The sequence below is a fragment of the Saccopteryx bilineata genome, chromosome 1, assembly GCF_036850765.1.
Source record: "Saccopteryx bilineata isolate mSacBil1 chromosome 1, mSacBil1_pri_phased_curated, whole genome shotgun sequence".
Lineage (NCBI taxonomy): Eukaryota > Metazoa > Chordata > Mammalia > Chiroptera > Emballonuridae > Saccopteryx > Saccopteryx bilineata.
Window position 1 is genome coordinate 210,717,898 of NC_089490.1, and position 144,179 is coordinate 210,862,076.

The window sequence follows — 144,179 nt, forward strand, 5'->3', positions numbered from 1 at the left end:
CTTGGGCAGTGCTCTTCTCATGGGGGTTTAGGTCAAGTGTGAGTCAAGGTCAGCTGTGCTCAATCCAGCCCTGACTTCAGCCTCCGTTCTTTTGTCCTCTGAGCTTTTGTGAGAATATACCTGGCAAGAACCACCATTAATGGAACTAGGAATGAGAAACCCTAAGGCTCTTACCATTTGTCTTTTTTTTTTTTTTTTTTTTGGTATTTTTCTAAAGCTGGAAAGGGGAGGCAGTCAGACAGATTCCCGCATGCACCCGACCGGCCCGACCAGGATCCACCCGGCACGCCCACCAGGGGGCGATGCTCTGCCCCTCTGGGGCGTTGCTCTGTCCAGACCAGAGCCACTCTAGCGCCTGAGGCAGAGGCCAAGGAGCCATCCACAGTGTCCGGGCCATCTTTGCTCCAATGGAGCTTAGGCTGGCTGCGGGAGGGGAAGAGAGAGTCAGAGAAGAAGGAGAGGGGGAGGGGTGGAAAAGCAGATGGGCGCCTCTCCTGTGTGCCCTGGCCGGGAATGGAACCCGAGACTTCCGCACGCCAGGCCGATGCTCTACCACTGAGGCAACCGGCCAGGGCTACCATTTGTCTTAAGGAGATGGGAGCCGTTGCTACACAAGGGAAACGAGGACGTAGTAAGTTCTGTGGTCTGTAAGCCAGACCCTGAGCAATCTGTCATCAGCATCCCCTGAGGAGCTTTCAAAAAAGCATTTGGATATTTGGTACTCACCCAGACACACTGGATTGGGGCTTCTGGGATGGAGTCCAGGAACATGTACTTATTACACTATCCAGGGGACTCAGATGATAAGCAGGGTCAGGGAAAACCTGATAGAAAGAATCCAAAATGAATCTCACTCACACTGGTGATTGGCTCATTAACACCCTGCCAGCACACAAAAAATGTCTAAGTCAGTAAGAAAAATATGAACACACCATGAACATACACACAAAGGTAGTTTTGTTTAAAAAGTACACATGGTTGATGGTTTCATGGTAGGATGTTCCTCCTTACCACTGCAGAGTTGAAGCAACAAGACCCAATTGTTTTTACACAGCAATTTGGCAATGATGAAAACATGGGTTAGTTCCTAATGTGGCAGGTGAGAGGAAACACTTACTCTTGTACCCTGTTGGTGGGAATGAGAATGGATATAATGTGTTTGGAGAATAATTTAGCAATCTCTGTCAAAATTTGAAATGAATATCAAAATTTTAAATCAACATAGGTTTTCTGAAACAATTGCAAGGATTTTACTCTACAGATACATTTGAAGAAGCCAGTAACACGTGTATGTATGAGAGCGGTCCTTGCAGCCTTGTTTACAGCAAGGTCTAGAAACAAATGTCCACTCATAGGAGACACTTTACATACACTGTGGGGCAACCACATGGCAGGTTATTATTCAGCTGCTGAGAATGAGCTAGGTTCATTCATGGCAATATAAAACAATCTTTGCAAGATGCTGTTTTATTAAAAACAAAAGCAATGTGAAGGGCTGACATTCATTCTGGGTAAAATAAAATGGGTAGAAATAAGTGTCTGTGTTTATGGGTGCATAGGCTACTGAGCAACAGGAGGAATGGTAAATGAAGTTACTTCTAGAGAGTGGGAATAACAGTTTGAGTGAGCGAGGTGTCTTTTATTTACTTTCTATTTAACAATGCTGTAACTATTTGACTTTCACCTTGAGCAAGTATTACTTTTGTAGAAAAAAATAAGGAGAATAAACTAAAATAAAGTGCCAACATGTACACATACATACACAGCCACTGTGGGTCTGGTAATCCCATTTTCTGATTTCTCCTTCCTCCCTTAGTAGGACCCCCTCCTCCCACCCCCATTACTGCCACATCTCCTGGGGGAGGAAGTGGTAGGGGGAGTGGATCAGCCAGACTCTGGAGGCAGATGTGACTCTGGGGGTTGAGGCTTTCAAGGAAGCACTGGAGCCTGAGAACAGGCCCTTAACTTGAGGAGAGGTGCGCAGCTTCCCTAAAGCTCTTATAGGCTTGAATTCTTCAAGCAATACCATCATGTTGGCTACACAAATGTGGCTTCAGGATGAGCTCCCAGCTCTCTGCTGCTGCCCCAACCCCCTCCTTCCAAAGATAATTTGGACAAGGAGGAGCGAGCTCAGCAAACTGATCTTGCCCTGTTTAGAAACTTCCGACAAGGCTCTGGGCTGGGGGTGGTCTCATGGGGGTGGCCTGGTGGCAGCAGCCATCACACAGGCCACCCCTCTGCAGACAGACACCTGGAAGCTCAGGATGGCAGCTGAGGCTGACACCAGCTCCTTGCCCAGAACCACACAGGGCCCTTCAAAACCTCATGGACAAGGCTCAGAGGGTGCCAAGAGGGAAGGGATTTAGGACAAGAAGACAGTTTTATCATCAGAGAGCTCCAAGGGCAGAATAGTTGTCCTTTTGCACTGACCAAGGCTCCCCGTGTTCTTCGAGTGATATTTATTCAAAGAGTGTTTTAAGCCTGACCAGGCGGTGGTACAGTGGATAGAGCATTGGACTGGGATGCGGAGGACCCAGGTTCGAGACCCCGAGGTCGCCAGCTTGAGCGCGGGCTCATCTGGTTGAGCAAAGCTCACCAGCTTGGATCCAAGGTCGCTGGCTCGAGCAAGGGGTTACTCGGTCTGCGGTAGCAAGGGGTTACTTGGTCAAGGCACATATGAGAAAGCAATCAATGAACAACTAAGGTGTCGCAGCGAAAAACTAATGATCGATGCTTCTCATCTCTCTGTTCCTGTCTGTCTGTCACTATCTATCCCTCTCTCTAAGTCTCTCTCTGTCCCTGTAAAAAAAAAAAAAAAAAAAAAAAGAGGTGTTTTCAGTGACTAGACAAACATCTGAACCCAAGACTGACTAGAATTCTCTCAGGGAGAAGCACCTGGGTCCTCTACAGTCTCCAGAGAAGGAAGGAGTTTTGGGTCTGAGCATGGCTGGCCCGAGAAGGAAGTAGGCAGCACCTGGTGTGTTAAAGTTTCTGTGCTCCAGAAATCTCAACGCTCAGATGAGCCCCAACAGCTGCCTAGTTTCCCACGGAGAGCTTCCCACAGTGGCTGGAGGCTCTGATCCCCCTTTACGGTGCAGAGCCAGGGCGGAGGTGCCCTGTGGCTGTAAGCATGGTCCTCTACACTTGCTGGGAATGAGGGCTCTGTGAGAGGCTTCCAAAGAGGGAAAAGCAGGGTGCTGTTGGTTGAATCGTGCCACCTCCAAATTCAGATGCTGAAATCCTCACCCCCAGGACCTCAGAATGAGGCCTCAATTGGAAATAGGGTCATTGCAAATTTATTAAGATACTAGGGTAGGATGCCCCCTAAACCAGTATAATTGGTGTCTTTATAAAGAAGGGAATTTGGACAATGGCATGCACACAGGAAGAATTCCAAATGAACATGAACATGAACGTGAACACGAACATGAACATGAACATAAACATGACATGAAGGCCGTGCTTCCACAAGCTGAGGAAGGCCAAGGATAGCCTGCAAACCACCAGAAGCCTGGAGGGAAGCATGGAGCCGATCCTTTCTCACAGTCCTCAGCAGAAGCCACCCCTGCTGACACCTTGGTCTTGAATTTCCAGTCTCCAGAGCATTGAGACAATTGATTTCTGCTGTTCAAGTCACTCACTGCGTGGTACTTGGTTCCTGCAGCCACAGCTGACTAATACAAGGGGTATGGACCACAATAGGGTACATGGGAGGACAAAGGCCACACTAACAAAGCTGGAGCCATCATGCTGACTGTCCAGGGCTGGCACCCAATGAAAACAAGCGGTCTTGGAGGACAGTCAGGAGCAAACTGTTTCCAGGCAGGTCAGTGTCTGCATCTCCAAGCGGAGGACAGAGTTCGCCTCCTCTGACTTCAGTTATGCACAGAATGTTCATCTGTCTGCACCTGTTCGAGACAGAGAGGAAGTGAAGCTCCTTCAGTCCCCTCCCAAGTCTGCTCAACCATGAAGCGGAGATTAAAGGCTTTGCACTGTTACTGACCCGAGGCCTGAGGGACACAAACACTGGAGTGATAACCAGCCCCCTGTTTCCCTGGAAAGAAACAGGAACTCCCATTGAGTCTAACCCACTTTTGACAAAACTTCATATTTTATCTGCCTCTGCCCTGACATTTGGTAGACTTTGCTGATGACTTTGGCTTTCATGCCTTGTGGAAGAACCCATCTGATAATTTATTATTTTCCCAAAGAGTCTTCCTGGAAGAGGTTTTACAACTAAGACTGTAGTTTCACATTGGAGCACATGGGAAAATGTCAGAATGGTGAATATGACTTCTACAGGATAAGGATCCACAGCAGGCAGAAATGTTGTCAGTCCAAGACATAGCACATGCAGCACCCTTTATTGACACCAGGATTTCTGTGTTACTTCAAGAGTGACAGGCAGAGAAGGAGCCAGCTGGGCTACCTGGCAGGACATCTCACTTTCATTTCTCCCCCATTCCTCCCTCCCTAGCCTGTGGCTTGACCTTCTGCTGAGCATTGGGACTTTCTGGGTCCAGTTGGCCATCCAACCTGTCAATGTCTTCCACAGCAATAGCTCAGAACTGTGCTAATGCAATGGATCCCCAACTAACCTTTCCCCCTCAGCCACCTCCCCAATATGCACAAGAATTCCTCTGGCTCTTTCCTTCCTTATTCAGTCAATAGCACAAACATCCTCCTTGTCACGTAGCTCAGTGGTCCCCAACCTTTTTTGGGCCACGGACTGGTTTAATGTCAGAAAATATTTTCATGGACTGGCCTTTAGGGTGGGACAGATAAATGTATCATGTGACTGAGACAAGCTTCAAGAGTGAGTCTTAGATGGATGTAACAGAGGGAATCTGGTCATTTTTAAAAAATAAAACATCATTCAGACTTATACAAATAAAACAGAAATAATGTAAGTTATTTATTCTTTCTCTGCAGACCGATACCAAATGGCCCATAGACCGGTACCGGTCCGCAGCCCGGGGGTTGGGGACCACTGACCTAGCTTCAAAGCCTCAGCACAATGGGTACCTCTTGCCTCATCCAGTCTGCCTGCTGCCAGCTATGGCAATGTGGTCTCTCTGGCTACCTCTCTTGCTTGTCTTCATTTCTTTTCATTCCATTTGGCTTTTCCAGAGTTCAGGAAAAATATGTGTCCCTTAGACAATGCAGCGGCCTCCAGACTTTGCTGCTGCCTGCCCTCCCCCTCATCCACCCCTTTCATCTCCCCTGGACTCCAAAGTCACTTCAGAAAGTGAAGCTGACCAGCCCAGATCCCAGTAGTGGCTCCTAGTATTGTACTAACATGCTTTGCAGCCCAGGACCAAGAATTCAGCAGGCATGTGTGATAAGCGGAGGTCTGCCCCTCCCCTTGTTGGGGCTACTCCTCTCAGTGCCCCAATGTGGTATTGATGCAAAGTCAGGCTGGGGCCTGCAGAGAGAGCCTGGTGAGAGGGACGCCATGTCCCCCACCCCCCAGCTGACAGCAGTGCTGATGGGCAGAGGGCAGGGGATTAACCACTCCCTCTGACCTATTGTTTGAAGTGGGAACTGGGGCAAAATTGAATCTTGGGAAAGAGAGATGGGGAGTCTAGCTCTGAGGTTTAAGATAGGGAACTGAGGCCAACTGCCAACTCTGAGCAGGGACCAGCTCTTGTCTTAGTTCCTGTTATGCCAAAGAAAGACCCAGCTTCCCTGGGGGCCACCAGGGGCTCTCTTGACTCACTGTTGGTGTCACACTTCCCTCTATCTGTGGAGCTCTTCTCCATCTCTTTGTGCCAAAAGTCCAGCCATCACATAAGACCAGCTCACATGTTGCCTCCTCCAGGAAGTTTCTCTGATGTCCTAAGTTAGGATTAACTTTCCCTTCTCTATACTCCCTAGGTACCTTGTTCATCTTTAAACTATTTATATTTACCGTATTTCCCATGTAAAAGACACTCCCATGTATAAGATGCACCTTAATTTCGGGGCCTGAAATTTGAAAAAAAAAAGTATTACATAAAGTTATTGAACTCAAGTTTTATTCATCATAAAATTTATACAACTCCTCATCACTGTCAAAACTCCCATCCATTAGCTTGTCTTCATCTGTGTCTGATGACGAATCACTGTCTTCATATATTGCCTCATCCTCAGTTCCATCGATGTCATTTGAAATACCACAACCACTGTATAAGACGCACCAGTTTTTAGACCCTAAATTTTTCAAAAAAGGGTGCATTTTATACATGGGGGAATATGGTATCATGTTCATGTATTTTTGTATCATAATGTGTTACCCTCAGGACTTGGCATAGTGCTTGACAATAGGTATTAAATACATGCTTCATGAGCAAATAAGGAAAAGAATGAGCAAATGAGTAGAATGAAAGTCACCTTTATCCTGGGCTCCTCTGCAGTAAAAGCGTGGTTTGTTGCTGCTCAGTATATGTTGGCTAAATTGTTCATTTGCTAGAGCTTATGATGATAATAATCTCATTTTGTGTTACTGTTTTTTTTACCCTCCTTCTGTGAGAGAGAATAAGGAACAATGCCATGCCCTAAGCTTACTATGATCAGATATTCTGAGTAGCTCAGGCAGCATGGGTTGTTTAGAACTCTGCAGCCTGTCCTGGGTGCAGGGAGCACCCCGAGAGTTGGGCTGCTGTCTGGAGGATGCCCAGCACCTGACTGTGAGTGTCTTGGATTCTGTGGAGTGCCTTTTAGTCCTTTTCACATTCTTTGCCTGTACTTGATCTTATCCAGTCCTCCAATGTTGGGAGGCATGGGGTGTGCTGATCACGTCAGCCTTGCTTCCTTGGTGAACAGAGGCATCTCTGATAATGAGATTAGAAAGTCTCTCTTCAGGTGGATAGAGTCTCAAGCTGGGACTCTGATGAGCCTGGTTCCAAGCCCCGAGATCACCAGCATAAGCATGGGCTCACTAGCTTGAGCGCGGGGTCACCGGCTTGAGGGTGGGATCATAGACATGACCCTATGGTTTCTGTCTTGAGCCCCAAGGTCACTGGCTTGAGACCCAAAGTCGCTGGCTTGAGTTCAAGGTCACTGGCTTGAAGCCAAAGATTGCTGGCTTGAAGCCAAAAGTGACTGGCTTGATCCCAAGGTCACTGGCTTGAGCAAGGGGTCACTGGCTTGGCAGGAGCCCCCAGGTCAAGGCACATATGAGAAAACAATAAATGAACAACTAAAGTGCCGCAACTATGAGTTGATACTTCTCATCTCTCTCACGCATACTAAAAAAATGAAAAACAAAACAAAACAAAGAAATACCACCCTGGGTCACCCATGCACTCAGCTGAAGACCTGGCCAGGCACAGAACCCAGGATGCCTCTGCCCCTTCCAGGATTCATGAAGTCTTATCACACCTTATGCTCCACGGGGACAGGTTTCCTGGGGCTGCTTCCTTCTCTCCTGAGGAACATTGGCTTGTTCTAGCCTGTGAGATCCTGAGACAGGAAACCAGGATTAGTTTGGTTCCCACCAAGGCACCCTTGTTGTCCCCTCAGAATAGCAGTCTATGCCATTGGGGGCTCTGTCCAGAAACATCCATGACACCCCAGCTGCCATGGCTCACTGCCTCCTCTCACTCTCAAAGTGTGAGTTTGTTTCCTTTTAAACTCATTGATTGGCAAGCCACTGGAGAGAAGAAAGCATCTGGAATGTTAAGCTTCTGGGCATATTTGACCCTACTTGCGACCCTGGGGGAGGCTGCAAATGGTGGGGGGTGGAGAAGGAGGAAAGTAGCAGTCTCCTGTTCCTGGGAGGTTGTGATTCAGATGGAGACCATGGCTGCAGCCTGATGTCAACAGCTCATAGACTGGTGTCACTGCTCCCCTGGGCCCTGCCACGTGGGAGGAGTCTGGGAGGTGGGCTCATAGTCAGGATGGCTGACATGTACCGATGGCTCTGTGTACAGGCTTATGGGAAGGACTTGAAAAGTTGTTTTATCTCACGTCATGCTCACAGCCTCATGTACCTTCCTCCCTGAGAAACTCTGGAGGCCCAGAATGTTCAGGGTGCTTCCTGGAAGCACATATTATAAGATGAGCCCACACTCTGTGCCCAGGCCTGAACTCTCATGGAACTAGGTTTTAGGGTCCTGATACATAGGCCTCCTTGGAAAAATATGACCCAGAGGGTTTGCCTTCTGGAAACCAATTTTCTCCCTGTAGACTTTCTTGTAAGACCTTCTTGTAAGACTTTTGATCAGATATTCCATCTCCTGATGTTCCTTTCTTCCCTTGTTGGATATGCCAGTCTCTACCAGTCCTCCTCAGTCTCCACATCCTCTTTCCCTAACATCTGGTGTTCTGGCCTCAAGTTGTTAGGGTGTGACCCAGGGTGAGAGGCTGGGGAACAGGGTGGTGACGAGGTTGACAATGGGACTCTGGAACATGTCTGCCCAAGACCAAGTGCAGGACCTATTTTCTGTGTGGCTTAACTCATCTGTGCCTCAGTTTCCTCAGTTAGAAATGAGATGTAATGGGTTGAGTTGTATACTCCCCAAATTTATATTTTGAAGCCCTAACCTCCAATGCCTTAGAATGTAACTGTGAGAATTTGGAGAAAGGGCTTTTAAAAAGATGATCAAGTTAAAATGAAGTGTTAGGGTGGGTCTTACTGGTGTCCTTATAAGAAGAGGAAATTTGGACACACAGAGAGACACTGGGGATTTGCACACACAGGGAAAAGGTCATGTGAGGACACGCCACAAGGGCAGCTGTCTGCACGTCAAGGAGAGAGGCCTCAGGAGAAACCAACCTTACTGACACCTTGATCTTGGACTTCTAGCCTTCAGGACTGTGAGAAAATGAAATGAATTTCTACTGTTTAAGCCACCCCATGTGTGGTACTTCATTATGGTAGCCCAAGCCCACTGAGACAGGGGTATCTATAATGATAACTGTTCTGTGTCCATTCTGGTTAGATTTATTTTGGAATCAGACCTGGGAGCAAATTCTACTCATGCATTTACTAATCCTGTGGTACTGATCAAGTCCTCTTACCTGCTCAAGCCTTAGTTGTTCAGTCTGTACAATGGGTATACTTGCAGTACCTGCCTGGTGGGTCGCTGTGAAGTCTACCATGTTTCTAGACACTAAGTGTTAAGGACCACAAAGTCAGCTAATTTGTGAGCAGGGGTTTGAATATAGGTAGTCTGGTTCCAAAACAAATGCAACCAGAATAATTCCATGGAGAGTCTGTATTTTTCTTTTTCATAAACTGCATCTCCCTAGTCAATCAAAAATAAAGATGTGAAATGTAGAAACGAAAGTAAAATTTCTCTCTGGATGTAACTCCCAGCCAGGACGTGACTTTTCTTTGGCCAACAAGCCAGAGGAGTGGGGGTCGCTGTGGCCACCTGTCCACTGGTTTCAGCTGTCTGCATCTCAAATAGAGCTCCCCCAGACTCAGTCAATTGCTATCTTCTAACACAGCACAGAGCTTCCAGAGAAAATAACAGAAAACCCCAGTGTAAATAGGAGTGATTTACCTCGTGTTAGGCAAATACTGAAAATGGGACCAAGAATAGCATTGGCCATTGCTCATTAGTCAAACAGAAGCAGTTTCTCTCATGGCTCATAAGTCATGTGTGTTTTGGAAAGTCCTGTTAAATCTTGTCTTGATGGAGCTTTGCAGGGGCACCTGACCTAACAGTGGTGGGCTTTTGGGCGAGTCCTTTTACCTGTGCAGATGCTAAGACAGGTTCAACTGACTTAATTAGAGACAAGCTGGGCATTTTATTTATTTTTAATATATTATTTTATTTTACTTACTGATTGATTGATTTTAGAGGAAAGGGAAGGGAGAAAGAGAGAGAAAGAATGAAATGTTGATTTGTTGTTCCATCTATCCATGCATCCATTGGTTGACTCTTGCTTGGGCTGTTGGCATATCGGGATGATGCTCTTCTAACCAATGGAGCTACTCCACCAGGACGACAAGCTGGGCATTATTAACATAAGGTTCTGGGTTTCACATCTGGTCCTTATGAAGCCAGGGCAAGCTCTCATGCAGAGACTACATCCCATTCTATGAGCAACTGAAAAAGCAGGGAATTGGCAAAATCCAGGCTTTTTCTTGGCTCTATCAGACAGGTTTCACCATGGAGGAATTAACATCAGATATGGAGACATAGCTTCTCCTCTGCTTGACATGGCTTCCCAGGATCTGGGCTTTAGCTCCTCCCTGCAGACTCCTGCTCCACATTGGTGGTGTTACAAAAGCCCCACATTAACAAATACCTGTTGACGTCACCTGTACATCAGTAAGGTTGAACTAAGAGCTCGTGTTCTGTTTCTCGGTGGAAAAGTGCACTGTAGCCCATATTTGCTTACGTTCTCATTCCTCCTGAGGGGCTGGATTCTCCTCACTCTTTGCCACTTCTGCTCCGAGTAAATAATTCACCAAAGACCTGAAACAAAATAGGCAGTCAGAAGACAGAAAGCAAGGGAGCAGAAATCAGGTGAACGTGATAATGGTGCTTGTTCCTGCGAAAACTGTACTAGTCTCCCAGTGGGGGGGCGGAGCATCCTGTCACCAGGATCAATGGCCTCATTTTCAGCAATGACATTTCAGCTTCTGAGTGGAAAGCAGGTATTTCTTGAGATGACTTGGCCAATAGACTTGACCTTTAGAAGAAAAAAATAAGAAATCAGGAGAAAGAGGGAGAAAGAAATTTTCAAAGCATTATTTCCTGTTTTCCCTTCAGCAGCACTCATGCTGAGAAGGCATTGCCAAGATTGAAGCAATGGCTCCAAGTGAACGATTTGGGTCAAATTCCCTGTTTCCTTCTTCCTTATTTCCCTTTCGATTAATCATGGGAATGTCTGAATTTTCCCCTGAAAGGAATCACGGCCCAGACTATTTTTGACGTCTGTTAGAACCACTTCTATAAAGGTTCTTGTGTTTCTCAGAGCTTCAGAAAACTGTGTGTAACCCAAGTGACCAAGGCTCTTCCAGGGTAACCGCTCCTTGTGTTAGCACTTCCCATTGTGCAGCCGCAGAGCAAGAGAGAGGGTGCGGTTCAAGTTCCCCTTCCAGTAGGTCTCACCCACACGCCTGAGGTCTGGACTCATTCAAGGGGAGCACATGAGGGAAAAGCAGAAAAGAGACCCTGGGTTGACATGTCCTCTCCTAAAAAATGTTGTTATAGCTACTGCAACCCCAAGTAAGCCCTCATCAATGAGAAACAGCAGAGCAGAGACCTCTGACTCTCTGTGCCCACTCCTGCAAACTGATGGGGTGGGGACGGGCCGCCAGATCCAATGCCAGGAGAACTTGCCTGGCCTGGTTCACCGTGGCCCATTGTCCCTGAGTGACTTAGGTGAGTCACTGCCCTCTCTGATACCTCAGTGGGGAGGGCTCAGAGGCTCCACACAGGAGTGCTGGGTGTAGCCATGTGGTGCCCCTCCCCCCACCCTGGACTTTTCATTTATTTATTTTAAAAAGATTTTATTTTTTTATTTTGAGAGAGAGAGAGAGAGAGAGAGAAAAGTATCAAATCATAGTTACTTCACTTTAGTTGTTCATTGATTGCTTCTCATAAGTGCTTTGACCAGGCAAGTCCGAGGTTTTGAACCACAGATTTCAGAGTTCCAGGTCGATGCTCTGCCCACTGCATGGCCACAGGTCAGGCTCATTTATTTATTTTTGACTAGGTCATGATAGTAAACACTTATATGGTATTTAGTCTGTGCTGGGTCCTATGCAAAACCCACACATATACTAATTTATTTCATCCTTACAGCAACCGAAGAGGGATGTGGTTGCTGTCCTTCCCACTTACAGGGGAAGAGGTGAGGCACAGCGAGATTAAGTTTTAAACAATGAACAGATGAAGACATTAAGGCTCATATGGATTAGTTTCTGAAACTCACTCATCTAGTAAGAGGTGGGGTTGGGAATGGAATGCAGGCAGCTTCACCGGAAGCTCAGTGCCCGTCAGCCAGAAGTTGGAAGTCAGAAGGCCCTGGCCGCCCATTTCCCACTCCTCTGTTACTGTCAATAGTGTTTTGATATCTTTTTAAAAAATGATACATGGCCTTTATACATTTACACACACATACATACATATATATATAGCATATTGTACATATATGTACTATTATATATGAATATATACAAACACATAACATAGATACATAGTTTTTCTTTCTTTAGACACATAGTACCATGTATACTCTTTTTTTTTGTACCAAATACAAGAATGTAATCCTCTTATCTCACTTCATTTACAGCTGCCTCATTCTTTTTAACAACTGCAGAGTCCTTTCCATTGCATAAACCACAATCTATAAACTGCCTACTGATTCACATTTAGGTGGTTCCCACTATTCTACTATTACACTGAGTGCTGCAGTGAACATTCTTGTAGGTATAGCATTTTGCACAAATGAAACTGTGGTAGGTCAACTGTCCCTCCTCCCCTTCACCCCCACAATGTTCATACTCTAGTCCAGAGGTCCCCAGACTTTTTACACAGGAGGCCAGTTCACTGTCCCTCAGACCGTTGGAGGGCCACCACATACAGTGCTGCTCTCACTGACCACCAATGAAAGAGGTGCCCCTTCTGGAAGTGTGGTGGGGTTAGATAAATGGCCTCAGGGGGCCGCATACGGCCTGTGGGCCATAGTTTGGGGACACCTGCTTCCGTCCCTGGAATTTGTGAATATGTTACCTTACATGGCAAAGGGGACTTTGTATATGGAGTTAAAGTTATGGACTGTAAGAGAGGGACATGATCTTGGATTCCCTGGGTATCCTGTCTAATCACACAGGCCTTTAGAAGCACAGGGCTTTTCCAGGTGGAGGCAGGAGAGCTGATGATGTGCCAGAGAGACTGGAGTCACAAGAAGGACACAGCCCACCATTGCTGGCTTTGAAGGTGAAGGGGGCTGTGAGCCAGGACTGTGGGCAGCCATCAAGGAAACAGGGGCCTCAGGGCTGTAATCTTGGGCTGACTTCTTCCAACAACTTGAGTGAGGCTGGAAATAGATCCTCCCCCCAGAGCCTTGACGTAAGAGCCCAGACAGAAAGAGAGGGAGAAGGAAATCTAGGCAGCCAACCCCTAGATTTCAGCCACGGGGGACCTGAAGCAGAGAAACCAGCTGACCCTTGCTGAGCAACAGAGCTGTGAGATAATAAGTCTGTGTTGTTTAAACACCACACTGTGGCAATCTGTTACAGAAGCAATAGAAAATGAGCACACTGCCAAATAGCCACCAGATAGATAGCTGGGTCAAAGGGTGGATGCATTTAACATTTTGCTAGATCCTCTCAAATGGCTATCCTTGGAAGTGTAACCAATTTCAATCTCCCCAGTTACATATGAAGGCCTGTTCCTCAGATCTTCACCTATTCAGTATATAATCAAGCTTTTTGATCTTTGCTAATTAGATATAGAAGGTTGTCTTTTTTTTTTTTAATAATTTTATTTTTAATGGGGTGACATCAATAGATCAGGATACATATATTCAAAGATAACAAGTCCAGGTTATCTTGTCATTCACTTATGTTGCATACCCATCGCCCAAAGTCAGATTGTCTTCTCTCACCTTCTATCTAGTTTTCTTTGTGCCTCTCCCCCTCCCCCCTTTCCCTCTCTCTCTCCCCCCTCCCCCCCTGTAACCACCACACTCTTATCAATGTCTCTTAGTTTCACTTTTATGTCCCACCTACGTATGGAATAATGCAGTTCCTGGTTTTTTCTGATTTACTTATTTCACTTCGTATCATGTTATCAAGATCCCACCATTTTGCTGTAAATGATCCGATGTCATCATTTCTTATGACTGAATAGTATTCCATAGTGTATATGTGCCACATCTTCTTTACCCAGTCATCTATTGACGGGCTTTTTGGTTGTTTCCATGTCCTGGCCACTGTGAACAATGCTGCAATGAACATGGGGCTGCATGTGTCTTTACGTATCAATGTTTCTGAGTTTTTGGGGTATATACCCAGTAGAGGGATTGCTGGGTCATAAGGTCAGTTTTTTGAGGAACCACCATACTTTCTTCCATAATGGTTGTACTACTTTACATTCCCACCAACAGTGTATGAGGGTTCCTTTTTCTCCACAGCCTCTCCAACATTTGCTATTACTTGTCTTGTTAATAATAGCTAATCTAACAGGTGTGAGGCGGTATCTCATTGCAGTTTTGATTTGCATTTCTCTAATAACTAAAGAAGATGAGCATCTTTTCATATATCTGTTGGCCATTTGTATTTCTAGAAGATTGTCTTGAACCTGAACTTACATGGTAGGAATGCAGCTTCAAATTAGGTTCTATTTTTTCTTGGGGTCATTTTGGGTTAGGAGGTTCTTGATGGTGAAGATCAGGGCTCTCTTGTGTGGTGGGGTGGCATTCTTAAACAGGCTCAGAGAGAAGATTCAGCATCTCCTTCTGTGCCATGAGAGGTAAGCAGGGAAGGTTCTAGGAGAGCATGGGGCCATGAGGTGTCAAGCCAAGGCAGACTAAAGTCAGTGCCCAAGGGCAGCTGGGCATAAAAGAGGAGTCCAGGTGTTATCTGCTTGGGGGCAAGGGGAGGACAAATGCAGGGTGAAGCCAGCTGTAGAAGATGGGGTGCAGGTGTGTGTCTGTGAGGACGAGCCCAGGAGCCCCGACACAAGGTGTGCAGAGTGTGGAGCTTTCTAAGGAGCCCCAAGGGCAGAGCAGGTTGGACCCAGCTGTGAAAGGGAGCCATGGCCAATACAAGGGTGCTCGAAGGGGACTTCAGAGCAGGCTGACTCAGAAACAGGAGTGCAGCCCTGGGGAGGATGGGTCCACTCAAGGTGGGAACCAGGAGCCTCAGTCCCTCCTCGTCCCACTAGAAGGAAAGCAGATGGGAGAGGGAGCAATAAAGTGAGGATCCAAAGGGAGGGAGTCAAAGCAACAAAAGACGGAAGCTGGGACATGACTGCTGGAGCCCAGCCAGGTCGCCTCCGAGCAGCAGCTTCAACCAATGGAGCACCCCTCACAGGCCCTACAGTAGGGAGCCGGTGAGAAAAGCCAGAGTGGCTTGCAGCTTTGCCCTGAACACCAGGCTCCAGCCATGGTCTTCCCCTGACACTTCATTGCACAGGCACCGAGTGTAGGAGAAAGAGTCTGGGTTGTGCAGCCGGGAAGAACCAAACTCATTCCTTGACTCAGACACCTACCAACTATGACCTGTCGGACGTTGCCTACAGTCTGAAAGCTGCCCTTTCTGTACCAGAAAATGGGAATAATGTCAACTTTGAGGTTATTATAAAGATGTGAAATAACATACATATATGTATATACATATCGTATTTTTCACTCAAGATGCATATTTTTCCCCCAAAAGTGGAGAGGAAAATGACCGTGCATCTTATGGAGCAAAAAATATGGTATTTTATTAAATATTTAACACACCATTTGGTTCAGAATATTTTTTTTCTTATTTTCCTCCTTAAAACATTAGGTGTTTCTTATGGTCAGGTGCGTCTCATGGAGCAAAAAATACGGTATGTCTATGTATATATGCACATGTATCTTCATGCATATGTGTCTGCATTGTTGTGTATCTTCTTATGTACACAAGTGAATGTATACACACAGGACATATATGTACATATATTCATACATATATGTGCACAATGTGTTTGCATATACATAATACAATGAGAGGGAGAGAACGCTTGAGTGCCTTGAACATGGTAGGCACTTAGTAATTAATAGTCACTATAATTTCTGAATTAATAAAACATACCTGAAAAATTACTTAGTGCAAGCACGTCAGTTTACAGATGGAAAACCAAGGCTCAGGGAAGTCTGGTAACATGCCCATGATCAGACCACGAAAGATGCAAACTTTGATCTCCTGTGCCTCCAGCAGGGAGCATTTTCACCCTGCCCACTCCATGTGCAGATGCCCAGGGACAATGACAGCCCCTCTGGAAGAGGACAGGGGTCGTTTCTAGGGAAAGCACCCCTCTGCTGGGCTCTCTCAACACAGTATTAAAGCCTGTCCCTGTAGTGTTCAGAATGCTCCCCCTGTTTGAAGATGGTAGACAATGCTCTGGGAAAAAAAACCCTGAAATAATAAGACCACACTGAAAAGAAAAAATAATTCTTCAGAAAAGTAAGAGGAACACAGTATTGGAGATAGACATGGTGAAGAAACTGATTAAAGTATGTGAATATGGACCAAAATAATTATCCTCCTCTTCATATTTTAAATTATTTACTTACTTATTTATTTTTATTTATTTATTTTTTTATACAGGGACAGAGATAGAGTCAGAGAGAGGAATAGATAGGGACAAACAGACAGGAACAGAGAGAGATGAGAAGCATCAATCATCAGTTTTTTGTTGCGACACCTTAGTTGTTCATTGATTGCTTTCTCATATGTTCCTTGACCGTGGGCCTTCAGCAGACCGAGTAACCCCTTGCTCGAGCCAGAGACCTTGGGTCCAAGCTGTGAGCTTTTGCGCTCAAGCTGGCGACCTCGGGGTCTTGAACCTGGGTTTTCCACATCCCAGTCTGATGCTCTATCCACTGCGCCACCGCCTGGGCAGGCTACTTACTTATTTTTAGAGAGAGAGGAAGGGAGAGAGAGAGAGATTGATTTGTTGTTCCACTTATTTCTGCATTCATTGGTTGATTCTTGTATGTGCCCTGACCAGGGATTGAACACACAACTTTGGCACGTCAGGATGATAATCCAACCTTAAGCTCCCTGGCCAAGGTGTGCTTATCATATTGTTAATGTTTCAGTCAGTACAAAGTTTTTTTTTTTTTAATTTTGCCTCAATGCATATGGATATTTGCTGTTTTTATTTTTAGATAGTTCTTTTTATAGAACAGTTTTTAAGTAAAACTATATTGTAGATCCATCAATCTAAGGAACTGATTTTCAGTAAATAATTTTAGGCCTAGCGTGCGGAGGACCCGGGTTCGATTCCCGGCCAGGGCACACAGGAGAAGCGCCCATTTGCTTCTCCACCCCTCCGCCGCGCTTTCCTCTCTGTCTCTCTGTTCCCCTCCCGCAGCCAAGGCTCCATTGGAGCAAAGATGGCCCGGGCACTGGGGATGGCTCTGTGGCCTCTGCCTCAGGCGCTAGAGTGGCTCTGGTTGCAACATGGCGACGCCCAGGATGGGCAGAGCATTGCCCCCTGGTGGGCAGAGCGTCGCCCCTGGTGGGCGTGCCGGTGGATCCCGGTCGGGCGCATGTGGGAGTCTGTCTGACTGTCTCTCCCTGTTTCCAGCTTCAGAAAAATGAAAAAAAAAAAAAAATAATAATTTTAAACATTATCATTTGTCTCAAGTTAGCAGATAAATTATATGGTTACACATCAGTGTGTCTCTTATGCTTTCCTTCTGCATGTTCTGTCCTCAGTCTTTGGAGTTCTGAGCTCTCTCGTCCCCATCACACCCTCTCTCCCCAATAACAACACACTTCACAGATGTTTCAGGGGGATGCTTATTCACAGAGGTTTGTATCACAGAATATACAGCTTTGTGCCTTTTTCCCTTCTCTCTGAGGTGCAAAAAGTTCAATCGTTTCATCATTCATTCATTCATTCGTTCAATAAATCACTTTCCCATGTTCTTGGTGCTATAGGCAGTTAGAAAAATGAGACGTGGCCACTACCCTTGAGAAACTCACCCATTGGCCTTGTTTAGGGGAACCTAAGGGCTTTTCCCACTGCCCTGAAATATACTGTTCTGCCTATGGGTACATCACTCAGCAGACTGCAGGACAAATGACACTCAATGAGTACAGAGGCATTCCCTAGGTCACTTACTGACACATTTAGTCCCCAAGGTGACTGAAGTGATAAGTTGTGAAATTCCATTGGCCCAGTGCCCACAGGCTTCGGGTGGGTACCTCCTCCTCTGTCAGCCTCTCTCCTGCCAGCTGCTATTGCCACGGCCCCACATGCCTCCCAGCTGTGGAAGCCAGCATGACCCTTCGTCCTTGATTGCCTGGATTCTGTACTCACTCTTCAGCCAGTGTCAGTATTGGTGCTGAAAAGCCACAGTTCATCTCTGCCCTGAGTTGGGGTTATTTTTTCACAAACCTGGGGTTGGAACTCTCATGGCTCCAGGGTTGTGCCACAAACACAGGAATACACACCCAGTACCCTTCAAGGTGCCTTCACCCTCTGCTTTAATGAAACCCCCGATAATGCCCGATCATACTTTTCCCGCCTCCACCAGACAGCTTCCTGTTCTCTGGCTGCACTGGACTCAGCTCCCGCCCAGGACCCCAAAACTCAGGTCTCTTCTCTCCCTCACCAGCAGTCTGGATGGTTGTTTCATAAGCTCGCCTTTGTTCCCGGGTTTCCAGTTTTTCTAATGGCTGCTGTTCTGCTTTGTTTCATAGGGATGCTAGTCAATATCATCATGAGAAGCATATTTTAAAAAATGCAGTGTTAGCTACTAAAAAAAGTGAATTAAATGTATGAAAGTCTGTTAGGTTTTTTAAAAGAAAGAAAAAAGTGAAATGGGAGTGTACAGAGCAAAGGCCAAATAGATCTGGCATTAACATTGGAAAAGTCATGCACAAAGGTGGTGGCAGAGAGGGCAGGTGACAGTTCTGTCAGAGAGAGAGCTTGCCTCTCCTTTCCCAGCTGGGGAGATGGAGTCCCATGGCACCTGTGACAGTCTCTGCCCAAAAGAGTAAAAGGGATTGATGAGAACACATTTGGGACATGTATTTACTGACCTACAGAAAGGCTTGGTGTGCATGAGGACCTGTAGCTTCATTGCTGTAACCCCCCAGCGCCCGGGTAACCTCAGCCTTGGGGCGGGAACCCCTGCTCCAACACCCTAGTCCCCTCACTAGTGCCCTCGGGATCTGTGCAAAGTGCACTGACTGAGCAACACCAAGGTCAAGCCCTTGGCCAGGGCCCTCGGAGCCTTAAGAATCGCATCTTATTCCTATTCCTTTCTTCTTTTGTACTGGTTTTCTGACTTCTGTACAACAGACATAACTTACCTGAAACAATTTTAAAGTTTTTTTGTTTTGTTTTTTTGTATTTTTCTGAAGTGTGAAATGGGGGGCCACAGACAGACAGACTCCTGCATGCACCAGACCGGGATCTACACAGCATGCCCACCAGGGGGCAATGCTCTGCCCATCTGGGGTGTTGCTCCACTGTAACAAGAGTCATTCTAGTGCCTGAGGCAGAGGCCATGGAACCATCCTCAACGCCTGGGCCAACTTTTGCTCCAATGGAGCCTTGCTGCTGGAGGGAAAGAGAGAGATAGAGAGGAAGGAGAGGGGAAAGGTGGAGAAGCAGATGGGCACTTCTCCTGTGTGCCCTGGCCGGGAATCGAACCTGGGACTTCCAACTGCTGAGCCAACACTCTACCGCTGAGCCAACCAGCCAGGGCCTAAAGTTATTTTTGAAGACAAATCTTCTTTTGATTTTATTTTTCATATACTTAATTATGACTAACTAACTACATCCCTGGCCTTATTCCAAGCACATTTCATACCAATCTTTGCGACAGTACTATTTAGAAGCTATTATCATTACCCTGCCCCATTTTACAGATGAGGAAAATGAGGCACAGGGAGATGAAGTGACTTGCCCCAGGTCACACATCTAGGAAGGCAAGAGCCAGAATATGAATCGGGTGGTCTGGTTCTACAGTCTAGAGTCTTTGCCTTTAAACCCTAAGCCATGCTGCCTTATACATAGAAACACACATCCCTGGAGAAAAGGTAAGTAAGTTAGAAAGACTTCTGAGGGATTGTAATCCCAGAGCAAATGAGAACCCAAGCAGAAACAGCATGGGAACCTCTTCCCACAGGGTGAATAGAACTGGATGTCACAAGCTCCACAGCTGTTGTGCTCAAGAGAAGAGAGTGACCCATAGGCTCTTGGGTATCAGTAGGGAAAACCCCTGAGGCAGCAGGCAAATGTGATGGAAAACAGGAGAGAAAGTGGCAAAGGGAATGACTGTCCCTAGCAGGACAAAGACGACAGGACCCCATGGAGAGGTGGGCCTTAAAGCAATGGTAGATGTGGATAGGCTGGTTCTGAGAGAAGCACACAATGGGAAGGAAGGAGGAAGAGAGAAAATAATTACTCCAATTCTAGCATTTATGAGAAATAGAGGCAACTACTTCTAGACATGTTTTCAATTATCTGGGAGCTGTGTTGTATCACATACAATTCCTGGGTCTGACTGGCCACTGGGAGGTTTCCTGAATTCACACCCGCACAGTCCTTCCAGTTATCTAGAAAAGGTTTCTGTGGCTCGTCAGTCCTCACATGGAAGTGATGAAGCCAGAAGCAGTGTTCTTCATCAACCCTTCCAGGAAGAAGCATGTCTGGGTGCTGTTGACATTCCGTAGTAGCTGGACAGTGAGATGAGTTAGGGTACCAGCCAGACATTCACGGCAACAAATATCTCTATCTTTGCCTCCACTGAGCATCTTCTGTGGCCAAAGTGTTTCTCCCTTTCTTCCCAAGGCTCGAGTCAGGGCAGTACATGGACCACTCATTCTTTTCCAGAAGGAAATTAAAGTCATAATCATTTCTTCATTTTTGCTCCCCCAAAGGAGTGCTATGTTCTTGTCCCAGGGCCAAGTGAGGGCACGGCGCTGTGCTGGTAATGCCTTCATCTACGACTCGCCATTTCCTTGTTAGCAGGTGAGCAGGTGTTTCCTGGGGCTTGGCTTCTTTTGTCCCTGCCAGCTGCCATTTATTCCTTTCAGTTCCTTGTCATATTATAGCTGAGTTTGGGGGCTTAGGTTATTCATATATATTTTTAAATCAATATGTAGCATTCTACTATAAACAATATCTAAAATAGATTTTTCTTTTGGCAAGAGAGAAAAATGTGATTTATCACTAAGCTTGATAAACTACATGTATTTGACCACAAATAATAAATAACATCAATGGTGTTCTTGACTAATAACTAGTCTCAAGTGAGATTCATGGCTTTTGATAAATTAATGATCTTCGTTGACAGATTAATTTAAGTTACCCTTTAAGCTCATAGAAAAAGTGGGTTTATACAAATGGCTCCAGTATCCTTTGTAGTTCTTAGAAACCAACAATTTCTTTTTCCCTTTGCAGGATGAAAAAGCAGACTCTTGGAGCAGATAATAGGTGGCTCTGACCCTCTGAGCCTTAACAGCCTTTCTACTGAAGAATAACAGAGAGCAACGCGGGTGATGGACACAGGCTGTGTGATGCCAGTTAGCATCCTGGATTGGTGAGCAAAATTCTCTGCAATTCTATTAGCAGCTTCAGTTAGTGTCCCTGCTGCTCACATGCCCAATCCCCACAAGAGAGGCAGAAAGGAAGAGAAGAGGAAACAAGAGATGTGACCATCACAGCCTTCATCAGAGAGGTGCTCTGCATTTTTTGGGTTAGTTCAGCATTGAAAGGTAGTACAGGGGGTCAGGGGTGGGGGTATGACAAAACTTTTGTCATATTTGTCACATTGGAAAGTAGGAGAATAAACACATGCCCAGGGAGGCAGTACAGAGATCCTCACCAGATACCTTTACTGTCAGAAGAGCTGTGAGTGTCACCACCATCCCTTCACCCCCAAATATTACTGCAACCAAGAAACCCAAAAGAAAGAAGAACCCATGAAAGAGAGCCATTGACCTCTCTGGAAGACATGCTTAGCCTAGAGAGGGAGTTATACATAACTCCATTTGATTTGATAAGAGAGCATCTTCTGGGTACTTACTATGTGACAGGCACAATTGGAGGTCCAGAGGGACTGGATGAGCCCACAGTCACAATGGGGGATGTTATTAGCATGCTGTTTGTCTGCCTCTCCCCCTTACCCACTCAGGGGAGGACCATGGGAAGGCCATGGGGTTCGGGCAGTGTGAAAGCATCTCTGACATTTTAGAAGGGTGAGGTCTTATTCCCCTCTGACCCACAAAGAGTAAGAATAAAGGTGGAGAATTCAGAGGACTTCTTTTCCACCAGTGAAGAGAGCTTGTTTAATCATCTAAAACCTAAAAGGAGGGTGGGGATGGGGAGAGAGAGAGAGAGAGAAAAGAGAGAAAGATCCATTTGGCAGTTCCCAATTCAGATAGAGCTTCCAGTGACTTGAGCTAGTTTGATTGGAGTCTAGGAATACATTATGGGCTGAGTCCTGATTCTTCCTGTTACTGAGGTTTGACATGAATGCATGCAGGTGGGAATCTCACCTGCAGGCAAAAGCAAAGGCAAACAAAGATGAGAACAATGAGTAAGGAAAGAAAGACTCGAACCAGGAACAAGTGTTGACTAGATGCTTTGGCATCTCAGACCCAAACCACCAAGTCCCAGGCTGAGATGCCAGTGCATGAATGCTAACTCCCTGGGAGCATTTCTACCCCATGCTTCTACCACAGAATCCTTTTGGTTTTACATAAATCTGGATGTCAACTCTGACTCACACTCAGGGTTCTGTTGATGCCATGGAAACACCTGTGTACTTGGAGCTATGCCTGACTTCCCTCACAAAAGCACACTGCTGGTTTAATTGAATTGAACTTCTGGTTATATGACAAAGTTGATTATTGGTACAGACAATCCAATTATACATATTGACAAAGGCTATAATGAACTCTATTGTCTGTGGTAGGTAGAATTTTAAATAAGTTATTTTTCTCAGCTCCATTTTCCTCCTAGATCTTTTTTTTTTCTTTGAGAGAGAAGGAGAAACAGGAAGGGAGAGAGATGAGAAGCATCAACTTGTAGTTGTTCACTTATTTATTCATTGATTGCTTCTCATACATTTGACTGGGAGGCTCAAGCCAAGCCAGTAACCTCTTGCTCAAGCCAATGACCTTGAACTCAAGCCAGCAACCTTTGGGCTTCAGCTAGAGACCTTGGGATCATGTTGATGATTCCGTCCTTAAGCTGGTGACCTTGGGGTTTTGAACCTGGGTCCTCAGCATTCCACATCAATGCTCTATCCTCTGCACCACCACTGGCCAGGCCTCCTCCTAGATCTTGAGGAGCAAATGGAAAGTATGTGCAGAAAAATGTGCAACGATGTCCCTAGTAGCACTGTGAATTATAGAAAAACATTGTTAATAACATAAATATGCATCAAAAAATTAAATATAATACAATGAGATGCAGCATTAAAAATAGACCTTGATAACATTATACTGAGTGAAATAAGTAAAACAGAAAAAACTAAGAACTATATGATTCCATACATAGATGGGACATAAAAATGAGACTCAGAGACATGGACAAGAGTGTGATGGTAATGGGCGGGGGGAGGAAGGGGGTGGGGGTAGGGGAGGGGCACAAAGAAAACCAGATAGAAGGTGACGGAAGACAATTTGACTTTGGATGAGGGGTATACAACATAATCAAATGTCAAAGTAATCTGGAGATGTTTTCTCTGAACATATGAACCCTGATTTATCAATGTCACCCCATTAAAATTAATAAAAACAAACAAACAAACAAAAAAATGATGTAGTCTATCCATTAACATGGAAAGCTGTCCATAATGTATTTGTGAAATGGGAATAAAACTAGGCTGCTTGTCATGTACACCATGAGCCCATTTTACAATGTGTATGTGTACATACATGTTTACACATGCATAGAAGGATTCAGCCACTGGTGAAGAATTTTCTCTGGTAGAAGGTGGGAAAGGGTTAGAAAGGGATTAGTCACAAGGAGATATTATATTTATATATGTTTCTGTATTGCTTTATTTTTGTTTTATAACCAGCATGTATTATTTTTATAATTAAAAAAAATGGCAATAAATATATTTACCTATCAGGAAAATGTAACATTCATTTTTTATGTGTGAATATAATTTACATAACTCCCTTATTACAGGCCTTGATCTTAGAAAGAGTTTCATTAATGGTACCTAGTACCGTTACTATTAGAACATACTGGACACCTGTTTTCTCCACAGTTCACTCCCTAAATGTTTTTTTGGGTTTTTTTTTTGTATTTTTCTGAAATGAGAAGCGGGGATGCAGACAGACTCCCGTATGTACCCAACTGGGATCTGCCAGGCATGCCCACCTGGGCTGTTGCTCTTGCAATTGGAGCTATTCTAGCACCTTAAGTGGAGGCCATGGAGCCATTCTCAGCGCCCAGGCCAACTTTTCTCCAATGGAGCCTTGGCTGCAGGAGGGGAGGAGAGAGATAGAGAGAAAGGAGAAGGGGAAAGGTGGAGAAGCAGATGGCCACATTTCTTGTGTGCCATAGCCGGGAATTGAACCTGGGACTTCCACACACCGGGCCGATGATGCTCTACTGCTGAGCCAACCCTAAATGTTATCTTTTTTAGTGCAACTTTCTCTAAACACCCTTTCTGAATTTTCCTCCTTTTAACACACACACAGAGACACAAACACACACACACACACACACACACTCCAGCTCTCTCCCCTGATTGACCTTGTCCTTAGAACACTGGCGTCTCATGTGCTGTTATGCCCTTTTCACCTTGTGTGCTGTCTCTTTCCTCTTGCTGGCATGCTAGCTCTAAGAGGGCAGGGACTTGAGTCAGCTTTGCTCACAGCCACCTCCCTAGCACCCACCCACAATAGGCCTGGCACATGGAAGGGCCTCAGCAACTATTTGTTAAATGAAGAGATGAATAACACTGTTATTACGAATGTGGGATAAGATCATCTGCATAAGGTGTGAGGACTACAGAAGCCCTAGCAGGGGTCTCCAAACTTTTTACACAGGGGGCCAGTTCACTGTCTCTCAGACCATGGGAGGGCTGCCAAATACAGTGGTCCTCTCACTGACCACCAATGAAAGAGGTGCCCCTTCCAGAAGTGCAGTGGGGGCTGGATAAATGGCCTCAGGGGGCCGCATTGTGGCCCGTGGGCCGTAGTTTGGGGATGCCTGCAAAGGCACAGCTCTGACATTGAATTATCCAGGTGTGAACATGGGCTTCCTGGTCATAAACTGAATTACTCTGGGAAAATTCTTTAATCCTTTGGAGTTTCTGATTTCTTGTCTATAAAATGCAAATAAAAAGTCAAAAAGAGACTTCTGTTTCTAGGTAAGATGGAGACCAGATTTACCCTCCCCAAAGAGAACAAAATGAAACAATAGTGCTTAAGACACTCACTGGCCATCAGACAACAAAGGGCAGCATTCTCTGAGAGATGGGAAGCACATAAGGGAGCCTTACCACTGAAAAGGTTTCCTAACTGTGGTGCAGGAGGTGGACCCCAGACAGAGCCTGGAGGACTTTCTAAATCCAAGAAAGAAGGAGCTGAGAGTTGGGGGAAACCAAGGTGCCAGAGTTACAGGACAGAGTGCCAGAGAGGAGGGGGCACACACAAAGGGGAAACAGTCCCCAAAAGGGTCTTCCTCAAGGATTCAACAGAGTATGGATTAGTGAGGACTGATCAAAACAGAGTACAGGTCATGTGAGGAAAGTAATTGAGGCAGGAAACAAAGAACACCTGCAAAGATTAGAAGTAAGACTGCCCATGCCCACCTGGGGCTGGGACTAGTGCCTGATCCTAGCAGTCAAACTGGAAAACCTCATGGTTGACGGGGCATCAACCTTTCCCTAGAAGTGGAAAAAAACAGCTTACATTGAGCACTACTTCAATCCTGGTGAATATAAAAGCCAGACCTGAAAAGGTCAGACTATTTCCAAGTTAGTTACCTATATCTCAACACACAGATGACAAATATTTCTAAAACTATAAAATTATCCAGCACCCAACATGGTGAAATTAATAATATCTAGCATCCAGTAAAAGATGACCAGATACATGAAGAAGCAGGAAAATACAATCCATCATGGAAAGAATGATCAATCAAAACTATCTAGGAATGACACAGAAATTTTAAATGGCAAACAAGGACATTAAAATACATATATATAGAAGACAAGATGGTGATGGAGTAGGTGGACATACCAACTTCCACCTGCCAGAACCAAAGTGGGTTAAAAACTAATTTTAAAAACCATCATCTGGAAAAACCTACTTTGGACTAAACTAAGAAGACTCTTTAACCAAGGAACACTGAAGAAGCCACACTGAGACTGGTAGGAAAAGTGGAAACACGGAGAGGGCTGCCCAGTTCCCTGGAGCAAACAGCAGCCAGGAGAGACTCGCATGGCGGGAAGTGAGTTTAGCAGAGAGGGGAGGGTTCTGAGTCCCAGGAACCTAGAGAGGAACCTAGCAGCCCCAGAGCCTAGAGAGGTGTATGGACAGTATTTAGCTGGAAACAAGACAGGATACTATTTGTGAGAAAGAGACTGATTTCTCAGACCCAGGATTCTTCTAAAAGGGACTGCGCAAAAAACCTCTGTCACAACCACTCACCTGGGGCTCTGGGGGACAGGGGGAGAGGAGAAGACCAGAGTAGCAGGAAGAGAGTATAATCTCGGAGGCACAGGGAGAAACATTTTGAGAGACAGCCACCCTAACCTCTGGGATGAGTCACTCCCCAAATCTGAAGTGAATATTTCCCCTGGAAACAGCAATACCAGCAAAGGGAAGCAGGACACCAGCCAAACAAGCTCTCCTGCGGCACCCAGAGCAAAGTCGCTTAGAAGGAGGGAGCTTTTGGGACTACAGTAGTGAGTGTTAGGGTCTGAGCTGCAGCGCCCCCACCCACACGGCTGAGGGCTCACCGGAGGGTGGGTGGCAGCGGAACGCGGATGCGCGGTTCTATCGGCAAAGGTGGAAGCTGGCTGGCCACCACTGAGGCCCAGCTGTGAGCTCAGTCTTGCCTGGCTGGGGAAGAGAGGACGTGAAAAAGTGGTCAAGCCCAGCTGCAAACCGCCTGCAATCCAGCCTGCAGAGTAAGGGCGGGAACCCTGGAAGGGGCAGAGACCCACCGCTGAGCAAGAGCACAGGGGCACAGCCTTGCCCTGCCCACAGAACCGAGGCTTGTGGTCTGATCTGGGAGCTAGCTCCTCCCATGGGGGTGGAGCCAAAAGCCCAGAACAGGTGGAGTTCTGCTACTGAGCATGGCCACGCAGCCCTGCCTGGCCTGTGGAGCCAAGGCTTACAACTATCCCATGAGCAGGCTCCTCCTGCAAGGGCAGAGCAAAAGCCCGGAATCAGGTGGAGACCCGCAGCTGAGCAAAGGTGCTCACCCCTGCCCTCAGGGCCAAGCATAATGCCACCCACGGGGGTGGGGTAAAGGCCAAGGCCACCGAGGCTTGTACACCCGAGCATGTGATGATAGCCACTCCCGTGAAGGAGAGGCAGAAACCACAGCAACAGCCCCAGTGGGCAAGCACCACCAAAGCCCATACCCAAATGCCCTAGGCAGCAACAGCAGAGGAGGTGATGGGCCTGCAGACAGACCACACCTAGAGGCCACACCCAGTGGACTATAGTGACCAAAACCTTCTTTAACACAGAGAAAATGAGAAGGCAGAGAAATGCAACACAAATGAATAAAGAGAAATCCCCAGAAAAGGACCTGAATGAGTCAGATATAACCAAATTACCAGATACAGAGTTAAAGATAACGATTGTTAGGATGCTCAAAGATATTAGAACAACAATAGATGGTCATTACGAACACCTAACTAAAGAGATAGCAAATATAAAAAAGGACATTGAAATAATAAAAAAGAATCAGTCAGAAATGACAAATACAATGTCAGAAATGAAGAACACAGTGGAAGGAATTAAAAGCAGGATGGATGAAGCTGAGAATCGAATCAGCAAGTTAGAGGACAAGATAAATGAAGGTGGAAGCAGAGAAGGAAAAAGAAAAGAGACTCAAAAAGTCTGAGGAAATGCTAACAGCTCTGTGACAACATGAAGAGAAATAACATCTGCATCATAGGGGTTCCTGAAGAAGAAGAGAAAGAACAAGGGAAAGAGACTTTTTCCTCAAATTTCTTTCTTTCTTTATTTTTAATGGGGTGACATCAGTAAATCAAGATACATATATTCAGAGATAACATGTCCAGGTTATCTTGCCGTTCAATTATGTTGCATACCCATCACCCAAAGTCAGATTGTCCTCTGTCACCTTCTATCTAGTTCTCTTTGTGCCCCTCCCCCTCCCCCTTGCCTCTCCCTCTCCCCCCTCCCCCCGTAACCACCACACTCTTATCAATGTCTCTTGGTCTCACTTTTATGTCCCGTCTATGTATGGAATAATGCAGTTCCTGTTTTTTTCTGATTTACTTATTTCACTCCGTATAATGTTATCAAGATTCCATCATTTTGCTATAAATGATCTGATGTCATCATTTCTTATGGCTGAGTAGTATTCCATAGTGTATATGTGCCACATCTTCTTTACCCAGTCATCTATTGACGAGCTTTTTGTTTGTTTCCATGTCCTGGCCACTGTGAACAATGCTGCAATGAACATGGGGCTGCATGTGTCTTTACATATCAATGTTTCTGAGTTTTGGGGGTATATACCCAGTAGAGGGATTGCTGGGTCATAAGGTAGTTCTATTTTCAGTTTTTTGAGGAACCACCATACTTTCTTTCATAATGGTTGTACTACTTTACATTCCCACCAACAGTGTATGAGGGTTCCTTTTTCTCCACAGCCTCTCCAACATTTGCTATTACTTGTCTTGTTAATAGTAGCTAATCGAACAGGTGTGAGGTGGTATCTCATTGCAGTTTTGATTTGCATTTCTCTAATAATCAAAGAAGATGAGCATCTTTTCATATATCTGTTGGCCATTTGTATTTCTTCCTGGGAGAAGTGTTTGTTTATATCCTCTTCCCATTTTTTTTATTGGATTGTTTGTTTGTTTGTTGTTGAGTTTTATGAGTTCTTTGTATATTTTGGATATTAGGCCCTTATCTGAGTAGGTGTTTAAAATATCATTTCCCAATTAGTTGGCTGTCTGTTTATCTTGTTATCAGTTTCTCTTGCTGAGCAAAAACTTCTTAGTCTGATGTAGTCCCATTCATTAATTTTTGCTTTCACTTCTCTTGCCTGTGGAGTCAAATTCATAAAATGCTCTTTAAAGCCCAGGTCCATGAGTTTAGTACCTATGTCTTCTTCTATGTGCTTTATTGTTTCAGGTCTTATATTTAGAACTTTGATCCATTTTGAGTTAATTTTAGTACAGGGGGATAAACTGTAATCCAATTTCATTCTTTTGCATGTGGCTTTCCAGTTTTCCCAGCACTATTTGTTGAAGAGGCTTTCTTTTCTCCATTGTGTGTTGTTGGCCCCTTAATCAAAAATTATTTGACTATATATATATGAGGTTTTATTTCTGGGCTTTCTATTTTGTTCCATTGGTCTGAGTGTCTATTTTTCTGCCAATACCATGCTGTTTTGATTGTCGTGGCCCTATAATATAGTATGAAGTCAGGTATTGTAATGCCCCCAGCTTCATTCTTTTTCCTTAGGATTGCTTTGGCTATTCGGGTCTTTTTATAGTTCCATATAAATCTGGTTATTTTTTGCTCCATTTCTTTAAAAAATGTCATTGAAATTTTGATGGGAATTGCACTAAATTTGTATATTGCTTTGGGTAGTATGGCCATCTTGATTATATTTATTCTACCTAATCAAGAACAAGAAATATTCTTCCATCTCATTATATCTTTTTCTATTTCCCTTAACAATGGTTTATAGTTTTCATTGTATAAGTCCTTTACATTCTTTGTTATGTTTATTCCTAGGTTTTTTTTTGTTTTTTTTTTTTTTGTTTGCAATCGTGAAGGGGATTATTCTTTTGAGTTCATTATCAAATGTTTCATTGTTGGCATATAGAAAGGCTATTGACTTCTGTATGTTAATTTTGTATCCTGTGACCTTAGTGTATTGGCTTATTGTTTCTAGTAGTCTTTTTGTGGATTCTTTGGGGTTTTCGATGTATAGGATCATATCATCTGCAAAAAGTGATACCTTTACTTCTTCTTTTCCGTTACGGATGCCTTTTATTTCTTTGTCTTGTCTGATTGCTCTGGCTAGAACCTCTAGTACCACATTAAACAAGAGTGGAGAGAGTGGACAACCCTGTCTTGTTCCTGATTTAAGGGGGAAAGTCCTCAGTTTAGTGCCATTTAATATGATGTTAGCTGATGGTTTATCATATATGGCCTTTATCATGTTGAGGTATTTTTCTTCTATACCCATTTTGTTGAGAGTCTTAAACATAAAATTGTGTTGTATTTTATCAAAAGCCTTTTCTGCATCTATTGATAGTATCATGTGGTTCTTGTTCTTTGTTTTGTTGATATGGTGTATTACGTTAACCGTTTTACGTATGTCGAACCATCCTTGAGATTCTGGGATGAATCCCACTTGATCATGATGTATTACTTTTTTAATATGTTGTTGTATTTGATTTGCTAGTATTTTGTTTAATATTTCAGCATCTGTATTCATTAGAGATATTGGTCTGTACTTTTCTTTTTTTGTGCCATCCTTGCCTGGTTTTGGTATAAGGGTTATGTTGGCCTCATAAAATGTGTTTGGAAGTATTGCTTCTTCTTCAATTTTTTGGAAGACTTTCAGTAGAATAGGAACCAAGTCTTCTTTGAAGGTTTGATAACATTCGCTGGTATAGCTGTCTGGGCCTGGACTTTTATTTTTGGGGAGGTTTTTAATGGTTTTTTCTATTTCTTCTCTACTAATAGGTCTGTTTAGGCTTTCTGCTTCTTCATGACCCAGTCTAGGAAGGTTGTATTGTTCTAGGAATTTATCCATTTCTTGTAGGTTGTTGAATTTAGTGGCATAAAGTTTTTCATAGTATTCTACAATAATTCTTTGTATATCTACGGTGTCCGTGGTGATTTCTCCTCTTTCATTTTGGATTTTGTTTATATACGTTCTTTCTCTTTTTTCCTTGGTAAGTCTTGCCAAGGGTTTGTCAATTTTGTTGATCTTTTCAAAGAACCAGCTCTTTGTTCTATTAATTTTTTTATAGTTTTACTGTTCTCTATTTCATTTATTTCTGCTCTGATTTTTATTATCTCCTTTCTTCAGCTGGTTTTGGGTTGTCTTTGTTCTTCTTTTTCTAGTTCCTTAACGTGTGAAGTTAAGTGGTTCACTTGGGCTCTCTCTTGTTTGTTCATATATGCCTGAAGTGATATGAACTTCCCTCTTATCACTGCTTTTGCTGCATCCATAAATTCTGATATGTCATATTGTCATTTTCATTTGTCTGTATATATCTTTTGATCTCTGCACTTATTTTCTCCTTGACCCATTCCTTCTTTAAAAGTATGTTGTTTAGTTTCCACATTTTTGTGGGAGTTTTTCCCTCTTTTTTGCAGTTGAATTCTAGTTTCAAGGCTTTAGGATCAGAAAATATGCTTGGTACAACTTCGATTTTTCTAAATTTGCTGATGTTGTTTTTGTGGCCCAACCTATGGTCAATTCTTGAGAATAATCCATGTACACTGGAGAAAAATGTATACTCAGTCACTTTGGGATAAAATGTCCTGTAGATGTCTATCATATCCAGGTGCTCTAGTGTTTTGTTTCAGGCCACTATATCTTCGTTGATTCTCTGGTTGGATGACCGATCTAGAGCCGTCAGTGGTGTATTGAGGTCTCCAAGTATGATTGTATTTTTGTCAGTTTTTGTTTTAAGGTCAAGAAGTAGCTGTCTTATATATTTTGGTGCTCCTTGGTTTGGTGCATATATATTAAGAATTGTTATGTCTTCTTGATTCAGTGTCCCCTTAGCCATTATGAAATGACCATTTTTGTCTCTGAGTACTTTTTTTTTTTTAATAAATTTTTATTAATGGTAATGGGATGACATTAATAAATCAGGGTACATATATTTAAAGAAAACATGTCTAGGTTATTTTGTCATTAAATTATGTTGCGTACCCCTCGCCCAAAGTCAGATTGTCCTCCGCCACCCTCTATCTAGTTCTCTGTGCCCCTCCCCCTCCCCCTAACTCTCTCCCTCCCTCCCTCCCATGTCCTCCCTCCCCCCACCCCTGGTAACCACCACACTCTTGTCCATGTCTCTTAGTCTCTGAGTACTTTTGTTGTCTTGTAGTCAGCATTATCAGATATGAGTATTGCTACGCCTATCTCTTTTTTGGATGTCTTTTGCTTGGAGTATTGTTTTTCAGCCTTTCACTTTGAATTTGTTTTTATCCTTGTTACTTAAATGAGTTTCTTGTAGGCAGCATACAGTTGGATTTTCTTTTTTGATCCATTCTACTACTCTGTGTCTTTTTATTGGTAAGTTTAATCCATTTACATTTAGTGTAATTATTGACACTTGTGAGTTCCCTATTGCCATTTTATAGATTGTTTTCTGTTAGTTTTGTGTCTTGTTTGATGCTTCTCTTTCATTTTTCTATCTTTTATTTTTATTTGGTTGTGTTCCATACATCTTTCCTCTGTTGCTATGTTTTTTATCTCATGTGCTTTTGTGGTGGTTTTTTCAGTGGTGGTTACCATTAAGTAATGAAAAGGATTCCTACCCTGTTCATTGTAGTGCAATATTTTGTGAGTACTTTTGCACTCCATTACCCTTTGCTACTGTTAATCTCCATCCTCTCCCCCCCTTTCATTTTGTTGTCACAGTTTAAAGTTGGTTTTATTGTGTTCTTGGAGCTTTTACTTGTGGGTTTTTTTGTGTTTTTTTTTATTCTTTGTATCTGATTGGAGAACCCCCTTTAGTATTTCCTGGAGTGGGGGTTTTCTGGTGATAAATTCCCTCATCTTTTCTGTATCTGTGAATGTTTTTATTTCTCCTTCATATTTGAAGGATAGCTTTGTTGGGTATAGTATTCGTGGCTGGAAGTTCCTCTCTTTCAAGACTTTAAAAATTGTGGTCCACTCTCTTCTAGCTTGTAGAGTTTCTGTTGAGAAATCTGATGATAATCTAATGGGCCTTTCTTTATATGTTGTATTCTTCTTTTCCCTGGCTGCCTTGAGAATTTTTTCTTTGCAGTTGGTTTGTGCCAATTTCATTATGATGTGCCTTGAAGTAGGTTTGTTGGGGTTAAGAAAACTTGAAGTTCTGTTTGCTTCTGGAATTTGAGGTTTTAGTTCTTTTTACAGGCTTGGGAAGTTCTCATCTATTATTTGTTTGAGTATGTTCTCCATTCCATTTTCTCTCTCTTCTCCCTCTGATATACCTATTATTCTCATGTTATTCTTTTTGATGGAGTCAGATAATTTTTGTAGGGCTATCTCATTTTTAAAAATTTTTGAGTCTCTTTCTTCTTCTCTTTGTTGTGCCTCAAGTTGCTTGTCTTCTATTTCACTAATCCTCTCTTCTATCTGGCCTGTTCTATTAGCTAAGCTTGTTACCTCGTTTTTTAGCTCGTGAGTTGAGTTTTTCATCTTTGTTTGATTTGTTTTTATAGTTTCAATTTCCTTGGAGATATACTCTTTGTGTTAATCAAGTTGTTTTCTGAGCTCCCTAAATTGCCTTTCTGTGTTTTCTTGTATATCTCTGAGTATTTTTAGGATTTCTATTTTAAATTTTCTGTCATTTAACTCCAAAGTTTCCAATATCTTAAATTTTTTCTCCATAGATTTTTCCTCATTTTTCTGTGTTACCTCTCTTTCTTTTATATCCATGATATTCGATTTTCTCTTCTTTAATGGCACCTGAGGGTGGTTTTTTTTATAGTATTAGTAATATTTAATATGGAATAAAAAGTTAAAAAATAAAAATAAAAATAAAAAATTGAGGTTTTTTAAAAAAATTAATCATTAAATAAAGAAAAATAAAATAAATAAAAATTTGAGAAAAAAGGGAATTATTCCTTCCCCTCCTTTTTTCCTCTCCTCTCCTCTCCCCTCTTTCTTGAGAAAATCTTGTGGTCAACTGTGAATTATATTGTACTAAATAGAACAAACAATACCTGTAATGGAGGGCCTGAATGGAGAGAAGTAATAAAGGGGTAAAGGAAAAAGAAAAAAAAAACAAGGAAAAAAATAAATATATATATAAAAGGGGGGGCATTATAGACCCACAAAAAGCAAATAAGAAAAAAATTTGGGTCAAGAATAAAATGATTTGCTTTTAGGTGTTGGCTGACTAAGAGTTATGATGAGAGGAATAAGAGGGAAACAGGAAAAAGGGGTGGAAAATTAAAAAATTACTCTTGTATTTAGTGGAACAAGAACTAGATAAAATGGAGAGCCAGGGATGGTAGCACTGCTAATGAGTTAAAAAGGTGAAGTAAAAACCCCCAAAATGCCACAAACTTAAGTTTGAGTCCCAGATAAGATAATTTGTTCATTTTTGAGGTTTGAATGACAGAAGACGTAAAGGAGAAAGGAAGAGACTAATATAGAGGGAGAAAAGAGAGAGAGAGAGAGAGAAAAGATGGAACCACTAAAAGAAGAAAAAAGAAGAGGAGAGAGAGAGAGTTAGGGGTTTTGGAGTGCAACCCTCATGGAGAGAAAGGAAGAGGAAAGAAAAGATAATGGGAGATGTAACACTTATGGGTAGTGTAGTTCAAAGAGAGGCGAGAGTAAGACTGACAGAGAATTAAACGACCAAGTTGGAATAGGGGGGAAAAATCAAGAATGAAGATAAGAGACACAGATGAACAAATATAATAAAATGGGATAGGTTATAAAGTCTGTGGATTATTCTTGATTTTGAGAGGTTATCATCTAGCCTTTTCTTTTCTGTCTCTCTTTCTGGTCAGTGATTTTGTACCCCGGGTTCTGCCCCTGTGGCACGCTCTGGTAAAGGTTTGCAGTTGATAATTCTCTATGGCGATGTCATGTATTGGGCTTCAGTCTCGTTGGCAGTCAAGGCTCATTAGCATTTATAGGCTCCAACAGTGAGAGGGTCTGTGTTCCTGGAGCCTCTCTCCTAGTCTTTCCTTCTACAATTAGAAACCTGATAATCCAGCTATGGGGTTGCTGCTGCCTCTGCTTGGATAGTAAGAGGCTCAAAGAGCTGGCAACTCCCCACTCTATTCCCACTCAGCACAGGGCTCTGAGTAAGGCTCAGTCAGTCAGAGCTGCTAGCATAATTAGGCGGGGCTTCCACCCACTCAAAGACCTCTGGCTCTGCCCCTCTGTGGGATAGCATGGGTGCCCACCCCTGAGGTGTTCAGAGGAATATCTTACCCACTCTCCGTATGCGCCGACCAGGATGTCAGACCAGCCGTGTCACACTTTGAGTGAAACCCCTGCCCACACGGAAAAGTTCCAGCATTGGAATTGGCTTTTGCTCTCTCCCCGTGCACGGCCCCCTCAGGGTGCTGGGGCGGTTCGGAGATTCCGCTCCTGGCCCACTTACAGGCCTCTCACTCTGCCCCTCTGTGGGAAAACATGGGCGCCCACCCCTGAGGAGTTCGGAGGAATCTCTTGCCCACTCTCCGTGCGTGCCGACCTGAATATCAGGCCAGCCGTCTCTCACTCCAAGTAAGCCCTCTGCTCGCATGGAAAAGTTCCAGTGTTGGAATTGGCTCTAGCTTCTTTCCCGTGTGCGGCTTTTTCAGGGCGCTGGGGCGGTTCGGAGATTCCGCTTTTGGCCCACACAGAGGCCTCTGACTCTGCCTCTCTGTGGGTTATCACGGGTGGCGCCCACCCCTGAAGTGTTCGTAGGAATCTCTCGCCCACTATCCACGCGCGCCGACCAGGAGATGGGGAAAATGGCTGCCCCACTTGTCTTTCTTTGTCTGGGTTTGGCGCGCGTGTTAGCTTGAAATGCCCAGGTTTTTCCTCGGCTTGGATCTCCGTGCCACAGCCTGGTTTGGCTGTTTGTACCGCGGCCTGGATCTATTCACTTTCTATGCCTGCCTTAGTTTCTGTATTCTCAGTTCTCAGTGAAAGCCATCCTGTTTGGGTTAGATAGGAAGGCGGAGCATTTCTTACTCCCTATTTCCCCCGGGGGTTGACCATATATCTAGCCAATCTTTCGCTCGACCATACCTTTGGGTGTGTTGCGAAGCATCTGAAGGCTCCAAGGATAGGTTTTTCTGTTTCTGGTTGAAGATCTTGTTGAGTTTATGGGGAGATTTATCGGTATCGCTTCCTACCGCGCCATCACTCTGACGTCATCCCGGGATAGAGACTTTGTTCAAACATATCATAGCTGAAAACTTCTCTCAATTAAGGCAGGAAAACATCTCACAAGTTCAAGAAGCACAGAGAATTCCATTTAAGAGAAACCCAAAGAAATCTACACCAAGACACATCATAATTAAAATACCAAAGCTAAATGATAAAGAGAAAATATTAAAAGCTGCTAAAGAAAAAAAGACTATCATCTACAAAGGAGCCCCCATAAGGATGACTTCCGACTTCTCAATAGAAACACTTGAGGCCAGAAGGAAATGGCAAGAAATATTCAAAGTAATGCAGAACAAGAGCCTACAACCAAGACTACTTTATCCAGCAAGGTTATCGTTTAAAATTGAAGGAGAAATAAAAAGCTTTCCAGACAAAAAAAACCTCAAGTAATTGACTACAACCAAACCAAGGCTGCAAGAAATGCTAAGTGGCCTGTTGCAAACAGATCAAAGGAGAAAAAGAATATAGCAAAAGAGGAATACAGTTTTGTTTTGTTTTTTTGTACTTTTCTGAAGCTGGAAATGGGGAGAGACAGTCAGACAGACACCTGCATGCGCCCAACCGGGATCCACCTGGCACGCCCACCAGGGGTGACGCTCTGCCCACCAGAGGGCGATGCTCTGTCCCTCCGGGGCGTCACTCTGCCACGACCAGAGCAACTCCAGCACCTGGGGCAGAGGCCAAGGAGCCATCCCCAGCGCCCGGGCCATCGTTGCTCCAATGGAGCCTTGTCTGCGGGAGGGGAAGAGAGAGACAGAGAGGAAGGAGGGCGGGGTGGAGAAGCAAATGGGTGCTTCTCCTATGTGCCCTGGCCAGGATTCGAACCCTGGTCCCCCGCACGCCAGGCTTATGCTCTACTGTTGAGCCAACCGGCCAGGACCACCAGTTTTAAAGAATAAAATGGCAATAAACAACTACATATCAATAATAACCTTAAATGTAAATGGATTAAATGATCCAATCAAAAGACATACGGTAGCTGTGTGGATAAGAAAATAGGACCCATACATATGCTGTCTACAAGAGACACACCTTAAAACAAAAGATGCACATAGACTGAAGATAAAAGGATAGAAAAAAAATATTTCATGCAAATGGAAATGAAAAAAAAGCTGGGGTAGCAATACTTATATCAGACAAAAAGGACTTTAAAACACAGGCTATAGTAAGATATAAAGATGGTCACTACATAATGATAAAGGGAGCAATCCAACAGGAATATATAACTATTATAAATATCTACGCACCTAATATAGGAGCACCTAAATATATAAAGCAGACATTGATGGATTTAAAGGATGAAATCAACAGCAATACTATAATAGTAGGGGATTTCAATACTCCACTAACATCACTAGATAGATCCTCAAGAAAGAAAATTAACAAAGAAACAGCAGACTTAAAAGACGTACTAGATCAACTCGATTTAATAGATATCTTCAGAACCTTTCACCCTAAAGCTGCAGAATATACATTCTTTTCAAGTGCTCATGGTACATTCTCTATGATAGACTACATGTTAGGGCATAAATGTGGTCTCAACAAATTTTAGAAGATTGAAATCGTATCGAGCACTTTCTCTGATCACAATGGCATGAAACTAGAAATCAACCACAACAGAAAAACTGAAAAATACTCAAACACTTGGATATTAATTGCATGGTATTAAATAATGGATAGGTTAACAATGACATCAAGGAAGAAATAAAAAAATTCCTAGACACGAACGATAATGAGCATACATCAACTCAAAATTTATGGGACACAACAAAAGCAGTACTGAGAGCGAAGTTCATAGCATTACAGGCATACCTTAAGAAGCTAGAAAAAGCTCAAATAAACAACTTAACCCTGCATCTAAAATAACTAGAAAAAGAACAGCAAGTAAATCCCAGAGCTAGTAGAAGGAAGGAAATAATAAAGATCAGAGCAGAAATAAATGACATAAAGGCTAAAGAAACAATAGAGAGAATCAATGAAATCAGGAGCTGGTTCTTTGAAAAGGTAAACAAAATCGATGAACCTTTAACCAGACTCACCAAGAATAAAAGAGAGAGGACTCAAATAAATAAAATTAGAAATGAGAGGGGAGAAATAACAACTGACACAACAGAAATACAAAATATTGTAAGAAAATACTATGAAGATCTGTATGCCAAAAACTAAACAACCTAGGTAAAATGGACAAATTCCTTGAAACATATAATCTTCCAAAAATTAATCTGGAAGAATCAGAAAATCTAAACAGTCCAATTACAACAAATAAGATTGAAACAGTTATCAAAAAACTCCCAAAAAAGAAAGTCCTGGGCCTGATGGCTTCACAAGTGAATTCTACCAAATATTCAAAGAAGAACTAACTCCTATCCTTCTCAAGCTATTTCAAAAAATTCAAGAGGAAGGAAGACTTTCAAGCTGCTTTTATGAAGTGAGTATAATTCTGATTCCAAAACCAGGCAAAGACAACACAGAGAAAGAAAATTATAGGCCAATATCCCTGATGAATATAGATGCTAAAATCCTCAACAAAATATTAGCAAACATGATTGAGCAATGTATGAAAAAAATCACACACTGTGATCAAGTGGGATTTATTCTTGGGAGGCAAGGCTGGTACAATATTTGCAAATCAATCAATGTGATTCATCACATAAACAAAAGGAAGGAGAAAAACCACATGATAATTTCAATAGATGCAGAAAAAGCATTTGATAAAATCCAACACCCATTCATGATCAAAACTCTCAGCAAAGTGGGAATACAGGGAACATACCTTAACATGATAAAGGCCATCTATGACAAACATCATACTCAATGGGCAAAAATTAAAAGCAATCCCTTAAGATCAGGAACAAGGCAGGAATGCCTCCTTTCACCACTCTTTTTCAACATAGTTCTGGAAGTCCTAGGCACAGCAATCAGATAAGAAAAAGAAATAAAAGGCATCCACATTGGAAAAGAAGAAGTAAAACTATCATTATTTGCAGATGATATGATATTGTATATAGAAAATTTTAAAGTCTCAGTCAAAAACTACTGGACCTGATAAATGAATTCAGCAAGGTGGCAGAATATAAAATTTATATTCAGAAATCAGAGGCATTTTTATACACTAACAATGAACTGTCAGAAAGAGAATTTTAAGGAAGCAATTCTCTTCACCATTGCAACCAAAAAAATAAAGTACCTAGGATTAAATTTAACCAGGGAGATTAAAGACTTGTACTTTCAAATTATGAAACATTGATAAAAGAAATCAGGGATGATACAAACAAGTGGAAGCATATACCATGCTCATGGTTAGGAAGAAGAAACATCATTAAAATGTCTATATTACCCAAAGCAATTTATAAATTCAATGCAATACCGATTAAAATACCAATAACTTACTTCAAAGATATAGAACACATATTCCAAAAATTTATATGGAACCAAAAGAGAACATGAATAGTCTCAGCAATCTTGAAAAGGAAGAATAAAGTGGGAAGTATCACATTTCCAGATATCAAGATATACTACAAGGCGATTGTACTCAAAACAGCCTGGTACTGGCATAAGAACAGGCATATAGATCAATGGAACAGAACTGAGAACCCAGAAATAAACCCACACTTTTATGAACAACTGATATTTAACAAAGGAGGTAAGAGTATTCATTGGATTAAAGACAGCCTCTTCAACAAATGGTGTTGGGAAAATTGGACAGCTACCTGTAAAAAAATGAAACTAGACTACCAACTTACACCATTCACAAAAATAAACTCAAAATGGATAAAAGACAAATGTAAGCCATAAAATCATAAGCATCTTAGAAGAAAACATAGGCAATAAGCTCTGTGACATCTCTTGCTGCAATATATTTGCTGATTTATGCCCACGGGCAAGTGAAATAAAAGACAGGATAAACAAATGGGACTATATCAAACTAAAAAGCTTCTGCACAGCTAAAGACAGTAAGAACAGAATAAAAAGACAAACTACACAATGGGAGAATATATTTGACAATACGTCTGATAAGGGGTTAATAATCAAAATTTATAAAGAACTTGTAAAACTCAATACCAGGAAGACAAACAATCCAATCAAGAAATGGACAAAGAAATGAATAGACACTTCTTCAAAGAGGACATACAGGTGGCCAATAGCATTAAAAAAATGCTCAACATCACTACTCATTAGAGAAATGCAAATTAAAACCACAATGAGATATCATCTCACACCAGTCAGAATGGCGCTCATCAACAAAACAACACAGAATAAATAAGTGCTGGCGAGGATGTGGAGAAAAGGGAACCTTCCTACACTGCAGGTGGGAATGCAGACTGGTGCAGCCACTGTGGAAAACAGTATGGAGATTCCTCAAAAAATTAAAAATTGAACTGCCTTTTGACCCAGCTATAGCACTGTTAGGAATATACCCCAAGAACACCATAGCACTGTTTAAAAAGAAGAAATGCACCCCCATGTTTATGGCAGCATTGTTCACAATAGCGAAGATCTAGAAACAGCCCAAGTGTCTGTCAGTGGATGAGTGGATTAGAAAGCTTTGGTACATAGATACTATGAAATACTACTCAGCCAAAAGAAATGATGACATCGGATCATTTACAACAAAATGGTGGGATCTTGATAACATTATATGGAGTGAACTAAGTAAATCAGAAAAAACCAAGAACTGCATGATTCCATACATTGGTGGAACATAAAAATTAGACTAAGAGACATGGACAAGAGTGTGGTGGTTATGGGGGGGGGAGAGGGAAGGAGGAAGACTGGAAGGGGGAGGGGGAGGGGCCCAAAGAAAACTAGATAGAAGGTGATGGAGGTCAATCTGACTTTGGGTGATGGGTATGCAACATAATTGAAGGACAAGATAACCTGGACATGTTTTCTTTGAATATATGTACCCTGATTTATTGATGTCACCCCATTAAAATTAATAAAAATTTATTTATAAATAAAAAATATGTGTGATGCTGCTAAACAGTACTGAGAAGGAATTGTAGTGCACTAATCTAAAACAGTGAAACCGAAGATAGGTCTGAAATCAATGAACTATGATTTTACAAGAAGAAAATAGAAAAAAATAAGAGTAAATTATTTGTACAGTAACAGAATAAAGAAAATAATACGTGTTAGAATGGAAATCAATCAAATAGGAAACAAATGAAAGAAAGAAAAATCAATAACATCAAAAGCTGATTCATTTATCTACTCTACTGCTGGTGGACATTTAGGCTGTTTCCAGGTCGTGGCTATCATGCTGACATGAGTAATGTTATGTTTGTCTTTTGGGGGACAGGAGCAGCTAGCTGTATTTGATTGACAAACTTGGTCCCCATGCCCCAACCTAGTTGCAAAGGAAGCTGAAGAAGCAAGAAGCTCACACCTTCTATTTCATTATTGGGAAGGTGGGCTCTGCTCCCCACCAAGACTCATTAAGTGTTCCCCTAATCCAGAAATAATGTCAAATGTTCCCTATTCATTCTCTGTTGGTTTATTACAACAGAGGTTATAAGAAGTACTCACTGGAAGAACATAAAGCCTCTTAACAATCTGCCTCTTCCTCTCTCCTCCCCTCAAAAGTCAGCAAAATCATATTCTGAACCCTTCCAAAATCACTTGTTGAAGCATCTAATTTTGCGTTCCTTGGGTTTGTCTCAACCAGGGCTCCTTGAAAAAGAAAAAGTCCTAGGGTTCGGTAAGTTTGGAATGAATACATCTTATAGTCCCCCCTATTAGAGATGCACAACCCATATTTGCAAATTACAATTCTGAGAAGCACAACCTGTTTTGTTCTAGCATTTCTAAACTCATTTTCAGGTGACAGCCACTGCTCTTTATGGAGCCAGTGTTTCTGGGAACACGTTTAGGAAGTGGCTCTCCTATGACCCCAGAGTGCTGTTTCCAACTGATTCCCCTTCTTCATGTACCCTCGCCTGGCCACCTCACCATGGGCAGGGTGGAGAGCAGGTGTGTGTGTATGTGTGTGTGTGTGTGTACCAGGAACATTAAAGAGTTTGTGTTTTCATTGACATTGCACATATTTGCATTGTAATTGCACATTTCCAGGACTTATCACTGCTCTGAATGCATTTTCTTACAACTCAGGAAAGTCCAGCCACAAGCACACAGCGCTCAGCACACTTCCCCAGCATAGCCCAAACTTATTTTGGTCTCACTGCAAATGGCTCTAAGAATAATTAAGGCATTTTTTTTCCAGCTCCCTGAACACTTTCCTATCCAGATAATGTTTTGGACATGGCCCAGCAGCCAGCAGAATCATAAAAGGAACAGGACCCTGGGCACAGTCACATTCCATAGATGCCTCTGCAGGTTTATCACATCTTGGAAACAGAAAGCCTGCCTCCTGCAGCCCTCAGCCTGTCCCCAGGCCTTCTGGGGACGATGCCCTGTGAAACTGAATGAGTCCTGGCTAACCACCATGGTGTGAGTGCCCTCTCCCCTGGAAGCCCAGGGCCCAGGCTGAACCTGCATTAGGAGGCAGCATTTTAAATAGCTTGTCCCCAGCCAAAGTCGCTTGGCATTCCCCAGCCACTGACCTAAGGCTTCCTCCTAGGATTTCTTCTAGTAAAGTGAGGTATGTTCTGAGAGCTGATAGGGTGTTTCAGATGGTAAATTAAAGTATGTTTCTGTTCGGAGGACCCTCTCCAGCTATTGTCACGGGAGTGATGGAGGTATTCAGTTGGTAAAGCCAGGATTAACTCGAGTCTTGATCTGGCCTCACAGCTCACCTTTCCCCAGTTGTTGACAGGTCTGCTGGCTCAGGATGATAAGAAAAAGCAGCTCTGTCCACATGTCCAGTTCCTGACTCTGTGGGATTGGAAACTATGACAGGTATGAATGGAACAATGTCCCTAAAATGTCTCAGGTATGGGGCACTGTCTCTTGGGTGGGAGCTGTGGAGAAAAGCAGAATGGGCAAGCCTGGCTCTGGGTGAGTGGAGGGGGGGAGGGAGGGGCTGGCTGTGAGCAGGAGATGAGCACATCCCCCCTTCTGTCACTTATTCATTTTCCTTGAATACCACACTCAAAAGGAAAAGTGCATAAAACATATGTGGGCCATTTAAATTATAAATATAAAGCACACAGTCCGATAACACTAACCAGGTAAAGAAATAGACTATAACCACTTTTGCATTCCCCCTCCAGGGGTAATTTAGTGCTTTATTCTTCTTTATAGTTTTACTACCTGTGTATTTGAAACCTAAAAAGCATGGCTCTGTTTAGCCTGTTTTTGAAGAAATGGAGCTGCATCGATGTGTTCTGGGTCCTCATTCTTTTTGCGCAGTGGATCGTGTGCGGGGACTGTGCTGTGTTTTCACAGCTGGTCGTTTCCTTGCCGCATTGTCTAATCCACACTTTATCCATACTACTTCCTGTCAATGGACATTTGGTTTGGTTCCAGCCTTTGGCAGCCTGCCTGGGTTTTCAAGTCAACTCTGAGCTCTCACTTCAGCTGGTCCCTTGCTCAGGCTCTCTTGGCTGCTCTGGGGAAAACACCCTCAGTTTCTGCCCAGCTCCTGACTCTCATGAAGCTTTGTCTCCCAACCTGCTCCCTCAAGCTGGGGACTGTGACTGTCTTGTCTTGCTGGCTCAGAGATAGGCTTTACTCTATTTTCTTCTTTTTTCAATTTTCTTTTATAAATCAATTGATTGATTTTAGAGCAAGAGAAAGAGAGAGAGGGAGAAAGAAAGAGGGAGAGAGAGAGAGAGAGAGAGAGAGAGAAACATTGGTTTGTTGCTCTACTTATCTGTGCATCTATTGGTTGATTCTTGTATGTGCCCTGACCAGGGATTGAACCCACAATCTTGGCATATTGGGAGGATGCTCTAAGCAACTGAGCTACTTAGTCAGGGTCTCTGTTTATTCTTTCGCACTTATGATGTGCATTTTAAAATACATGTTTATTATAAATAATTCATATTTAGACTTGTTCTTGGCGTTTCTCCTTAAAAGCATGGCTTGATTTACCTAAAGTCAGGACCTAGCCATGTTCCTCTAAGTGAGCAAAGGGGACCCTGACATTTGGAACTTGTTAAACCAAAGTAATGCTCACCAGTAATTGCAGCAGCTCCTACGGCCTTACAGTGAGTCTGTCTGTCGACACGTGTTTGTTAAATACCATCCTACACCCATTCTCATGATCCACATGTCCAGTCAGCAGACAGACAGCAATCCAGTTGAGCAGCTGTGTCAAGAGCTGCCACTGCTAAGGCCAGAAGGAAATTCTAAGCCTTTCCCGAGACCCCTTTGGGAATTTTTTCACCCTGGCCCTCTACCTTTAAATGAACCCTGGGGTAATGGAGAGAGAGTCTGAGGAAAGACAGGACTGAAGCAAGGTCCCTGGAACAGAGGGCAGAGGCTAGGAAAGCAGTCTCGTGAGATTCCAGACAGCAAAAACCAGTTATTTGTAGTACAGTTTCAGATTGGCAGTGGATTTCTTACTTTGCCTGCAGATTAGAGTACAGTAACTTAATACCTGTAGACTGTCAAGAGAAAAAACTTGCAACCCAAGAATCCTCTTCTCAGCCAAGAATCCTCTGGTTAAGGTGCAAGACACATGTTAGAGAATTTGCAAGACTTTGAAGTATGTAACACCCACACACCTAGGGCTGCCACCTGGGCAAACCCACATATATGCCATCCAGCATGAAATGCCTGAGAGGAGACCTGAAGATGGCAGCGGAGTAAGCAGACGCACAGACTCCAAGCTCACACCACCGAACTGGATTATAAACTAATTTATGAACAATCAGCATGAAAAACCAAATCAGGACTACAAGAACAGCTTTCAAAAATCAAAGAGCAAAGAAGAAGCCACAACAAACCTGGTAGGGAGCACCTTAATCTCCCCTGCTTACAGGAACAGAGGGTGGGGCTGAGGCTGGGCTCTCACTCCAAGGAAAAGAGCAGTAAATACTGCTCACAGCCACTTGCCTGGCGACCAGGGAACAAGGTGTGTTGAAAGGGCCTGCTTGTCTTCCAAAAAAAAAAAAAAAAGGAGAGAGAGAGAGAAATGGATGGTGAGGGGGAGAGGAATACAGGTGATGACATGAAAAGCTGACTCATTCAGTGCTGGAGGTGGCCATAACTGAAGGAGGGGCTGATCCTTCCACAAAGCAAAATACAAAAGTACTTCCAGGTCACAGAGATACAGACATCTCTCCAGCTCCAATCAGCGCAACAAGACAGCTGAAAACAAGAAGTGGGGAGGAGGGGCAGTAACTCAGGTCTCGATGGAGATCTGAGATACACCTCCCCCTACTGAAGCTGAGAAAGCAACCTGCCCCCAGAGAGATTAACTGGCAGAAGAGGACTTCAGAGCCTCAGGTTACACTCACCACATTCCTGGATACAGTTTCAAATAAGCCCCCTGCTGAGATCAGGAAACAAGAAAATCACCTGTTAAGAAAACAAACAAGTCAAGACTTCAAAGTGGCCCAAATCCGAAAGCGGATTACAAATAATAGCTGATGCCAACTCAAGAAGACCTAGAAACAACACAAGTGAAAACTGGAGGCAGACAACACCAAGCCTAGACTCAAACAGCTCTACAAAGAAAACACCCAAACACACAGACACAATGAGAAGACAAAGAAGTGCAATCCAAATGAAACCACAAGAGAAACCTTCAGGAGATGAACTGAGTGATATGGAAATAATCAAACTTCTGGATGCAGGGTTTAAAATAATTATTGTAAGGATGCTTAGGGATCTTAGAACAACAATGGATGGTCATCACACCTAAATAAAGAAACAACAAGTATAAAAAAGGATATTGAAATATTAAAAAAGATTCAGTCGAAGGTGACAAATACATTATCAGAAATGAAGACCACAATGAAAGGAATTAAAAACAGGATGGATAGAGCTGAGAATCGAATCACCAAGTTGGAGGACAACTGGAATGAAGGCATGAAAGCAGAGAAGAAAAAAGAAAAGAGACTCAAAAAGTCTGAGGAAACTCTTAGAGAGCTCTGTTACAATATAAAGAGAAATAACATTTGCATCATAGGGGTTCCTGAAGAAGAAGAAAAAGAACAAGGAATAGAGGCTTTGTTCAATCATATCATAGCTGAAAACTTCCCTAAATTAATGCAGGAGAAACTCTCACAAATTCAAGAAGCACAGAGAACTCCACTAAAAAGAAACCCAAAGAAACCTACACCAAGACACATCATAATTAAAATACCAAAGCTAAGTGATAAAGAGAAAATATTAAAAGCTGAGAGAGAAAAAAAGACTATCACCTGCAAAGGAGCCCCCATAAGGATGACATCAGACTTCTCAACAGAAACACTTGAGGCCAGAAGGGAATGGCAAGAAATATTCAAAGTAATGCAGAACAAGAACCTACAACCAAGACTACTCTATCCAGCAAGGCTATCATTTAAAATTGAAGGAGAAATAAAAAGTTTCCCAGACAAAAAAACTTCAAGGAATTCATTACAACCAAACCAATGCTGCAGGAAATGTTAAGGGGCATGGTGTAAACAGATCAAAGTGGGAAAAGAATATAGCAAAAGAGGAATAGAGCTTTAAAGAATAAAATGGCAATAAAAAATTACATATCAATAATAACCTTAAATGTAAATGGATTAAATGATCCAATCAAAAGACATAGGATAACTGCATAGATAAGAAAACAGGACCTGTACATATGCTGTCTACAAGAGACACACCTTAAAACAAAAATGCATACAGGTTGAAGGTAAAAGGATGGAAAAAAACATTCCATGCAAATGGAAATGAAAAAAAAGCTGGGGTAGCAATACTTATATCAGACAAAATGGACTTTAAAACAAAGAATATAGTAAGAGATAAAGAAGGCCACTACATAATGATAAAGGGAGCAAACCAACAGGAAGATATAACTGTTATAAATATCTATGCACCTAATATGGAGCACCTAAATATATAAAGCAGACTTTGATGGATATAAAAAGCAAGCTCAACAGCAACACTATAATAGTAGGGGATTTTCATACCCCACTAACATCACTAGATAGATCCTCAAGAAAGAAAATTAACAAAGAAACAGCAGACTTAAAAGACATACTAGATCAACTCGATTTAATAGATATCTACAGAACCTTTCACCCTAAAGCAGCAGAATATACATTTTTTCAAGTGCTCATGGTGCATTCTCTATGATAGACCACATGTTAGGGCACAAAAGCGGTCTCAGCAAATTTAAGAAGATTGAAATCATATCAAGCACTTTTTCTGATCACAATGGCATGAAACTAGAAATGAACCACAACAGAAAAGCTCAAAAATTCTCAAACACATGGAAACTAAATAGCAGGTTGTTAAATAACGAATGGATTAAGAATGAGATCAAAGAAGAAATAAAAGAAACCCTAGAGACAAATGATAATGAGCATACAACTCAAAATTTATGGGACACAGCAAAAGCAGTACTGAGAGGGAAGTTCATAGCACTACAGGCACACTTTAAGAAGCTAGAAAAAGCTCAAATAAACAACTTAACCCTGCATCTAAAAGAACTAGAAAAAGAACAGCAAGTAAAGCCTAAATGTAGTAGAAGAAAGGAAATAATAAAGATCAGAGCAGAAATAAATGATATAGAGGCTAAAGAAACAATACAGAAGATCAATGAAACTAAGAGCAGGTTTTTTGAAAAGGTAAACAAGATTGATGAACCTTTAACTAGACTCACCAAGAAAAAGAGAGAGAGAACTCAAATAAATAAAATTAGAAATGAGAGGGGAGAAATAACAACTGACACATCAGAAATACAAAATATTGTAAGAAAATACTATGAAGAACTGTATGCCAAAAAACTAGACAACCTAGATGAAACGGACAAATTCCTTGAAACATACAACGTTCCAAAAATCAATCTGGAAGAATCAGAAAACCTAAACAGACCTATTACACCAAATGAGATAAAAACAGTTATAAAAAAAATCCTAACAAAAAAAAGTCCTGGGCCAGATGGCTTCACAATGGAATTCTACCAAATATTTAAAGAAGAACTAACTCCTATCCTTCTCAAACTCTTTTAGAAAATTCAAGAGGAAGGAAGACTTCCAAGCTCCTTTTAGGAGGAGAGCATAATTCTGATTCCAAAACCAGGCAAAGACAACACAAAAAAAGAAAATTATAGGCCAATATCCCTGATGAATATAGATGCTAAAATCCTCAACAAAATATTAGCAAACTGGATCCAACAATATATGGAAAAATTCATACACCATGATAAAGTGGGATTTATTCTGAAGAGGCAAAGCTGGTACAATATTCGCAAATCAATCAATGTGATTCATCACATAAACAAAGGAATGAGAAAAACCACATGATAATTTCAATAGATGCAGAAAAAGCATTTGATAAAATCTAGCACCCATTCATGATCAAAACTCTCAGCACAGTGGGAATACAGGGAACATACCTCAACATGATAAAGGCCATCTATGTAAAACCCACAGTCAACATCATACTCAATGGGCAAAAATTAAAAGCAATCCCCTTAAGATTAGAAACAAGGCAGGGGTGCCCCTTTCACCATTCTTATTCAACATATTTCTGGAAGTGCTAGCCACAGCAATCAGACAAGAAAAAGAAATAAAAGGCATTAAAATTGGAAAAGAAGAAGTAAAACTATCATTATTTGCAGATGATATGATATTGTATATGGAAAACCCTAAAGTCTCAGTGAAAAAACTACTGGATCTGAGAAATGAATTCAGCAAGGTGGCAGTATACAAAATTAATACTCAGAAATCAGAGGCATTTTTATACACTAACAATGAACTGTCAGAAAGGAAATTAAGGAATCAATCCCCTTCACCATTGCAACCAAAAAAATAAAGTACCTAGGAATAAATTTAACCAGGGAGATTAAAGATTTATACTCAGAAAATTATAAAACATTGCTAAAAGAAATCAGGGAAGATATAAACAAGTGGAAGCATATACTGTGCTCATGGCTAGGAAAGATAAACATCATTAAAATATCTATATATTTCCCAAGCAATTTATAAATTCAATGCAATACTGATTAAAATACCAATAACTTACTTTCAAGATATAGAACACATATTCCAAAAATTTATATGGAACCAAAAGAGAACACGAATAGACTCAGCAATCTTGAAAAGGAAGAATAAAGTGGGAGGTATCACACTTCCAGATATCAAGATATACTACAAGGCCACTGTACTCAAAACAGCCTGGTACTGGCATAAGAACAGGCATATAGATCAATGGAATAGAACAGAGAACCCAGAAATAAACCCACACTTTTATGGACAACTGATATTTGACAAAGGAGGTAAGAGTATACATTGTAGTAAAGACAGCCTCTTCAACAAATGGTGTTGGGAAAATTGGACAGCAACCTGCAAAAAAATGAACCTAGACCACCAACTTACACCATTCACAAAAATAAACTCAAAATGGATAAAAGACTTAAATGTAAGGCGTGAAACCATAAGCATCTTAGAAGAAAACAAAGGCAGTAAGCTCTCCAACATCTCTCGCAGCAATATATTTGCTGATTTATCTCCATGGGAAGGGGAAATAAAAGACAGGATAAACAAATGGGACTATATCAAACTAAAAAGCTTTTGCACAGCCAAAGACAATAAGAATAGAATAAAAAAACAAACTACACAATGGGAGAACATATTTGACAGTACGTCTGATAAGGGGTTAATAACCAAAATTTATAAAGAACTTGTAAATCTCAACACCAGAAAGACAAAAAATCCAATCAAAAAATGGGCAAAAGAAATGAATAGATACTTCTCCAAAGAGGATATACAGATGGCTAATAGGCATATGAAAAAATGCTCAACATCACTAATCATTAGAGAAATGCAAATTAAAACCACAATGAGATATCACTTCACACTGGTCAGAATGGCGCTCATCAACAAAACAACACAGAATAAGTGCTGGCGAGGATGTGGAGAGAAGGGAACCTTCCTACACTGCAGGTGGGAATGCAGACTGGTGTAGCCTCTGTGGAAAACAGTGTGGAGATTCCTCAAAAAATTGAAAATTGAACTGCCTTTTGACCCAGCCATCCCACTTTTAGGAATATACCCCAAGAACACCATAGAACGGTTCCAGAAGGAGAAATGCACCCCATGTTTATAGCAGCATTGTTCACAATAGTGAATATCTGGAAATAGCCCAAGTGTCTATCAGTGGACGAGTGGATTAAAAAGCTTTGGTACATATATACTATGGAATACTACTCAGCCATAAGAAATGATGACATCGGATCATTTACAATAACATGGATGGACCTTGATAACTTTATACGAAGTGAAATAAGTAAATCAGAAAAAACTAAGAACTTTATGAACCCATGCATAGATGGGACATAAAAATGAGACTCAGAGACATGGACAAGAATGTGATGGTAACAGGGAGTGGGGTTGAGGGGTGGGGAGGGTGCGAGGAAGGAGGGGGGGTAGGTGGAGGGGAGGGGCACAAAGAAAACCAGATAGAAGGTGACAGAAGACAATTTGACTTTGGGTGAGGGGTATGCAGCATAATCAAAGGTCAAAATAATCTGGAGATGTTTTCTTGGAACATATGTACCCTGATTTATCCATGTCACTACATTAAAATTAATAAAAAATAAGATAAAAAAAAAGAAGTGCCTGAGAATTCACTAACTAAGTAAAAATGAATCAAAACAAATGCCTCAATTTGGAAAGATGAAGGCAAAAGTAACAAGATATGCCAAAGAGTGTCTTTTCTAACTTGGTCACAATACAATCCTTAAATTAAGAAAGACAGTAGAATTTTTGCAAGCCCTCGCATCTGTCAAAATTAATAAAGCTAGAAGAAAAATAAGAAGGATGTGTCCTAGCCAGATCGCTCAGCTGGTTAGAGCATCATCCTGAAGCACAGAGGTTGCTGGTTCAATCCCCCATCAGGGTATATAGAGGAACAGATCGATGTTCCTGTCTCTCTTTCTCTTCACGCCTTTCTCTCTTGGTAAAATCAATAAATAAAAATTTTAAAAAAACTTTTAAAAAAAAGGATGCAAAAAAAACTTAACTATTAAAATTAAGAACACTGTCCTGGATTAAAGAGGAAATGAAAAGTAAAGTTATCAGTGAGTGGTCTAGAATGAAATGTAATGGTGTACAGTTTTTTCAAACCTGTGTGCATAGCTAAAGCTAAGTATGACTTTAAATGCTTTTCTTTAAGAAAAAAAAGAAATCTAAAGATGGATGGAGAAAAAATATAGCTAAATAATTCAAAACAGCAAGAAGAAATTAAATAGAAAACAAAAGAAAACTTTTTTTGAAACAAATAATTCCCAAAGCCAGTCTTTGAAAAGACCAACAAAAGTCTAATTCTTATAAACCTGGTATAGGAAGGATGGAAAGAAGGGAGGAAATAGCAATCAAAGAATTATAAGATAATACTTTGATAACAAATTTAAATATCTAGGTGAAATGGATGCTTTTTGATAAAGTATATACTAACAAAATTAACTGAAAAGAAATGGAAAAGCTGAATGGACCAATTACCATAGTGGAGATGGGAAAGGTGAATGAAGGTTGATTGCTAAAAAAATTACTGGGAACAAATGTCTTTAGAGTTTGGTTTTAGCCAACCTTTGAAGAACAGATGATTCCAGTAGTAGTTACATTATCCAAGTTATAGAAAAATATTAAAGATTCTGTAACTTTGTTTATGCAATTAATACAAAAATCTGATAAGAGGAAAAACTATACACTATATACAGAAGGAAAAACTATAGACTAATCTCATTCTGATACAATATTAGCAAATAAAACACAGCAATATTAGCAAATAAAACATGCCTTGACCAGGCATCAGAAGAAATATACTGAATAAGTAAGTTTTATTCTAGAAATTCAGGGGTGATCTTTTTTTTTTTTCTTTTTTCATTTTTCTGAAGCTGGAAACAGGGAGAGACAGTCAGACTCCCGCATGCGCCCGACCGGGATCCACCCAGCACGCCCACCATGGGGCGACGCTCTGCCCACCAGGGGGCGATGCTCTTCCCATCCAGGGCGTTGCTCTGTCACGACCAGAGCCACTCTAGCGCCTGAGGCAGAGGCCACAGAGCCATTCCCAGCGCCCGGGCCATCTTTGCTCCAATGGAGCCTCGGCTGTGGGAGGGGAAGAGAGAGACCGAGAGGAAGGCGCGGCGGAGGGGTGGAGAAGCAAATGGGCGCTTCTCCTGTGTGCCCTGGCCGGGAATCGAACCCGGGTCCTCCGCACGCTAGGCCGACGCTCTACTGCTGAGCCAACCGGCCAGGGCTTTTTTTTTTTTTTTTTTAAAGAGAGAAAGACAGAGAAGAGAGAGAGGAGCAGGAAGCATCAACTCCCATATGTGCCTTGACCAGGCAAACCCAGGGTTTTGAACTGTTGACCTTACCACCACAGGTCATGAAGGGGTGATCCAAATATCAGAAAATCTACACATAAAATTGGTTGCAACAACAGATTAAAAGAGAAAATTCATGTGGTTATATCAATAGACATTGAAAAGGAACTTAATAAAGTTCATCAGACATTTTTCAAGAATTCTAACAAAGAATAAAAATTAACTTAAATATGTTACAGGCTGCTTACAGGGTTTTTTTTTTCTTTTAAGATTTTATTTATTTATTTTAGAGAGGAGAGAGAGAAAGAGAAGGAGGGCAGGAACAGGAAGCATCAACTCCCATATGTGCCTTGACCAGGCAAACCCAGGGTTCCGAACCAGCGACCTCAGCATTCCTGGTAGATGCTTTACCCACTGCGCCCTCTCAGGTCAGACCCTGCTCTCAGTTTTATTAGCCAATAACATTCTAAGTAGCAAACCACAAAACCCATTTCAATTACCATCAGAAACCAGACAACCATGATAGCTCTGCCATTTGTCTTAAACAGAGTCTTGGAGGGTTTAGCAAATACAATTAGCCAAGAAAATAAAACAATTGGTACAAATAATATGAACAAATAAAATTTTTTCTTGCTGATGACATAATTTTAAATTTTTTAAAAACTTAAATAATTTTTAGGCCCTGGCTGGTTGGCTCAGCAGTAGAGTGTCAGCCTGGCATGTGGAAGTTCCAGGGTTGATTCCTAGCCAGGGCACACAGGAGAAGCACCCATCTGCTTCTCCATCCCTCCCCCTCTCCTTCCTCTCTGTCTCTCTCTTCCCCTCCCGCAGCCAAGGCTCCATTGGAGCAAAGTTAGCCCAGGCACTGACTTTAGTTAGGACGGCTCCATGGCCTCCACCTCAGGTGCTCGAATGGCTCTGGCAACAATGGAGCAACACCCCAGATGGGCAGAGCATCTCCCCCTGTTAAGCATACCGAGTGGATACTGGTCAGGTACATGTGGGAGTCTATCTGCCTCCCCACTTCTAACTTCAGAAAAATACAAAAAATAAAAATTTAAAAAATTTTAAATGAATTTATTGGGGTAACATTGGCTAATAAAATTACATAGGTTACAGGTGTACAAGTCTACAACACTCATCTGTATATTGTATTGTGTGTTCATACCCGAAGTCAAGTGTCCTTCCATTACCATTTATCCCATTTTATCCTCTTCCACCTTTTCCCATCCCTCTTTTCCTTGGGTAATCATCATAATGTTATCTGTGTCTAGGTCTATCAATGACTTTCCTCTTCCTCCCTTCCTCCCTTCCTTCCTTCCTTCCTTCCTCCCTTCCTCCCTTCCTCCCTTCCTCCCTTCCTCCCTTCCTTCCTTCCTTCCTTCCTTCCTTCCTTCCTTCCTTCCTTCCTTCCTTCCTTCCTTCCTTCCCTCCCTCCCTCCCTCCCTCCCTCCTTCCTTCCTTTCTTTCTCTTTCTTTTCTTTCTTTCTTTCTTTCTTTCTTTCTTTCTTTCTTTCTTTCTTTCTTTCTTTCTCTCTCTCCTTCCTTCCTTCCCTCCTTCCTTCCTTCCTTCCTTCCTTCCTTCCTTCCTTCCTTCCTTCCTTCCTCCCTCCCTCCCTCCCTCCCTTTCTCCTCCCTCACTCCCCCTCCCTCCCTCCTTTCTCTTTCTTTCTTTCTTTCTTTCTTTCTTTCTTTCTTTCTTTCTTTCTTTCCTTCTTTCTTCTTTCTTTCTTTCTTCTTTCTTTTCTTTCTTTCTTTCTTTTTTTATTATAATTTAATTTTTTTAATGGGGCGACATCAATAAATCAGGTTACATATATTCAAAGATCAACAAGTCCAGGTTATCTTGTCTTTCAATTATGTTGCATACCCATCACCCAAAGTCAGACTGTCCTCTGTCATCTTCTATCTAGTTTTCTTTGTGCCCCTCCCCCTCCCCCTTTCCCTCTCCCTTTCCCCCATCCCCCCGTAACCACCACACTCTTATCAATGTCTCTTAGTTTCACTTTTATGTCCCACCTACATATGGAATAATGCAGTTTCTGGTTTTTTCTGATTTACTTATTTCACTTTGTATAATGTTATCAAGATCCCACCATTTTGCTGTACATGATCTGATGTCATCATTTCTTATGGCTGAGTAGTATTCCATAGTGTATATGTGCCACATCTTCTTTATCCAGTCATCTATTGACGGGCTTTTTGGTTGTTTCCATGTTCTGGCCACTGTGAACAATGCTGCAATGAACATGGGGCTGCATGTGTCTTTACGTATCAATGTTTCTGAGTTTTGGGGGTATATACCCAGTAGAGGGATTGCTGGGTCATAAGGTAGTTCTATTTTCAGTTTTCTGAGGAACCACCATACTTTCTTCCATAATGGTTGTACTACTTTACATCCCCACCAACAGTGTATGAGGGTTCCTTTTTCTCCACAGCCTCTCCAACATTTGCTATTACCTGTCTTGTGAATAATAGCTAATCTAACAGGTGTGAGGTGGTATCTCATTGCAGTTTTGATTTGCATTTCTCTAATAACTAAAGAAGATGAGCATCTTTTCATATATCTGTTGGCCATTTGTACTTCCTCCTGAGAGAAGTGTCTGTTCATGTCCTCTTCCCATTTTTTTATTGGATTGTTTGTTTGTTTGTTGTTGAGTTTTATGAGTTCTTTGTATATTTTGGATATTAGGCCCTTATCTGAGCTGTTGTTTGAAAATTTCATTTCCATTTAGTTGGCTTTCTGTTTATTTTGTTATCAGTTTCTCTTGCTGAGCAAAAACTTCTTAGTCTGATGTAGTCCCATTCATTAATTTTTGCCTTCACTTCTCTTGCCTGTGGAGTCAAATTCATAAAATGTGCTTTAAAACCCAGGTCCATGAGTTTAGTACCTATGTCTTCTTCTATGTACTTTATTGTTTCAGGTCTTATGTTTAGATCTTTGATCCATTTTGAGTTAATCTTAGTACAGGGGGACAAACTGTAGTCCAGTTTCATTCTTTTGCATGTGGCTTTCCAGTTTTCCCAGCACCATTTATTGAAGAGGCTTTCTTTTCTCCATTGTATGTTCTTGGCCCCTTTGTCAAAAATTATTTGACTATATATATATATATATATGTGGTTTTATTTCTGGACTTTCTATTCTGTTCCATTGGTCTGAGTGTCGATTTTTCTGCCAATACCATGCTGTTTTGATTGTCGTGGCCCTATAATAGAGTTTGAAGTCAGGTATTGTTATGCCCCCAGCTTCATTCTTTTTCTTTAGGCTTGCTTTGGCTATTCGGGGTTTTTTATAGTTCCATATAAATCTGATGATTTTTTTGCTCTATTTCTTTAAAAAATGTCATTGGAATTTTGATGGGAATTGCATTAAATTTGTATATTGCTTTGGGTAATATAGCCATCTTGATTATATTTATTCTTCCTAACCAAGAACAAGGAATATTCTTCCATCTCATTATATCTTTCTCGATTTCTCTTAACAATGGTTTATAGTTTTCATTATATAAGTCCTTTACATTCTTTGTTATGTTTATTCCTAAGTATTTTATTTTTTTTGTTGCAATTGTGAAGGGGATTATTCTTTTGAGTTCGTTCTCAGTTGTTTCATTGTTGGCATATAGAAAGGCTATTGACTTCTGTATGTTAATTTTGTATCCTGCGACCTTACTGTATTGGCTTATTGTTTCTAGTAGTCTTTTTGTGGATTCTTTGGGGTTTTCGATGTATAGGATCATATCATCTGCAAAAAGTGATACCTTTACTTCTTCTTTTCTGATATGGATGCCTTTTATTTCTTTGTCTTGTCTGATTGCTGTGGCGAGAACCTCTAGTACCACATTAAATAAGAGTGGAGAGAGTGGACAACCCTGTCTTGTTCCTGATTTAAGGGGGAAAGCCTTCAGTTTACTGCCATTTAATATGATGTTAGCTGATGGTTTATCATATATGGCCTTTATCATGTTGAGATATTTTCCTTCTATACCCATTTTGTTGAGAGTCTTAAACATAAAATTGTGTTGTATTTTATCGAAAGCCTTTTCTGCGTCTATTGATAAGATCATGTGGTTTTTGTTCTTTGTTTTGTTGATATGGTGTATTACGTTAACCGTTTTACGTATGTTGAACCATCCTTGAGATTCTGGGATGAATCCCACTTGATCATGATGTATTATTTTTTTAATATGTTGTTGTATTCAATTTGCTAGTATTTTGTTTAGTATTTTAGCATCTGTATTCATTAGAGATATTGATCTGTAGTTTTCTTTTTTTGTGCCATCCTTGCCTGGTTTTGGTATGAGTGTTATGTTGGCCTCATAAAATGTGTTTGGAAGTATTGCTTCTTCTTCAATTTTTTGGAAAACTTTCAGTAGAATAGGAACCAAGTCTTCTTTGAATGTTTGATAAAATTCGCTGGTATAATCGTCAGGGCTTGGACTTTTATTTTTGGGGAGGTTTTTAATGTTTTTTTCTATTTCTTCTCTACTAATAGGTTTGTTTAGGCTTTCTGCTTCTTCTTGACTCAGTCTAGGAAGGTTGTATTGTTCTAGGAATTTATCCATTTCTTCTAGGTTGTTAAATTTAATGGCATAAAGTTTTTCATAGTATTCTACAATAATTCTTTGTATATCTACGGTGTCCGTGGTGATTTCTCCTCTTTCATTTTGGATTTAGTTTATATGAGTTCTTTCTCTTTTTTCCTTGGTAAGTCTTGCCAAGGGTTTGTCAATTTTATTGATCTTTTCAAAGAACCAGCTCTTTGTTCTATTAATTTTTCTATAGTTTTACTGTTCTCTATTTCATTTATTTCTGCTCTGATTTTTATTATCTCCTTTCTTCGGCTGGTTTTGGGTTGTCTTTGTTCTTCTTTTTCTAGTTCCTTAACGTGTGAAGTTAAGTGGTTCACTTGGGCTCTCTCTTGCTTGTTCATATATGCCTGAAGTGATATGAACTTCCTCTTATCACTGCTTTTGCTGCATCCCATAGGTTCGGATATGTCGTATTGTTATTTTCATTTGTCTGTATATATTTTTTGATCTCTGCACTTATTTCTTCTTTGACCCATTCATTTTTTAAAAGTATGTTGTTTAGTTTCCACATTTTTGTGGAATTTTTTTCCTCCTTTTTGCAGTTGAATTCTAGTTTCAAGGCTTTATGATCAGAAAATATGCTTGGTACAACTTCGATTTTTCTGAATTTGCTGATGTTGTTTTTGTGGCCCAACCTATGGTCAATTCTTGAGAATAATCCATGTACACTGGAGAAAAATGTATACTCAGTCACTTTGGGATAAAATGTCCTGTAGATGTCTATCATATCCAGGTGCTCTATTGTTTTGTTTAAGGCCACTATATCTTCGTTGATTCTCTGGTTGGATGACCGATCTAGAGCCGTCAGCGGTGTATTGAGGTCTCCAAGTATGATTGTATTTTTGTCAGTTTTTGTTTTAAGGTCAATAAGTAGCTGTCTTATATATTTTGGTGCTCCTTGGTTTGGTGCATATATATTAAGAATTGTTATGTCTTCTTGATTCAGTGTCCCCTTAGCCATTATGAAATGGCCATTTTTGTCTCTGAGTACTTTTGTTGTCTTGTAGTCAGCATTATCAGATATGAGTATTGCTATGCCTGCTTTTTTTTGGATATTATTTGCTTGGAGTATTGTTTTCCAGCCTTTCACTTTGAATTTGTTTTTATCCTTGTTATTTAGATGAGTTTCCTGGAGGCAGCATACAGTTGGATTTTCTTTTTTAATCCATTCTGCTACTCTGTGTCTTTTTATTGGTGAGTTTAATCCGTTTACATTTAGTGTAATTATTGACACTGGTGAGTTCCCTATTGCCATTTTATAGATTGCTTTCTGTTAGTTTTGTGTCTTGTTTGATCCTTCTCTTTCGTTTTTCTATCTTTTGTTTTTATTTGGTTGTATTCCATACATCTTTCCACTGTTGCTATCTTTTTTATCTCGTGTGCTTCTGTGGTGGTTTTTTCAATGGTGGTTACCTTTAAGTAATGAAGGGGGTTCCTACCCTGTTCATTGTAACGAACTATTTTGTGAGTACTTTTGCACTTCATCGTCCTTTGCTACTGTTAATCTCCATCCTCTCCCCCCTTTGTTTTTGTTGTTGCCACAGTTTAAATTTGGTTTTATTGTGTTCTTCTTGGAGCTTTTACTTGTGGCTTTATTTTTTTTTTGTTCTTTGTATCTGATTGGAGAACCCCCTTTAGTAATTCCTGGAGTGGGGGTTTCCTGATGATAAATTCCCTCATCTTTTCTGTATCTGTGAATGTTTTTATTTCTCCTTCATATTTGAAGGATATGATGGTCAAATCCTGCAGGATTGAAAACCCAAACCAATAATAATGGTAGTAATATATGAAAAAAAGTGTTGAAGAGCACAATGTTAGGACTCTCCAATTCATAGTTGTCTTATTCTTATCTTTATATACCATGTTTCCTCCCAAATAAGACTATCTTATATTAATTTTTGCTCCTAAGGATGCACTAGGTCTTATTTTCAGTGGATGTCTTATTTTTCCATGAACAATAATTCACATTTATTGTTGAACAAAAACTCAACCTTAATTAATATACAGTAGTCATGTCATCACAAACATCAGCATGATCAGCCAAACTTTGAATTCCATCAAGAATTCCTTGTGACTCTATTTCCATGTACAACAATCTACCCTATTTCCCTGAAAATAAGACAGTGTCTTATATTAATTTTTGCTCCTAAAGATGCGCTAGGTCTTATTTTCAGAGGAGGCCTTAGATTTCTAAGCTTGAAAAAATTATACTAGGTCTTATTTTAGGGGGGATGTTTTATTTTCGGGGAAATGGTAATATATCAAATATAATACATCTTTTTTCATTTTCATGACTGGTTGACTACTTGGCTAATATAGAATTCTAGATCAAAATGATTTTCCTGCAAAGTTTGAGAGTATTGTTTTACTGTCTTGTAGCTTCTGGTGTTGCTGTAGAGACGTCTGAGTCTGATTTCCATCCTTTTGAATGTGCCTGGATTCTCTTTTCCCCACCTGAAAGCCTATAGAATCTTCTACTGGTCTCCAGTGTTCTGATATTTCACATTAATACACTGGGATGAATGTTTACTTTCATTCATTGTGATGGGTACTTGATGGGCCCTTTAAATCCATACTTCCTGTTTTCCATCTTTTTTGTCCCTACCTTCTGTGATATTTTCACAAGTTTATCTTCAAATATTTTTACTGAGTTTGAATTTTTGCTACTATTGTTTTTGTTTGTTTTTTCAATTTTTATTTCCTGATTGTTCATTTTTATTTGGGGATGAATTAAGAACTACAAATTGGTGGTTACAAAGTAGTTATGGGATGTAAAATGCAACACAGAGAAAGTGGTCAATAATAATGTAATAACTATGTATGATGCCAGGTGGGTACTTAAACTATCAGGGGGACCACTTTGTAAAATAAAAGATTATCTAACCATTATGATATACACCTGAAACTGATACAAACTAATATTTAATGTAACATAACTGAAAATGAAATTAAAAAAGAATCATGAATAATAGGCATTTGAAATGATGCTCATATCGCTAATCATCAGAGAGATGTAAATTAAAAACACAATGAAATATCATCTCACACCTGTTAAAATGGCTATCATCAATAAATCAACAAACAACAAGTATTGGTTGTAGAGTACACCAATGTGAAGAATGTGAAGAAAAGGGAACCCTCCTGCACTGCTGGTGGGAATGCAGATTAGTATAGCCACTGTGAAAAACGGTATGGAGTTTCCTCCAAAAAATTAAAAATAGAAACTATCTTATAACCCAGCAATTCCACTTCTAAGTATATATCCAAAGAAATCCAAAATAGCCTGACCAAGTGGTGGCCGAATGGATACAGCATCTGATTGGGACACAGAGGACCCAAGTTTGAACCGCTGAGGTTGCTGGCTTGAGCACTGGCTCACCAGCTTGAACTGGGGGTCACTGGCTTGAGCGTGGGATCACAGACATGACCCCATTGTCTCTGGCTTGAGCCCTAGGTCACTGGCTTGAGCAAGGGGTCACTCATTCTGCTGTAACCCCCCGGTCAAGGCACATATGAAAAAGCAATTAATGACCAACTGAGGTGGGTGGCAACAAAGAATTGATGCTTCTCATCTCTCTTCCTTCCTGCCTGTCTGTCCCTTACTGTCCCTCTCTCTGTCTCTCTCTCTCTGTGTCCCTGTCCCTCTTGCTAAAAAAAAAAAGAAATCCAAAACACTGATTTGAAAAGATATATGTATCCTTTTGTTCACTGCAGTTTTATTTACAATAGCCAAGATACAGAAGCAATTCAAGTGCCCATCAGTAGACTGAGTTGATAAAAAAAACATAGTGGTACATATATACAATGGAATATTACTCAGCCATAAATAAGAATGAATTCTTACCATTTGCGACAGCATGAATGGACCTAAATAGTATTACACTAAGTGAAATAAGTCAGACAAAGAAAGATAAATACTACATGATTTTGCTTACACATGGAATCTAAAGAATAAAATAAGCAAACGAAACAGAAAGACTCATGGATGTAGAGAACTAACTGATATTTCCCATATAGGAGTGGGGCTGGGGAGTTAGGTAAAAAAGGTGAAGGAATTAAGAAGTACAAATTGTCACATAGAATTTCTCTACCCAGAAAAAAAAGAATCTTTAAAAATTGCAGGTGAAATAAAGACGTTTTCAGAGAAACAGAACCTGCAAGAATTCTTTTTTTTTTCTAATTTGTTTTTGTTTTTGTTAAGTGAGAGGAGGGAAAGCAGAGAAGCAGAGAGACAGACTCCTGCATGTGCTCCCTACAGGGTGATGCCCTGCCCATGTGGGGCCACTGCTCTGTTGCTCAGCAACCAAGCTATTTCAGTGCCTGAGGTGAGGCCATGGAGCCATCCTCAGTGCCCAGAGCCAATTCACTTAAACCATTCAAGCCCTGAATGTGGAAGGAAAAGAAAGAGAAAGAGAGAGAGAAGAGGGAGGGGCAAGGGTGGAGAAGCGGATGGTTGCTTCTCCTGTGTGCCCTGACTGGGAATCGAACCTGGGACTTCCACAGCCAGGCTAATGCATTAACACTGAACCAGCCAGCACCCAGGGCCAAGAATTCTTTGTTAGTAGACCAGCACTACCTAAAAGTAAATGAAAGTTCTTCAAGTAGGAAAAAAAAAAAAGAGACCAAATTAAAACTTGAATCAACACAAAACAGAGTAAGAAAGATGCATTAGAAAGTGGTCTCAGGAAACTTTGTAGGGTGATGAATGTGTTCATTTCTTTGATTGTGATGATGGTTTCATGACTATATACATATGTCAAAACTCATCAAATTGTAATTTTAAATATGTAAAGTTTGGTGCATATCAGCTATGCCTCAATAAGGCCGAAAAGAAAATGCCCAGTGTTGTTCCTCATATGAAATGCTCAAGAATGCAAAACTAACCTATAGTGACAGAGGCAGATTAATGTTTTCAGAGAACAGAGTTATTAGTAGATTGCCTGTCAAGAAGCATAAGGGAACTTTGTGGGTGATAAAAATATTCAATATTTTTACTGCAATGGTGGTTACACAGTGTACAAACTTATGAAAACTTATTAAACTTTATAAAATGAGTATACTCGGTTATGTTTACATTATATTTCAATAAGGTTCTTTCATCTTTCTATTGTTTCTTCAGTAAGGTTTAGGGAAGAAAAAAATATGAATTTTTAATCTACTATCTTGACTAACAATTTTTTGGTAATTTTTGAAACATCCCTACAGGGCTTGGCTGCATGTTGGGTATTTCAGCACTTATATAACTGCTAATATTTTTATACTGCTTCATAATTTACAAGGACTTTCACACATACCTCATTTCTCTTTAAAAATACTGCAAGAGATTTTGCACTGATTGCTTGGTTATGACACCAAGAACACAAGAAATGAAAGTAAAAATTGTAAATCGAACTAAATAAAAATTAAAAACTTCTGTGCATCAAAGGACACAATCAGTAGAATGAAAAAGCAATTTACAAAACAGGAAAAAATACTTAGCAGATTGTGTAGCTGATAAGGGGTTAAAATCCAGAATATATAAGAACTCCTACAACTCAACAATGAAAAGACAAGGAGTCTGATTTAAAAATAGGTCAATGACTTGAACAGACTTTTCTGCAAAAAAGATATCCAAATAGCTAACAAGCATATGAAAAGATGCTCGACATCAATAATTATTAAGGAAGTCCAAATCAAAACCACAATGAGCTATTGCCCAATGTCCACTAGAATGGCTACTATGATAAATACAGTAAAAGGTTGGCCAAGGTTTGGAGAAATAGGAACCTTTACACATTATTGGTGGGAATGTAAACTGGTGTAGCCACTATGGAAAACAGTATGGCAGTATCTCAAAAAATTAAAAGTAGAATTCCAATATGATCCAATAATTCTACTTCTGGAAATTTACCCAAAGAATTGAAAGAGGAATTTGTATACCATATTTATATCTGCATTGTTTACAATAGCCTAGAGGTGGAAGCAATGCAAGTATCTATGGTTAGATGCATGAATAGGCAAAATGTGGTATATACATACAGTGAAATATTATTCAGCCTTCAAAAGGAAGGAAATCTTGCTACAACACATGCTACAACATGGATGAACCTTGAGGACATTATGCTCACTGAAATGAACCAGACACAAAAAAATACACACTGTATGATTCCATTTACATGAGCTACCAAGAGGAGTGAAATTCCTCTAGAAGCTAAGGGAAGGAGGGATGGGAAGTTAATGCTTATTGGGTATAGATTGTCAGTTTTACAAGATGAAAATACTTCTGGAGATGGATGGTGGTGATAGTTGCATATTATGAATGTATTTAATGCCAGTGAACTGTCCACTTAAAAATGGTAAAGATGATAAATATTTAGTTTAATATATTTTACCAAAACTTTTAAAAAATACCTCAAGAAGTAGATTTTCACCCCTATTCTATAAATGAGAAAGTGTGGTTCAGAAAGATTAAACAACTTGCCAAAGGTCACACAGCAAACTGTCTTTTTCCACTTACTATTGAAGCTGCTTCTTAGGACACATGGCTGATGGATTGCAGTGTGGACACGTTCTCATATACAGTGTGTCCATAAAGTCATGGTGCACTTTTGACCGGTCACAGGAAAGCAACAAAAGATGATAGAAATGTGAAATCTGCACCAAATAAAAGGAAAACTCTCCCAGTTTCATACCTATTCAGTGCAGTTCGATGTGGCCTCATGCACAGATTTTTTTAGGGCTCCTTAGGTAGCTATCCTGTATAGCCTCTACAGACTTGTCACTGACTGATGGCCTACCAGAACAGGGCTTCTCCACCAAACTGCCGGTTTCCTTCAACTGCTTATCCCACTGAGTAATGTTATTCCTATGTGGTGGCACTTCGTTATAAACGCGCCAATAGATATTCACGCTGCACTTTGGTCACGGATTCAAATTTAGCAAGCCACAGAACACACTGAACTTTTCTCTGTACCATTCACATCTCGACTGGCATGGCCGTGGGCTGCTCCGCTGTATACACGGTGTTTCATCATCATCTGCGCATATGCACATGCTGCCACATCATCCTACAGAAAGAAACTGGGAGGGTTTTTCTTTTATTTGGTGCAGATTTCACATTTCTATTGTCTTTTGTTGCTTTCTTATGACTAGTCAAAAGTGCACCATGACTTTACGGACACACTGTACATCTCCCAGGCAGTGAATGGCTGTGCTTGTCCTCACTCTCTTCCTCCTGTGCTCTTCCAAGTGGCCCTTAGCCAGATCTCCGTGCTCTGTTGAAAAACCTCACATGCAGAGTCCCTCTTTCTCAACTGCAAAACATCCTTCCAGGGGTGACAAACCATATGGCCAAAGGGTCAGGATTAGTGTCCCCAAAGTAGGAGACATGAATCACTGGAACTGCTCAGGTTGAGATAAGGGGGTATTACAAGACCTGTTTTGAATCTTAATGATTCCCTCTCTACAAGGACCCATTAAAAAGCCCTAAGTGTACTCTTTTTGGGGACTCTCCAAGTTCCAATTCAGAACCCCTTACCCTATTATCCCAGGGTCTAAAGCCCACATTGAGCCCATGCCTTCCACTCCATTGGTCACCCCCTGAGAGCTCCCTGGGACAGTTGTACAATAGCATCTGCTTGTTGGGATGTGCAGCTTCACTCTGGACCTTTTCGATTCTGCTAGGCATCCACCACACTGTGTGAGTGGAGGCCAATTCTAGGTGCTGTGTGTCACATCACCCACAGTGACAAGTCCAGCAGGCACCTGAGTCCTTCGTGCCCAGGAGGGAAGAAGGCAGCTCCTGGCTGGCATCCCAGGACCAGGCTCTGTTTGCCGAGCTCTCCTCCACTCCTTCTCTCTTGGGCTTTTCTGTCAGCATCTTCCACTCAAGAATCCAGAAAATGACAATTTCCTCCTTCTCATCAGTGTTGAAGTACTTACCCCAGAACTCAGTGACTCCATTCTCGTGTTTTCAGTGACAGCCGCAGATGCCATCCCTTGCTCTGTGTCAGTCTGGACACACACACATACCCTCCGCTCACTTCATCACCTGCTAGATGTGGGAACTCCCAGAACCTCGAAGTGTGGGCACACACTTGCACACTCCCATTCTATCTGATCCTACAAAAATGACTGCCCAGCGGCAAGGCTGGGGCCATATTTTAAACGCACACATTCTCCATCAGGAGAAAGATGAATGGGACATTTTTATTACCACAGCACACATTTGACAGGGGCTTTAAATAACTTACAGCAAATACCCAGCCAGACCCTTATCACAAAGGCCTGCCCTTGGGAATTTGCCTGGGTAGCTCTGCCTGTCCTGGGCCTCGTCCTCAGCTCAGAATTTGAGGACCAAGTGATAATTCAAAGCTCCTTGAATCAAGTTGGTTCTCCATGCAGAGGCCCCAGACTTGCCAAGCTATTGTGTCTTCTGAAGGGAAACTGTTAGTCTCTGTCCCCATTGAATAAATAACGAAAAATCAAAATGGGTAAACTGTGGCATCGCAAAGGGGGCTGGGACCAAAAGGTGTAAAATTTCCCAGGCCCCTTGCTCCTTAGGCAGCCCCAGATACTAGAAGTTTCTGGTGATTGTTGCTAGTGTGGTTTCCTCACAGAGGCCCTCAGAAGCCCTTCCATCAGTGGGTGGCTCTCCTGGCCCCGCCTACCTCACAGGTGATAATGATGGAAACTGTCAGGGTCTCTCCTGTCACTGCAGCCCTGCTGGGGTCCCCTGTGTCTACCATAGGTGAGGAGTCTCCCTCACCTATGTCAAAGTGGCACCCACTGTATCCTTTGGTAGGCAGCAGCCCCTTGTCAATTTTCAATAAGAAAGAAACCAGGTGTCTCCGCACAGAGAGGCCGGTCCGGTGTTCCCCTATGCACCCCCTCATTCTGTCTGCAGTAGGATCCTGGCACACACATTTCCTGTTTACTGAACTCTACCACACCCAGGCACCCAGGATGCCTGCACAAACTACAGATTTCTTTTCAGGATCTACCTCCGTCCTCCTGTTTCCCAGCCAAGGACACAGGATGTGTGTGCTGTCAGGGATGGCGTGCACTAACTATTCCATAGTTCACCAGTGAATGTTGCAAGGGCACATCATGCCCGCTCCTAGACTTTGGCCACCTGACCCAGGAGACATGCTGCGAGCAGACGGCAGCCTTCTCTGCTGCTCTGGACTGTTCTGGTTTTTGTATTTCTTCTATTCTCAAGAAGCTACATAAGATCATTTCAAACACATTTTTAATACATACCTTTTAAGTATCCCAGGGCCCTGCAGCAACACCCAGAGCAACAGCTTCAAAATAGCTCAGCATCCGTAATCCATAATTTACTGTCCAAATTTGTTATGTTCAATTATTCACATCCTGCAACAGCGTGTCCCCACAGAGGCGAGCGAACTCAAAGGAAATCTCACAAAATGTAGAAGATGAAAAAATCTACACAAGTGTTGCAATGGAGGTATCAGGATGGGGTTAAGTCCAGGTTTTGATCAGAAAGAATTTCATAGAAGACGTTTCTCCAGCACCTGACAACAATGTCATTTGCTGCCCAGTTCTCTTTTTGTGAGCAGGGGTGGTGGTGGTCATACACCACTTTTTATTCCTAGCATAGATGTCACCAATGTTTCTTTTAGCAATTCCTGTAGATATTTATGCATGACCTGTGATGTGCTAGCCACTAGGGTTGGCAGAAACAGACGAATAAGGTACAGCTGTTGACCCCGAGGAACCTGTGAGACAGGCAGGCACCTAGAGGCCATTAGAGGAATTTGACTCGTTCTGAGGGCCATAAGAAACATTGAATAGTTTTGAGCAAGTACATGATATAATCGTAAGTTTTTAAAAGATCCCTCCAAATCCCATTAGATTTGATTGTGAAGGACCAAAGTAGAAAACTGGACAAGAGTTCATAAGTTGCTTTGTTAGTCTGAGTGATTGCTGATGATGATTTGGACCAGGAAGGAGTTACGGAGGTGGTGAGCTGTGATCAGATGTAGAGCCTGAAACATTGCTGCTGGAGCAAATTGTGGGTGTGAGGAGAAGCGAAGGGTCAGTGCGACTTCCGGATCTGAGCCTGAACATTTGAGTGAATGACAGTGCCATTTTCTGAAAGGGGAAGCCAGGGGGAAGGATCAAGTGTGAGAACAAGAGCTCTGCTTGGACACGTTAAGCTTGAGCTGCCTCTTAGTCATCCACGCACAGGGGTTGTTAAGGTGGACCCTGTGTATACAAATCCAAGGCTCTGGAGAGAAGTCAGGGCTGGAGATAGAAATTTGGAGGTCACCAGTGTATGGATGGCATTTAAAGTTCTGTGATTGGATGAGATGACCCAGAAACTAAAAGTGCTAGAGAGAAAAAAAGAAAGTATTAGAGAAGAGGTTGAAAGACTGAACCAAACATGCCCAATGTACACAGAAAACGAGGAGTGGGGAAATTCAGCAAGGTGTCATTTCTTTTTTAAGATTTCCTAAAAGTATCATACAACAATTTGACAAATTATGTTTTCATCTCATATGAAGCCACACTCAGTTGACCATGTTGTTACTCTAATGTCTGCTGCGTGAGTATTGCTCCTTCACTGGTGGGGACTATCTCTTTTCTGACCTCTTCACCTACCAGTGCTTCACACAAGCACAGCTGCCATGTAGGAAAGACTAGTGTCCCAGAAGTCAAGAAAGTGCTTCAGGAGGACTATAGAATGCTCCAAAAGAGAAGGCTCTATGATAGAATATATCTGGTGGCTGGCCCATGGTGGGACCTTAATAAACAGTTGAGGAAGCCAGGAAAAAAAGAAAAAGAGAGAAAAAAGATAGGAAAGCAGAGAAAGAGGATTCAGGCAATAAGAGAATTTTCATAGATTTTGTTGACAAAAGAACACAAGACCTGGAGTCAGGAGACCAGAAGGCACCAACATGCCGTAGGACTGTCACTTAAACTGAGCCTCTTTTTACAAATCCACAAAGTGGAATGCTTCCAATACAGGTTCTGCAATAAAACAGGTTATCTGACATGCTGCTAGTGGCATTGTGAATAGATACAGCCAACTAGAAAAGCAATTTTCCAATATGAAATAAGAGTCCATAAAAATATGAATACTTTAACCCATTGCTAAGTTTCCAATATCTCTCATAAACATAGATATAAACATCCTCAAGAGAAAGTTAATAGGTCAAATCCAACAATGCATAAAAAGAATTATATCTATAATCATATAGGTTTTATTCCAGGTATGCAAAACTGATTATACATTCAAGAATCAATGTAATCTATCCAATATAATATAATCTATCACATTAGCAGGCTAAAAAATTATGTGATTACATTAATAGATGTAAAAAAATTGTTTGATATCTGTTCATAATTTAACCCCCCCCCAAAAAAAAAACAACCTGGCACAACTCAGGAATAGAGAAGAAAATTTTCTTTTCTTTCTTTTTTTTTTTTAAGAGGAAGCTAGCATTCTGGGTTGTTTATTTTATTTATTTTTATTTTTGTGATAGAGACAGTGAGAGAGACAGAGAGAGTCACAGATAAGGACAGACAGACAGGAAGGGAGAGATGAGAAGCATCAATTCTTTGTTATAGCACCTTAGTTGTTCATTGATTGCTTTCTCATATGTGCCTTGACTAGGGGTCTACAGCAGACTGAGTGACCCCTTGCTCAAGCCAGCGACCTTGGGCTCAAGCTGGTGAGCTGTGCTCAAACCAGATGAGCCCGCACTCAAGCCAGCGACCTTGGGTTTCAAACTTGGGTCTTCCACGTCTCAGTCCGATGCTCACACTGTGCTACCACCTGGTCAGGCGAAGAAAATTTTCAACTTGATAAAGAATGTCTACTGAAAAATCTACAAATAACATATTTAATGGTAAGAAACTAGGTGTTTTACCACTAAGATTAGGAATAAGTCAAGATGTGTACGCTTACCACTACTATTAAACAGCAGACTGGAAGTCGTAGCTAATAAATGCAATAAGACAAGAAAAGAAAACAAAAGGCACACAGATTAGAAGGAAATAAAATTATCTTTCTTTGCAGATGACATGACTGCCTGTGCTGAAAACCACAAAACATCAACAACAAAAAACTGGAATTAATAAACCATTACAGTAAGGTTTCAAGATACAATGTAAATATACAAAAAGTCAATTGTTTTCTTATATATCAGCAATGAATAGTTAAAATTTGAATTAAAAACACAATACCATTTATATTAGTACCAAAATAAATAAAATCTTAGGTATAAATCTAATAAAATATAATAAAATTTATATCAGGAAAACTACAAAAGTCTGAAGAATTAAATTAAAGAACTAAAAAATGAAGAGATAGATAGGCTATGTTTGTGGATAAGAAGACTCGATGTTGTCAAGATGTAATTGCTTTCCAACTTGATCTATAGATTTGTTTTAACCCAAATCAAAATCCAAGCAAGTTATTTTGTGTATACCAAGAAACTGATTCTAAAGTTTACACAGAGAGGCAAAAGACCCAGAATATTCAAGCCAATATTGAAGGAGAACAAAGTTGTAGGGCTGATACTACCTTTTTTTACAAGACTTACTATAAAGCTAATGTAATCAAGACAGTGCTATAAGAAAGGACAACAACCTCAATGAGATAAAGAGCCAAGAAGTAGACCCACACAAATATGACCAACTGACATTTAACAAAGGAGCAAAGGTATTTCAATGGGAAAATGATAATTTTTTTTAATCAAATGATGCTGAAGTACCTAGACATCTACATGGAATAAAATTAATCTAGACACAGACTTTATACCCTTCACAAAAATTAACTCAAAATTAATCCTAAACCTAAATGTGAAGTGTAAAACTATAAAACTCCTAGAAGATAAAATAGAAGAAAACTTAGGTGGCTGTGGGTTTGGTGATGACACTTTAAGAAATACAACATCAAAAACATGATCCATGAATGAAAGAAAGAGCTGATAAGCTGGACTTCGTTAAAATTAAAAACTATTGATTTACAAATAAAACTGTTAAGAAAATGAATAGACAAACCACAAACTATAGGAAAAATCTTTGAAAAACACTTCTCTGATAAAGAATGGTATCCAAAATACACAAAGAATTCTTAAAACTCAGCAATAAGATAACAAACAATCCAAGTAGAAAATTGACAAAATACCTTCACAGGCACCTCACCAAAGAAAATATACAGACAGCAAATAAGCATAGGAAAAGTTGCCCCACATCATATGTCATCATTTCTTGCATTTTCTATGCAAATTGAAACAATAAGATACCACTACACACCTATTAGAATGGTTAAAACCCAAAACTCTGACAATACCCAATGCTTTGAGGATGTAGAGTAACAGGGACTCTCATTCATTGCCTGTGGGAATTCAAAAGAGTGTAGCCACCCTGGAACACAGTCTGGTGATTCTTACAAAACTAAACATTTGTTTACCATAGGATCTGACAATTGCGCCCCTTAGTATTTACCCAAAGGAGATGAAAACTTATGTCCATAGAAAAGCCTGCACACAGAAGCTTTCATCAACTTTATTCAAAATTGCCAAAACAGGAAAGCAGCCAAAATGTCCTTCAGAAGGAGAATGGATAAACAAACTGTGGTACATCAGACAATGGATTATTTTATTCTACAATAAAAAGAAATGAGCTATTATGCCCCCAAAAGACAGAGACAAAACTTAAATGCATATTGTTAAGTGAAAGAAGCCAATTTAAAAAGGTCATGTGATTTCAGCAATATGTCATTCTGGAAAAAAAACCCTAAAACTTTGGAGACAGTAAAAAGATCAGTGGTTAAATAATTTTTTTTTAAAGGCCATGGCCAGTTGGTTCACTCAATCGAGTGTTGGCCTGGTATGCGGACATCCCGGATTTGATCCCCAGTTAGGGCAAACATCCCCAGCTTCTCTCCCCCCCTTCTTTCTCTCGTCCCCTCTCACAGACAGTGGCTTGATTGGCCTGAGCATTGGCCTCAAGCACTGAGGATAGCTAGGTTGATTCGAGCATGGCCCCAGACTAGGGTTTCCAGGTGGATCTTGGTTAGGGTGTATGCAAGGGCTGGTCTCTCTATCTCCCCTCTTTTTACTTAAAATAAAAAAGATCAGTGGTTGCCAGGAATTCAGGGGACGGAGGGGTAAGCAGGTGATGCACAGTGAACAGGGAAATGAAACCACTGTGGGTTATACTGCACTTGTAGTCGTAAAAACTGAAATTACTCTAAAAAATATAGTCTATTAATTTTTAAAAAGATGAAATGACCTATTTAAACAAATCCCTTTAAAGGAAAAGTCCCTTATAGCTTTGTTTAGCCATAAAAATCCCAAATGTCATCTAACTCATTACCTTTTTATTTATGAAAAGCGGATATTTTTATGAATGAGTGAATTGTTTTGGCTTGGATTACACAATGAGTTAGAGGCAGAGCTAAGACAGGAACCCAAGTGTTCTGGCTCTTAGCTCAGTTCTTCCACAAATTTTAAAAATTGCACAATTAATATTTGCATAGGTTTTTAAGACCTACACCTGTATTTGGGATTTTAAGTTGCAAAAATAGTCATTGACATCATGAGTTCAGCTCACCACTCATCTCCAGCAGCTTTTAGGCCCTGTGGATGCTGGGAGATGGGTTTCCAACCACTCAGCTAGATGCCCTCCCTGTACCAAATTTGCTGACACTTACCAAACACTCCCATACCCATGTTTGCAACTGCAAGCCAAGGCCAAGGTCCCTGATGATTTGTAAGCTACATAAAATGAAATTTAATGAACTAAAAACAGAAACAACTCCTGACATTTTTTTTCGAAGAGCCCCCAAGTGGACTCTATTTCTCATTTTGGCTCAGCCATCATCTAGCTTAGTTCTTTGGGCTTTGACACCAAAATTAATTGAAGGATTTCATGTATAACTGAAGAATCATGTTCCTGTCTTTGGGAAGGCCAGCAGGCATGTTGCCTTCCATTCCAATTTGATCCCCAAGTCAAAACCATGGTCAAGTCCATTCCTGAGGTCCCCAGGAACTCCAAAAGAGAAGGAAGCATGAACCCTGCAACTGCAGTGAGAGACTTGGTCCCAGGTCTCTACCCCTCTGTCCCACTGCTGGCTGGCTGTGAAAGACTGTAAGGCAGTGGCTCTCAAACTTTTTGAAGTCGGGGCACATTTAAAGTTCTACAAATAATTGTAGGCACACTATATACAAATTTCTGAGAAATATATTATAATTAAGTCAAATACTAAAATAAATAAATAAATAAAGTCTAAGCGTGCTTTTATGGTAATTAAATGAAATAAATAAAACAAAATTAAATTTATTCTGACATTAAAAAACATTTTTATGTTACATTTTTTGAGTTATGCTTTTTAGAATTCATGAAAAAGAGGGGTTAAAAAATAAAATAGGACAAAAAGTTATCTTTTTATAAATATAGATACAGTCTTAGTAAGATTTAGTAAATTCAGCAGGTCCTAGCGTGAATGTGTTAAGTTTTTTAATTCCTGTGTTTATGAGAAACATGAGCCTGATGTGTCCTAGAGATTTCTTCAGTGTTTGGGCATATATTTGAAAGGCAAACTCTCTTTTCCTCATCAATACATTGAAGAATTCCTCTCTTTTTACTCTTAATTGTGTTGAGTGCAGAAAACCCCCACCATACATATCATCTTAACTTTACACTGAACAAAAGATAGAAGAAACTTGCCTCTAGTCTTTCCGGGGAACATGGGTGGGGGGAGTAGTGTAAACAATCCAGCACCACAGTTTAACAGCCTTTTGTAACCTAATCAGGCAAGTGAGGTGGGGGGTTGGGCAGACTGTCAGTTTACAGCCAATTCCCCACACCTCTATCCCCCAAAAATCTAAACTCCAAAAACCCTGTTGGTTTTTTGGTCCCCAAGAGGCACATATTTCTCTATAGTACCATAGGGCGCACCTGGAAATCTTCTAGGGCACACACTTTGAGAACCACTGAGGTAAGGAATCAGAAGAACTCTCTGGAAGAGCCTGAATGTTTGCATGAATGAAGCGGCTTCTGAAGGGGTCATGGGATTCATGGACCCAGTGATGGGGGTGGGGCATCCCAAGCAGAGGAATCGCTGGAGCAACATAGGGAGGAAAGAAAATTCAGGGCAGGTTAGAGGTCAGCAGTTCAGCTCAGTCAATGCACGTGTAAGGTATGGAATGTTTATGGAAAGAGGACTTTGAATGCCACACCAAGAACACTATTCTGGAGGCAGTGGGCACCTATGCCAAGTAGCTGACAAGGGTAAGGGTTATGTCTGATAGTCATGCACACCACAAATGCCTGGCTGCACTTGGCAATGGCCCCTAAAGAGAGTCAAGTTGGGAATAACCTTTAAAATGAGGGCAAATGGTCAACAAGCAGATAAGCAAGTGTATTTTCTAAACAGAAATTATTAGAAGCAGGAAATATTAATAACAAGCCACAAAACCAGTTCCCAAGTCATGACAGCCACTCCTCCTCCATTGGTCTTTATATCTCTCCCCAGGGGGGCTTTCTGCTCTCTAAAGTTCTATGATGGTCTGAGCCTCATGTGTTGGGACTCCATCCAAAAAGCCTGTGGCAGTGTGACTTCTCCTTAGCAGGCAAGGACTGCCACCACCTAAACCTCTTCTCTATGGGTATCAACCCCATGTGGCATCATTTCTGTAATGATAACCTATCCTCACTTTTGCAGCTGAGAGGCATATCACCAAGTGCTCTGTAAACTGCACAGTGAGTGAGTGCTACCTGTCCCAGAAAATTCAATTTATGATTATTCAGAATTTGTTGCATGTTAGGAGGCTTTGAGCCTGTTTCCAACCCATGATTTGAAGATCTAATGCTTGGCAGAGGTGGCCTTCCTGGGCTCATTTCTACACCCCTCTGTGCAGACCCTCAGTCCAGCCAAGAGCCACTTCACCTCCCCAGACTCATTCTGCTCTCTGCCCTGCTTTTGCCTGTTCTTCTAGTCTTCATGCCAGTCCATTCTTCATGACCCTGCTTTCTCTCTTTCCCACCCAGGGGCAGTTGAGCAATTCAGAACACATGTCTGGTCTTTACAGGAGAGAATGAGACTAATTAAAAAAAAATGGAATCTACATTTGAGAGCTTTCCAAAGTTGCTATATGGCACTGAACTGTGGTTGACAATGTTTATTTTTAAAATCTGGGAGCATTAGGCTTTAACTTATGAAGTATCTGTATTAAGAGTGTTGGTCCAGATTACTAGATCTTGCAATTCTTCTCATGACTCATCTGTGTTATCATCATCACTCTTCCACCCATCCTGTTTCATCAATCTTTGTGACAATATTGGTTTCAGTTTATGAATCCTGATTGGAGGCTTATGATATCCCAATCAGAGGACCCAGCTACACTATGCCTGCTCTAGGCACACAGAAATTGGAGTTGGACAGAGATGAATTATTTCGATCAATAATTGGCTGTGTAAGGCTTTTTATTTTCTCCAGTGTACTGAGCTATGGCAGCAGCATATTTTACATTCCATTCTTTATGATATTTTAGCTCTGTTTTCTTCCATTTATAATATTCTCCAATGAAATTTGGATCTTTGAGCAATGGAGTTCTGCAATTTCCGCAGCTTAATTTTTTTAGTTTTTTTTTCATGAAATTTATTTTAATTTATTGTGTTTACATAGATTCTAGTGTCTCCCCAAATACATCCTCTCTTCTCCCATGTTCCCCAGTACATCCCCATTCCCCTCCCTGTAACACCCTCCCCTGTAGCTTTTGATGTAGCTATTTCAGACCATGTCTTGTAGTAATCATCAAATAAAATTTTTTTGTTGTTGTTCAAATGAAATTTTAATTGATATTGTAATGGTTCATAGAAAAGTCTTCAAATTATTAGTCTGTACATAGATTCATCTTTAATCAATACTTGGACTGCTTCCAGATTCACTGGACTTTTTAGCAATGGTTTAGAAAATGTAACCAGTCTTGCTGTGACTTCTTCTGTAAATGCTTGGTTATAAGACTTTTCTGTTCAGCTAGTCTTCAGTTGGTTATACAGGTTGATTGTTTTATATTTTAGCAATAATTTCAGTTTGGTCCTTGGAGGAGGTGAGTACAGCTTTTACCTACTCTGCCGGATCTCTACCATCTTTAATAAAGAACACAGGCCTTGCACAGTGGTTGGAAGTAAATGTTTCTGGCATGTTGGTTGGCAAGATTTAAAAGTGGGCAGCATCATATTGAATCTCACCTTCAGGAAGCTACTCAGAGATGATTCAGTGTGGCCTTCAATAAAGATGGCCCCTCATTCATCAGAGCTCCATTTGCACTCACAGACCTTCCTGAATAAAATGATCGATGCAGCCCAGCATACTGCATGCTTCTATTTCAAAAGCAAGCATTCAGTTTCATATTCTAACTTACCAATAAATATGATACAAGTGACAGTGATTATAATAAACATATGCCACTCTACAACTTCATGCAATCTGGGCACTATAAATATTGGATAAAAAGTACTTGGAATTCAAAGAAAATGTATGGGGTGGCGGGCCTGCAGACAGACCACACCTAGGGAACACAGAGGGCACACCCAGTGGACTTCAGTGGCCAAAACCTTCTTTAACACAGACAAAATGAGAAGGCAGAGAAATGCAACACAAATGAATCAAGAGAAATCCCCAGAAAAGAACATGAATGAGTCAGATATAACCAAATTACCAGATGCAGAGTTTAAAATAATGATTGTTAGGATGCTAAAAGATATTAGTACAACAATAGATGGTCATACGAACACCTAAATAAAGAGATAGCAAATAAAGGACATTGAAATAATAAAAAAGAATCAGTCAGAAATGACAAATACAATATCAGAAATGAAGAACACAATGAAAGGAATTAAAAGCAGGATGGATGAAGCTGAGAATTGAATCAGCAAGTTAGAGGACAAAACAAATGAAGGCACAGAAGCAGAGCAGAAAAAAGAAAAGAGACTCAAAAAGTCTGAGGAAATACTAAGAGAGCTCTATGAAAACATGAAGAGAAATAACATCTGCATCATAGGGGTTCCTAAAGAAGAAGAGAAAGAAGAAGGATTACAGACTTTGTTCAAACATATCATAGCTGAAAACTTCCCTCAATTAAGGCAGGGAAACATCTCACAAATTCAAGAAGCACAGAAAACTCCATTTAAGAGAAACCCAAAGAAATCTACACCAAGACACATCATAATTAAAATACCAAAGCTAAGTGATAAAGAGAAAATATTAAAAGCTGCTAGGGAAAAAAACTATCACCTACAAAGGAGCCCCCATAAGGATGATTTCCAACTTCTTAACAGAAACACTTGAGGCCAGAAACGAATGGCAAGAAATATTCAAAGTAATGCAGAACAAGAGCTTGCAACCAAGACTACTTTATCCAGCAAGGCTATCATTTAAAATTGAAGGAGAAATAAAAAGCTTTTCAGACAAAAAAAAAAAACCTCAAGGAATTCACTACAACCAAACCAAGGCTGTGAGAAATGCTAAGGGGCCTGTTGTAAACAGATCAAAGGGAAAAAAGAATATAGTAAAAGAGGAATACAGTTTTAAAGAATAAAATGGCAATAAACAACTACATATCAATAATAACCTTAAATGTAAAAGGATTAAATGATCCAATCAAAAGACATAGGGTCGCTGTGTGGATAAGAAAACAGGACCCATACGTATGCTGTCTACGAGAGACACACCTTAAAACCAAATATGCACATAGACTGAAGATAAAAGGATGGAAAAAAATATTTCATGCAAATGGAAATGAAAAAAAAGCTGGGGTAGCAATACTTATATCAGACAAAATGGACTTTAAAACAAACACCATAGTAAGAGATAAAGATGGTCGCTACATAATGATAAAGGGAGCAATTCAACAGGAAGATATAACTGTTATAAATATCTATGCACCTATTATAGGAGCACCTAAATATATAAAGCAGACTTTGATGGATTTAAAGGGCAAAATTAACAGCAATACTATAATAGTAGGGGATTTCAATACCCCACTAACATCGTTAGATAGATCCTCAAGAAAGAAAATTAACAAAGAAACAGCAGACTTAAAGGACATATTAGATCAACTTGATTTAATAGATATCTTCAGAACCTTTCACCCTACAGTAGCAGAATATACATTCTTTTCAAGTGCTCATAGTACATTCTCTAGGATAGACCACATGTTAGGGAACAAAAGCGGCCTCAACAAATTTAAGAAGATTGAAATCATATCAAGTACTTTCTCTGATCACAATGGCATGAAACTAGAAATCAACCAAAACAGAAAAACACTCAAACACTTGGAACTAAATAGCATGTTATTAAATAACGAATAGGTTAACAATGAGATCAAAAAAGAAATTAAAAATTCCTAGAAATGAACAATAATGAGTATACATCAACTCAAAATTTATGGGACACAGCAAAAGCAGTACTGAGAGGGAAGTTCATAGCATTACAGGCATACTTTAAGAAGCTAGAGAAAGCTCAAATAAACAACTTGACCCTGCATCTAAAAGAACTAGAAAAAGAACAGAAAGTAAAGCCCAGAGCTAGGAGAAGGAAAGAAATAATAAAGATCAGAGCAGAAATAAATGACACAGAGGCTAAAGAAACAATAGAGAGGATCAATGAAACCAGGAGCTGGTTCTTTGAAAAGGTTAACAAAATTGATGAACCTTTAACCAGACTCACCAAGAATAAAAGAGAGAGGAATAATAAATAAAATTAGAAATGAGAGTGGAGAAATAACAACTGACACAACAAATACAAAATATTGTAAGACAATATTATGAAGAACTGTATGCCAAAAAACTAGACAACCTAGATGAAATGGACAAATTCCTTGAAACATATACTCTTCCAAAAATTAATCTGGAAGAATCAGAAAACCTAAACAGACCGATTACAACAAATGAGATTGAAACAGTTATCCAAAAACTCCCAACAAACAAAAGTCCTGGGCCTGATGGCTTCACAAGTGAATTCTACCAAATATTCAAAGAAGAACTAACTTCTATCCTTCTCAAGCTATTTCAAAATATTCAAGAGGAAGGAAGACTTCCAAGCTGCTTTTATGAAGTGAGTATAATTCTGATTCCAAAACCAGGCAAAGACAACACAAAGAAAGAAAATTATAGGCCAACATCCCTGATGAATTTAGATGCTAAAATCCTCAACAAAATATTAGCAAACTGGATCCAGCAATATATGAAAAAAATCATACACTATGATCAAGTGGGATTTATTTTAGGAGGCAAAGCTGGTACAATATTCGCAAGTCAATCAATGTGATTCATCACATAAACAAAAGGAAGGAGAAAAACCACTTGATAATTTCAATAGATGCAGAAAAAGCATTTGATAAAATCCAGCACACATTCATGATCAAAACTCTCAGCAAAATGGGAATACAGGGAACATACCTCAACATGATAAAGGCCATCTATGACAAACCCACAGCCAACATTATACACAATGGGCAAAAATTAAAAGCAATCCCCTTAAGATCAGGAATAAGGCAGGGATGCCCCATTCCACCACTCTTATTCAACATAGATCTGGAAGCCCTAGCCACAGCAATTAGACAATAAAAAACAAATAAAAGGCATTAAAATTGGAAAAGAAGTAAAACGATCATTATTTGCAGATAATATGATATTGTATATAGAAAACCCTAAAGTCTCAGTCAAAAAACTACTAGACCTGATTAATGAATTCAGCAAGGTGGCAGGATATAAAATTAATACTCAGAATTCAGAGGCATCAATGGGTACAAGAGCAGCTACAGCTTGGGCACATTGAACCATCTAATAGCCCATGGAATACACTGCCATATTTTGATCTTGTTGCCTCTTGGATTATCAAGGGGCATAAGCGATCCTTACAGCTTATAGGTTTTGAGCCTCAAATTTATTGTTGATCCTTTTTTCAAAGGATCAACAACAATGGCTCTGGGAAACTTCCACTAAATGGCAAATTGCTCTTGCAAATCAATGGACAACTTTATACTGAAACTGTCAACTTAAAATCAGCTCAAAGTCTAGAATTATATGACATTATCATGGCTTTTCAGCATTTGCCATATTCCCCCCCTTTAATCTATATACAGATAGCAAATATTTACTTATGGTGTTTCCACTATAAAGACTGCTGTCTTAGGGACAAATTCTGATGAACTATTTCAGCAGTTCCTCCTTCTTCAAAGACTTGTATGTCAACATAGAGCTCCATGTTTTATAGGACATACTCGAGCTCACTCCATGTTCCCTGGAGCTTCAGCACAAGGAAATGCCCCCTTTTTTTTCCCTGAGGTTGGAAATGGGGAGGCGGTCAGACAGACTCCCACATGTGCCTGACCGGGATCCACCCAGCACGCCTACCAGGGGGGGGATGCTCTGCCCATCTGGGATGTTGCTCTGTTGCAACCAGAGCCATCCTCGGCACCTGGGCCAACTTTGTTCCAGTGGAGCCTTGGCTGTGGGAGGGGAAGAGAGAGATGGGGGGGAGGGAGAGGGGGAGGGGTGGGGAAGCAGATGGGTGGTTCCTCTGTGTGTCCTGGCTGGGAATCGAGCCCAGGATTCCTGCATGCCAGGCCGACGCTCTACCACTGAGTCAACCAGCCAGGGCCTAGGAATGCCCTTGTTGATCAAGCGACCTAAAAGAAAATTATTTGCAGCAACCATGACAGACTGAGCAATTCAGTCTCATACTATTCATCACCAGAATGCTGCAGTCCCGTGTAAACAGTTTCAACTTTCTTGGGAAGCAGCACACCAGATTGGGAAATCCTGTCCAAGGGGTCCTATTCTACAATCTACCCCTTCATTTGGAGTTAACCCTCAAGGACCCCTACCAGGACAACTTTGGCAAGTGGATATTACGCATATACCTTCATTTGGCAAACAGTCCTATGTCCATGTTACAGTGGATACATATTCTGGATTTATAGTAACCTCTGTCAGAACAGGAGAGGCTGCTACGCATGTTATAGCTCATTGTCTGTATGCATTGTTCTATTATTGGATTTTCTAAACTGGTTAAACTGACAATGCTCCTGCATATGGAGCAAAAGCATTTACTGTATTTTGTCATTCTTACAATCTTAAAAGTCAAGGTATTATTAAAGTGTACCCAGCAAATATTTTAAGATCAATTTTAAAAAATTTAAAAGAGGGGAGTCATATCCTGGAACTCCTCTGGGTCTACCATATCATGCTTTTTACTTTAAAAAATTTTAAAGTTCTTTTGAATGCTGATGAACAGAAAACGCCAAATCTTTTTCTCCTGCCAACTACTACCTTCTTTATTTGATCCAGCTAATAACACTGTTTTGTCTTTTTCCAAATATCTCCAGATATATGAAAAATATTTATATAGGCAGATGGGAATCCTCAAACCCCTCAGTGAGATCTTCTGAGCATAGCTTTTATATACCAAGAGGCAGAAAAAGCCCAATAGAGATCAGGGGAACAACTAGCTTTTAGGATACGCCCTTAAAGGCTCCAACACCCCAAAGGGGTCTCATAGGATGCCATCTGGGTCCTGCTTCAATAGTGGAAAGGAAGGTCATTGAGCTAAAGCCTGCCAGAGTTACATGCCTCTGCTGTGAGGAAAAAGGGACACTGGAAGGTAGGTTTCTCCCTCACTCCTGTAAGGGAGAGTTCAGTCTCTTCCAGCCCTGCTCCAGCCACCTATGACCTAACCTTGCCCAGAATGCTGGGGTTTGCCACTGAAGGCTGAAGGTGCCCAGGGCCGTCGGCCCCATCTATGACACTGTGGACGAGCCTAGGGTATTTCTTCCAAGAAGCAGGTAAACTGATCTCATTTGCACAAGGGACCCTTAACTATTGCCTGAATATTCAGGTTTTTTATTCTTCCCTCAAAGATCTCTGTTGTGGGTGTTGATAGTCCTATTTTCTGCTACTTTGTTTAATATATAGTGTTTCCTTTATTTCTCCTACTTCAATGCCCCACTCATATTTCAGGCTGGGACCTACTCCTAATTTAGAGCTCTCTTTCCCCCTTTTGCCAACTTCTATTATGAATCTACCTTCACCAACCAGCTTAGTGTATCCCAAGGTTCTCTTTACCAAGCCACAGTCTCAGAGCTCCAGGGAAAAGCAACCTGGTCTCATCTCTCCAGGCAGAGGAGAACAGAAGCCCCATCTCCAGTCTACCTGAATCATTACCAGCTAGAAGCAGTGGGCATTGGGACTTGGACATGAGCTGCAAAGTATAGAATTGTGACAACAATTCCAGTGCCATGCGAACATTTCCTGGATGTGGACTTTTCCTGGACTCCTGCTCCTTGTGACAGGTCCTAACAGACTGAACTGGAGTTGGGTTGCATTTTTCAGGGACTTGGCATGGTGTTGGGGCCAACTTGGACTTGGTGAACATGTTAAGGACACTACTCTTTAATGGATTCTTGCTGTATTGGCCAAGAGTTTGCTTAAAGGCTTTGATCGGAGATGACGTTAGAGTAATGGCGGGGTAGGAAGCGATACCGATAAATCTCCCCCAAACCTCAACAAGATCTTCAACCAGAAACAGAAAAACCTATCCTTGGAGCCTCCAGATGTTTCGCAATACACCCAAAGGTATGATCGAGCGAAAAATTGGCTAAATATATAACCAAACCCTGAAGGAAATAGGGAGTAAGAAATGCTCCACCTTCCTCACTAACCTAAACAGGGCGGTTTTCACTGGAAACTGAGAATATAGAAACTAAGGTGGGCAAAGGGGGTGAATAGATCCAGGCCGCGGCACAAACGGCCGAATCAGGCTGTGGCATGGAGATCCAAGCCGAGGAAAAACTGTTCCTGTGACAACCCGGGCAAAACAGCTAATACTTGCGCCAAACCCAGACAAAGAAAGACAAGCGGGGCAGCCATTTTACTCGATCTCCTGGTCGGCGCATGCAGATCGTGGGTGAGAGATTCCTTCCAAAGCCCCGGGAGTGTGCGCCCGTGTTGTCCCACAGAGAGGCAGAGTCAGAGGCCTTTGTGTGGGCCGAAAACCTCCGGGCCGCCCCAGTGCCCTGCGAGAGCCGCACATGGGGAGGGAGCGAGAACTAATTCCAACACTGGAACTTTTCCTTGCGGAAGGGGGTTTCACTCCGAGGGTGAGGCCACTGGTCTGATATCCTGGTCTGCGCGTGCAGATAGAGAGCGAGAGATTCCTCCGAGTGCCTCGGCAATGCCTGCCAGTGTTATCCCACAGAGGGGCAGAGTCAGGGGCCTTTGTGTGGGCCAAAAAGCAGAATCTCGGGCCGCCCCAGTGCCCTGAGGGGGCCGCGCACGGGAAGGAAGCGAGAGCCAATTCCAACACTGGAACTTTTCAGTGCGGGCAGGGGTTTCACTCAGAGGGTGAGACTTCCAGCTTGACATCCTGGTCTGCACGCACGGAGAGTGGGCAAGAGACTCCTACCAGCACCTCAGGAGTGGGAGCCCGTGTTATCCCACAGAGGGGCAGAGTCAGGGGCCATTGTATGCACCGAAAGCGGAATCTCAGGCCGCCCCAGTGCCTTGAAAAAGCCGCACATGGGGACGGAGCAAGAGCCAATTCCAACGCTGGAACTTTTCAGTGCAGGCGGGGGGTTTCACTCAAAGGGCGAGACTTCCGGCCTGACATCCTGGTCTGTGCATGCAGATAGTGAGCGAGAGTTTTCTACAAGTGCCCCAGGAGTGGGTGCCCGCCCATGTTACTGAACAGAGTGGCAGAGCCAGAGGTCTTTGAGTGGGCGGAAGCCCCGCCTGATTATGCTATCTGCTCTGCGCTGAGTGGGAATAGAGTGGGGAGTTGCCAGCTCTTTGAGCCTCTTACTATCCAGACAGAGGCAGAAACAACTTCATAGCTGGATTATCAGGCTACTAATTGAGGAAGGAAAGACTAGGAGAGAGGCTCCAGGAACACAGACTCTCACACTGTTGGAGCCTATAAATGCTAATGAGCCTCGACTGCCAACGAGACTGAAACCCAATACATGACATCGCCATAGAGACTTATCAACTGCAAACCTCTACCTGAGCGTGCCAAAGGGGCAGAACCCGGGGTACAGAGTCACCGACCAGGAAGAGGGAGAGAAAAGAAAAAGCAAGAAGGTAACCTCTCAAAATCAAGAATAATCCGCAGACTTTATAACCTATCCCATTTTATTATATTTGTTCATTTGTTTCTCTTATCTTCTTCCTTGATTTTTTTTTCCTCCTCCAATTTGGTTGTTTAATTCGCTACCGATCTTACTCTCTCCTCTCCTTGAACTACACTACCCATAAGTGTTACATCTCCCATTATCTTTTCTTTCCTCTTCCTTTCTCTCTATGAGGGTTGCACTCCAAAACCCTTAACTCTCTCTCTCTCTCTCTTATTTTTTCTTTTTTCTTCTTTTAGTGGTTTCCTCTTTTTTCTCTTTCTCTTTCTTTTCTCCCTCTATATTAGTTTCTTCCTTTCTCCTTTATGTCTCCTCATTCAAACCTCAATAACGAACAAATTATCTTATCTGGGACTCAAACTTATGTTTGTGGCATTTTGGGGGGGGGTTTACTTCACCTTTTTAACTCACTAGTGGTGCACCCATCTCTGGCTCTCCATTTTAACAATCTCTTGTTTCACTAAATACAATAGTAATTTTTTAATTTGTCCCCCCATTTTCCTGTTTCCCTCTTACTCCTCTCATCATAACTCTTAGTCAACCAACACCAAAATGCAAATTATTTTATGCTTGATCCAAATTTTTTCATTATTTGCTTTTTCTGGGTCCATACCCCCCTTTTTTATTTATTTATTTTATTTTATTTATTGTTTATTTATTTATTTTTTCTTTTCCCTTTATTACTTTTCCCCAATTCAGGCCCACCATTACAGGCATTGTTTGTTCTATTAAATAAAATATAATTCACAGTTCACCACAAGATTTTCTCAAGAAGGGGAGAAGAGAGGAGAGAAAAAAAGGAGGGGGGGAATAATTTCCTTTTTAAAAAATTTTTATTTTATTTTATTTTTCTTTATTTCATTATTAATTAAAAAAACACAACTTTTTTAATTTTTTATTTTTTAACTTTTTATTCTTTATTAAATCTCATTAATACTATCAATAAAACCACCCTCAGATGCCATTAAAGAAGAGAAAATCGAATATCATGGATACAAAAGAAAGAGAGGTAACACAGATAGATGAGGAAAAATATATGGAGAAAAAATTTAATATATTAGAAATCTTGGAGCTAAATGACAGAGAATTCAAGATAGAAATCCTAAAAATCCTCTGAGATATACAAGAAAACACAGAAAGGCAATTTAGGGAGCTCAGAAAACAACTCAATAAACACAAAGAATATATGTCCAAGGAAATTGAAACTATAAAAACAAATGAAACAGAGATGAAAAACTCAATTCACGAGCTGAAAAATGAGGTAACAAGCTTAGCTAATAGAACAGGCCAGATAGAAGAGAGGATTAGTGAAATAGAAGACAAGCAACTTGAGGCACAAAAGAGAGAAGAAGAAAGAGATTCAAAAATTAAAAAAATGACATAGCCCTACAAGAATTATCTCACTCCATCAGAAAGAATAACATAAGAATAATAGGTATATCAGAGGGAGAAGAGAGAGAAAATGGAATGGAGAACATACTCAAACAAATAATAGATGAGAACTTCCCAAGCCTGTGGAAAAAACTAAAGCCTCAAATTCATGAAGCAAACAGAACTCTGAGTTTTCTTAACCCCAACAAACCTACTGCAAGGCACATCATAATGAAATTGGCACAAACCAACAACAAAGAAAAAATTCTCAAGGCAGCCAGGGAAAAGAAGAATATAACATATAAAGGAAGGCCCATTAGATTATCATCAGATTTCTCAACAGAAACTCTACAAGCTAGAAGAGAGTGGACCCCAATATTTAAAGTCCTGAAAGAGAGGAACTTTCAGCCACGAATACTATACCCATCAAAGCTATCCTTCAAATATGAAGGAGAAATAAAAACATTCACAGATACAGAAAAGATGAGGGAATTTATCATCAGAAAACCCCCACTCCAGGAATTACTAAAGGAGGTTCTCCAACCAGATACAAAGAACAAAAAAAATAAAGCCACAAGTAAAAGCTCCAAGAAGAACACAATAAAACCAAATTTAAACTGTGACAACAACAAAAAGAAAGGTGGGAGGTGATGGAGATTAACAGTATCAAAGGACGATGGAGTGCAAAAGTACTCACAAAATAGTTCGCTACAATGAACAGGGTAGGAACCCTTTTCATTACTTAAAGGTAACCACCATTGAAAAAACCACCACAGAAGCACATTAGATAAAAAAGATAGCAACAGAGGAAAGATGTATGGAATACAAACAAATAAAAACAAAAGATAGCAAAACGAAAGAGAAGGATCAAACAAGACACAAAACTAACATAAAGCAATCTATAAAATGGCAATAGGGAACTCACAAGTGTCAATAATTACACTAAATGTAAACGGATTAAACTCACCAATAAAAAGAAACAGAGTAGCAGAATGGATTAAAAAAGAAAATCCAACTGTATGCTGCCTACAGGAAATTCATCTAAGTAACAAGAATAAAAACAAATTCAAAGTGAAAGGCTGAAAAACAATACTCCAAGCAAATAACATCCAAAAAAAAGCAGGCGTAGCAATACTCATATCTGATAATGCTGACTACAAGACAACAAAAGTACTCAGAGACAAAAATGGCCATTTCATAATGGCTAAGGGGACACTGAATCAAGAAGACATAACAATTCTTAATATATATGCACCAAACCAAGGAGCACCAAAATATATAAGACAGCTACTTATTGACCTTAAAACAAAAACTGACAAAAATACAATCATACTTGGAGACCTCAATACACCGCTGACGGCTCTAGATCGGTCATCCAACCAGAGAATCAACGAAGATATAGTGGCCTTAAACAAAACACTACAGCATCTGGATATGATAGACGTCTACAGAACATTTCATCCCAAAGTGACTGAGTATACATTTTTCTCCAGTGTACATGGATCATTCTCAAGAATTGACCATAGGTTGGGCCACAAAAGCAACATCAGCAAATTCAGAAAAATCGAAGTTGTACCAAGCATATTTCCTGATCATAAAGCTTTGAAACTAGAATTCAACTGCAAAAAAGAGGAAAAAATTCCCACCAAAATGTGGAAACTAAACAATATACTTTTAAAAAATGAATGGGTCAAAGAAGAAATAAGTGCAGAGATCAAAAGATATATACAGACAAATGAAAATGAAAATAGGACATATCAGAATCTATGGGATGCAGCAAAAGCAGTGATAAGAGGAAGTTCATATCACTTCAGGCATATATGAACAAACAAGAGAGAGTCCAAGTGAACCACTTAACTTCACACGTTAAGGAACTAGAAAAAGAAGAACAAAGACAACCCAAAACCAGCCGAACAAAGGAGATAATAAAAAATCAGAGCAGAAATAAATGAAATAGAGAACAGTAAAACTACAGAAAAAATTAATAGAACAAGGAGCTGGTTCTTTGAAAAGATCAACAAAATTGACAAACCCTTGCCAAGACTTACCAAGGAAAAAAGAGAAAGAACTCATATAAACAAAATCCAAAATGAAAGAGGAGAAATCACCCCGAACACCGTAGATATACAAAGAATTATTGTAGAATACTATGAAAAACTTTATGCCACTAAATTCAACAACCTACAAGAAATGGATAAATTCCTAGAACAATACAACCTTTCTAGACTGAGTCAAGAAGAAGCAGAAAGCCTAAACAGACCTATTAGTAGAGAAGAAATAGAAAAACCATTAAAAACCTCCCCAAAAATAAAAGTTCAGGCCCTGTCGGCTATACCAGCGAATTTTATCAAACATTCAAAGAAGACGTGGTTCCTATTCTACTCAAAGTCTTCCAAAAAATTGAAGAAGAAGCAATACTTCCAAACACATATTATGAGGCCAACATAACACTCATACCAAAACCAGGCAAGGACTGCACAAAAAAAGAAAACTACAGACCAATATCTCTAATGAATACATATGCTAAAATACTAGCAAATTGAATACAACAACATATTAAAAAAATAATACATCATGATCAAGTGGGATTCATCCCAGAATCTCAAGGGTGGTTCAACATACGTAAAACGGTTAACGTAATACACCATATCAACAAAACAAAGAACAAAAACCACATGATCTTATCAATAGACACAGAAAAGGCTTTTGATAAAATACAACACAATTTTATGTTTAAGACTCTCAACAAAATGGGTATAGAAGGAAAATATCTCAACATGATAAAGGCCATATATGATAAACCATCAGCTAACATCATATTAAATGGCACTAAACTGAAGGCTTTCCCCCTTAAATCAGGAACAAGACAGGGTTGTCCACTCTCTCCACTCTTATTTAATGTGGTACTAGAGGTTCTAGCCAGAGCAATCAGACAAGACAAAGAAATAAAAGGCATCCATATCAGAAAAGAAGAAGTAAAGGTATCACTTTTTGCAGATGATATGATCCTATACATCGAAAACCCCAAAGAATCCACAAAAAGACTACTAGAAACAATAAGCCAATACACTAAGTTCGCAGGATACAAAATTAACATACAGAAGTCAATAGCCTTTCTATATGCCAACAATGAAACAACTGAGAATGAACTCAAAAGAATAATCCCCTTCACGATTGCAACAAAAAAAATAAAATACTTAGGAATAAACATAACAAATAATGTAAAGGACTTATATAATGAAAACTATAAACCATTGTTAAGAGAAATCGAAAAAGATATAATGAGATGGAATAATATTCTTTGTTCTTCGTTAGGAAGAATAAATATAATCAAGATGGCCATATTACCCAAAGCAATATACAAATTTAATACAATTCCCATCAAAATTCCAATGACATTTTTTAAAGAAATAGAGCAAAAAATCATCATATTTATATGGAACTCTAAAATCCTCGAATAGCCAAAGCAACCCTAAAGAAAAAGAATGAAGCTGGGGGCATTACAATACCTGACTTCAAACTATATTATAGGGCCACAACAATCAAAACAGCATGGTATTGGCAGAAAAATAGACACTCAGACCAATGGAACAGAATAGAAAGTCCAGAAATAAAACCTCATATATATATAGTCAAATAATTTTTGATAAAGGTGCCAACAACACACAATGGAGAAAAGAAAGCCTCTTCAATAAATGGTGCTGGGATAACTGGAAAGCCACATGCAAAAGAATGAAATTGGACTACAGTTTGTCCCCCTGTACTAAAATGAACTCAAAATGGATCAAAGATCTAAACATAAGACCTGAAACAATAAAGTACATAGAAGAAGACATAGGTACTAAACTCATGGACCTGGGTTTCAAAGAGCATTTTATGAATTTGACTCCACAGGCAAGAGAAGTGAAGGAAAAAATTAATGAATGGGACTACATCAGACTAAGAAGTTTTTGCTCAGCAAGAGAAACTGATAACAAAATAAACAGAAAGCCAACTAAATGGGAAAGGAAATTTTCAAACAACAGCTCAGATAAGGGCCTAATATCCAAAATATACAAAGAACTCATAAAACTCAACAACAAACATACAAACAATCGAATAAAAAAATGGGAAGAGGACATGAACAGACACTTCTCCCAGGAGGAAGTACAAATGGCCAACAGATATATGAAAAGATGCTCATCTCCTTTAGTTATTAGAGAAATGCAAATCAAAACTGCAATGAGATACCACCTCACACCTGTTAGATTAGCTATTATTCACAAGACAAGTAATAGCAAATGTTGGAGAGGCTGTGGAGAAAAAGGAACCCTCATACACTGTTGGTGGGGATGTAAAGTAGTACAACCATTATGGAAGAAAGTATGGTGGTTCCTCAAAAAACTGAAAATAGAACTACCTTATGACCCAGCAATCCCTCTACTGGGTATATACCCCCAAAACTCAGAAACATTGATACGTAAAGACACATGCAGCCCCATGTTCATTGCAGCATTGTTCACAGTGGCCAGGACATGAAAACAACCAAAAAGCCCGTCAATAGATGACTGGATAAAGATGTGGCACATATACACTATGGAATACTACTCAGCCATAAGAAATGATGACATCAGATCATGTACAGCAAAATGGTGGGATCTTTTTTTTTTTTTTTTTTTATTCATTTTTTTTTTTAGAGAGGAGAGAGAGAGAGGAGAGAGAGAGAGAGAAGGGGGGAGGAGCTGGAAGCATCAACTCCCATATGTGCCTTGACCAGGCAAGCCCAGGGTTTCGAACCGGCAACCTCAGCATTTCCAGGTCGACGCTTTATCCACTGTGCCACCACAGGTCAGGCCAAAATGGTGGGATCTTGATAACATTATACCAAGTGAAATAAGTAAATCAGAAAAAAAAAGGAACTGCATTATTCCATACATAGGTGGGACATAAAAGTGAAACTAAGAGACATTGATAAGAGTGTGGTGGTCACAGGGGTGGGGGGAAAGGAAGAGAGAAAGGGGAGGGGGAGGGGCACAAAGAAAACTAGATAGAAGATGACAGAGGACAATCTGACTTTGGGTGATGGGTATGCAACATAATTGAAAGACAAGATAAACCTGGACTTGTTGATGTTTGAATATATGTATCCTGATTTATTGATGTCGCCCCATTAAAAAAAATAAAATTATTGGGTAGTAAGATGGCAGCGGAATAGGCGGATGCACAGACGCCCAGCTCTCAACACCAAACTGGAATACAAATCAATTTAGAAAAAATCAGCATGAAAAACCAACACTGACCTGCAAGAACAGCTCTCAAAACCAAGGTGCAAAGAGGAAGCCACAATAATCCTGGTAAGGAGTGCCTGAATCTCCTCTGCTTACAGGAATGGAAGGAGGGGGGTGAGGCTGAGAGCCCAGAGAGGATTTCACAGAGGAAAAAGAGGAAAAACTACTGCTCACAGCCACTTACCTGGCGACCAGGGAGCAAGGTGGGTTGAAAAGACCAGCTTATCTCCCAAGTGGAAAAGACAGGGAGAGGGACAGACTGTGAGGGGCTAAGGTATGCAAAGAACGAAATAAAAAAGCTGACTCATTCATGCTGGAGGCGGCCATAGCTGGGGGAGGGACTGAACCTTTCACAAAACAGAGCTGAAGTGTTTCCGGATCAGAGATCTCCGGACATCTATCCAGCTCCAATCAGCACAACAAGACACAGCTGAAAACAAGAAGTGGGGAGGAAGGGCAGTAACTCAGGTCTCCATGGAGATCTGAGATACACCTCCCCCTACTGAAGCTGAGAAAAAACCCTGCCCTCAGTGAGATTAGTTGGTGGAAGAGACCTTCAGCGTCTCAGGTTACACCCACAGCATTCCTGGTTACAGTTTCAAGGAAGCCACCTGCTGAGATTAGTTAACAAGACTATCACCTGTTAAGAAAACAAACAAATCAAGACTTCAAAGCTGCCCAAATCTGAAAGTGGATTACAAATAATAGCTGATACCAACCCACGAAGACCTAAAAATAACACAACTAAAAACTGGAGGCAGACAACACCAAGCCTAGACTCAACCAACTCTACAAATAAAAAGAAAAAGAAGAAGAGAAGACAAAGGAGTGCAATCCAAATGAAACCACAAGAGACACCTTCGAGAGATGAACTGAGTGATATGGAAATAATCAAACTTCCAGATGCGGAGTTCAAAATAATGATTGTAAGGATGCTTAGGGATCTTAGAACAACAATGGAGGGGCAGTTTGAAAACCTAAAAAAAGAAATAGCAAGTATAAAAAAGAATCAGTTGGAGACGACAAATACGATATCAGAAATAAAGACCACAATGGAAGGAATTAAAAACAAGATAGATAGAGCAGAGGATCGAATCAGCGAGTTAGAAGACAACTGGAATGAAGGCATGAAAGCAGAGAAGAAAAGAGAAAAAAGATTCAAAAAGTCAGAGGAAACTCTTAGCTCTGTGACAACATGAAAAGAAATAACATCCGCATCATAGGGGTTCCTGAAGAAGAAGAAAAAGAACAAGGGATAGAGACTTTGTTCAATCATATCATAGCTGAAAACTTCCCTAAATTAATGCAAGAGAAACTCTCACAAATCCAAGAAGCACAGAGGACTCCATTAAAGAGAAACCCAAAGAAACCTACACCAAGACACATCATAATTAAAATACCAAAGCTAAGCGATAAAGAGAAAATATTAAAAGCTGCAAGAGAAAAAAAAGTTATCACCTACAAAGGAGCCCCCATAAGGATGACATCTGACTTCTCAACAGAAACACTTGAGGCCAGAAGGGAATGGCAGGAAATATTCAAAGTAATGCAGAACAAGAACCTACAACCAAGACTACTTTATCCAGCAAGGCTATTGTTTAAAATCGAAGGAGAAATAAAAAGCTTCCCAGACAAAAAACAACTCAAGGAATTCATTACAACCAAACCAATGCTGCAAGAAATATTAAGGGGCCTGGTGTAAACAGATAAAGTGGGAAAAGAATACAGAAAAAAAAAAAAGGAATACACCTTTAAAGAAGAAAATGGCAATAAACAACTACATATCAATAATAACCTTAAATGTAAATGGATTAAATGATCCAATCAAAAGACATAGGGTAGCTGCGTGGATAAGAAAACAGGACCCATACATATGTTGTCTACAAGAGACACACCTTAGAACAAAAGACACACATAGATTGAAGGTAAAAGGATGGAAAAAAATGTTCCATGCAAACGGAAATGAAAAAAAAGCTGGGGTAGCAATACTTATATCAGACAAATTGGACTTTAAAACAAAGGATATAATAAGAGATAAAGAAGGCCACTACATAATGATAAAGGGAGTAATCCAACAGGAAGATATAACTATTATAAATATCTATGCACCTAATATAGGAGCACCCAAATATATAAAACAGACTTTGATGGATTTAAAGGGTGAGATCAACAGCAATACTATAATAGTAGGGGATTTCAATACCCCACTAACATCACTAGATAGATCCTCAAGAAAGAAAATTAACAAAGAAACAGCAGACTTATTGGAAACACTAGATCAACTCGATTTAATAGATATCTTCAGAACCTTTCACCCTAAAGCAGCAGAATATACATTCTTTTCAAGTGCTCATGGTACATTCTCTAGGATAGACCACATGTTAGGGCACAAAAGTGCTCTCAACAAATTTAAGAAGACTGAAATCATATCAAGCACTTTCTCCGATCACAACGGCATGAAACTAGAAATGAATCACAGCAGAAAAGCTCAAAAATTCTCAAACACATGGAAACTAAATAGCAGGGTGCTAAATAATGAATGGATTAATAATGAGATCAAAGAAGACATAAAGAAATTCCTAGAAACGAATTACAATGAGCATACAACAACTCAAAATTTATGGGACACAGAGAAAGCAGTGCTGAGAGGGAAGTTCATAGTACTACAGGCACACTTTAAGAAGCTAGAAAAAGCTCAAATAAACAACTTAACCCTGCATCTAAAAGAATTAGAAAAAGAACAGCAAGTAAAGCCCAAATGTAGTAGAAGGAAGGAAATAATAAAGATCAGAGCAGAAATAAATGACATAGAGGCTAAAGAAACAATACAGAGGATCAATGAAACTAGGAGCTGGTTCTTTGAAAAGGTAAACAAGATTGATGCACCTTTAAGTAGACTCACCAAGAAAAAGAGAGAGAGGACTCAAATAAATAAAATTAGAAATGAGAGAGGAGAAATAACAACTGACACAACAGAAATACAAAATATTGTAAGAAAATACTATGAAGAACTGTATGCCAAAAAACTAGACAACCTAGATGAAATGGACAAATTCCTTGAAACATACAATCTTCCAAAAATCAATCTGGAAGAATCAGAAAACATAAACAGACCGATTACACCAAAAGAGATCGAAACAGTTATCAAAAAACTCCCAACAAAGAAAAGTCCAGGGCCCGATGGCTTCACAATGGAATTCTACCAAATATTCAAAGAAGAACTAACTCCTATCCTTCTCAAACTATTTCAAAAAATTCAAGAGGAAGAAAGACTTCCAAACTCCTTTTATGAGGCGAGCATAATTCTGATTCCAAAACCAGGCAAAGACAACACAAAGAAAGAAAATTATACGCCAATATCTCTGATGAATATAGATGCTAAAATCCTCAACAAAATATTAGCAAACCGGATCCAACAATATATGGAAAAAATCATACACCATGATCAAGTGGGATTTATTCTGGGGAGGCAAGGCTGGTACAATATTTGTAAATCAATCAATGTGATTCATCACATAAACAAAAAGAAGGAGAAAAACCATATGATAATTTCAATAGATCCAGAAAAAGCATTTGATAAAATCCAGCACCCATTCATGATCAAAACTCTCAGCAAAGTGGGAATACAGGGAACATACCTCAACATGATAAAAGCCATCTATGAGAAACCCACAGCCAACATCATACTCAATGGGCAAAAATTAAAAGCAATACCCTTAAGATCAGGAACAAGGCAGGGGTGCCCCCTTTCACCACTCTTATTTAACATAGTCCTGGAAGTCCTAGCCACAGCAATCAGACAAGAAGAAGAAATAAAAGGCATTCAAGTTGGAAAAGAAGAAGTAAAACTATCATTATTTGCAGTTGATATGATATTGTATATAGAAAACCCTAAAGTCTCAGTCAAAAAACTACTGGACCTGATAAATAAATTCAGCAAAGTGACAGGATATAAAATCAATACTCAGAAATCAGAGGCATTTTTATACACCAACAATGAACAGTCAGAAAGAGAAATTAAGGAAACAATCCCCTTCACAATTACAACCAAAAAAATAAAGTACCTAGGAGTAAACTTAACCAAGGAGACTAAAGACTTGTACTCGGAAAATTACAAAACATTGATAAAAGAAATCAAGGAAGATACAAACAAGTGGAAGCATATACCGTGCTCATGGTTAGGAAGAATAAACATCATTAAAATGTCTATATTACCCAAAGCAATCTATAAATTCAATGCAATACCAATTAAAATACCAATGACATACTTCAAAGATATACACCACATATTCCAAAAATTTATATGGAACCAAAAGAGAACATGAATAGCCTTAGCAATCTTGAAAAGGAAGGATAAAGTGGGAGGTATCACACTTCCTGATATCAAGTTATACTACAAGGCCATTGTACTCAAAACAGCCTGGTACTGGCATAAGAACAGGCATATAGATCAATGGAACAGAACAGAGAACCCAGAAATAAACCCACAGTTCTATGGACAACTGATATTTGACAAAGGAGGTAAGGAAATACAATGGAGTAAAGACAGCCTCTTTAACAAATGGTGTTGGGAAAATTGGACAGCTACCTGCAAAAAAATGAAACTAGATCACCAGCTTACACCACTCATAAAAATAAACTCAAAATGGATAAAAGACTTGAATGTAGGCCGTGAAACCATAAGCATCTTAGAAGAAAACATAGGCAGTAAGCTCTCCGACATCTCTCGGAGCAATATACTTGCTGATTTATCTTCACGGGGAAGTGAAATAAAAGACAGGATAAACAAATGGGACTATATCAAACTAAAAAGCTTTTGCACAGCTAACGACAACAAGAACAGAATAAAAAGACAAACTACACAATGGGAGAACATATTTGACAATACGTCTGATAAGGGGTTAATAACCAAAATTTATAAAGAACTTGTAAAACTCAACACCAGGAAGACAAACAACCCAATCCAAAAATGGGCAAAAGAGATGAATAGTCACTTTTCCAAAGAGGACATACAGATGGCCAATAGGCATATGAAAAAATGCTCAACATCACTAATCATTAGAGAAATGCAAATTAAAACCACAATGAGATATCACCTTACACCAGTCAGAATGGCGCTTATCAACAAAACAACACAGAATAAGTGCTGGCAAGGATGTGGAGAAAAGGGAACTCTCCTGCACTGCTGGTGGGAATGCAGACTGGTGCAGCCACTGTGGAAAACAGTATGGAGATTCCTCAAAAAACTGAAAATCGAACTGCCTTTTGACCCAGCTATCCCACTTTTAGGAATATACCCCAAGGACACCATAGAACGGCTTGAAAAGGAGAAATGCACCCGCATGTTTGTGGCAGCATTGTTCACAATAGCGAAGATCTGGAAACAGCCCAAGTGTCCGTCAGAGGACAAGTGGATTAAAAAACTTTGGTACATATATACTATGGAATACTACTCAGCCATAAGAAATGATGACATCGGATCATTTACAATAACATGGATGGACCTTGACAACATTATACAGAGTGAAAAAAGTAAATCAGAAAAAAAACTGAGATGAATCCATACATAGAAGGGACATAAAAATGAGACTCAGAGACATGAACAAGAATGTGATGGCAACAGGGGCGGGGGGTTGGGGGAGGGGGGATGGGGTGAAGAAGGAGAGAGGGGTTAGGGGAGGGGAGGGGCACAAAGAAAACCAGATAGAAGGTGACAGAAGACAATTTAACTTTGCGGGAGGGGTATACAGCACAATCAAATGTCAAAATAATCTAGAGATATTTTCTCTCAACATATGTACCCTGATTTATCAATGTCACTGCATTAAATTTAATAAAAATAAAAAATAAAAAAATAAAATTATGTTAAAAAAATAAAGGACCTCAAAAAAAAAGGCTTTGATCACTGTAAAAAAAAAAATAGAAGACTGGATAAAGAAGATGTGGCACATATATACCATGGTATACTATTCAGCGATAAGAAATGATGACATCGGATCACTTACAACAAAATGGAGGGATCTTGATAACGTTATACAGAGTGAAATAAGTAAATCAGAAAAAAACAAGAAGTGCAGGATTTCATACATTGGTGGGACATAAAAACGAGACTAAGAGACATGGACAAGAGTGTGGTGGTTACGGGGGGCCGGGGGAGGGAAGGAGGGAGAGGGGGAGAGGTGGGGGAGGGGCACAAAGAAAACTAGATAGAAGGTGATGGAGGAAAATCTGACTTTGAGTGATGGGTATGCCAACATAATTGAATGACAAGATAACCTGGACATGTTTTCTTTGAATATATGTACCCTGATTTATTGATTTCACCCTATTAAAATAAAAATTTATTTATTAAAAAAAAGAAATCAGAGGCATTTTTATACACTAACAATGAACTGAAGAAAGAGAAATTTAGAAAGCAATCCCCTTCCCCATTGCAACCAAAAAAATAAAGTACCTGGGAATAAATTTAACCAGAGAGACTAAAGACTTGTTCTCGGAAAATTATAAAACATTGATAAAAAAAAATTAGAGAAGATACAAACAAGTGGAAGTATATACCGTGCTCATGGTTAGGAAGAATAAACATCATTAAGATGTCTGTATTACCCAAAGCAATTTATAAATTCCATGCAATACCTATTAAAATACCAGTGACTTACTTTAAAGATATAGAACACATATTCCAAAAATTTATATGGAACCAAAAGAGAACATGAATAGCCTTAGCAATCTTGAAAAGGAAGAATAAAGTAGGAAGTATCACACTTCTGTATATCAAGTTATACTACAAGGCCATTGTACTCAAAACAGCCTGGTACTGGCATAAGAACAGGCATACAGATCAATGGAACAGAACTGAGAACCCAGAAATAAACCCACACTTTTATGAACAACTGATATTTGACAAAGGAGGTAAGAGCATACATTGGATTAAAGACAGCCTCTTCAACAAATGGTGTTGGGAAAATTGGACAGCTACCTGTAAAAAGATGAAACTAGACCACCAACTTACATCATTCACAAAAATAAACTCAAAATGGATAAAAGACTTAAATGTAAGCCGTAAAATCATAAGCATCTTAAAAGAAAATATAGGCAGTAAGCTCTCTGACATCTCTCGCAGCAATATATTTGCCAATTCATCTCCACAGGCGAGTGAAATAAAAGACAGGATAAACAAATGGGACTATATCAAACTAAAAAGCTTTTGCACAGCTAAAGACAATAAGAACAGAATAAAAAGACAAACTACACAATGGGAGAATATATCAATATTTGACAATACATCTGATAAGGGGTTAATAACCAAAATTTATAAAGAACTTGTAAAACTCAATACCAGGAAGACAAACAATCCAATCAAGAAATGGACAAAAGAGTGACGTCACGGAAATGGCGCCGTGAGAAGCGCGTCCGACAGCTCTCCCCTAAATCACAACAAATTTATCAACTAGAAACAGAAAAATTTATCCTCAGAGCATTCCGGAGTTCCACACAAACTGAAAGCAAAAGGACTGTTATCACTTGAATCTGAGAGACGAGGGTGTGGAGGAAGCTACCGCAACGACGCCCATTCAAGCCGCCAGGGAGTGCGCCCGCGGTGAGTCAGCCCATATACTTGGGAACCGCAAGCCGCTGCGAGCGGCCAACCGCGAGCCGCCGCGAGCCCGCAAGCTGCCGCGAAACCCCGTGAACCGCCACCGCAAGCTGCCGCGAGCCCCCGCGAACCGCCACCACGAGCGGCCGCCACGAGCCTCCGCGCGCGCCCGGTCCGGTTGAGCACTGCTGACGTTCCCAGCAGCCCGCACACTGCGAGTGGGGGTCGCCGGCCACCGGTGCCCAGAGCACCCCATTCGCGCACGTGCCTTGGGCATTCCACGCGCCCAGGGCGCCCTACTTGCCCGCACACCCAGGGGGCTCCATTATCCTGCGCCTGGTGCGGTCCAGCCGCCAGCGGCGGGGCGATCGGGAGAGGCTTGGGAGATTCTCTCCGTGGGCGGGGCACCTCACCCAGCCATTCAAGCTAACAATCAAGCGTTGGGGGAGGGGTGCGCGCAGGCAGCCTAAAATACCTTCGGAAACACAGCTGCGACCCAATCACTGAAATTAGCTTAACCCATAAAATCTGCGCACCCTCGGTTCTAATTGATAAGATCTCTCTCAGTTCAGCGATCCAAGACAAGAGGCGTGATATTTTTTAGTGCCTCTCCGTAAAGGGGCGGGGGCAACTTCTGATTGATAGAGCCTCCATATTCAGGGATAAACGCTAACAAGAAGGACTTGGCAGATAATAAGGTCTATACTACACTAGTTGTAAGCAGAGACTAGTGCCTCTTCTTCCCTGCAAAAACAGGCTACAAAGTGTGGAAAGCCTGGGTTGAGAGGTCCAACTAAATGATAGGCGCTGAACAGTCACTTTGACAACAATTGACTCCCACCCCCGCCTGATTACACTGGAGGCCCTGACTCTCAGAGCCTTTCCCAAAGCCTTGCACTGAGTGGGGATAGAGTGGGGATTTCCCAGCTCTTTGAGCCTCTTTCTCCCCAGGCAGAACCAGTTGCAGCCTTATAGCTGGATCACCAGGCTGCTAATTCAGAAAGGGGGGACTAGGAGAGAGAATCCAGGAAAGCAAACTCTCTCATCGTTGGACCCGGCAAACGCCAACAATCCTTTACTTCCAGCAAGACTAAAGCCAATTATATGACATTGCCATAGAATCCCATCAACTGCAAATCCCTAACTAAGAGTGACACAGGGGCAGAGCCTGGGGTACAGAGTCACCGACTAGGAAGAGGGAGAGAAAAGAAAAAGGAAGAAGTTAACCTCTCAAAATCAAGAAAAACCCACAGACTTTACAACTTGATCCACTAATTTTTTTTGTTGTTGTTGTTGTTTGTTTCTTCTATCTTTTTGCCTTTATTTCCTCCACCTCGGTCCTTCTATTCTCTGCCCATTTTATGCTTCCCCTTTCTTGAACTACACTACCCATGAGTGTTGCATTTTATTTTTCTTCTTCATCCTCACCCTCCTTTAAGGTTATACTCCAAAACACTTAACTCTCACTCTCTCCTCTTCTGTTGTTTTTTTTGTCTTGCTTTATTTTGTTTTTTTCTCCTCCTATTTTATTTCTTCCTTCGTTTTTCTCTTTTTCTTATTTTTTCCTTTCTATTCGTTTTTTCTTTTCTCATTTTACTTTCCTCCCATATAATCCTCAATCACAAACAAATTAGTTAATTTGGAACTCAAGGCTTTTTTTTGGCTTTATTTCTCTTTTTTGCTTTTGTTTTTATTTTTTTTCTCTTGTTTGTTTATTTTTGTGGCATTTTGGGTCCTCCCAACCCAAGGTCTCCATTGTATTTAGTCTTCGCTCCACTTAATACAACAGATTTTTACTTATTATTTTTATTTTTTCTTCTTTATTATTCTTTTTTGGTCCTTTTTTCTGATTCCCTCTTATCCCTCTCATTATATCTCTTAGTTGACCATCACTTACAAGCAAATCATCTTATGCTTGTCTAAGATTTTCTTCCTTTTTTTTTTTTTTTTTTTTTTTGCATTTAGTAGGTCCCTACTCCCTTTTTTTGCCCCTTGAACTCTTCACCCCAAATTAGGCCCTCCATTATAGGCACGATATTTCCCTGAGGAGGGAAGAGGAGGGAAAGAGAAGAGAGAAAAAAGGGGGAAATAATAAATTATTACTGTTTTTTTTTTGTGGGGTGTTTTACCCTTTTTTTTTTTTTCTTTTTACTCTTTATTAATTCTCATTAGTGCTATCAATAAGACCACCCTCAGATGCCGATAAGAAAGAGGAAATCGAATATTATGGATACAAAAGAAAGAGAGGTAACACAAATAGATGTGGAAAAATCTATGGAGAAAAGACTTAACATATTGGAAGCCTTGGAGCTAAATGACAGAGAATTTAAAATAGAAATCTTAAAAATACTCAGAGATATACAAGAAAACACAGAAAAGCAATATAGGGAGATCAGAAAACAACTCAATGAACACAAAGACTATATTACCAAGGAAATTGAAACTATAAAAACAAATCAAACAGAAATGAAAAACTCAATTCGCGAGCTGAAAAACGAGGTAACAAGCTTAGCTAACAGAACAGCCCAGATTGAAGATAGGATTAGTGAAATAGAAGACAAACAACTTGAGGCACAACAGAGAGAAGAAGAAAGAGACTCAAGAATAATAAAAAATGAGAAAGCCCTACAGGAATTGTCTGACTCCATCAGAAAGAATAACATAAGAATAATAGGTATATCAGAGGGAGAAGAGAAAGAAAATGGAATGGAGAATATACTCAAACAAATAATAGACGAGAACTTCCCAAGCCTGTGGAAGGAACTAAAGCCTCAAATTCAAGAAGCAAACAGAACACCAAGTTTTCTTAACCCCAACAAACCCACTCCAAGGCACATCATAATAAAGATGACACAAACCAATGACAAAGAAAAAATTCTCAAGGCAGCCAGGGAAAAGAAGAGTACAACATATAAAGGAAGGCCTATTAGATTATCATCAGATTTCTCAGCAGAAACTCTACAAGCTAGAAGAGAGTGGACCCCAATATTTAAAGCCCTGAAAGAGAGGAACTTTCAGCCAAGAATACTATACCCATCAAAGCTATCCTTCAAGTATGAAGGAGATATAAAAACATTCACAAATACAGAAAAGATGAGAGAATTTATCAACAGAAAGCCCCCACTCCAGGAAATACTAAAGGGGGTTTTCCAACCAGATTCAAAGAACAAAAGAAAACAACACCACAAGTAACAGCTCCACCAAGAACACAATAAAACCAAACTTAAACTGTGACAACAAAGGAAAAAAAAGGGGGGAGAGGATGGAGATTAACAGTAGCAAAGGATGATGAAGTGCAGAAATACTTATAAGATAGGGTACTACAATGAATATGGTAGGTACCCTTTTCATTACTTAATGGTAACCACCCTTAAAAAAACCACCACAAAAACACTTGACTTAAAAAAGGTAGCAACAGAGGAAAGAAGTATGGAACACAAACAAACAAAAACAAATGATAGAAAAACAAAAGAGAAGAATCAAACTAGATACAAAACTAACAGAAAGCAATTTATAAAATGGCAGTAGGTAACCCACAAGTGTCAATAATTACACTAAATGTAAATGGATTAAACTTACCAATAAAAAGACACAGAGTAGCAGAATGGATTAAAAAAGAAAATCCAACTATATGCTGCCTACAAGAAACACATCTAAGCAACAAGGATAAAAACAAATTCAAAGTGAAAGGCTGGAAAACAATACTCCAAGCAAATAACACCCAAAAAAAAGCAGGTGTAGCAATACTCATATCTAATAATGCTGACTACAAGACAGAAAAAGTACTCAGAGACAAAAATGGTCATTTCATAATGATTAAGGGGAAGTTGAATCAAGAAGACATAACAATCCTTAATATATATGCACCAAACCAAGGAGCACCAAAATATATAAGACAGCTACTTATTGACCTTAAAACAAAAACTAACAAAAATACAATCATACTTGGAGACCTCAATACACCGCTGACGGCTCTAGATCGGTCATCCAAACAGAGAATCAATAAAGATATAGTGGCCTTAAACGAAATACTAGAACACCTGGATATGATAGACATCTACAGGACACTTCATCCCAAAGCGACAGAGTATACATTTTTCTCTAGTGTACATGGAACATTCTCAAGAATTGACCATATGTTGGGCCACAAAGACAATATCAGCAAATTTAGAAAAATTGAAATTGTACCAAGCATATTTTCTGATCATAAAGCCTTGAAACTAGAATTCAACTGCAAAAAAGAGGGGGAAAACTCACAAAAATGTGGAAACTAAACAACATACTTCTAAAAAATGAATGGGTCAAAGAAGAAATAAGTGCAGAAATCAAAAGATATATACAGACAAATGAAAATGAAAATACGACATATCAGAATCTCTGGGATGCAGCAAAAGCAGTAATAAGAGGAAAGTTCATATCACTTCAGGCCTATATGAACAAACAAGAGAGAGCCGAAGTAAACCACTTAACTTCACACCTTAAGGAACTAGAAAAAGAAGAACAAAGACAACCCAAAACCAGCCGAAGAAAGGAGATAATAAAAATCAGAGCAGAAATAAATGAAATAGAGAACAGAAAAACTATAGAAAAAATCAATAAAACAAGGAGCTGGTTCTTTGAAAAGATCAACAAAATTGACAAACCCTTGGCAAGACTCACTAAGGAAAAAAGACACAGGACTCAAATAAATAAAATCCAAAATGAAAGAGGAGAGATCACCACAGACATCATAGAAATACAAAGAATTATTGTAGAATACTATGAAAAATTATATGCCACCAAATACAACAATCTAGAAGAAATGGATAAATTCCTAGAACAATACAACCTTCCTAGACTGGGTCATGAAGAAGCAGAAAGCCTAAACAGACCAATCAGCAGGGAGGAAATAGAAAAAACTATTAAAAATCTCCCCAAAAATAAAAGTCCAGGCCCAGACGGTTATACTAGTGAATTCTATCAAACATTCAAAGAAGACTTGGTTCCTATTCTACTCAAAGTCTTCCAAAAAATTGAAGAAGAAGCAATACTTCCAAACACATTTTATGAGGCCAACATAACCCTCATACCAAAACCTGGCAAGGATGGCACAAAGAAAGAAAACTACAGACCAATATCTCTAATGAATACAGATGCTAAAATACTAAACAAAATACTGGCAAACCGAATACAACAACATATTAAAAAAATAATACATCATGATCAAGTGTGATTCATCCCAGAATCTCAAGGATGGTTCAACATACACAAAACGGTTAACGTAATACATCATATCAACAAAACAAAGAACAAAAACCACATGATCTTATCAATAGATGCAGAAAAGGCTTTTGATAAAATGCAACACAATTTTATGTTTAAGACTCTCAACAAAATGGGTATAGAAGGAAAATATCTCAACATGATAAAGGCCATATATGATAAACCATCAGCCAACATCCTATTAAACAGCATAAAACTGAGGACTTTCTACCTTAAATCAGGAACAAGACAGGGTTGTCCACTCTCTCCACTCTTATTCAACGTGGTGCTAGAAGTTCTGGCCAGAGCAATCAGACAAGACAAAGAAATAAAAGGCATCCATATCGGAAAAGAAGAAGTAAAGCTATCACTTTTTGCTGATGATATGATCCTATACATCGAAAACCCGAAGGACTCCACAAAAAGATTATTAGAAAAAATAAACCAATACAGTAAGGTCGCAGGATACAAAATTAACATACAAAAGTCCATAGCCTTTCTATATGCCAACAATGAAATATTAGAAAACGAACTCAAAAAAATAATCCCCTTCACGATTGCAACAAAAAAAATAAAATACCTAGGAATAAACATAACAAAGAACGTAAAGGACCTATATAATGAAAATTACAAAGCATTGTTAAGGGAAATCGAAAAAGATACAATGAGATGGAAAAATATTCCTTGTTCTTGGATAGGAAGAATAAATATAATCAAAATGGCCATATTACCCAAAGCAATATACAAATTTAATGCAATTCCCATCAAAATCCCTATGAGATTTTTTAAAGAAATGGAACAAAAACTCATCAGATTTATATGGAACTATAAAAAACCCCGAATAGCCAAAACAATCCTAAGGAAAAAGAATGAAGCTGGGGGCATTACAATACCTGACTTTAAACTATATTATAGGGCCACGATAATCAAAACAGCATGGTATTGGCAGAAAAATAGACACTCAGACCAATGGAACAGAATAGAAAGCCCAGAAATAAAACCACATATATATGGTCAAATAATCTTTGATAAAGGGGCCAACAACACACAATGGAGAAAAGAAAGCCTCTTCAACAAATGGTGTTGGGAAAACTGGAAAGCCACATGCAAAAGAATGAAACTCGACTACAGCCTGTCCCCGTGTACTAAAATTAATTCAAAATGGATCAAAGACCTAAATATAAGACCTGAAACAATAAAGTACATAGAAGAAGACATAGGTACTAAAATCATGGACCTTGGTTTTAAAGAACATTTTCTGAACTTGACTCCAATGGCAAGAGAAGTGAAGGCAAAGATAAATGAATGGGACTACATCAGAATTAAAAGTTTTTGCTCAGCAAGAGAAACTGATATCAAAATAAACAGACAGCCAACTATATGGGAACTGATATTTTCAAACGACAGCTCAGATAAGGGCCTAATATCCAAAATTTACAAAGAACTCATAAAACTCAACAACAAACAAACAAGCAATCCAATAAAAAAATGGGAAGAGGACATGAACAGACACTTCTCCCAGGAAGAGATACAAATGGCCAACAGATATATGAAAAGATGCTCAGCTTCATTAGTTATTAGAGAAATGCAAATCAAAACTACAATGAGATACCACCTCACCCCTGTTAGATTAGCTATTATCAACAAGACAGGTAATAGCAAATGTTGGAGAGGCTGTGGAGAAAAAGGAACCCTCATTCACTGTTGGTGGGACTGTAAAGTAGTACAACCATTATGGAGGAAAGTATGGTGGTTCCTCAAAAAACTGCAAATAGAACTACCTTATGACCCAGCAATCCCTCTACTGGGTATATACCCCAAAACCTCAGAAACATTGATACGTGAAGACACATGTAGCCCCATGTTCATTGCAGCACTGTTCACAGTGGCCAAGACATGGAAACAACCAAAAAGCCCTTCAATAGAAGACTGGATAAAGAAGATGTGGCACATATACACTATGGAATACTACTCAGCCATAAGAAATGATGACATCAGATCATTTACAGCAAAATGGTGGGATCTTGATAACATTATAAGGAGTGAAATAAGCAAATCAGAAAAAAACAAGAACTACATGATTCCATACATTGGTGGAACATAAAAATGAGACTAAGAGACATGGACAAGAGTGTGGTGGTTACCAAGGGTGGGGGGGGAGGGAGGACATGGGAGGGAGGGAGGGAGAGAGTTAGGGGGAGGGGGAGGGGCACAGAGAACTAGATGGAGGGTGACGGAGGACAATCTGACTTTGGGCGAGGGGTTTGCAACATAATTTGATGACAAAATAACCTAGACATGTTTTCTTTGAATATATGTACCCTGATTTATTAATGTCATCCCATTACCATTAATAAAAATTTATTAAAAAAAAAAAAAAAAAGAAATGGACAAAAGAAATGAATAGACACTTCTCCAAAGAGGACATACAGATGGACAGTAGGCATATGAAAAAATGCTCAACATCACTAATTATTAGAGAAATGCAAATTAAAACCACAATGAGATATCACCTCACACCAGTCAGAATGGTGCTCATCAACAAAACAACACAGAATAAGTGCTGGCGAGGATGTGGAGAAAAGAGAACCCTCCTGCACTGCTGGTTGGAATGCAGCCACTGTGGAAAACAGTGTGGAGATTCTTCATAGAATTGAAAATCGAACTGCCTTTTGACCCAGCTATAGCACTGTTAGGAATATACCCCAAGAACACCATAGCACTGTTTGAAAAGAAGAAATGCACCCCCATGTTTATGGCAGCATTGTTTACAATAGCGAAGATCTGGAAACAGCCCAAGTGTCCATCAGTGGACGAGTGGATTAAAAAGTTTGGTGCATAGATACTATGGAATACTACTCAGCCATAAGAAATGATGACATTGGATCATTTACAACATGTATGGACCTTGATAACATTATACTGAGCGAAATAAGTAAATCAGAAAAGGCTAATAACTATATAATTCCATACATAGTTGGGACATAAAAATGAGACTCAGAGACATGGAGAAGAGTGTCAGGGTTACGAGATGGAGGTGAGGAGAGGGAGGGGGTTGCAGGAGGGGTGGGGCGCAAAGAAAACCAGTTAGAAGATGACGGAAGACAATTGGACTTTGGTGATGGGAATGCAGCATAATCAGATGTCAAAATAACCTAGAGATGTTTTCTCTGAACATATGTACCCTGATTTATCAATGTCACCTCATTAAAATTAATTAAAAAAATAACATATAGGTACAGATAACAGGGTAGCAAGTCCCAGAGGCAAAGGGGCGATGGAGTTGGGGGAGAAAGGGGGTGAATTGGGAATGGAAAGAGACTTTGCATGTGGTATAGGTTGTGCAATGCAGGGGATTGAGGGTGTTATATTGAATGGGACACTTGAAACCATGTCAATACAATAAATTAAAAATTGTAAAAAATCAGGCCCTGGCCAGTTGGCTCAGCGGTAGAGCGTTGGCCTGGCGTGCGGGGGACCCGGGTTCGATTCCCAGCCAGGGCACATAGGAGAAGCGTCCATTTGCTTCTCCACATCCCCCCCTCCTTCCTCTCTGTCTCTCTCTTCCCCTCCCGCAGCCAAAGCTCCATTGGAGCAAAGATGGCCCGGGCGCTGGGAATGGCTCCTTGGCCTCTGCCCCAGGCGCTAGAGTGGCTCTGGTCGCAACAGAGCGACACCCCGGAGGGGCAGAGCATTGCCCCCTGGTGGGCAGAGCCTCGCCCCTGGTGGGCGTGCTGGGTGGATCCCGGTCGGGCGCATGCGGGAGTCTGTCTGACTGTCTCTCCCTGTTTCCAGCTTCAGAAAAATACAAAAAAAAAAATTTGTAAATATCAGAATAAAAAAAGAATAATAAAAAAAGAAAATGTACATGCATTTTGTAAAACGTATCTTTAGAGATTTTTATGCTTTGATACGGGATGAGTTTTAACATAGGTTCCATTACTAATTGGAAACTTACCATTTGGGAGGGTTGACAGAATCCTGATGTCTTTCTGCACACATTAGCAAACAATTCAAACACTAAGTACCACATTTTTGTCAATCTTTTCCTTGTCCTTCCAATAGAAATTAACATTGCCTCTTGCTAAGTTCCATAACACTAGGCATCTTTTTTGTGTCTCCTTGTTCTTCCCTTTAGATTCATTCAACAAATGCAATGTCAACACTTGTTGTTGCTTGACACTGTTCTGGGTGCTGGCCATACATCAGGGAACAAGTCTGGTGATTCCCACCCTCTTGCAACTCACTCTAATAGGGAGACACACTGGAGACAAGGGGCTGAAGTTGTCAGGGTGGGAACCACATCTGAGGAAGCCAACAAGAATCAAATAACAGAGAAGTCTTTGAAAGGTTGGCTGCTATTATACGGACTGCTTATGTGGTTCTAGCAGCTGAGGAGACCCTGTGCCCACAGTTGCATCACTCAGCCCAGGACCCAGACATTACAGGCACCAGGCAGCCTAACCCTTAACAGCGCTTAAAGCCAGGGCTTGCTTTAAGGGGGAACATCCAGGCTGAATTAACAGGCTGGAGAGAAAGAAGCTGTATTTCATTGACATATTCATATCTAAAATCTTCTTGTGATTTACATGAAAATAATTAAGGCTTGGAGTGACTGTCAATGAGCTTAAATGTCCTCAAAAATGGTTGTTTTGTTTTCTCTTAGAAATCGAGAATAAGATGGGTCTTCGTTCCCTCCTCCCTCCCCCCATCTTGGTCAACGTTACTCTTTGAAGTATTTATTCATCAACTAACTAAATAAATAAAGGCTTCATTCATCAATAACACTGCTGGCCCAACCAGCTCTGTGCAAGTCTAGGAAAGTGACCACAAGATGAATGGCAACTCAAAGCTCCATGTTAGGATTGGGCTTTGCTTCCTAAATGCCCTCTTATACTTTATCAGGAGTCCTTGCAGGCCCAAACCCCTGCTCCAGAGAAGAAGGAAGAAGTAGTTTGGACTCTGGGCCATTCCTGCTGCCACAGCCCTGGAGTCCCCTGTGTGTCCCCTTCTCCTAGACACCTTCCTCCATTAAACTCAGCTGCATTCTGTCTGGAATTCCACTGCCCTTCCTGCCTGTAGGAATCACAGAACACTCACCAGCACCACCCTCCCTTTCAGATTGTACTTGGCATAGCTTGTTAGGCTCTCGGATTTCATGCATAAACCCACCTCTGGGGAACTGCTGATGGTGAGCTCAGCTGAACCTTAGTTCGCAAATACCAATATATGTAACTGGCCAGGGACAGCTTGTTTTGTGGAATTTGCACGTAAAGCTTGGCATCCTTGAGCATCCTGAAGGTGGTGAGGGCGGGTTGCTCAATCTGTTTCTGGATTCTACTGTAGATTCACCTCCCCGTCATTGAGAGAGGAACTAATTAAGAGTTATTTAGCCTTCTGACTTTCTCTGTACTGTTTCTGTTTCCTGTAAATTTTAGCAACACTTGCTGAAGATAATAGAATCCCTCTGTAGCTCTTCAGTTTCCAAATGTTCTCCTTTAGTTGATTGAAATCCCTGAGGCCCCAAGACACCATAAGGCATTTTTTCATTTATAAATTACTTTCTCCTTCTTGTCTGGATTACTCATTCTAGTCTCTACTGGCAATGAGTTTGGGATTGCCAAATGGATTGCCTTCCCTTCTGAATGGCATGAAATGTGAACCCTCCTCTGCTTGGGCTTCCTGCAGAAGTGACCAGAGCCCAAATCCTCTAGAATGCAAAACTTGACCCAGAAAGACTTTGCTCTTCCTGGCCATCTCTACTGTCCCGGTGCCTTCGAGAAGCCCTCTATTGCCTCAGTTGGCCTATCTGTATAGTAGGGGTAATACCATAGTCCCTAACTTGTAGATCTTGTAATTAAATGAGATAATGTATGTGAGGCTCTGACATATGTTCTCAATAAATGTTCACTATTACTTTTATTACTGTTACTTGCTGGTGATCGGTGTTGGCTTGGGGACATGCCACCCACATTGGTTTGTTTCTGTTAAGCAATGAGAAGCCAATGAAGGTTGCTGAAGGGCTTGGTGGGCCCTGGAGAACATCCTTGACTGTCACTCACGATTGTGCAGAACACATATAAACCACAGAGCAACGTGTACCTTATAAATACCCAGTATCCGTGTTCCAAACAGCTTTTCCATGTGTTCCTTTTTTAGTTTGTTTTATTTCCCCTTTTAAATTCTAGAAGAGCTGGATGCACATCATATATTTTGGAGCTCATATATCTGAAGAATACCCATCATTATAAAGCATTTGCTTTCCTGTTATTAATTCAGGCATTAATAAATAATGAAATAGCCTCATGGCACTTACAGAACTGTGCTTTCTGTCTTCAAAAGGAACTGCCAGCATTACCCCATTCTTCTAAGCATTGTGTATATGAAGTAGGAACACATTCTTTCCTCTCCATTGATCAAAATAAAACACTAAGTGTACGTCATGCTTTATTGTTCTTTTTTGTTGTTCGTTTTTAACAAGGAAGGGTTACTCCTTGGCTTTGCATATAATCAGCATACAAATTTTGATTATTTGTATGATTCTCCCTACTTAAGGAAATATTAGTTAAAACTGTGCCAGAAAATTCTGACTCTAGCAGTCTTGTCCATTTGGGGGGGGGGGCTGGTGGTGAATATTTTGTTCTGTTCTGTTTTTACATAAAAAGGATCAAGCAAAATTCTAAACCTGAGCTAACCAATAGAAACTTCCAAATCGCGAGACTGCTCTAGAGACTCTGTCGTCTTGAGTATAGCAGCCACTGTCCACATGGGGCTACTGAGCACTAGCAATGGGGCTAGTATAATTGAGGGACTGAGTTTTTAATTTAGTTTATTATGAATTACAGTAGTTCTCCACTCATCTCTTTCCAAAAACACAGACTATCTATTTTAGTGGCATGGGGTTTTATTAGATCCCTTATCTGCTTCTTTTTTTTTTAGAGAGAGAGAGAGACAGGTAGGGAAAGAAAGAGAAGCATAAGTTCATTGTCCCACTTAGCTGTGCATTGGTTGCTTCTCCCACATTCCTTGACCAAGGATCGGACCAGTGACCTCAGTCTCAAGCTGAGCCAGTGACCTTGGGGTTTTAAACCATCAACCTCAGCATTCTGGGTCAATGTTGTATCCACTGTGCCACCACAGTCAGGCTATCAGCTTCTTTTTGACAGGGACAACTGTCATTTCCCTCTAACAAACCTGTTATGGTTAGCTTTCTCAGGTGACACTTTGGATATGTCAACCACAAATTTTTGTCTTTCTGGTTCCCCTGTGAATTTAAATTTAGGCTTAGCTGTTAATCTTCCTTTGTTAAAACTTGGCTTTGAAAATAACTTTTTACATTGTCAGAGTAGACATACCTGGCCATTCTAAAAAGTCTCTAGAAAAGTCAGGCATGAAAACTACTGGAACCCCAGCAGGTTGGTTCCTGTGTCATCAATCTTGGATGTTCTATTCAAAGCAACCTCTGGATCAAATTTACTTCCAAGTGACGGGAGTGTATTTATTGACAAGCAGGCGGTCACAGGCTCAATAGAAAACCCTCCGTGAATAGCTGCTTTTTTCGCTAGGCTCTTCCAGAGTTATGCTGCCTTTTTTTTTTTTAAGTGAGAGGAAGAGAGATAGAGAGACAGACTCCCGCATGTGCCCCAACCGGGATCCACTCGGCAACCCCTGTAGGGGGCCGATGTTCAAACCAACCAAGCTATCCTCAGCACCCAGGGCAACACTCAAACAAATCGAGCCCATGTCTGTGAGAGGGGGAGAGAGAAGAAGAAGGGGGAGAAGAAGGGCAAGAGAAGCAGATGTTCACTTTTCATGTGTGCCCTGACTGGGGATTGAACCCAGAACATCTGCATGCTGAGCTGACACTCTATCCACTAAGCCAACTGGCCAGGGCTTATGCTGCTTTTTTAAACTGTAGAATGTGCCTGTAAGTTAATACCTTTACTGATTTTTTTTGTTCTTTGCCAATTTGTTGTTATCTATATGTGTGAGGATAAAATACACATGATGGCTTAGTAAAGAGGAGCCCCAAAGTGGGCTTGAGAAGGGGGTCAGGTAAAAACAAAACAAAACAAAACCTTTGTTCTGTTTGCAAAGGAAATGATCACAAGCAATTTGGGCTACTGCTGGAACACAAGTCCAGAAATGTAGGTCCCACAGAGCAGATGTTAGGAACCCTCAGAATAAGGGACAGGATTGATGAAAGTCCCGCTTAGCACACATTACAGCTGACACCTGTGCTCAGATCAAGGGATTCAGGTGGCTCGTTGTCTCAACCCAAACCTCCTGGGAGCCTTGAAAAGCTGGTGAGACCAGAATGGAAAGCTTGGGGACAAGGATGAGATGGGGCGCCTGAGTCAATCAGAGACTGTAAACAGGCATGCTAATAATTTCTCCTTAAAGAGGATAGGGAGTAAGCAATTATCAACAGTGAAAGCTGAGATAGAAAGCACTAATTTCCGTCAAGGTGTGTGAATTTATAGCTCACTTTATATTGAATGATCTTAAGAAATATGCTAAGAGTTCTCAGTTATCTTTGCACATTCAATGAATACAGCAGTTGTTGATTGCTGCATGAAAATCACTCCAGGGGCTAAGACAACAATTTCCTTTTATTACCTCATTGTTTCTGGAGACAGGGATTCAGGAGTGGCCCCGTGGGTGGTCCTGGCTCCTGGCTTCTCCTGAGGTTGCAATGAAATCTCAGCTGGAACCACAGTCGCCTAAAGGTCTGACTGAGGCTGGAGGTGGCTCGCACACATGCATGGCAAGTTTGTGCTGGAGAGTGGATTTTCTCTATGAGATCTCTCTACCCTGCTGCTGGATCCACGCTCCCTCACAGTCTTATCTCAGCCCCCGTCAACTCAGCAAGCCATCCAAGAGGCCAGGGAGGGGCAGTGCACTGTGCTACCTGGCCATGGAAGTCACACATTTTCCTGCCATATTACACCAGACACACTGGCTGGCCCTGGCTCACTGTGGGAAGGAGCCATGCAAGAGAGGCAACCATCCCTAGGAGCCAACTTAGAGGCTGTCTATCACCACGAAAAATGTATTCTTGAGATGACGTCAGAGTAATGGCGGGATAGGAAGCGATACCGATAAATCTCCCCCAAAACTCAACAAGATCTTCAAACAGAAACAGAAAAACCTATACTTGGAGCCTCCAGATGCTTCGCAATACACCCAAAGGTATGGTTGAGTGAAAAATTGGCTAAATATATAACCAAACCCCGAAGGAAATAGGGAGTAAGAAATGCTCCGCCTTCCTCACTAACCTAAACAGGGCGGCTTTCTCTGGTAACTGTGAATATAGAAACTGAGGCAGGCAAAGGGGGTGAATAGATCCAGGCCACGGCACAAACAGCCGAACCAGGCTGTGGCACGGAGATCCAAGCCGAGGAAAATCTGATCCTGTGGCAACCCGGGCAATACAAGCTAACACTCGCGCCAAACCCAAACAAAGAAAGACAAGCGGAGCGGCCATTTTACCCGATCCCTGGTCGGTGCGCAGTTAGTGGGTGAGAGATTTCTTCCTAAGCCCCGGAAGTGGGTGCCCGTGTTGCCCCATGGAGAGGCAGGGTCAGAGGCCTTTCTGTGGGCCGAGGGCAGAGTCTCTGCGCAGCCCCAGCGCCCTGGGAAAGCCACGCACGGGAGGGAGTGAGAACTAATTCCAACGGTGTAGATTTTCTGTGCTGGAGGGGGTTTCACTCAGAGGGAAACGCGGCTGGCCGCATATGCTGGTTTGCATGCGCAGATAGTGAATGAGAGATTCCTCCGAGTGCCTCGGCAGTGCGCGCCCGTGTTATCGCACAGAGGGGCAGAGTCAGAGGCCTTTGTGTGGGCCAAAGCGGAAACTCGGGCCGCCCCAGCACCTTGCAAAAGCCGCGCAGGGGGACGGAGCGAGACTCAATTCCAACGCTGCAACTTTTCCCTGCGGTTGGGGGTTTCACTCAGAGCGTGAGACTGCTGGCCAGATATCCTGGTTGCAGACAGTGAGTGAGAGTTTCCTCCAAGTGCCCCGGAAGTGGGTGCCCGCCTGTGTTACCGGACAGAGTGGCAGAGCCAGAGGTCTTTGAGTGGGCAGAAAGCCTGCCTGATTATGCTAGCAGCTCTGACTGACTGAGCCTTACCCAGAACCCTGTGCTGAGTGTAAATAGAGTGGGGAATTGCCAGCTCTTTGAGCCTCTTACTATCCAGGCAGAGGCAGCAGCAACCCCATAGCTGGATTCTCAGGCTACTAATTGAGGAAGGAAAGACTAGGAGAAAGGCTCCAGGAACACGGACTCTCTCACTGTCAGAGCCTATAAATGCTAATGAGCTTCGACTGCCAATGAGACTAAAGCACAATACATGACATTGCCATAGAGACTTATCAACTGCAAACCTCTACCTGAGCGTGCCAAAGGGGCAGAACCCGGGGTACAGAGTCACCAACCAGGAAGAGGGAGAGAAAAGAAAAAGCAAGAAGGTAACCTCTCAAAATCAAGAATAATCCGCAGACTTTATAACCTATCCCATTTTATTATATTTGTTCGTTTGTTTCTCTTATCTTCATTCTTGATACTTTTTTTCCTCCTCCAATTTGGCCGATTAACTCTCTGCCGGTCTTACTCTCTCCTCTCCTTGAACTACACTACCCATAAGTGTTACATCTCCCATTATCTTTTCTCTTCTCTTCCTTTCTCTCTATGAGGGTTGCACTCCAAAACCCTTAACTCTCTCTCTCTCTCCTTTCTTTTTTCTTCTTTTAGTGGTTCCCTCTTTTTTCTCTCTCTCTTTTTCTTTTCTCCCTCTATATTAGTTTCTTCCTTTCTCCTTTACATCTCCTCTCCTTCAAACCTCAATAACAAACAAATTATCTTATCTGGGACTCAAACTTATGTTTGTGGCATTTTGGGGGGTTTTTACTTCACCTTTTTAACTCACTAGCAGTGCTCCCATCCCTGGCTCTCCATATTATCTAGTTCTTGTTCCACTAAATACAATAGTAATTTTATAATTTGTCCCCCCATTTTTCTGTTTTCCTCTTATTCCTCTCATCATAACTCTTAGACAACCAACACCTAAAAGCAAATCATTTTATTCTTAACCCAAATTTTTTCCTTATTTGCTTTTTGTGGGTCCATACGCTCTTTTTTTTTCTTTTTTGTTTTTTTTTTCTTTTTCTTTTTTTGCCCCTTTATTACTTTTCCCCAATTCCGGCCCTCCGTCACAGGCATTGTTTGATATCATTCACAGTTCACCACAAGATTTTCTCAAGAAAGAGGGGAGAGGAGAGGAGAGGAAAAAAGAAGGGGGGGAATAATTTCTTTTTTTTAAATTTTTATTTTATTTTAGTTTTCTTTATTTCATTATTAATTTTTTTAAAAAAAACAACTCTTTTTGATTTTTTATTTTTTTATTATTTTTTTATTTTTTTAACTTTTTATTCTTTATTAAATTTCATTAATACTATCAACAAAACCACCCTCAGATGCCATTAAGGAAGAGAAAATCAAATATCATGAATACAAAAAAAAGAGAGGTAACAAAGCTAGATGAGGAAAAATCTATGGAGAAAAAATTTAATATATTGGAAACCTTAGAGCTAAATGACAGAGAATTCAAGATAGAAATCCTAAAAATCCTCTGAGATATACAAGAAAACACAGAAAGGCAATTTAGGGAGCTCAGAAAACAACTCAATGAACACAAAGAATATATGTCCAAGGAAATTAAAACTATAAAAACAAATCAAACAGAGATGAAAAACTCAATTCATGAGCTGAAAAACGAAGTAACAAGCTTAGCTAATAGAACAGGTCAGATAGAAGAGAGGATTAGTGAAATAGAAGACAAGCAACTTGAGGCACAACAGAGAGAAGAAGAAAGAGACTCAAAAATTAAAAAAAAATGAGATAGGCCTACAAGAATTATCTGACTCCATCAAAAAGAATAACATAAGAATAATAGGTATATCAGAGGGAGAAGAGAGAGAAAATGGAATGGAGAACATCCTCAAACAAATAATAGATGAGAACTTCCCAAGCCTGTGGAAAAAACTAAAGCCTCAAGTTCAAGAAGCAAACAGAACTCCGAGCTTTCTTAACCCCAACAAACCTACTCCAAGGCATATCATAATGAAATTGACACAAACCAACAGCAAAGAAAAAATTCTCAAGGCAGCCAGGGAAAAAAAAGAATACAACATATAAAGGAAGGCCCATTCGATTATCATCAGATTTCTCAGCAGAAACTCTACAAGCTAGAAGAGAGTGGACCCCAATATTTAAAGTCCTGAAAGAGAGGAACTTTCAGCCACGAATACTATACCCATCAAAGCTATCCTTCAAATACGAAGGAGAAATAAAAACATTTACAGATACAGAAAAGATGAGGGAATTTATCATCAGAAAACCCCCACTCCAGGAATTACTAAAGGGGGTTCTCCAATCAGATACAAAGAACAAAAAAAAACAGAGCCACAAGTAAAAGCTCCAAGAAGAACACAATAAAACCAAATTTAAACTGTGACAACAACAAAAAGAAAGAGGGGGAGAAGATGGAGATTAACAGTAGCAAAGGACGATGGAGTGCAAAAGTACTCACAAAATAGTTTGCTACAATGAACAGGGTAGGGACCCTTTTCATTACTCAAAGGTAACCACCATTGAAAAAACCACCACAGAAACACATGAGATAAAAAAGATAGCAACAGAGGAAAGATGTATGGAATACAACCAAATAAAAACAAAAGATAGAAAAACGAAAGAGAAGGGTCAAACAAGACACAAAACTAACAGAAAGCAAGATATAAAATGGCAATAGGGAACTCACAAGTATCAATAATTACACTAAATGTAAATGGATTAAACTCACCAATAAAAAGGCACAGAGTAGCAGAATGGATTAAAAAAGAAAATCCAACTGTATGCTGCCTACAGGAAACTCATCTAAGTAACAAGGATAAAAACAAATTCAAAGTGAAAGGCTGGAAAACAATACTCCAAGCAAATAACATCCAAAAAAAAGCAGGTGTAGCAATACTCACATCGGATAATGCTGACTACAAGACAGGAAAAGTACTCAGGGACAAAAATGGCCATTTCATAATGGCTAAGGGGACACTGAAGCAAGAAGACATAACAATTCTTAATATATATGCACCAAACCAAGGAGCACCAAAATATATAAGACAGCTACTTATTGATCTTAAAACAAAAACTGACAAAAACACAATCATACTTGGAGACCTCAATACACCGCTGACAGCTCTAGATCGGTCATCCAACCAGAGAATCAATAAAGATATAGTGGCCTTAAACAAAATACTAGAGCATCTGGATATGATAGACATCTACAGGACATTACATCCCAAAGTGACTGAGTATACATTTTTCTCCAGTGTACATGGATCATTCTCAAGAATTGACCATATGTTGGGCCACAAAAACAACATCAGCAAATTCAGAAAAATTGAAGTTGTACCAAGCATATTTTCTGATCATAAAGCCTTGAAACTAGAATTCAACTGCAAAAAAGAAGAAAAAAATCCCACAAAAATGTGGAAAATAAACAACATACTTTTAAAAAATGAATGGGTCAAAGAAGAAATAAGTGCAGAGATCAAAAGATATATACAGACTAATGAAAATGACAATACGACATATCAGAATCTATGGGATGCAGCAAAAGCAGTGATAAGAGGGAAGTTCATATCGCTTCAGGCATATATGAACAAACAAGAGAGAGCCCAAGTGAACCACTTAACTTCCCACCTTAAGGAACTAGAAAAAGAAGAACAAAGACAACCCAAAACCGGCCGAAGAAAGGAGATAATAAAAATCAGAGCAGAAATAAATGAATTAGAGAACAGAAAAACTATAGAAAAAATTAATAGAACAAGGAGCTGGTTCTTTGAAAAGATCAACAAAATTGACAAACCCTTGGCAAGACTTACCAAGAAAAAAAGAGAAAGACCTCATATAAACAAAATCCAAAATGAAAGAGGAGAAATCACCACGGACACCGTAGATATACAAAGAATTATTGTAGAATACTATGAAAAACTTTATGCCACTAAATTCAACAACCTACAAGAAATGGATTAATTCCTAGAAAAATACAACCTTCCTAGACTGAGTCAAGAAGAAGCAGAAAGCCTAAACAGACCTATCAGTAGAGAAGAAATAGAAAAAACCATTAAAAACCTTCCCAAAAATAAAAGTCCAGGCCCTGACAGCTATACCAGCGAATTTTATCAAACCTTCAAAGAAGACTTGGTTCCTATTCTACTCAAAGTCTTCCAAAAAATTGAAGAAGAAGCAATACTTCCAAACACAGTTTATGAGGCCAACATAACCCTCATACCAAAACCAGGCAAGGATGGCACAAAAAAAGAAAACTACAGATCAATATCTCTAATGAATACAGATGCTAAAATACTAAACAAAGTGCTAGCAAATCGAATACAACAACATATAAAAAAATAATACATCATGATCAAGTGGGATTCATCCCAAAATTTCAAGGATGGTTCAACATACGTAAAACGGTTAACGTAATACACCATATCAACAAAACAAAGAACAAAAACCACATGATCTTATCAATAGACGCAGAAAAGGCTTTCGATAAAATACAAAACAATTTTATGTTTAAGACTCAACAAAATGGGTATAGAAGGAAAATATCTCAACATGATAAAGGCCATATATGATAAACCATCAGCTAACATCATATTAAATGGCACTAAACTGAAGGCTTTCCCCCTTAAATCAGGAACAAGACAGGGTTGTCCACTCTCTCCACTCTTATTTAATGTGGTACTAGAGGTTCTAGCTAGAGCAATCAGACAAGACAAAGAAATAAAAGGCATCCATATCGGAAAAGAAGAAGTAAAGGTATCACTTTTTGCAGATGATATGATCCTATACATCGAAAACCCCAAAGAATCCACAAAAAGACTACTAGAAACAATAAGCCAATACAGTAAGGTCGCAGGATACAAAATTAACATACAGAAATCAATAGCCTTTCTATATGCCAACAATGAAACAACTGAGAAGGAACTCAAAAGAATAATCCCCTTCACGATTGCAACAAAAAAAATAAAATACTTAGGAATAAACATAACAAAGAATGTAAAGGATTTATATAATGAAAACTATAAACCATTGTTAAGGGAAATCGAAAAAGATATAATGAGATGGAAGAATATACCTTGTTCTTGGCTAGGAAGAATAAATATAATCAAGATGGCTATATTACCCAAAGCAATATACAAATTTAATGCAATTCCCATCAAACTTCCAATGACGTTTTTTAAAGAAATAGAGCAAAAAATCATCAGATTTATATGGAACTATAAAAAACCCCGAATAGCCAAAGGAAGCCTAAAGAAAAAGAATGAAGCTGGGGGCATTACAATACCTGACTTCAAACTCTATTATAGGGCCACGACAATCAAAACAGCATGGTATTGGCAGAAAAATAGACACTCAGACCAATGGAACAGAATAGAAAGTCCAGAAATAAAACCACATATATATAGTCAAATAATTTTTGATAAAGGGGCCAAGAACACACAATGGAGAAAAGAAAGCCTCTTCAATAAATGGTGCTGGGAAAACTGGAAAGCCACATGCAAAAGAATGAAACTGGACTACAGTCTCTCCCCCTATACAAAAATTAACTCAAAATGGATCAAAGATCTAAACATAAGACCTGAAACAATTAAGTACATAGAAGAAGATGTAGGTACTCAACTCATGGACCTGGGTTTTAAAGAGCATTTTATGAATTTGACTCCACAGGCAAGAGAAGTGAAGGCAAAAGTTAATGAATGGGACTACATCAGACTAAGAAGTTTTTGCTCAGCAAGAGAAACTGATAACAAAATAAACAGAAAGCCAACTAAATGGGAAATGATATTTTCAAACAACAGCTCAGATAAGGGCCTAATATCCAAAATATACAAAGAACTCATAAAACTCAACAACAAACAAACAAACCATCCAATAAAAAAATGGGAAGAGGATATGAATAGACACTTCTCCCAGGAAGAAATACAAATGGCCAACAGATATATGAAAAGATGCTCATCTTCTTTAGCTATTAGAGAAATGCAAATCAAAACGGCAATGAGATACCACCTCACACCTGTTCGATTAGCTGTTATTATCAAGACAGGTAATAGCAAATGTTGGAGAGGCTGTGGAGAAAAAGGAACCCTCATACACTGTTGGTGGGAATGTAAAGTAGTACAACCATTATGGAAGAAAGTATGGTGGTTTCTCAAAAAACTGAAAATAGAACTACCTTATGACCCAGCAATCCCTCTACTGGGTATATATCCCAAATACTCAGAAACATTGATACGTAAAGACACATGCAGCCCCATGTTTATTGCAGCATTGTTTACAGTGGCCAGGACATGGAAACAACCAAAAAGCCCATCAATAGATGACTGGATAAAGAAGATGTGGCACATATACACTATAGAATACTACTCAGCCATAAGAAATGATGACATTGGAACATTTACAGCAAAATGGTGGGATCTTGATAACATGATACGAAGTGAAATAAGTAAATCAGAAAAAACCAGGAACTATTATTCCATACGTAGGTGGGACATAATAGTGAAACTAAGAGACATTGATAAGAGTGTGGTGGTTACGGGGGGGGGAGGGGGGAATGGGAGAGGGATAGGGGGTGGGGAGGGGCACAAAGAAAACAAGATAGAAGGTGACAGAGGACAATCTGACTTTGGGTGGTGGGTATGCAACATAATTGAACGACAAGATAACCTGGACTTGTTATCTTTGAATATATGTATCCTGATTTATTGATGTCACCCCATTAAAAAAATAAAATTATTAAAAAAAAAAAAAAAGAAATTCTATTGCAAATAAATAAATAAATAAATAAAAAAGAAAAAAAAGAAAAATGTGTTCTTAAAATAAAAGTATAATTAGTGGCAAATTAAAACTACAATGAGATGCCCCCCCTTTTTAATTCTTTGGATAAGTAAAAATTTAAAATAATAGCATCCTGCCCTGGCCTATGGGGGGGAGGAAGGGTTCGTCCCCCACCACTCCCCCCATCCCCTGCCCCATGTCACTGTAAATGAACTCTGTGACTTGGAGAACAACAATGACATAAAATCTCAAACATGCCCACCATCAGTCTTGCCACTCATCTGTGCCCAGTAGTCCATCCCAGAGACATATCTTGTATGTGACAAAGAGGCAGAAACTAGAATACTCCCAAAAGGGTTTTTTTCCCCTTATAGTAACAGATTAGAAGTAAACCAAGTTGTTCCTTCATAGGTGACTGGTTAAAAAGTGTGATACTGTGTGAAGGTTGTACATCCCAGAATATACTAACAGTCTCTGAATTATATCATTTAAGTGGGTGATTTTTGTGACATGTGAATTATATCTGAATAAAACAATTTGCTTGTTTGTTTTTACAAAAACTATGTTTACCAATAGAAAGGACTATATACAATGAGCAGTAAAAAATCTAAAATTGCCTGACTTGTGTTAGCACAGTGGACAAGGCACTGACCTGGAATGCTGAGGTCGCCGGTTTGAAACCCTGGGCTTATCCAGTCAAGGCTCATATGAGAACTAACTACTATAAGTTGATGTTTCCTGCTCTTCCCCAACCTTTCTCTCTTTCTCTCCTCTCTCTAAAATCAATAAATAAAATATTTTTAAAAAATATGATATTGATGATGAAGAAGAAGCTCTTCAGGATGTCACACGTGAGAAACAAAAGAGAATAATGTGTCCCAGATGCTACCTTTGGGGCTCAGAAGGGTAGAAAATGATAAATGGATTCATATTTGCTTCTATCTGTATGAAGAAATACTGAAAGGACACAGAAGTAGCCAAAAGAAACCCAGAGCAGGTGGGAGAGGAAGGAAGACAGAGATAGGGTCATAAGAAAGCACCTCAGTTTCATTTTTGAACAAAGCATATAAATGTTGCCTGATGAAAATGCAATGAAATAATGAAATACCGTCACATTTCTACAAGTTCTAGGTCTGACTCAATTTCTAAATCTGCAGTGTTAGACATGATATTTTACTTTTCTGAGTTTCTGGAACCACTGGTCTTTGATTTCTTGGCTGTCACTGAAAGTGTTTCCTTAGTAACATATGCCTGGCTGTTCCTCACAGGCACACTCCACCTGTTACCTTAACTATAGGCTTAGTATCTCAGAGAACATTGAAGCCCTGGAGACTGATCCATAACCCACATCTCCATGGAATGTTCCCACCATGTCACTGTGGGTAGAGAAGGACATTGATCACTAAGAGTGAGAGTCACATATGATCCTATAGATAAAATAAGTAAACATGGAAATGAAAAGAAACATGATTTTGCAATGGCAGGAAGTGTCTAGAACAGGGCGGGAACTGAGACAATTGGAACATTAGAACAATAAGACTGATATGAAGGTGTCTTGTGCCATCATCTCAGATTTAGGGTTTACTGTAAACATAGACAACAAAACAGAACTGCAGGGACCCTCCTAGTCTCTTGCTGCAGCCTCGTGCCCCCTCTGCCTGCCTGTTACCTGCCCATCACTGACATTCCCACACCAAAACCACTGGATCAAGACTTTGTTTCCAGAAGACTCCCGGTAACATTACCCACATAACTAGAGTGACACATGCATGTGTCAGCACATCTGAATGCACGTGGCAGGAGGCCTAGGCAGGCTCTACAGTGAGGCAGCTGAGAGGCAAAAGGGACGCTGGTCCCCCTGGAGGAGTTTGGAAAGCAGCAAAGAGTGAATTCTGAAAGGCTGTCATATTGATGGGAGTGCTGAGTTTTATTTTTCCAGAAGGCACACTTAACTGGTGGGAACTTAAGGGAGGAGGTGAACAGCCACAGAAACTTTTCCACTAAGACTGTGCGACACTAGAGCAGGCTAGGCTGAGTCCTGGGGCAGGGGCTTCCTGTCACTCAGTTCCAGCAGCCAGGAAAACTGCCTTTCGTCCAGGATGCCCACTAGCAGCTGTGCCCACCCCCAGATACACATCAGAATCACCCAAAGGAGCTTATTACAGCCCTGAGCCCTGAAGCTCAGATGTAGCAGGTCAAGGCGGGGGCAGAATTTGTATTCTCAACAAGAACCCGCATGATTGTGCAGCAGTGTGTGAACTTACACTTGGAAGACACTTAGATAAATAATCTAAAAAGGTTCATTTCAAGATTTTATTTTCTCTAGAGTTTGCTCCATTATAATAATCTTTGCTATTTTTTTCCAAGAACGAAAGGAACTTGGTCCTACAACCTTTATTCATCTTGGTCACATTTCTCTTTGAGTTCTGTGTTTCTTTTTCTTCCTTTCCCTTCTCTTCTCTTCCCTTCCCTTCCCTTCCCCCTTTTTTCTTTTCTTTTTTATCAAGTGAGAGGCAGGAAGGCAGAGAGATGAACACCCAAATGCACCCGGACCAGTATCCACCCAACAACCCCCATCTGGGGCTGATGCTCTGCCCATCTGGGGCTGCTGCTCTGTTTCTTGGCAACCGAGCTATTTCAGTGCTTGATGCAAGGCCATGGAGCCATCCTCAGTGCCCGGGCCAACTTGCTCATTCAAGCCATGGCTACAGGAGAGGAAGAGAGAGAGAGAGAAGGAGGAGAGGGAGAGGTAGAGAAGATGGTCGCTTCTCCTATATGCCCTGACCAGAAATCAAACCTAAGTCTTGTGTTTCACTGTACCCACAACTGTGTTTTCCCAGCACCACAAGAGCACACAGGGGACTTAGAAAATTTGATATAATTGATACCTTTTGTTGATACTATTTTATAGACTAAGAAAGTTTTAAGAAAACACTCTACAGGTGCTGAGGTACCTGGTACACTCAGCTCACATTCTGCTAAAGGGAAGATACTCTCAATTTCAGTCATCCGTGCTTTGAATATGTCAATGTGTCAGCCAAATATTCACACAGGTGCTCTTTCTGCCTTTATTCAAGTATATTTCCTTCACAACATTAAAAAAGAATCTAGATACTACAGAAATCATTGCCTTTCTCAATCTCATTCATTACAGTAAAATAAAAGTTTTCTAGTTAAAAATAAGAGCTCCGTCAAAAGACTCCAAGTAAAGACTCCAAGTATTCCAAAGTTAAAACACACAATTGCAAAACTAAATCTACATTGTTTGAGCTCCTATTTTTAAATTTATTTTGGGCCTCCCTCACATCTGAAGTCAGAAATGAGCTGTTCTTGTTTTGAATAAATGCAATTCTCTGAAAGCATCAAAAGCTCTAATAAAATGATTTTGGTGCTTCATGTTTGATTTCTAGGAGTAAAGATTTTCAAGTGATTTTTAAAAAAATTTGCACTCCAAATTTAAAAGGCTTACAAAAGACTTCAATATCATTGCCAAACACTTAGATCAATTTATATAGGTTTGAATATTTTTAATTGGTAAAATGTCACAGCTCTTAAAGATATAATTATGAAATATATGTAAACTGTAACTAGTATCAAAATGGTTTCTTAATTAGTAAGAGGGCAGTTTCAAAGAAAATACTGTTCTTCATCAAAATTTGTATCTGTATATTACTTCCCAAATAATTTTTTAAAAATATTGGAGCTTTGAAATTAAATTATAATAGCATTTATAATAATGCCAAGTGTTTTATCATTGACAAAGGGAACTTCCAAAAGCTTTATTTTGATGCTCTGAAAAGTGAGAAAGATTGTACAATTGTTGATATTTGCTTAAATTATTTTGTTTGAAGAATCTGATGACACCATTATAATACTGGTATAATTTATCTGTTCTTAGATTCTCTTTTACCAAAGCAACAGAAATCATATTATTTTACTTTTCAAACATAAACAAAAATTTTAGAATTGTAAATAAGTAAAATAAATTTAGAAGGCCAGTAATTTGATCTAGAGGAAAGTCTTGCTTCATAGAATGATATATAAACAAAACTCTGTTCCCATGCATATTTAATTGTCATTTTTGAACAATATGCTGAAAGTAATGATCAACTTTCAAAGTAGATACTAATGCCTTCTGAGCTGGTCCAGTCTTTTGAATTCTGTGTGGTTACTGATACAGCCCCTTTGGTGGATGAACATTTTGTAAAAGTTACATGTTTATTATCAACTGCCTTGAGAAATGGAAATTTGATACTTAATTTTTTTATTAAGTATAAACTTTTAATTGTTTTTAGCTCATTCCTGACAAAAGGATTTATTATGAAATAAAAAATCTCCAACATAAGAGCACCTAAATATATAAAGTAAATTTTGATGAACATGAAGGGACAGATTGACAGTAATAAGTTATACTAAGGGAATTTAACACTCTATTGACATAGTACATTGATCTTCCATACAGAAAATCAAAATCAACAAGGAAACAGTGGTCTTAAATGACACATTAGACAAGATGGATTTAATTATTTTTAGAGCACTTCACCACAAACTAGCAGAAGATACATTTTTTTCCAGTGACACAGAACATTTTCAAGAATAGACCACATGCTTTAGGATACAAACCAAGTCTCAATAAATTTAAGAAAATTGAAATTATATCATGCATCTTCTCTGACCACAATGGTATGAAAGTAAAAATCAATTATAAGAAAAAAAATAAAAACACACACAAACAACATGAAGGCTAAATAACATGTTACTAAACAATGATTGGGAAATCAAGGAAGAGTTCAAAAGATACGTTGAGACAGATGAAAATGAAAAAAACAACAATCCCAAACTATGGAACTCAGTGAAAGCAGCCATAAGAGGGAAATTCATAGCAATACAGATGTACCTCATTAAACAAGAAAAATAGCAAATAAACAATCTAGTGTTGCACTTAAAGAAACCAGAAAAAAGAAAGCAAATACACCCAAAGTGAGTAGAAGAAAAGAAATAATAAAGATCAGAATGGAAATAAACAAAATAGAGTCCATATATATATATATATATATATATATATATATATATGAACTTTTATATATATATAAAAGATCAATGAAATCAAGAGCTGGTTCTTTTAAAGAATAAATGAGATTTATAGACCTTTAACCAGACTCATCAAGAAAAAAAGAGAGAGAACCCAAATAAATAAAATTTAAATTGAAGGAGGAGAAGTAACAACTGACACTACAGAAATACAAGGATTATAAGAAAATATTATGAACAACAATATATGCCAGTAAATTGGAAAATCTGGAAGAAATGAATAAATTTCTAGAAACATACAATTTTTCAAAGCTAAATCAAGAAGAAATAGAAAATCTTAACAGATTACAACCAATGAAGTCAAAGCAATAATAAAAAAAACTCCCAACAAACAGAAGTCCTAGACCAGATATGGCTTCACAGGTAAATTTTACCAAACATTCAAAGAAAAACTATCACCTATTCTTTTCAAATTATTCCAAAAAATTTCAAGAGGAAATAAAATTCTCAAGTTTATTTTACAAGGCCAGCATTATCCTAATTCTAAAACCAGAAAAGACAATACAAGGAAAGAAAATTATGGACCAATATCCCTGATGAATATAGATGCAAAAATCTTCAACAAATATTACAAACAAAATTCAGCAATACATTATAAAGATCATATACCATAATCAAGTAGGATTTATTCCTGGTATACAAAGTTGGCACAATATTTGCAACTCAATTAACATGATACACCACATAAACAAAATGAAGGATAAAAAATCATACTATCATATCAATAGATGCAGAAAAAGCATTTGACAAAATTCAGCACTATATATAGTAAAAATTCTCAACAAAGTAGGAATAGAGACATAACACAACATAATAAAGGCCATATATGACAAACACACAGCAACAATTATAGTACTCTATCAGGAAAAACAAAGTGTTTCCTTTAAGACCAGACACAAGACAAGGATGTCCACTTTTATCACTCTTATTCAACACAGTACTAGAAATCCTAGACACAGTAATTAGACAAGAAGAAGAAATAAAAGGCATCCAAATTGAAAAGAGAAAAGTAAAACTAATTATTTACAGATGACATAAAACTACAGTCATAGTGCACTTTTTACCGGCCACAGGAAAGCAACAAAAGATGATAGAAATGTGAAATCTGCACCAAATAAAAGGAAAACTCTCCCAGTTTCATACCTATTCAGTGCAGTTTGATGTGGGCTCATGCACAGATATTTTAGGGCTCCTTAGGTAGCTATTCCGTATAGCCTCTACAGACTCGTCACTGACTTATGGCCTACCAGAACGGGGCTTCTCCACCAAACTGCCGGTTTCCTTCAACTGCTTATCCCATCGAGTAATGTTATTCCTATGTGGTGGCACTTCGTTATAAATGCGCCGATAGATATTCACATTACAATTTGGTCATGGATTCGAATTTAGCAAGCCACAGAACACACTGAACTTTTCTCTGTACCATCCACATCTTGACTGGCATGGCTATGGGCTGCTCCACTGTATAAACAGTGTTACGTCATCATCTGCGCATGTGCACATGCTGCCACATTATCCTACAGAAACTGGGAGGGTTTTCCTTTTATTTGGTGCAGATTTCATATCCATGGCAAAGTGAGCACCATGGCACAGAATTGGGGCAAGACCTCAGTTTACCTATCCCACCTACTTTTTTTCTTGTTAATCATGTATTCCAGTAACTGCTGATAACTTTGAAGCAGAGACCCTTAGTTGCTCAGGAAGAAATATGTATCACTCTAGAACTGAGCTAAGAAAAGCAGCCTCCTTTCTGCCACTACCTATATGACTTAATTATATACTTTAGAATATTTCTTGTTTCCTTATGGACAACTTCTTATATTTTTTACTAAAATAAGGAGAAATTTCTAGTTATATTATGTAACTTCATAATATATTTTAAATATTATTTCTTGTATCTTTATGCCCAATCTTCTCTATTTTTTCTTTAAAGAGAGAAATTCACAAGTAAAAGAGGATTGCATGGGTGTCATTCTCTCTCAGATTTCATTTTGAATGGATGCCACTTCACTGGTCCTCATGGGACAACTAAGGCAGCCTTCGGATTCTCCCATGAGGAGGGGGGTGTGAAAATGACATTCACTGTGATACTTCGGGCTTATGTGAAGGATGCTTAGAAGACCAATTGGAGCAATAAGTCTGGAGCTTACTGGAATGTCTGAAGACAAGATAGGCTTTACAGAGATGACAGCTCTTTTATTCAGGGACATTCCACAAAATACAAGGTGACAGGTACTTCACTTCCAAGAACCAGAAAAAGCCACGTCATCAAAACCATCTCTGAGAGGTAGAATCATAGTTTACATTTATTTCTCTGAAGTCATTAAAGAGGCTAATTAACTATTTTGTCATCCATTTGGTGAATGCTCAACTTGGGCCAGGCACTAGGGGAGCTCTGGAAATACCTACAAGGTCCTCTTTCATGGAACCTGTCTGCTAGTCGAGAGATCAGTCAGTCAACAAGGGGGAGGTGCTAGAGAGTAACTGGGGGTTGGGGGAACTGCTTTAGAAGTAGTGTGAGACAAGGCCTGTCTGGAAGCATCTACCTACAGAGATGAAAAATGAAAAGATAGCCCTGGTCTGTTGGCTCAGTGGTAGAGTGTCAGCCCAGTGTATGAATGTCCTGTGTTTGATTCTTGGTCAGGGCACAGAGGAGAAGCACCCATCTGCTTCTCCACCTCTCTCTCTCTCTCTCTCTCTCTCTCTCTCTTTCTCTCTCTCCTGCATCCATGGCTCGATTGGAGTGAGTTGGCCCTGGGTGCTGAGGATGGCTCCATGGCCTCCACCTCAGGCACTAAAATAGCTCAGTTGCCAAGCAATGGAGCTTGGCAGCCAGGCAGAACATCACCTGGTAGAGGCTTGCTTGGTGTATCCTGATTGGAGCACATGCAGGAGTCTGTCTCTGCCTCCCCACCTCTCACTTAATAAAAAAAAAAAGAGAGAGAGAGAGAAAAGATGAAAAGAAAAAGAGAGAGAAAAATGAAAAGATATTGGGGAACCTAGGGGACTTCTCTAGTCCTGTTTGCTAGTTGTATTAGTTTTCTAGAGCTATCATAACTAGGTGCTATAGACTGGGTGGCTTAAACAACAGAAATTTATTTTCTCACAGTCCTGGAGGCTGGAAGTCCAAGATCAAAGTGTCAGCAGGGCTGGTTCTTTCTGAGGCCTCTGCCTTGGCTCTCATTGTGGCCATCTTCTCCCTGTGTTATCACATGGTCTTCCTGCTATGTGTATCCACATCTTAGTCTCCTCTTCTCATAAGGACACCAGTTAGATTTGATTGGGACCCACCCTAATGGCCTCATTTTAACTTAATTTCTTCTCTAAAGACCCTATATCCAAACATAATCACCCCCTGAGGTATGGGGGGTCACGGTTTCAACGTAACAATTTGGGAGATAGAATTCAATCCATAATACTAGTTATAATAATATGAACCCTTGGTTGACAGTCTACTACAACCTAGACACATTACCTATCCCACTTCTTAACTCTCAACACTGTCTACAAGTTACCATCAGGAGGAAACCGAAGCTCAGGGAAGGAACTGACCCAAAGCCAAAGAGACAGAAAATTCTAGAAGCAGAATTTAAACTTAGTTTCAGCTACATGCAACTTCCTCACCACAATTAAGCCTCTAGGAAGTCAATGACAGGAGCCTTGATCGTGACTGAAAAACAGGGTTGGCGCTTGGTAGACTGCGAGCCTCTATCCTAAGTCTCCAGTAAAGCATGGAGGGCTGTGGTGGTGGTGTGCAGGTGTGTTCAAGCCAGGCTCTGTCACTGTTCTGATTGTTGATTCTAGGAAAGTCTTTCAAAAACTCCCACATTATTCTTTTCTCAGCTTTTCAGGGAGGTTGGGTTGATGACAAGAGATAAAACACCTGAAGTACTTGGCATGAAGATGTGCACACTCTAGGAGAATGCTAATAGTCATTCCTCGGGACTTCTGAGATATGTAAGAGGGCATGTGGAGAATGCCAGGGGCACAGTGTTTTTAAGCAGCAGCCATCATTGCTGCTAGTCTTTCTTCCCTTCCTTACGCTGCTTCTCCGCCATCCTACCATTACTGCCCTGTGGACCCTGCTTGTCTGCCCTAAACCCCACTATGCCTTGCTATTCTTAGGGATTACTCTGCTCTAACACAGACAGATTCTGTGTCCATTTCTCAGAGCACCTTATTCTAATGGGCAGGATAGGTCTTGGTTCCAAGATGAACATCACCTCTGACTGTCAGAGCAAACTGTCAGCAATTTCACATGACAGGAGCAATCATCCACACCAGAGCTGGCAGCTAAAACAGTTAACTCCTGATTAATTAATTTAATCAAGACTTTGCCAACTCATAAATCGTTCAGGCATGCCATTAACTCAAAAGACCTCTTGTTGGCTAATTGCTTAAGTGATTTTTCAAATTGTTTTAATGAACTGTGCTGCAGATGGGTTCTATACTGATTTTTTTCTATCAACAAGAGAAAGGTGCATGAATGTGCAAAAAAATAAATAAAGTGAAGCAACTCAGGTTATGATCTGGAATTTGTGAGACGGAAAAACGGACACACACAGCAGCTAGTTCACCCTGGTGCAGGGTGTTAAAGCTGCCCACCTCATCTCACACATTCTGCTGGGATCACGTATCACAGGGCTGCAGAAGCTCAGAAGTCAATAAAACTGTGTGAGCTCATCAGTCTTATGGACAAAATCTACCAGCCACAAAATACCAGGGGGTAGTTTACAGCCTGACAATAAAATCTGTCTTGTTGCTTGGTGATGCCACTTCTTCTAGACATTGATGGAATCCAACCCACCTATCTCATACCTGGCCCTTAATATCTATTGCCTTGTGTCTTTCAGAGAGGATCCAGAGGGGGCTGTGAGTGATTTTAGAGGCTCATGTGTCTGCAGAGGTGAACAAAGTGAGAACAAGATGGATAGCAGCTCTGATCTGACCCCCCCCCCACTATCCTGGGTCTAATAAAACAGGAAGTTGGTGAAGGAGGGCCAAGGGGACAAGCAGAGATACAAAGAAAGTAAAAGAGAGGAAATGAATGAAAGACAGAAAGAAAATATCCAAAGGAAGTGAAACAGAAAGACTGTAAAAAGAAACAGAAAATGTTTAAAGAGCAAGCTAGAAATATAGACATAGAAAGAATTAGGAATCAAGAGATAAAAAGAAAAGGGGGAAATGAGAAATAGACTATAAAAAGAGGGAAAAGGAAGGTAGAGACAGTGAGAGGAAGAGAAGGAAAAAAAAGTATGGAAGGCGGAATAAAATGACCTAGAAGTTTTATTTGTCAAGGTAGCATCGATATTGTGTTTACTTGCTCTGATGTTAGTCTTTAGAGAAAATTCCAGAACTCACTGCAGAAGTCTGTGCATCCTCTTATGTTCAAAATGTTGCTTAGGTAATGGCTTCATTGATAAATCGTGGCTCAATTTGACCTGCCATTTTTACTGCAGGAGTCAGTAATTTGGCAGGTAAGCTACTTGTAGAGGGTTACTGAAGTGTGGAAATGATCACTGTTCTGGTTTCTGCAGTTGTGACTGATGACTGTCACTGTCTGTATCTCAAACTTCTTCAGGCCACTATAGAAAATGTTTGCTATCTCAGGAGACCCATGATCATGGGGCAGAGAATTTGAACAATGTGATAAGGAGAGCTCTTTGGAAAGGCAAGTAGCTCAGTTTAGACCCAGAAGGCCACAGGAAGGAGGTTTAGCTATCCACATGACATAAGTTTCTTTAAATCCTTACCTCTTATCATTACTTTGTCCTTGGTCATTTTCTTCTTAAACTTTGAGTTTCTTTGTGGGCTCTAACTTACAGACATTTGGAGGCAATGGGGACGGGATGTGTAAATCTTTAGTCATGCTAATATTCATTGTCCTGAAATCTGAGTTTTCTTTTCTTTTCTTTTTTTTATTTTATTTATTGGTTTTACAGAGACAGGAGAGAAAGAGGAGCATGGTATGGGAAGTGTCAACTCATAGGCACTTCATGTTAGTTGTTCATTGCTCCCCTGTTGTATGTGCCTTGACCAGGGCAGTGCAGGGCTTCGAACCGGCAACCTTGGCATTCCAGGCCGAAGGTTCATCCACTGCGCCACCACAGGCCAGGCGAAATCTGAGTTTTCTAATATTAATATAGCCACTTCCACTTTTTAAAATTTGTGTTTGTACAGAATATCTCTTTCCATCCTAGTCCCTGGCCAACTTTTAGCATCCTCTTTCTGAATTGCAGAGTTCCCATTTCCTTTAAATTAGGTACACATATTTTCCCAGCATTTGGTAGTTGTCCTAAGTAGAAAGGTTTCTCCAAATTCTTCTCTGCCACCACTGGAAATAAGAGTGGACTCCTACTCTAAAAGAAAGAAATAGGCTGAACACTTTGACCCAGCCTCCCGGGTCTGAGAAGAATAGATCCTTTACTGTTTCACTTTCTTGAATTATTGGTTTGTCTGATAAACCCAAACACTGAACTTTTTTGGACACTGAACTTAAACTGCCTGGGATCAAATCTAGACTGTGACTAGCTATGTATCTTTGGGCATGTTGCTTAGCTTGTCATTTTTAAAACATATATAACAGGGTTGCTATGAGAACTAAACAAATATGTTAACGGACAGAATGATCTTAGATTAGTGTCTGGTACATAGTGAAACCTCAAAAAAATAGCTTGGGCTATTCTTTACTAGCGTCAGCTGGCGATATGGCTTTAAAGCAATGGTTCCCAACCCCCGGGCCGTGGACCAGTATCGGTCCGTGGGCCATTTGGTACCAGTCCGTAGTGAAAGAATAAATAACTTACATCATTTCCATTTTATTTATATTTAAGTCTGAACGATGTTTTATTTTTTTAAAAATGACCAGATTCCCTCTGTTACATCCGTCTAACACTCACTCTTTTTTATTTTTTAATGAAGTTGGATGTTTTATTATTAACCTTTCTTGTTTTCCTGCAAGGCTGCTGCTTCACTATTTAAAAATAGCACCAGCAAACTCAGTATATTGCTAAATTAATATAGTATTTTTCATCATCTGACACCATAACAACAAAAACTTTTTTCCACTGCCAGTTATGTCCAATGGAAAGATCATTAAGTATTTTAACCTAAATCCAGTGACTGATATAAGCAAGTTACAGTATTATATAAGGCTTAAGATAACAATGTTAGTGACGTCACAGAAATGGCGCTGTGAGAAGCGCGTCCGACAGCTCTCCCCTAAATCACAACAAATTTATCAACTAGAAACAGAAAAATTTATCCTCGGAGCATTCCGGAGTTCCACACAAACTGAAAGCAAAAGGACTGTTATCACTTGAATCTGAGAGACGAGGGTGTGGAGGAAGCTACCGCAGCGAAGGTCATTCAAGCTGCGAGGGAGTGCGCCTGCGGTGAGTCAGCCCATATACTTGGGAACCGCGAGCCGCCGCGAGCAGCCAAGCGCGCCCGGTCCGGTTGAGCACCGCTGACGTTCCCAGCAGCCCGCACACTGCGAGTGGGGGTCGCCGGCCACCGGTGCCCGGAGCGCCCCATTCGCGCACGTGCCTTGGGCATTCCACGCGCCCAGGGCGCCCTGCTGGCCCGCACACCCAGGGGGCTCCATTATCCTGCGCCTGGTGCGGTCCAGCCACCAGCGGCGGGGCGAGCGGGAGAGGCTTCGGAGATTCTCTCCGTGGGCGGGGCACCTCACCCAGCCATTCAAGCTAACAATCAAGCGTTGGGGGAGGGGCGCGCGCAGGCAGCCTAAAATACCTTCGGAAGCACAACGGCGACCCAATCACTGAAATTAGCTTAACCCATAAAATCTGCGCACCCTCGGTTCTAATTGATAAGATCTCTCTCAGTTCAGCGATCCAAGACAAGAGGCGTGATATTTTTTAAGTGCCTCTCGCTAAAGGGGCGGGGGCAACTTCTGATTGATAGAGCCTCCATATTCAGGGATAAACGCTAACAAGAAGGACTTGGCAGATAATAAGGTCTATACTACACTAGTCGTAAGCAGAGACTAGTGCCTCTTTTTCCCTGCAAAAACAGGCTACAAAGTGTGGAAAGCCTGGGTTGAGAGGTCCAACTAAATGATAGGCACTGAACAGTCACCTTGACAACAATTGACTCCCACCCCCGCCTGATTACACTGGAGTCCCTGACTCTCAGAGCCTTTCCCAAAGCCTTGCACTGAGTGGGGATAGAGTGGGGATTTCCCAGCTCTTTGAGCCTCTTACTCCCCAGGCAGAAGCAGTTGCAGCCTTATAGCTGGATCACCAGGCTGCTAATTCAGAAAGGGGGGACTAGGAGAGAGAATTCAGGAAAGCAAACTCTCTCATCGTTGGACCCTGCAAACACCAACAAGCCTTTACTTCCAGCAAGACTAAAGCCAATTATATGACATTGCCATAGAATCCCATCAACTGCAAATCCCTAACTAAGAGTGACACAGGGGCAGAGCCTGGGGTACAGAGTCACCGACTAGGAAGAGGGAGAGAAAAGAAAAAGGAAGAAGTTAACCTCTCAAAATCAAGAAAAACCCACAGACTTTACAACTTGATCCACTAATTTTTTTTGTTGTTGTTGTTGTTTGTTTCTTCTATCTTTTTGCCTTTATTTCCTCCACCTCGGTCCTTCTATTCTCTGCCCATTTTATGCTTCCCCTTTCTTGAACTACACTACCCATGAGTGTTGCATTTTATTTTTCTTCTTCATCCTCACCCTCCTTTAAGGTTATACTCCAAAACACTTAACTCTCACTCTCTCCTCTTTTGTTTTTTTTTTTTTTTGTCTTGCTTTATTTTGTTTTTTTCTCCTCCTATTTTATTTCTTCCTTCGTTTTTCTCTTTTTCTTATTTTTTCCTTTCTATTCGTTTTTTCTTTTCTCATTTTACTTTCCTCCCATATAATCCTCAATCACAAACAAATTAGTTAATTTGGGACTCAAGGCTTTTTTTTTGGCTTTATTTCTCTTTTTTGATTTTGTTTTTATTTTTTTTTCTCTTGTTTGTTTATTTTTGTGGCATTTTGGGTCCTCCCAACCCAAGGTCTCCATTGTATTTAGTCTTCGCTCCACTTAATACAACAGATTTTTACTTATTATTTTTATTTTTTCTTCTTTATTATTCTTTTTTGGTCCTTTTTTCTGATTCCCTCTTATCCCTCTCATTATATCTCTTAGTTGACCATCACTTACAAGCAAATCATCTTATGCTTGTCTAAGATTTTCTTCCTTTTTTTTTTTTTTTGCATTTAGTAGGTCCCTACTCCCTTTTTTTTGCCCCTTAAACTCTTCACCCCAAATCAGGCCCTCCATTATAGGCACGATATTTCCCTGAGGAGGGGAGAGGAGGGAAAGAGAAGAAAGAAAAAAGGGGGAAATAATAAATTATTACTGTTTTTTTGTGGGGTGTTTTACCCTTTTTTTTTTTTCTTTTTACTCTTTATTAATTCTAATTAGTGCTATCAATAAGACCACCCTCAGATGCCGATAAGAAAGAGGAAATCGAATATTATGGATACAAAAGAAAGAGAGGTAACACAAATAGATGTGGAAAAATCTATGGAGAAAAGACTTAACATATTGGAAGCCTTGGAGCTAAATGACAGAGAATTTAAACTAGAAATCTTAAAAATACTCAGAGATATACAAGAAAACACAGAAAGGCAATATAGGGAGATCAGAAAACAACTCAATGAACACAAAGAATATATTACCAAGGAAATTGAAACTATAAAAACAAATCAAACAGAAATGAAAAACTCAATTCACGAGCTGAAAAACGAGGTAACAAGCTTAGCTAACAGAACAGCCCAGATTGAAGATAGGATTAGTGAAATAGAAGACAAACAACTTGAGGCACAACAGAGAGAAGAAGAAAGAGACTCAAAAATAATAAAAAATGAGAAAGCCCTACAGGAATTGTCTGACTCCATCAGAAAGAATAACATAAGAATAATAGGTATATCAGAGGGAGAAGAGAAAGAAAATGGAATGGAGAATATACTCAAACAAATAATAGACGAGAACTTCCCAAGCCTGTGGAAGGAACTAAAGCCTCAAATTCAAGAAGCAAACAGAACACCAAGTTTTCTTAACCCCAACAAACCCACTCCAAGGCACATCATAATAAAGATGACACAAACCAATGACAAAGAAAAAATTCTCAAGGCAGCGAGGGAAAAGAAGAGTACAACATATAAAGGAAGGCCTATTAGATTATCATCAGATTTCTCAGCAGAAACTCTACAAGCTAGAAGAGAGTGGACCCCAATATTTAAAGCCCTGAAAGAGAGGAACTTTCAGCCAAGAATACTATACCCATCAAAGCTATCCTTCAAGTATGAAGGAGATATAAAAACATTCACAAATACAGAAAAGATGAGAGAATTTATCAACAGAAAGCCCCCACTCCAGAAAATACTAAGGGGGGTTTTCCAACCAGATTCAAAGAACAAAAGAAAACAACACCACAAGTAACAGCTCCACCAAGAACACAATAAAACCAAACTTAAACTGTGACAACAAAAGAAAAAAAGGGGGGAGAGGATGGAGATTAACAGTAGCAAAGGATGATGAAGTGCAGAAATACTTATAAGATAGGGTACTACAATGAATATGGTAGGTACCCTTTTCATTACTTAATGGTAACCACCCTTAAAAAAACCACCACAAAAACACTTGACTTAAAAAAGGTAGCAACAGAGGAAAGAAGTATGGAACACAAACAAACAAAAACAAATGATAGAAAAACAAAAGAGAAGAATCAAACTAGATACAAAACTAACAGAAAGCAATTTATAAAATGGCAGTAGGGAACCCACAAGTGTCAATAATTACACTAAATGTAAATGGATTAAACTTACCAATAAAAAGACACAGAGTAGCAGAATGGATTAAAAAAGAAAATCCAACTATATGCTGCCTACAAGAAACACATCTAAGCAACAAGGATAAAAACAAATTCAAAGTGAAAGGCTGGAAAACAATACTCCAAGCAAACAACACCCAAAAAAAAGCAGGTGTAGCAATACTCATATCTAATAATGCTGACTACAAGACAGAAAAAGTACTCAGAGACAAAAATGGTCATTTCATAATGATTAAGGGGAAGTTGAATCAAGAAGACATAACAATCCTTAATATATATGCACCAAACCAAGGAGCACCAAAATATATAAGACAGCTACTTATTGACCTTAAAACAAAAACTAACAAAAATACAATCATACTTGGAGACCTCAATACACTGCTGACGGCTCTAGATCGGTCATCCAAACAGAGAATCAATAAAGATATAGTGGCCTTAAACGAAATACTAGAACACCTGGATATGATAGACATCTACAGGACACTTCATCCCAAAGCGACAGAGTATACATTTTTCTCTAGTGTACATGGAACATTCTCAAGAATTGACCATATGTTGGGCCACAAAGACAATATCAGCAAATTTAGAAAAATTGAAATTGTACCAAGCATATTTTCTGATCATAAAGCCTTGAAACTAGAATTCAACTGCAAAAAAGAGGGGGAAAAACCCACAAAAATGTGGAAACTAAACAACATACTTCTAAAAAATGAATGGGTCAAAGAAGAAATAAGTGCAGAAATCAAAAGATATATACAGACAAATGAAAATGAAAATACGACATATCAGAATCTCTGGGATGCAGCAAAAGCAGTAATAAGAGGAAAGTTCATATCACTTCAGGCCTATATGAACAAACAAGAGAAAGCCGAAGTAAACCACTTAACTTCACACCTTAAGGAACTAGAAAAAGAAGAACAAAGACAACCCAAAACCAGCCGAAGAAAGGAGATAATAAAAATCAGAGCAGAAATAAATGAAATAGAGAACAGAAAAACTATAGAAAAAAATCAATAAAACAAGGAGCTGGTTCTTTGAAAAGATCAACAAAATTGACAAACCCTTGGCAAGACTCACCAAGAAAAAAGACACAGGACTCAAATAAATAAAATCCAAAATGAAAGAGGAGAGATCACCACAGACATCATAGAAATACAAAGAATTATTGTAGAATACTATGAAAAATTATATGCCACCAAATACAACAATCTAGAAGAAATGGATAAATTCCTAGAACAATACAACCTTCCTAGACTGAGTCATGAAGAAGCAGAAAGCCTAAACAGACCAATCAGCAGGGAGGAAATAGAAAAAACTATTAAAAATCTCCCCCAAAATAAAAGTCCAGGCCCAGACGGTTATACTAGTGAATTCTATCAAACATTCAAAGAAGACTTGGTTCCTATTCTACTCAAAGTCTTCCAAAAAATTGAAGAAGAAGCAATACTTCCAAACACATTTTATGAGGGCAACATAACCCTCATACCAAAACCTGGCAAGGATGGCACAAAGAAAGAAAACTACAGACCAATATCTCTAATGAATACAGATGCTAAAATACTAAACAAAATACTGGCAAACCGAATACAACAACATATTAAAAAAATAATACATCATGATCAAGTGGGATTCATCCCAGAATCTCAAGGATGGTTCAACATACGCAAAACGGTTAACGTAATACACCATATCAACAAAACAAAGAACAAAAACCACATGATCTTATCAATAGATGCAGAAAAGCCTTTTGATAAAATACAACACAATTTTATGTTTAAGACTCAACAAAATGGGTATAGAAGGAAAATATCTCAACATGATAAAGGCCATATATGATAAACCATCAGCCAACATCCTATTAAACAGCATAAAACTGAGGACTTTCTACCTTAAATCAGGAACAAGACAGGGTTGTCCACTCTCTCCACTCTTATTCAACGTGGTGCTAGAAGTTCTGGCCAGAGCAATCAGAAAAGACAAAGAAATAAAAGGCATCCATATCGGAAAAGAAGAAGTACAGCTATCACTTTTTGCTGATGATATGATCCTATACATCGAAAACCCGAAGGACTCCACAAAAAGATTATTAGAAACAATAAACCAATACAGTAAGGTCGCAGGATACAAAATTAACATACAAAAGTCCATAGCCTTTCTATATGCCAACAATGAAATATTAGAAAACGAACTCAAAAAAATAATCCCCTTCACGATTGCAACAAAAAAAATAAAATACCTAGGAGTAAACATAACAAAGAACGTAAAGGACCTATATAATGAAAATTACAAAGCATTGTTAAGGGAAATGGAAAAAGATACAATGAGATGGAAAAATATTCCTTGTTCTTGGATAGGAAGAATAAATATAATCAAAATGGCCATATTACCCAAAGCAATATACAAATTTAATGCAATTCCCATCAAAATCCCTATGAGATTTTTTAAAGAAATGGAACAAAAACTCATCAGATTTATATGGAACTATAAAAAACCCCGAATAGCCAAAACAATCCTAAGGAAAAAGAATGAAGCTGGGGGCATTACAATACCTGACTTTAAACTATATTATAGGGCCACGATAATCAAAACAGCATGGTATTGGCAAAAAAATAGACACTCAGACCAATGGAACAGAATAGAAAGCCCAGAAATAAACCACATATATATGGTCAAATAATCTTTGATAAAGGGGACAACAACACACAATGGAGAAAAGAAAGCCTCTTCAACAAATGGTGTTGGGAAAACTGGAAAGCCACATGCAAAAGAATGAAACTCAACTACAGCCTGTCCCCGTGTACTAAAATTAATTCAAAATGGATCAAAGACCTAAATATAAGACCTGAAACAATAAAGTACATAGAAGAAGACATAGGTACTAAAATCATGGACCTGGGTTTTAAAGAACATTTTATGAACTTGACTCCAATGGCAAGAGAAGTGAAGGCAAAGATAAATGAATGGGACTACATCAGAATTAAAAGTTTTTGCTCAGCAAGAGAAACTGATATCAAAATAAACAGACAGCCAACTATATGGGAACTGATATTTTCAAACGACAGCTCAGATAAGGGCCTAATATCCAAAATTTACAAAGAACTCATAAAACTCAACAACAAACAAACAAACAATCCAATAAAAAAATGGGAAGAGGACATGAACAGACACTTCTCCCAGGAAGAGATACAAATGGCCAACAGATATATGAAAAGATGCTCAGCTTCATTAGTTATTAGAGAAATGCAAATCAAAACTACAATGAGATACCACCTCACCCCTGTTAGATTAGCTATTATCAACAAGACAGGTAATAGCAAATGTTGGAGAGGCTGTGGAGAAAAAGGAACCCTCATTCACTGTTGGTGGGACTGTAAAGTAGTACAACCATTATGGAGGAAAGTATGGTGGTTCCTCAAAAAACTGCAAATAGAACTACCTTATGACCCAGCAATCCCTCTACTGGGTATATACCCCAAAACCTCAGAAACATTGATATGTGAAGACACATGTAGCCCCATGTTCATTGCAGCACTGTTCACAGTGGCCAAGACATGGAAACAACCAAAAAGCCCTTCAATAGAAGACTGGATAAAGAGGATGTGGCACATATACACTATGGAATACTACTCAGCCATAAGAAATGATGACATCAGATCATTTACAGCAAAATGGTGGGATCTTGATAACATTATAAGGAGTGAAATAAGTAAATCAGAAAAAAACAAGAACTACATGATTCCATACATTGGTGGAACATAAAAATGAGACTAAGAGACATGGACAAGAGTGTGGTGGTTACCAAGGGTGTGGGGGGGGAGGGAGGACATGGGAGGGAGGGAGGGAGAGAGTTAGGGGGAGGGGGAGGGGCACAGAGAACTAGATGGAGGGTGACGGAGGACAATCTGACTTTGGGCGAGGGGTTTGCAACATAATTTGATGACAAAATAACCTAGACATGTTTTCTTTGAATATATGTACCCTGATTTATTAATGTCATCCCATTACCATTAATAAAAATTTATTAAAAAAAATAATAATCTCAAGATTATAAAAAACAGTATAATGTATTAATTTGCTTGGGCTACCATAATAAAATATAGATTGAGAGGCTTAAAAAAAATAAAAAAAAAAAAAAAAAGATAACAATGTTATCCTTGAAATACATAATTTTTCATTAGATTTTACCACAGATAATCTCAGCAATTCTGAAGATCATAACTGTAACCTAGTCTAAAAAATCATAAGGTATTGTGAAAAAGATGCATATTGTGTTTATCTGCAATCATTAGAAGGTTAAGTGGTTAATTTCTTCCAATAGCATTGCTAGTTTCTTTTTTTCTTGGTATTACTAAAAATTGCTATTTTAAATCTTCTGTCCACCACTAATTTAAGACAACTATGCTTAAATTGTTTCATACTACTTTATTTAGGGGGGGTTCCATTTTCACTCCTCAATAGATTTTATGTATTTTTTATATGCTTCTTCACTCATCAGCTCATCTAGTTCTAAAAGGGCTACTCAGTTTCATCTTGATCAGCCAACCATCTTCATAACAAGATTTGTTGACAAGTCCTGGATTTTCTGCAAGAGCTTCATTAATTTCAGTTACTTCTCCTGATAGAGAATAGAGTTCACTAGCAGTTTTCACACTTTCCAAAACACCAAACTCATCTTGTTTGTTCAATTTTGTCCCAACTTCAGGCAGACTACAGTAAACAACATCTCCCAAAGCTTCCTGTGCAAAATCACTGATTCCCACTGTTCCAATACCATTTTCTATTGTTATCCATTCATGTTTCTCTGTGAATTTACGCACGGAGAGCAGATTGGGGCAGGTGCAAAGTGTCCGGATGGCCGGGCCCTCAGGCCCCAATGAGGCAGCTGGCTGGGTGCAGTGGGCGCCCATGCAGGTGCACAGGCTACAGGTCACCGCCCACAAGCTCCGCGCTGCTCGGAGGGCCATGTTTGTCGGACTAAGACTCACTCTTGACGCTTGTCTCGGTCATGTGATACATTTACCCGTCCCACCCCTGAAAATATTTTCTGACATTAAGCCGATTCATGGCCCAAAAAAGGTTGGGGACCACTGCTTTAAAGTGTGTCCCGAGCTTCTTTTATTCTCAGACCGGGGGAAAAATCAATGGCAGTTTGTATAGTAAGAGGCGCTGATTTTGAAGATCAAGTATCTAAACCACAGATGGGCAAAGAAGATGAACCCTCTTTCTTCAAAAAGTTTAGATTGCAAAAGAGTAGTTCCAGCACAGTGTGTGCTGTTGTTTCGTTGTGTGATTATGACAAATGATAGCCTGGAATCTCAGTTTTCCCATCTGCAAAATTAATGCTGTTATAGTGCCTTCTCTGCTTGCTTCACGGGGCATCTATGAAATCACAGCTGGGAAAGTGCTTTAAAAATTGTCAAGTGCAAGGAGAATATGTACATGATTTTTGTGATCACAGATTCATGCTAGAAAATTCCCAAAGCTCCTTATTTAAAATAGGAAGATCAGAAGTCAAATGATAAGGAGTGTTTGTACTTGGGCACACGCTCAAACACACAAACACAAGCAGGATTTGCCTGCTGAAAAATAAAAAAAAATATATATCTGCTGGCTAATTTCAGTTTTTACTTGAGCAACTCTGCTCCAATTTCCCCGGACGCAGCAGCTCAGCCTCCAGTAATGGCTGAAGTAGAGCCAGATTGCCTGGCTCTGGTTCTTGGCTTATTGGATGCTGATGGGCCTGGAACTGAGGAACTCAGGCATCTAACATCTTCACTGCTCTCCAGGGGAGGGCGGCTGTCAGTGCAGGAATGAGAAAGAAGGACAAAAATGGGAAAAGGCCGCAGCCACTCACCAGGCTGTGGCCATCCTTGCCTCCACACCTAAGCCACCTGCTGAACGGAGAAGGGATGGGGTACAAACCTCAGATTCCATTTCTCAAAGCCAAACAAGCCTGAAGAGTCAGTCGGGCTTCTCTAAATTGGTACCTGATGGGGGATAAAAAGCTGAACTCACTGAAAGGCCGCATCTGTTAAATGAATCCACAGCTTGGGAACCAAATCAAAACAGATGCGCTCCCACAGCAGGGACGCCTCCCATGAGACAGCTCTTACCTCCATCTCCTGTGCGTCTCCTCTCTGTGCCAGACCTGATCAGGTTATGAAAACTGTGGACTTCCATTGGGGACCCCGATGGGCCCCAGAGCCCAGCCATCACTTAGCTGTGTCATGTCAGGGAGCCCAGTGGACTGCCAGCCTACAGCCATCAGTGAGGGCAAACTCAGGGACAGAGGCCAGTTAGACTCAATGGCTCTCTGTCCCCAGGTCCCCTTCATTCCACGTTCCAGTCAGCAGGCTCCACTCCGGCACCAGTTAGGTGAAGTGTGGAATCCCTGGTCACCCCCCAAAGACTGGCTCAGCTGACACCTCCAGAGGCTTCCTCAGTTCCAGGACAAGCCTGTCACCCCTTTGTCTCTTCCCATAACACTGGCATGAAAACTTTGACCACAGAGAGTCCCCCGCATATCCTCAGAGATCCATCAGTGGCCTTGGAGTTTAAGAATCTCCTGCAACTTTAATGCAGACACATTTTTTTCTGAGGAGAAAAATAATCAATAACTTTGATCAGTCTTCAGAGAGAGATCTGTGCCCTAAAAATGTTGAAGGTCACCATGAGTACAACTCTGCCACCGTGCCACCTCCATGTAAAGTGTGTGCTGTAATGAACAGTTCTGAGCTTGTCCTCTGTGCTAACTGAGCTACACCCCAAAGATGATGTCACTAGGGTGTAACCAGGATAATAGTGCTCCCTAGATATTTGTTAGAGCAATGTTGGGCAAAAAGTGTCTCAGCCTTTGGAAAGGTTGGTCCACAGAACTCAAAAGACACCAGACTCAGCTTTTTCCAGTATGGAAGGTACTTGAAGCCAGCCATAGAAGCACACACGCATGCAGACACACAAACCTGCCCAACCTTTGCCACCTCTGAGGCCTCCATCCTCAGAGCAGGACTCTTCAGATGTGCAGCAGGGTCCACGAGGCGATGTGGTCATGACTCACAGAAGGAACGACAGAACCGTGGAACCCCCATACACCTTTGCCCTCTGAGAATCTCAGTGGGCCCCCACACTCCAACACGCAGGCGGCTGGGCTCAGGTGCCTTTACTCACCTCAGCGAGGGGAGCACCATGAAGCACCCTCCCTGTAAAAGTAATTTTGAACCTTGATCAGGGGACGCCCTACCTCTACTCTCCACTGCTTCCTCTCGGCCAAATGACAGCTGGGTTGCCTAACTCAAGTTTCCTCAGGTGTCCTCGCCTACCCAAAAATCACCATCATCCCCCTTCATGTGTTCCTTCTGCTGGTTTCTGAGGATGGTGGGCTCTCCAACTCCCCGAGGCTAATCTCTTACATCTTAATAACATTTATTATGAAAACATTTTAAAATAATAAATGTTTTTAAAAATAATAAAAATATTAAGATGATTCCCCATATCTCTGTGACCTAGATTTCTCTGTTAACACCTCCCATATTTGTCTGTCCACATTTTCCTTGCTGAAATATTATTAGGCAGCGTTCACATATCACATTTACTCAAAACACTTTGGGGGTGACTCTGGAACATATGGACATTTTCTTCCACAGCTAAAACCCCATACTACATCGAACAAAGTTAACAGTGAATCTTTACCATTATCCAACACCCATTTCCATTCAAATTTCCCTTACTCTCCCCACAAAATTTCTTGTACAACTGGTTTTCTGGAGATAGAATTCAAACAAGGGCCACACATTGTGTTGGGTTCTTACGTCTCTGAAATGTTTATAAATCTTAAGCTGCCCCCCCATTCTTTCCTGTGCCATTGCCTGGGGCAGAGAATGTTTAGGGTGTTTTATAATTGCTCCACTTTAGATTTCTCTGACCCTTCCCAGTGTCATAGATTCTATGTCCTAGATTTTCTGTAGACCAGTAGGTTAAAGAACTTTGATTGGTTCTCACGCTTTGGTGGGCATCAGACTCATGGGGGAAATTGGTAGGAACACAAAGCCTTAGGCACTAAGCTGTCTCAGTGAGCCTAGGGCTCTGTGTTCTTTATTAGCTCTGCAGGATTCTCAGTGTCATGGCCACAAGGGACACCATGTGCTCCTATCATATCACAGTAGGGCACATATTTTACATGGTCTCACAGTAGAGATACTACTAACACCATGGGTCTAGGTGGTGACAAGCTGAACCCACCAGTGTCTAGTCTTATGGGCACCTCTACCTTTCAGCTCCTCTTGTCTAGAGTTCTGCAGGACCTTTTCCCACAACTTCTTTTCACTTTCTCTTGTTTCATAAATGTTTCCTCTATCCACTTTCTCCTTCTCTTAAAAAAATAAAGAAAAACCATGTGGTTTACAACAATAAAGAAATAGTTAAAACATAAATGTCTAAGTAGAAATTAATTATATACTTTATTGAATAAAATTATTTGCAGCCACTAAAAATTACACCCGGCAAAAATATATGGACATGAATAATAGTTCTAGTAAAATTTTACATTAAAAAAAACTACAGAACAGACATAAATACAAAGAAGTCATATCATGTAAAGCTATATCATTTTTATAAAAACAATCACACCAGCAATAGAATTGCTATAAATGCTTATGTCTAGGAAAAAGCACAAGTTGTGGTTAGTTTTTATTTTATCTGGGTGATAGAATGAATCAGGAATTTCATTTTTGTCTTTGACTTTTCTGTAATTTCTACAATTCCTAAAGTGGGCACAAATTCATTTTGAAAACAGAAAACAGCATGCTA

General features: G+C 40.1%; 1 long non-coding RNA gene and 2 pseudogenes across 2 annotated transcripts; all 3 read right to left on the reverse strand.

Moving 5' to 3' along the window:
• Nucleotides 1-2,422: 2,422 nt before the first annotated feature.
• Nucleotides 2,423-90,001, reverse strand: LOC136320296 (uncharacterized). 2 transcript variants are annotated; one of them, XR_010728299.1, is made up of 6 exons: nucleotides 89,867-90,001; nucleotides 35,790-35,931; nucleotides 10,336-10,412; nucleotides 7,363-7,443; nucleotides 5,912-5,967; nucleotides 2,423-3,908 (listed from the first exon to the last, which is right to left on the reverse strand). It is a non-coding gene; the product is annotated as an uncharacterized lncRNA (long non-coding RNA). The 2 variants fall into 2 exon arrangements; XR_010728298.1 differs by lacking the exon at nucleotides 35,790-35,931.
• LOC136321042 (ubiquitin-conjugating enzyme E2 U-like) lies at nucleotides 74,067-75,002 on the reverse strand (annotated as a pseudogene).
• Nucleotides 90,002-139,818: 49,817 nt separating the features above from the next.
• LOC136319455 (glycine cleavage system H protein, mitochondrial-like) lies at nucleotides 139,819-140,338 on the reverse strand (annotated as a pseudogene).
• Nucleotides 140,339-144,179: the final 3,841 nt, after the last annotated feature.